Source organism: Haliotis asinina, unplaced genomic scaffold (assembly GCF_037392515.1).
Source record: "Haliotis asinina isolate JCU_RB_2024 unplaced genomic scaffold, JCU_Hal_asi_v2 scaffold_17, whole genome shotgun sequence".
Classification (NCBI taxonomy): Eukaryota; Metazoa; Mollusca; class Gastropoda; order Lepetellida; family Haliotidae; genus Haliotis; species Haliotis asinina.
This window is the reverse complement of record NW_027133889.1, coordinates 2,909,466-3,053,644: the sequence shown is the minus strand read 5'-3', so window position 1 is coordinate 3,053,644 and position 144,179 is coordinate 2,909,466. Positions and strand designations below refer to the sequence as shown.

The window sequence follows — 144,179 nt, the reverse complement described above, 5'->3', positions numbered from 1 at the left end:
CTTGATCTACATAATCGCTGCATGACCGCTCCTTGTGTTACATTCTGCATAACTGTTTCTCACTCTCACATCGATACTTTGGTGAGTTGACATCATAACTGTAAACCATTGTATATGAAACCTCTCTTGTGAATCCACTGCATGTTGCTTTCTCAAAATACAAAACATTAAAAAATATCAGACTTCTCAGTGTTGTATTTTCTCTGGGGGACTTCTTACAGCTTTTGTCAGGACAAATTTTTAACCATAACACACTGTTAAACATTGCTTCACATTACAGTTACAAGGGAATTCACATTATCACATAAAACATTAACCTGAATCTGTCTACCTATGTGAGCTGCCATCCAATAATTCATTACCAGAATTGATTTTGATCGGAAAGTATGGACAAAGACTTGTATTTCTTGACCATTTGCTTGTTCTAGAAACCTGGGAGTGTGTGTGTGTGTGTGTGTGTGTGTGTGTGTGTGTGGGGGGGGGGGGGGGGGGGGTTGGTTGCGTGCGCGCGTGTGCATGTGTGTTTAAAAATGCATTTGTTGAAACCCGGTCTTTCATGTTTATAATACTGTGATGGTGCTATGTATGTACTTGAACACATGATTTTGTCGGTAGTTGAAATTCTGGTCTCATCGCTGAATGCATGGAATAATACTTTTGCGACTTAAAACCTTAAACACACCTCAGTATGGCACGGCTCACATCACAATGGCATCTAATATTGTTCAGAATCTGTGAGTAGTGAGATAATAATTATGGTCTACCTCATAATGCTGTGTGGTATTTCATTCTAATAAGATAGGTTACATGACTATATTAATATACCGCAAACAGTCTTTATGCGATATCCTAGTTAATTTTATGGGGGGTTTTCAACTACAAATGTCCCCAAACAGTCTTTGACATTATATACATAACATTAGTAAATAGATATCTTTGATGCTGTGATGGATTCTTTCACCAATAACGACATCTGTTTCCCTGAAGATATTCAAGCAGTGACTTCGGCGGGCTGCCTTGTGAAAAACAGGAAAGTTCTGAAACACAATAATACGACTTGTATGTTTGTTGTTGTTTAAGCGATATTGCAACTTTTTTGCCGATGTCTGTAAGTAACTGATGCAGACAATCCAGTGATAGGCATCATGGTTGCGTGTAGTTTTACGGAACAGCTATATGGCGACGGTTTGTAAATAATCAACTCTGTACCAGACAAGCCAGTGATCAGCGGCATCGGTTTAGCAGCATTTACTGCCAACAACAAAACGACGGAGGTCACTGACACGCATTTTACAAACATAGATACGTCATAGAACAACACACATGACGTCACTATTGAGAGTGACGACATTCGACCTTGACCTCTGCTCATACTACCAGCCGCCATTGTTTTCAGTGATCAACAACGTTAGACTTCAAGTCGATATTTTCATTGCTGTATGTTGTCATTTATGGTACAATTGTTGTGGCTGGCACAGGTAGGAAAGTGCATAATGGCACAAGCACATGTGACAAATGTGAGCCAGATATATGGTCAATAATGAACCCAAGTTCAAACGAGCCGTAGGTGACTGAACTTCAACAGTTGAGCTACTTATGACGTCTTGATAATGGCCCGTCGTTAAGCATTTTGCGGGCATTATCAAGTTACAGTGGACCGCTCATTTCTAATAACGTCATTTTAATGATAATTCTATCCATTTTAGCTATAATGAAGAACAATTCTAACTCTGGTTTTCAAGGGATGATAGTCATCGTGAGCGTCAGACTATGCAACAGGGTTACAAAGTTAACCGTGACCGTGACCGTGACCGTGACCGTGACCGTGACCACCCGATCTCGACAGTCTCCTCTTACAACCTACATCATAATATCTTCAAACATGTCCATAATATAATCGTAACCGATCAGTTATTATGGAGTACGTCATAGCAATATTTCGAACCCAATGGCCCTAGTCTGGTGATCTACCTTCTGTTGTTGGCGATCTATAGCACATTTTCATATTGTATTGTCCTCTATAGTTGTATCGTCCAAATACACTGTAGTGATATTAGTGTAAACTTTCCACTCTAGGTTTAATTCAAACTGTGATATTCTGCTTCTTTTTTCTGTCCTTCGCCGGCAGGTTTTTATAATATACACATAGTAATTTTAAGTGTGAACTGTTCTCGATTTGGCTGCAATAATGCCGAGGTGACGTTAAGCATTAACTAACTGAATCACTTTAATATTTTCCTTCTCGATATGGCTAAGATATTAAGTTAGTGAGTGAGTTTAGTTTTACGCCACACTCAGCAATATTCCAGCGGTTTGTAAATAATCAAGACTGGACCAGACAACCCAGTGATCAACAACATGAGCATCGATCTGCGCAATTGGGAACCGATGACATGTGTCAACCAAGTCAGCGATCCTGACCACCCGATCCCGTTAGTCGCCTCTTACGACAAGCATGGTCGCCTTTTATGGCAAGCATGGATTGCTGAAGGCCTATTCTACGCCGGGACCTTCACGGTTCCTAAGATGTTAAGCCAAAAAAAATAAATATTAACTCACTCACTTACTCACCCCAACCCCACTTGTGGTGAAAGCTGCATCATTCTGTTCTGACTTTGAATCTATGTGACGCCGTACTTTGTTGAACATGGAGTGTGGTGCAATGCACACTGATTGTATACTTTTACTCATTTGTAGTGAATATTTGGATGAACTGCTCCTGCATGCGGCGTAAAACAATAAACAACCCAACGTAGACTCGAGTGCACAGGTCCCATATGGGATTCTATACTCTTCGACTCTTCGTCTCATTTCACAGACTTTTTATGAAATAAATTTAAGTAATTGCTATTTTTATCCCGCCATTAACAAAAACAAGGCACCAGTATGGTTTTGTAAATCTCTACGCCCACACCTTGAATGTTTGATATATTCTGCATATGGTGAACTGAAATAGATATCAATGAGAAAAATACTCAGAACAAATTTACTTTATACTAACCCTAAGCCTCTGAATACCTACAATCTTGCTAGTAAATAACAAACTCATTTAAATTGAACAGGAAGCCCAGAACCTCCGAAGACCTGTAGACGTTTTACATCTGGGGTTTCAGTACCACAGACAGGGTTTCTGGAACTGCTTTAGTAATTTGCCAGAATTAATTTAAAGGTATATTTATCGACAGGAATATAATATAACGTTGCCTAGAATGATTGCCACATAGCATTGTGGAAAGATTTTTTCATGGAAATATCAGGCTGAACACTGGTCAGCTTGATGTCTGCTTCAGATTCTGACGTTAATGTTACACCGTTACGGTATCACATCGTCAATGCTAGTTAAACGTCTTTCCAAGGTTTGAACGTTAGTCGCCAAAATTTAAACGTACTACTTTACGGGTTTTTTTGTTTTTGTTTTGTTTTGTTTCTGTTTTGGCTTTTTGTTTCCTCCTCGTGGTGGGTGCTGGGTAACGCTAAGAGCTCGCCAACACCCCCTTGTGGACCCGGGGGCATATTTGGTCCACCAATCCATTTGCCGTGGGGTGCGGCCCTGTGTCGATGGAGGACGGAATTCTGGGGGTTGAGGCCACTGGGGGTCTGTGACCGCGTTCCCCTTCCTCAACACACCCCTTCGGCCCTTACTTCACCTAGACGGGTGGTTGAATGGGACCGGTTCAACCAATCGGCTTGTCATGCCAAGCCTTGTGCATGGACTGTATACATGTCAATGCACACATCTTATTTGGAATTGTTTGTATCAAAGTATCAAAAAGTATACATGGCATTGCGGGTGAGGTCGGAAATGTCAGACGATTACATTCAGGCTCTAAAGAGTGTAGTCGAAAAGAACAATCCACCAACCTGATGTCTACTGAGTTGTTCGTTGGAGTTGGTCTCAATTTCCCCTCACAGGACTCTGAACACAAGCATCGTAAGAGGCTGACTTGGTTGACACATGTCATCGGTTCCCAATTGCGCAGATCTGCAATTCCACATATTCGAAAAGCTTGGTTCAATGATGAATGTAAACAAGCTAGGAATGCAAAATGCAAAAGCACGGCGCACCTTTAAACAGAATAAACGCAAATCGTGGCAAAATTATGTATCCAAAATAAATTCTCGAACGGTATGTCCAAAGTATGGAGCATGGTCCAGAATATTAAAGGTAAGGATACTAAATCTAGTATCCATTATCTTAAACATGGAGATCAGTTACTAACTGATAAATAGATATTGCAAATAAACTGGGTGACACCCTCTCTAAACACTCTTCCTCTTCTAATTATCTGCCTAAATTCCAACAATATCAACAACTACAAGAAAACAAACCTATTAATTTCAACTCAGATAATGGGGAGGACTACAATGAACTATTTTCTATTCATGAGCTCCATACTGCTCTTGAACAAGGGCTACGGGGACTGATAACAATTAATTATCAGCTCTTAAAGGACTTACCGGAATCATGTTTAGAGACACTCTTAAACATTTGTGATGGATGTCTGGAAACTTTCCTTCTTCATGGCGCGATGCTATTATTATTATCCTTCGAATTATCGACCCATCTCCCTAACTAGCTGTGTTTACCAAACCATGGAACGCATGACAAATGATCGACTTGTTTGGTACTTGGAAACCTTATAACGGACAAACAATGTGGTTACCGGAAGAACAGAAGTACTGTCGATCACTTAATGCGTTTGGAATCATTTGTTAAAAACGCACTTATTAATAAACAACATGCTGTGTCTATCTTTTTGGACCTTGAAAAAGCATATGACACAACCTGGAAATATGGCATTTTGAAAGATTTGCAAGGCTTCGGATTGCGAGGCCGTTTGCCTCAATTTATAGCAAACTTTTTGAATGACGGACAGTTTCAAGTCCGCGTGGGTTCTACCCTGTCTGATCATTACAATCAGGATCAGGGTGTTCCACAAGGCAGTGTTTTCTCTGTCACGCTCTTTAGTATCAAGATAAATAGTTTGTCAGAAATTTTAAGCGATTCAATTCATGGATCGTTATTTGTGGATGATTTAAATATTTCCTGTCGTGGGAAACTGAACTACCACTGAACGGCAACTGCAGCTGTGTTTAAAGACGATCAGTAAATGGCTTCTTGAAAACGGCTTTCAATTTTCTAAATCGAAAACTAACTGCACACATTTTCATCGTAAATACAAACCACATAAAGACCCTGACCTATCTCTAGATGACACGCCAATTAAAATTCTTGGGCCTAATCTTTTATTCACACTTAACGTTTTTTTACCACATATTAAATCTCATAAAACTAAATGCCTGAAGGCACTTGACTTGTTGAAAGTGGTTTCAAATTCTAAATGGCGAGGTGATCAAGCTACCCTTCTCCATCTACAGCGATCACTCGTCCGTTCTAAACTTGATTATGGCTCCTTCGTCTATGGTGCCTGCAACAGCAACCTAAAAGTATTAGATTCTGTCCACCATCATGGTCAAAGACTATGTCCTTTCGAACCTCACCTGTTGTCAGCCTGTACGTCGAGGCAGATGAACCATCTCTTAAGCAACGCCGTATAAAATTGTCTTTACAATATATCTCTATTCTCTAACGAATCTAACCCTGCATATAACTGTGTCTTCAATCCTCTCTATGAGGATTTGTATAACAAATCTTTTTCCGCCTCTTGGGCTCAGAATTAAGCCATTTAATGTTACTGTCGGCATTGGGCTGGGAAATATAATATAGCTCCTTCCTAACTTCTTCCTTCTCCTCCTTGGCAAATGGTGAGGCCACAACCTAACATTAACTACATTTAAAAATCAGAAACTAATGAATTACAAGAATATCAACAATAAAAAAAATAAATATAGCAATTATAAATCTATATTTACAGATGGGTCCAGGGACGGTGGCCCAGTGGCTTGTGCCACTGTCATTGGATCCAGAACAATATCTTCTAGATTACCGGATAACAGCTCTATTTTCACTGCTGAAGCTAACGCCATATTAACAGCTCTTAAATATAATCAAAGACACCCTAAACGTAAACAATATATAATCTATTCTGATTCTCTTTCTTGCCTTCAAGCTATTAAAAATTTATCATGTAAACATCCACTTTTAATTGAGATTATTGAATTGTACAATGATCTTGCTACTAACCAGTATGACATCGTATTTTGTTGGTTACCCAACCACGTAGGCATTTCTGGTAACACGATGGCCGATCTTGCTGCCAAGGCGGCACTCAACAAATCTGTGACACCACTTCTTATTCCATACTCTGATAACAAAGCTATCATTAGAATTTACAGCCGTGATCTGACCCAGAAGAAGTGGGACACTTACGTAGGTATCAATAAATTACATGCAATTAAACCCTATATTGGTTACACTTATCTGGGTTGTCAGTCGAGATTTGAGGAGGTCATTATGCAACGATGTCGTATCGGCCATACGCGGTATACACACAAATACTTGTTAAAAGGTGAGGATCCTCCGTTTTGTATCCCTTGTGATGAAAGAATCACGGCCAAGAATGTTTTGCTTCACTGTGTTGAATATTCCATCACAAGGGATTCCTATTTTAAATCACGTACTATGGAGGATCTTTTTACTAATATCAGTTCTCATTTAGTTATTGCATTTTTAAAAGAATTGGATCTACCTTCAGTCGTTGGAGATCTATAGCCCGTGTTTTATATTGTATTGTCTGCTTTATTTACTAGAATGTTTTACTTTCCTATGCTAGTTTTTTGCTGTCCATTGTGACAGGTTTCATTCTTCTAAATGTTTTCATTTTTTTATATGAATTGTTTTCGTCACGATATGGCTGAGATATTACCGATGTGACGTTAAATTTTAACTCACTCACACACTTAGTCACTAGTTTTAAATGTATATCTATAATAGTGTAGTTGTTTTACTGTTCTCCATTGACAGGATTTTAATATTTCATTTACTATCCATAATTGTATTTGGTCACACTATGGTTTAAATATTGTTGATGTGGCTTAAATAATCACTCCCTTCCAGACTGTTGTTTCCTGGCTTTATCAATCCGAGCAGATTTTCCTATTTACATTCACAAAAATATAGCAGAGTGGTACACCAGTACATCGGACGTTGGTGTAGCTGTTGCGCTCTCTTGTTCCAACACTCGTTGGTCTTGAGGGCAATGTTAACATTTTCACGTAACATAGCTGTGATTAATCCAAGCATGTCATGGATATGAGAGATACATTGGCAGTGTTAATTATCTTGTATCTTGTGAAAAAGAGTCATGTCATATTTCTTTCAGGCTGCATGCACCTGATCATAAAGAAAGAAACATCCTGTAATTAGGGATTTGGTTTTCCAGGTTATTTGTCTCATAAGAAGAAATTTTACAGGTTTCAGAACGGCCAAGTATGGCATACTTTCAAAAAGAGCGATCAATCAATTGGATTGCAAGAAGAAAAGAACTCACGGGCAAAATATACATTTACCATTCTTTTTAAAAATCCAAGACTGTCACAGATAGGTTTACACTGGCTAAAGAAAAGTCTGCATGTTCCTTAATGATGCTTTTGCTTACGGTCATTATCATACGGTGAACGTTGGGCAGATCATGAGGCGGCCTTTACCACGGCATAACTATCAACATCTGGAAGAGACACGGAGAGACGGCCTCTCCGAACAGCTGGCAACATCGGAAAGCCTGCTCTCCAATAAAATGTTGTACGTAAGTCCCAAAATTTTCAAAGTGAAATGTAAACTTACCAATATTTTAAACGTATTATTTTTGTCATTTTGAGGGGATGAGCCGCTGAGGGGATGGTATAAATCCATGCATTCCATGCAGGTAGCAAAAGTAATGCAAGTCCCCTTGGTCCATAGTACGGTGATCTGTCTTCAGTTGTTGGTGATCTATAGCCTACTTTTATATTATGTATTGTCCAAATTGTGCTGTTAGTTTTAACTTATTATGCTAGTTTTAAATTCGAATTGTGATACTCTAGTTGTTTTACCGTACTTTGACGACGGGTATTAGAATATATACATATTCCTTATAATCATGTTTGTTCTCGTCACGATATGGCTGAAATAATGCCGATGTGACGTTAAATTGCCTCAAACACACTCAAATAAAGTGTGTTTCTGTCTCTGTTTGTAACTTGCGAAAAGGCATTGTGAATTGAATAACCGTTGTTTTCAATGTTTGTAGTTGCTTTTGTTTTTTGTTTTTGTTTTGTTTTGTTTTCGTTTTTATTTATTTTTTATTTTAGTTTTTTATATATTTATTTTCTTGTGTTGTTTTTATCTTCTGCTTTTTTTTTATTTTTGTTTGTTTTTCTTAATTACCGTGCAGTGTCAATGGACAAACGGGGATGAGGGAACATGGACAGAGTTGCGCTGCAGCCTGGCGGATGCCAGAGTCGACAGGAACATTCATGGGACACAGTGTTTTAGAGACAGAACGGTCGGTGTGACTCAGTTTTTGCATGATACTTTACTATCTTTATTGGGATGTGGTATTGATACATCTGTCTACCCACTGTGAATGCAATAATTACAACCATTCTTTCGTGGTCGGTTAGTCAATCGGTTTAACCCATGGGATCGTCCAAGAGGCACTAATGCATATACGTTTACTGATCGATACGTAGTAGGTCATGGCATGAAGTATTTAAGTTCATTTAATCTACAGTCCTTTAATTGTTGGCGATCTATAGCCAGCTTTTATGTTGTCTCGTCATCTGTAATTAAGTATTTTAAATTTCATTACTAGTGTTAAAATATATACATCTGTGATAGTATAGTTAGCTTTACGGTCCTTTGTCGACAGATATCTTACACTGATTACCTTTTTTCACCGTTATAGGGCTGTAATGATGCCGATGCGATGTAGAATTTGAACTCGTTCACTATGAAGTATTTACAAAATGAAGTGTTTTAGTCACAATATGGCTAAAATATTGCCAAAGTGACTCCCTCCCTCACTAATCTGCATTGTAGCTGACGATATCACTCTGGGCATTGAATATGATGGATACATAGTATTTGACGTATGACTGGTGCCCTAGTGTGACACCTATCTATCTTGTAACCATGGTGATGCCAGGTTATGGCTTTGGAAGGATGTTCATACGATTTTGCATTGTAGGACAGAATTGTTACTTTTATAAAACGTGTATGTCACCTTTACTACCACATTCTTACATTCTGCAGAAATACACCAGACTTGACACGTCACCGTTTACCATTTTACGCCATAGTCTGCAGAAATACACCAGACTTGACACGCCACCGTTTACCATTTTACGCCATAGTCTGCAGAAATACACCAGACTTGACACGCCACCGTTTACCATTTTACGCCATAGTCTGCAGAAATACACCAGACTTGACACGCCACCGTTTACCATTTTACGCCATAGTCTGCAGAAATACACCAGACTTGACACGCCACCGTTTACCATTTTACGCCATAGTCTTTTAATGTTGTATTCCAATAAGAAGAATAATGTAATGCAGCAATCATTATGAAAACTTTCTGATCTTCCATACGCATTTGGTTTGAAATCACCGAGTGCAAGTCTGACTAACAAAAAGTCGTTACTTAACTGTGTTGAACTGCCTTAATATCAAGAGCTACGTTAGTTTTGTGGAATTTTGTCCATATTAAACAAGAAGTTATCTCGTCTTTTCAACAGTTCCGTCTTCGGCATCACATTGACAAATGTGAAAATTATATGAAACCATATGGACCCTATACTCGAAAGGATCCTAGCCCTAGGATATCGTTACTTTGATACTAGGATCAAGGACAGGTATCCTACCGTATTCTCGAAAAGTATCCCAGCGCTAGGATATCCTAACTTGAGACAAATACTAGGATAGGTTCTGACTTGTCCTAAGTCGATCTTAATGGAAATCAACATGAAGTGGTGCTTTTTTGTTCATTGACTTTGACGTTGTCAAACAAAATAGCGCGGCATACTAGATTTTAATTTAAAACATCACACGGTTGTTATGAGTTAAGAAGAATATTTTTGTATATATATGTATTCATATAGTTTTTCAATTTATCGGTACTGAATGGACATACTTGTTGTAGTATACATACTCTTTAGATCTACGTATACAGAGGAGATTTGTTTAATTCTTACTTATTCTATCACGTCTTATTCACAACATTGCTCCTTTCTGTCATACTGCTGTGAAATGTCGATGTGAAGGGCATTCATATATCGAAAATAACTTATTTCCTAAGTGAAATTCACCTAGGGAGATGACGCATAATGGGAGTTTCAAGTCATGATTGTCGTAAAAAACAAATACAATGAAGATACTTTTTGCACCTGTCTTATTGCTTTTCTGACAGACTTTGAAACTCTGAAGAAAAGATCATGTTGAATAAATACGTTTAATGTGATGAAAATATCGAACATATTAACATATAACAATACTTCGACCTCATTAAATATGTTGAATCTATTCGAGATCGAGTTCTTGCTCTCTTTCTGGATACAAGATATGAAGTTTGATTATAACTGTCATAATGTCACATAGATCAACAAAGTTCATAAAAAACTGAATATCACTACTTTCAAGTTCATGCTATGATTTCTAGTGTTTCCATTTATGTTGTTAAGGGGATTGTACTTGACCTTATGTGTGTGTGTCGTATACAGAGAATCATGGGTAATATTCGGGTGAATTTCAAACTTAATGAAGGTTTCTCTCTCTCACCTAATGAAGAGTTCGCTATCCTGGCTACGGTCGGTAGCTCAAGTTAGATCAGGGATAGCATAGGTAATAAGCAATACCAGTGTGTTATGTTAGTCTTACATATGTGTTCGTATAATAAGTTCAAAGTTTTACGCATGGAAAATGGGAGACATCAAGAAGAGTTAGGGAAGTTTCATTTAATTTGTCTTAACAATGTTAATCCCACATTGGCTCACAATGATGTTAGATCGACATTAGTAATGTTGACTGGACGACAAACAATACGAAGGTGCTCGTGGTGTTTACTGTTTCGAACACGCTGAGGAACGAATGAATAAACAGAAATTCAGGGTTAAGGATTCCCCGTGAATGAAATTTTTCAGCCTCTCGTGAAAGAATATGGATTAATACCTTTTGTTAATTGTGATATGACCGGAAGCTCCCAGGAATCGCACATGCAATGTCACAATTACGTCAAACAATATTATACACTAAGAAACATTATCTCTCCCACTCATAGTTCATGGTAACGTTTGGATCATCAAAAAAGAAACTATAATTCACAAATCACAATTTCTTTAATGGTTCTAAAACGTGTCATTGTTGACGCTTTCAATTTACACTCAAAAACATCATTGTTCAAAAGCTCTGCGAAACAAAAATCAAATGTAATCTTACAACACTCCACGAACCGTAAACATGAAACGCGTGTGTACAATAATGTAAATCCTTTTTCCGCTGATTCCTCCCGTACAGGTCTTGTACAGCTGCAGCAATTGCATTGATCACCGTAATGAAGCAGTCCCTAGTACGGCGATCTACCTTCAGTTGTTGGTGTATAGCCCGTATGTTATGTTGTATTGTCCAAATACTCATACTGGTTCTAATTTTCCACGCTAGCTTTAATTGTAACTGTGATATTCTAGTTGTTATATTGCCCTTTGTCGACAGGTTTTATAATGTATACATATTTTATTTCAATATCAAACATGGTCTCGTCACGATATGGCTGAAAAATTGCCGATGTGATGTTAAATATTAACTCACTCACTCACTCACTCACTCACTAACTCACTCACATAATGAAGCAGGAAACAAAAGAACGTATCCCAACGAATACAAGTAGGTCATTTCTCCGGTAATAATCCGGTTTCTAACATAACCTCAAGGTGTATGCAATTTTTCTGTCAGATAAAACACATTTCCAAACGTACGGAATGCGAGCTGATATGCGAACTCAGAACTCCGATGACCGAAAGCTGTATACAGACATTTTGTAGTCACATCAGCGTTATGAGGTGAGGAATATATTCAGCATCACTTTTGCATATCACAGCTTTGTGGTTTAAAGGCCATACATGTTCAGATCGATTTTACTCAATGTGATACACAATATCTGTCCACCGAAATATCTTCTCCCAAAGTTCCTGAATATCAACGATTCAGTAATGGACACAGTAGCCTCGTGACTGACCGGGACAGTTGCATGGGAATTCAGAAGAGTAACTTCGGCATCGTGTCCTGTAATATCGTTTTCTAAAACGAGACAAGACCAGACGCGAGAAAAAAGTGTACAGTGCGAGAAAACAAGGGAAATGACAAGAAACGACGTGTCTAAGTGAAGCTTGAAAGTGTAATGATATTACATCCAGTACTTCCTCGCTGCCACGTCCATGTCATCAACGCTGTCTGGTTCTCTATTAGTGACAAGTTGGTATTTGATTGTGGCCGGAACTCTGAAGTGGGAGGATAGTATCTATTTTATCTGACAATTGTGGTACCTTAACCTGGAAATATACATACAGATTGTTCCTCGTGTAACTCTACTTTATTTCATGGACATCGCAATGGTTCTAGGCGCCGCACTAATACGAGAAGATTTTATCACCCAGACCTTTTCGATTGGTTTCAAACAAGATAATACTTACTAGCAAGTTTGCCCAACTTTGGGTGCTTATAGAAAAGTATTTTTGTCACTGCTCCAAGTGAAATAAAAGGTGTACCTAACTAGCTTTGCTTCCGTCAAATTCAGCAAATATTCCGTCTCCTTATTTGCCCTTTGTCAGAATTTGATATATAGTAGCTTGTACTATAGATTGGACTGACATATTCCAGCACGATATGTCAAAGTATACTTACCTAGAGTCTTGATGCCAAGAAGGCGATGGCTCATACGTCAATCTAGTGGACTGATTGATCTTGGATTGAGACTTCGACTGGAGTGTATCATTCCAGTATCCTTGGTGCTGCTATTTGGAAATACTATGGCATGTAGCATTGCCTTCATGAAACTCCGGGTGGGGAGCTGAGATCAACTTATATTAACTTATCATGACACTCCTAAAACAACTTAAACGTGCCTTAGATGACAGTACATCTTCTCCTGATGATATTGATTACTGATTATGATTTTTGGCTGAATCCCTTTGCTCTTTCAAAGGCAATCTATGGTATTACTGTTGATGTTGTCACACTGAAACAAATGCGATCTGGTTGTGTCTTGGTTGAATGTAAGGCTGCATTTCAATCAGATATCAGGGTGTCCTGCAAGGAAATATTCTTTGCCTGGCGGATGCCAGAGTCGACAGGAACATTCATGGGACACAGTGTTTTAGAGACAGAACGGTCGGTGTGACTCAGTTTTTGCATGATACTTTACTATCTTTATTGGGATGTGGTATTGATACATCTTCTACCCACTGTGAATGCAATAATTACAACCATTCTTTCGTGGTCGGTTAGTCAATCGGTTTAACCCAGGGATCGTCCAAGAGGCACTAGTGCATATACGTTTACTGATCGATACGTAGTAGGTCATGGTATGAAGTATTTAAGTTCATTTAATCTACAGTCCTTTAATTGTTGGCGATCTATAGCCAGCTTTTATGTTGTCTCGTCATCTGTAATTAAGTATTTTAAATTTCATTACTAGTTTTAAAATATATACATCTGTGATAGAATAGTTAGCTTTACGGTCCTTTGTCGACAGATATCTTACACTGATTACCTTGTTTTCACCGTTATAGGGCTGTAATGATGCCGATGTGATGTAGAATTTGAACTCGTTCACTATGAAGTATTTACAAAATGAAGTGTTTTAGTCACGATATGGCTAACATATTGCCAAAGTGACTCCCTCCCTCACTAATCAACATTGTAGCTGACGATATCACTCTGGGCATTGAATATGATGGATACATAATATTTGACGTATGACTGGTGCCCTAGTGTGACACCTACCTATCTTGTCACCATGGCGATGCCAGGTTATGGCTTTGGAAGGATGTTCATACGATTTTGCATTGTAGGACAGAATTGTTACTTTTATAAAACGTGTATGTCACCTTTACTACCACATTCTTACATTCTGCAGAAATACACCAGACTTGACACGCCACCGTTTACCATTTTACGCCATAGTCTTTTAGTGTTGTATTCCAATAAGAAGAATAATGTAATGCAGTAATCATTATGAAAACGTTCTGATCTTCCATACGCATCTGGTTTGAAATCACCGAGTGCAAGTCTGACTAACAAAAAGTCGTTACATAACTGTGTTGAACTGCCTTAATATCAAGAGCTACGTTAGTTTTGTGGAATTTTGTCCATATTAAACAAGAAGTTATCTCGTCTTTTCAACAGTTCCGTCTTCGGCATCACGTGGACAAATGTGAAAATTATATGAAACCATATGGACCCTATACTCGAAAGGATCCTAGCCCTAGGATATCGTTACTTTGGTACTAGGATCAAGGACAGGTATCCTACCGTATTCTCGAAAAGTATCCCAGCGCTAGGATATCCTAACTTGAGACAAATACTAGGATAGGTTCTGACTTGTCCTAAGTCGATCTTAATGGAAATCAACATAAAGTGGTGCTTTTTTGTTCATTGACTTTGACGTTGTCAAACAAAATAGCTCGGCATACTAGATTTGAATTTAAAACATCACACGGTTGTTATGAGTTAAGAAGAATATTTTTGTATATATATGTATTCATATAGTATTTCAATTTATCGGTACTGAATGGACATACTTGTTGTAGTATACATACTCTTTAGATCTACGTATACAGAGGAGATTTGTTTAATTCTTACTTATTCTATCACGTCGTATTCACAACATTGCTCCTTTCTGTCATACTGCTGTGAAATGTCGATGTGAAGGGCATTCATATATCGAAATTAACTTATTTCCTAAGTGAAATTCACCTAGTGAGATGACGCATAATGGGAGTTTCAAGTCATGATTGTCGTAAAAAACAAATACAATGAAGATACTTTTTGCACCTGTCTTATTGCTTTTCTGACAGACTTTGAAACTCTGAAGAAAACATCATATTGAATAAATACGTTTAATGTGATGAAAATATCGAACATATTAACATATAACAATACTTCGACCTCATTAAATATGTTGAATCTATTCGAGATCGAGTTCTTGCTCTCTTTCTGGATACAAGATATGAAGTTTGATTATAACTGTCATAATGTCACATAGATCAACAAAGTTCATAAAAAACTGAATATCACTACTTTCAAGTTCATGCTATGATTTCTAGTGTTTCCATTTATGTTGTTAAGGGGATTGTACTTGACCTTATGTGTGTGTGTCTTATACAGAGAATCATGGGTAATATTCGGGTGAATTTCAAACTTAATGAAGGTTTCTCTCTCTCACCTAATGAAGAGTTCGCTATCCTGGCTACGGTCGGTAGCTCAAGTTAGATCAGGGATAGCATAGGTAATAAGCAATACCAGTGTGTTATGTTAGTCTTACATATGTGTTCGTATAATAAGTTCAAAGTTTTACGCATGGAAAATGGGAGACATCAAGAAGAGTTAGGGAAGTTTCATTTAATTTGTCTCAACAATGTTAATCCCACATTGGCTCACAATGATGTTAGATCGACATTAGTAATGTTGACTGGACGACAAACAATACGAAGGTGCTCGTGGTGTTTACTATTTCGAACACGCTGAGGAACGAATGAATAAACAGAAATTCAGGGTTAAGGATTCCCCGTGAATGAAATGTTTCAGTCTCTCGTGAAAGAATATGGATTAATACCTTTTGTGAATTGTGATATGACCGGACGCTCCCAGGAATCGCACATGCACTGTCACAATTACGTCAAACAATATTATACACTAAGAAACCAGGATATCAGAACTGTTGAACAATTCTCAGTTATTACACCCATGACATTATCTCTCCCACTCATAGTTCATGGTAACGTTTGGATCATCAAAAAAGAAACTATAATTCACAAATCACAATTTCTTTAATGGTTCTAAAACGTGTCATTGTTGACGCTTTCAATTTACACTCAAAAACATCATTGTTCAAAAGCTCTGCGAAACAAAAATCAAATGTAATCTTACAACACTCCACGAACCGTAAACATGAAACGCGTGTGTACAATAATGTAAATCCTTTTTCCGCTGATTCCTCCCGTACAGGTCTTGTACAGCTGCAGCAATTGCATTGATCACCGTAATGAAGCAGTCCCTAGTACGCCGATCTACCTTCAGTTGTTGGTGTATAGCCCGTATGTTATGTTGTATTGTCCAGAAACTCATACTGGTTCTAATTTTCCACGCTAGCTTTAATTGTAACTGTGATATTCTAGTTGTTATATTGCCCTTTGTCGACAGGTTTTATAATGTATACATATTTTATTTCAATATCAAACATGGTCTCGTCACGATATGGCTGAAAAATTGCCGATGTGATGTTAAATATTAACTCACTCACTCACTCACTCACTCACTCACTCACATAATGAAGCAGGAAACAAAAGAACGTATCCCAACGAATACAAGTAGGTCATTTCACCGGTAATAATCCGGTTTCTACCATAACCTCATGCAATGTTTCTGTCAGATAAAACACATTTCCAAACGTACGGAATGCGAGCTGATATGCGAACTCAGAACTCCGATGACTGTAAACAGAAGGGTGAGTGTCTCTTGAAACAGTGTGATTCATATTCCACGACCGAAAACTGTATACAGACATTTTGTAGTCACATCAGCGTTTTGAGGTGAGGAATATATTCAGCATCACTTTTGCATATCACAGCTTTGTGGTTTAAAGGCCATACATGTTCAGATCGATTTCACTCAGTGTGATACACAATATCTGTCCACCGAAATATCATCTCCCAAAGTTCCTGAATATCAACGGTTCAGTAATGGGCACAGTAGCCTTGTGACTGACCGGGACAGTTGCATGGGAATTCAGAAGAGTAACTTCGGCATCGTGTCCTGTAATATCGTTTTCTAAAACGAGACAAGACCAGACGCGAGAAAAAAGTGTACAATGCGAGAAAACAAGGGAAATGACAAGAAACGACGTATCTAAGTGAAGCTTGAAAGTGTAATGATATTACATCCAGTACTTCCTCGCTGCCACGTCCATGTCATCAACGCTGTCTGGTTCTCTATTAGTGACAAGTTGGTATTTGATTGTGGCCGGAACTCTGAAGTGGGAGGATAGTATCTATTTTATCTGACAATTGTGGTACCTTAACCTGGAAATATACATACAGATTGTTCCTCGTGTAACTCTACTTTATTTCATGGACATCGCAATGGTTCTAGGCGCCGCACTAATACGAGAAGATTTTATCACCCAGACCTTTTCGATTGGTTTCAAACAAGATAATACTTACTAGCAAGTTTGCCCAACTTTGGGTGCTTATAGAAAAGTATTTTTGTCACTGCTCCAAGTGAAATAAAAGGTGTACCTAACTAGCTTTGCTTCCGTCAAATTCAGCAAATATTCCGTCTCCTTATTTGCCCTTTGTCAGAATTTGATATATAGTAGCTTGTACTATAGATTGGACTGACATATTCCAGCACGATATGTCAAAGTATACTTACCTAGAGTCTTGATGCCAAGAAGGCGATGGCTCATACGTCAATCTAGTGGACTGATTGATCTTGGATTGAGACTTCGACTGGAGTGTATCATTCCAGTATCCTTGGTGCTGCTATTTGGAAATACTATGGCATGTAGCATTGCCTTCATGAAACTCCGGGTGGGGAGCTGAGATCAACTTATATTAACTTATCATGACACTCCTAAAACAACTTAAACGTGCCTTAGATGACAGTACATCTTCTCCTGATGATATTGATTACTGATTATGATTTTTGGCTGAATCCCTTTGCTCTTTCAAAGGCAATCTATGGTATTACTGTTGATGTTGTCACACTGAAACAAATGCGATCTGGTTGTGTCTTGGTTGAATGTAAGGCTGCATTTCAATCAGATATCAGGGTGTCCTGCAAGGAAATATTCTGTCCGTGACATTAATTAGTATTATAATAAACAGCCTCTGAATGGTTATAAGTGATTCAGTAGATTGATCACTTTTTGTGGACGATATTTTTAATGTTTCTTGTCGTGGTAAAATATGCATACAATAGAGAGGCAACTGCAATTATGTCTCAGTAAAATTCTATAAAGGAAAATTTTCTAAATCCAACTAGGGTTCATGCAGGTAGCAAATGTACTGTTAGTCCCAATGGACCCTAGTATTGTGATCTACCTTTAGTTCTTGGCGATCTGTAACCCATGTTGTATATCGTCCTGTCTTTTTTCATTACAATGTGATATTCTAGTAATTTTACTGTCCATCGTCGAGAGTTTTTACTCTTTAAAATGTTTTCGTTTTAAATATCTGAATTGTTTTCGTCACGATATGGCTGAGATATTGCCGATGTGACACTAACTCACGCACTGTTTTTTTGTTGTTGCTGTTGTTTGTTTTGTTTTGTTTTTGTTTTTCAATACTCAATTAGAAAATGTTGTAAACGATGGCCCAATCTCGCAGTGAAATCTCTTCGTTGGGAAGTTACCTCCCAGGAAGACGTGGCTCTGTGAATTATATCAAGCATGTTCTTGCCTGTGCCCCCAGTACAGTATTGTAATAGGTTGTATGTTTCTTCTAAAGAACAAAACACATTATCTAACAGACGCAGGATTTGGATTTGTTTGCACAGGTTCACGTGACCTGTGGTGACAGTATGTATATATGAACGTCATTAACCGAGTATATTTTCCGGTTGATGACGAATGAGTCAAGTAAACTCCGTTCCCTGTGTGTTCTAATTGCTTATATACTTAAGTCCGGGGTAGAATCTTCAGCAACCTATGCTTGCCATAAAAGGCGACACTGCATGTCGTAAGCAGAGACTAACGGGATCAGGTTGTCAGGCTCGCTGACATGGTTGATAAATGTCATCGGTTCCCAATTGCACAGGTCGATACTCATGGTGTTGATTACTGGATTGTCTGGTCCAGACTCGATTATTTACAGACCGCCGCCATATAGCTGGAATTCTGCGGCGTAAAATTAATTTCACTCACCCACTTTAATTGCCTATATGCAATTGGTACGTAAATTATCTTTTTGTTGAATGTAGTGTCAGCGAACAAGTCTGGGTTAGCATGGAATAATTACCTCCATTTTCGAGGTCTATTAGTCAATCGGCTTAAATTCCGCCTCATAGCACCAACGAAGAGGCACTTGGGCATATAAGTGTATTAATCCACACGTCGCGTAGGTAAGGGGATGAAATATTTATGTTGTACTCTAGGCGATTAATCTACAACCGAGTTTGATGAGGGTATTACGATGGGCCTTGAACATGGTGAATACATGCGGCTAGATGCATGACTATCCCGTCTGACACCTCTTTATCTTGTCACCATGGTGATTCCGCTTACCTATTCTGTACCGTAGTGAGAAAATGTACAAGTATTCGAGGTCATATAGGGCGGATATCCATAACGAATTATTCACAATGTAAGTTCTGTGATACATGTTATACAATTTCAAAGTATAGCACAGATTAGGTGCCGGACGCTGGGGGTGCAGGTTCGGATCCTGGATGTACTAGAAAGTATTAGATTTCGTACTTTTCAGAAAAAAATTGCAATCACACATATGGCATATGCTACGTTTGACCACTTTCATAATGACATTATGTATTCATAATGGGAGTCGGGATACTTTACACCTAAGAGGAGTACGCACAGAGTCAGTGGTCTAGACAACCAGTTGTCTCTCTGACTTTGTTTTGTGGGTCAGGTTCAGCGGGTCAGGCGGCTGACTTTGTGTGCTGGCGAGTAGGTGCCTGACTCTGAGGGTACAGGTTCGAATCCCGGATGAGACTCTTTATCTTGAGATCAAGTTAGTAAAACTTCAGATCTTAACTCGTTGATCTAATGGTTAAGGCTGTGGATTTGTAATCCTAAACTTACAGGTTCCACTTGCACCGGACAAAACTTTCGTAACTAATTTCACTAACATTCATAATGTATTTAAATTAGCCTCGTTTCCAGCACTTGTTTATCACATGACATCGCCGAGGAAGCACATGGTCTAAAAGAGCATGGACTACAGTCTCTGCCTGAAAGTTGCCTTACCTCACTGTCTGCTAATTACTGCACGTTAAGGAACAAATGTATGTTACTTTTAACTCTTATCATTTCTACCTTTGTTGCTTCATTATTATGTGTGGTTAGTAATGAATTATATTATTACTGGTAATTAATTTATTTTGTTTTTTGTTCTTTTTTGTTGTGTTTTTTGTGTGTTTTTTTTTTGTTTGTTTTTGTTTTGTGTTGTTGGTGGTGGTGGTGTGGGTTTTTTTGTTTGGTTGGTTTTTTGGGGTTTTTGTTTGGGAGTGGGTTGTTTGTTTGTTGTTTTTTTTTGTGTGTGTGTTTTGTTTTGCTCATGTCAGAGCTGGACAGATTTCGTCAAAGGTCCTCAGTCGTTAAACTGTTTTTATCTAACCTGATGTATTGTTGAAGTGTTCTGTCAACGTTTCAAGGATGCCTAATGTTTCCAGGATGAATTGTAACAAGACACGGATATAATAAAACCTATGAGAGTATCGAATGTTTTGTTCTTGCATCTACAGTGTGCCTGTCTGTCTGTGTTGCGTGCGTGTTTTTTCCTAACTCGGTCATTCTACAAAACCTCTGAAATGAAGATCCCAGTGTAAACCTACAACCCTCAACGAATCGTGTGCATGCCCCTTTGATTGTTGCTAATGTCTTTGATCTCGGTGATCGCTACGGATGAAATGCGTGCGTGTACATTACAGGTAACAAAGCCATTTTCTGCTGATTTCCCACGTGTTCGCCTTGTCAACTGCAGCAAATGCACAATCGCCGTAAAGAGTCAAGCGCCCCAACGACGAGCTCCACTGAATACAAGTACATAAGTCCGTGTTAGGAAGCAAAGTGAAAAGTGTTTATAAGATGATACTAATCTCCAGGCGTAGGTCACTTCTCGTGGATAAAACACATTTCCGAACGCGCGGAATGCGAACTGCATTTGCCCCTGTCACGGACATTTGCTGGACGGTAAAATGAATATATCCTGGCATTCTGTTTCACGAGCAGGGTCATGCCAGTTTTTAAATGAGTACAGGTTGCGCTCTGTGTCCACGGAGCATGTGAACCGATGGCGTGAGGCAATAAATAGCTGGATATTTACGGTGCTGCAATGACCGTTTCAATGACGTGGATCCGAGCAAATATTGAACAAACTATCTTTGACATGTATACCTTGCCCGGCAATTGCACCAATACAGAACCGGAAAGGGAAACACACCTCAATGAGCGATGAAATAGTTCTAACATTCTACTTCTTAGAATGTGGTGACCATGTCGAACAATTCCTTCAAAGCGAAGTTGTTCAATAAATAGTTATGAGAATAGTATGTGCGTATTGGAGGCTTTCTCGTTAGATCTGAGTCATCTGGGCACATCATTTCATATCCAACAGGCAGCACACTTCAATCAGCAGTTGGTGTGGCAGAGGAGTTTCGTGCATTGATACATAACATCCAAAATCCTTGTTATCAGCTTACGCAGTTCACACATTTCATTTCATATCAATTCTATCTCTCTTGCAGGTGTTCCTCGTAAAATTGACTGTAGAGTGTACCTTATTCCTCAAAGTACTTTAAACAATATAATGGTTAAAGTCTCTAAAAACATACTCTTATATTTGAAATAAAAGTAGCGCCTCTAAAAACATACTCTTATATTTGAAATAAAAGTAGCACCTCTAAAAACATACTCTTATATTTGCAATAAAAGTAGCGCCTACAGACATTCTATTGTCAGTCAGGTACGCGAGGATGAAATTAATTTCAAACTATTCGCTATATTGTTGCAAGCATAGCTTTATAGCGTCAAGGTAATGATTTTAATCGATTTCAAGATGCGCTCGGACTATACTACGTTGTAGATGAACTTTAGCCACGAGTCCCAAAACATCGATTGATTGTCTCTGAAAGGTTGCACATCAAATGTCACGGACACAGATCAACTAAAAATGTGTTGTAGGCAACAGGGAAGTATAAGTGGAGGCGCGTCTGGTGATATTAAATGGCATTTTAATGTCGCTCATTTCTTAGCTCGACATTTACAACAAGTCAGACTCGGGAAGAACTAAGGTCGAATTGGTTTTCAGTATCCCTTGCTTGTCGCAAAACGTGACTAACCCGATCGAGTGGTCAGAATTGCTGACTAGATTGACACGTCATCGTATCCCAATTGCACAGATCAATGCTCATTCTAATGATCACTTGATTGTGTTGTCCAGACTCGATTATTTACAGACCATCGCCGTATAGCTGGAAACATTGCTGACTGCGGCGCTACAGAATAAACCAACCAGCAATAACGTAAGTCTTGGAAGCATTGATTGAACTACAAAATGTCTGAGTAATGTCTGTGTGTTTTGGGTTTTTTTTTAATATCAGTAATGAAATGTCTGATGTATCAGTATATGGCGTCAGTCGTTTGTCTGTCGGGGGTATGATCGGATGACGTTCTAACATACGTTCACCTGACAAGTACACCAAGAATTTACACCTTGGTATCCATACATTGAACTGATACCCTCAGTCTCCAGGGTCAGTTAAAGGTACAATAAGGATAAAAAGTTGTAGAATCTGCATCTAAATCTTGGGACAATATCAATGTGGGAATACCAAACTGACATTTTCTTACCTATGCGGTAGTCCCTAGCAGGGCGACCTACCTTCAATTGTTGTCTGCCCTTTTTATATAGTTTTGTTCATAATGTTATAATTTTACAGCTGCATGCTAGTTTTAAATCTATGTCTGTGATAATCTAGTTATTTACTGTCCTTCATCGACAGGTATTTATAGTTAAATTGGGCTTATTATGAATGTATAGATGTGTTCAAGATGTGGCTGAGATATTGCCAGTGTGACTTTAAATATTAACTACTGACTCGCTCACTAACTATGAGAAAATATGTGGCATGTAGAAAAGTGAAATCGCAACACAAGACAAGTTATCTCAAGTATCACACAAATAAAATGTTCCAGCAGATGTGCAGCCCGAAAGAAACCGGTTCTCGTAAGAAAAGCCGTCATTGTAACTACTTATAGTCTGTCAATGACTTCCAGACCCACCAAAGAAAGCAGAAAAGTCAACATTAATCGTGGAAATAACAACACTAATACCTCGCTACTGAAACAGTAAAAACGGCAACTTTAAATCGCTAAAACTGGAGCAAAAAACGAAAAGCCTGCAACTTCGATTTTGTTCATGCGCACATGCAAGAGGAAGTGTCGACCGCATGCTGCCATTTCTCATATTGAACAAAATTTAGATTCACTTTTTGAACTATTTCTGGTGTCTTACTGAATTGTCAGTTATGACCATGCTTGTGTGTAAACCTGTTACGTTTACATTCTATTTATTTGATGGTTAATGTTTGACGGTAATTATTCTAATGTAATTATTACGTTATCATGTTTTGCAGATTCGGATAGAATTGCAGCAGAGAGGGTTTGGGTGACCCTGGCACAGTCAGGTTGGTGAGGCTCATCATCAGCTAATGCCTCTCTGCCTTCCACATGCAGCCCTGACGGCGAATGGGACTTCTCCCAGGATACACTGCCTGGTCGAACCCACGAGAGACTTTCCTAAGAATAAGAAGGCTCCACATCACTGCAGCCTTCATCATTTTCCAGATTGTCAGAGAGGCTGTGCTCCCTGTGCTCTCCTAATCTGCGCCAAGCGTTCAGGTGTTACCCAACCAAGGGCACCGAGACAAATGAGGAGCCTGACGACAGTATACTTGGAATGCAAGCGATTCCTGAATCTAGCCAATCACGTCGCTCATTGATATGAATTAGCGTAATGAGCATGCGCAATACGTCCACGTTCCCTGATGTATAACTGTTGTAGTTCCACAGCATTTCGTTGCCGTTCTTACTGTTTCAATAGCTTGTTAATATATTTATGATGCTATGTCCACGACCAGTGTTGGTTTTTCTGGATTTTTTTTCTGCATAGTGGGAAAACTTTCTTTGGTAGGCCTGACATTTGTGAATAAGATCATAGCTTGACATTTTTCACTTGCAGCCTGATGACGGTACAGAAAGAGCAACAAAGACTCCGCACATTTCTATTTAGAATTGCGTCACACGACGACCAGATAAGAAGGCTCGAAATCGACTATACTTCGACCTTGACGATTTCGTCATTGAGACCCTTCTCACGCAAGCATACATCGATTGGGACCAGGCCTGAAGAGTGTTCCAACAGGGTGGACACACATTTATAGTAATCAGGCGTGGATAAAGTAACGACCACAATGAGTGTGTGAGTTGGTGAGACGATTAGGTGACTCTTTGGAAAATGTTTATAATTTGATCATTGTGTGGGGAAAAGTACAGTCGAACAGCGTTGTGTCGAACTCTGATAAGTCGATATCTAAGTTGTCTCGATTTCATTACGCCTTCGTTATTTATCATTATTTGTACCCTAATACCTCGATACGGATGTCTCGATATTTCGGATAACTCGATATGATTTCATGGTCCCGACAAACAAAATTCCATTTAACTCGATATTGCACGTAAAGACGATAAACCTCTACCTTTCTCGGACAAGTATCCTTCTGAACTGTGACTGTCTCCACGTGTTTACACACACGCTGCGGCATGAATCGAAGGTAGTGGTATTGTGAGTTAATTAAGCCTAACTGAGCTGTAAGTGTCTTGTGTCTGTATAACTATTTAGGATGTACTCCCAATTTCAATAACGGATTAACTACTGAATCAGACATAGTGAGAATGTAATCACGGACTTATGTCATCACATGACAAGCAATTGATTGTTGAGATGCATCTAATCTGCCGTGTGAAAATGCGAATTGGGAGTCAACTGAACGCTATTGTGTTGTGGGGCTATAAAATGTTAACAAATGATAGATTTGTCAGTACGCCGGTCAGTTAAAACTTTTTGATTTCTTCACTTCGTATGAGGAGTAAATCCAATTTTTATAGATTTCATAGTGCTAGTACTAGTGCAAGAGTACTGTGTGTATTTGCGATCTATGTGAGGACGAATTAATAGTAGACATGCAGTCTACTGTTTTCTTTTGTTTTCATTCATGCCGGTATGTGGTGATATGCCCAACTCGGATGGGACGATAGTCGGATCAGTCGATATTTTTTTCCTGATCCCGTAGATACCGAGACAACGTTGTTCGACTGTAGAACATGACAAGGATCAACGTCCACCCCGAAGATGGCATGTTCCTGGTAAAGAATCAGGAATCGAATCTAAGAGACGAAATTCTGAACTGTGAGTTACAAACCTTGAGGACCCTTGGCCACCCCTGTCAAAAAGGTTTAGTACTGCGTCCATGAAGGCACCCAAGGCACCGTTCCCCTGGTCCTCGTATGGTGATCTGCCTTAAGTTGTTGGTGATCGCCTGTCTCGCTTTACATTGTATCGTCTTTTATAGCTCAACTGGTTTAGATTGAATTACTTGTTTTAAATTTATATCTGCGATAATCTAGTTATTATACTTTCTTTCGTTGATAGATGCTCATAATTTACTTTCTATTATTATAAAATATATATTTAAACTGATTCAACCACGATGTGACTGAAACATTGCCGTTGTGACTATATGTTTAACTCACTCACTAACGTTCAGTAGGAAGCCTTCGGATCAATCGTGGTTGATGCAACCAGAATTTCAGGCAATGTAGAAGTGTCAATTCCGACTGTTCCTGACAACCAAGAGTCACAATCGGTTAGTGAAACATCAGACGGATGCAACTATGTATAAGGTACAAACGAACGCTAACATGGTATTTAACAGAAAATCGTGATGTGAAAATAATTCGAAGCTTATGCCAGGTAATGTAATATTTACTGTCCGAACCATAAAGATAAATCTAAACACGTTTAAAGGATCCTTAACAGAGAATTTAATTCATCAACACAAAGAAAATGTTTGAACTACTTTGAACTTAACAGGTATCAATTCTCAGTGTTCCTCGAACTATAACCACACATCATTTTCATTTTATTAGCCTGTGAAATCAGATGTCTACTGTTTAGATGTTCCATTTGGAACCTTTTACAGCTTACACACACAGACACAGACACAAATGTCAATGTTGAATGGAACAGACCACGCACAGCGATGTTTCTGAAAAGATCGATATTTGGGCGTTTATCAATAAAGGTATAATTGGACATTAGATTAATCGAGTCAAATTCACCTCATAGGCGCATGGGTTCATTAACCAAGGTCTCGGAAAATTACGTTTACTGTTACCATGCTGCACAGAAATAATGCAGCGATGTAGTGTCTTTTTAGATAGGTGGTTCACTAAGTGCGTGTCAAGTTTCAGCTGTGACAGCAGAGCCTGTATTTGCATTGCTGGCTGTTGTAGTACAATAGTCGACGTTGCCAAAAGCTGAATTTTCTGTGCCGAAGGAAAGGCTATCCTGACAGCTTTGGAATACATTCAACACGAAACAAGTATTATACACTTCATCATATTTTCGTATCAATGTCACGCCTTCAGGCACTGCAGAATACACCTGTGAATTACGTATGTGTTCTTGAAATTGTATATTTTAATCTTTCTACTGGTCAACATCGTTTTTTGTTGGATACCACGTCATAGTTGACTATACCGAAGTTGATGCTGCAGCTCTTCAAAAGCTATTCCCTCCTCTTTTGAACCCGTTCTCTGATGATTTTAAACCCCATATCCACTTGTTAATGCAAACAACGTGGAACGCACATTAGGATAAAGGAAACTTTCTGAAATTAATCAAACTAAAGAATATGCCCACTTGGGATGTCAATCCAAACATGATGTAGTAGTAATGTGACGATTTCTGGCCAAAACTTTTTGTTGAAAAGCATTGCCATTTAATTCTAGTTTTTTCAAAGACATAGGTAGTCCCACAGCTTTTGAATGAAAGCTTTTTGAAATAATGCAGTTGGCATAAATGATACCTTATAGCAATACTGTGTAATAGGGTTGAAGCAAAATTTTCCTGGGAGATAGCATGTTGGCCATAATAGTATTAATCCATTGCAAACAACTGTATTCTTATTAGTGTAAAACTAGACATTGTTTTAATGTATGGCTAACATTGTTCATAACTACCTGTGGATGAGATGGTTGTTTACATCCTGCTGTATTCTTGCATAGTACTGAATTACTGTAAGTCCCCATGATACACAGTAAGGCGGCATGGGTACAGTTGCTGATTGTGCATAGCTCGTGTCTTCATGTGATTAAACATTGGATCGATTTCTGTTCACTATTTTGGAATAATATCAGAAATGATTGATTTTAGGCTCAAAATCTGTTACATGTTACGTATGTGTTACTGTCCTCTGTAACAGACATTTAAGGTATTTACTAAAGTTGTTCTCGTCACTATATGGCTATATAAATGCCAATGTGACACTCACGGGGGATTGAGGAAGGTCAAATAAAAAAAAAGTTGAAGAGTGGGTATGGTTTTAGGCCTCCTTTATAAATATTCCAGCAATACCACGACGGGCAACACATTCCAAGCAAATACGAATGGCTCATCTTTTTCATCTGAGAATATTGGATTCGTAAAAACACACGCATTCATAAATGACGAGTCCAAAACAAAAGTACTTTTGCACATGCCAATCATATCTTATAAACTGAAAAAAACAGAAACAACGTCTTGTTTCCTTTCGACAAGCACGATTATTCCTTCTGTCGAATTCTCAGGATGCAGAAATGCGATACCAATGTGAGATCTGTGACAATGAGTTCAGTTGCGACAGATACAGACACAAAGTCTGCCGTCGGACACTTTGTTCACTATTTGAACCAAAAGTATCGTTAAAGGGAACATAATATCACACGGAACTGTAAGATAATGTGTCCACGCCATTGGCGTACTGCTACAGTTAGTTACAATTGTGGTCGTCAGATATAAGCTTCCTGCACCAATAATTCATTTTGGCTTGAGCTCAGGGAGCTAAGTAGAGGTGACACGCGCTGGAATAGTGCTTGGAAGAAAAAAATATGGACTTAATAAGTGCTCACACACAAGAACGGATGTGGCTGAGACGTAATTTGTTCAGTTTAAACGTGTTAACGTCAGATGTCTAACAAGGCAGAAGTCATGATGTTATAGAAAACAAAATGTTTCTCTCATTATTTCAAGGGTTGTTTTTATGGACACGATGACGCAAACAACGCTTTGTGCTATGAATGACCAGCTCTATGAGCTGTGTATGTGTTCCCACTGTAAAAATCTTTGATTTCGTTGATACATGAGGTATGGTAGCGTCGAAAGATTGACTGAGTGAGATGAGATACTGACTTCTTAAGGCAATGTCCATGGCTGGACATATTATGTGAAACGTTCATAACACCTCAGGTATTCTTGTTATTTTAATTTTGGCTAACATTTCTTATAATCGCAAGCGACTGAACGGATGGTGTAAGTCCAGCTGGAGTCCAAGCAGGTAACAAAGGTACTGTAAGTCCCCATGGTCACTAGTATTGTGATCCACCTTCAGTTGTTGGCGATCTATTGCCTATTTTTGTATTGTGTTGTTCCTTATAGCTAAAATGTTTTAGATTTCATTACTAATTTCACATGTATATCAGTGATATTCTAGTTACTTTACTCTCCTTCGCTGACACGATTGTATAATCTATCTTTTATTATTGTTAATCCATTTACTGTTTTAGTCACGATATGGCAGAAATATTGCCAAAGTTACTTTAATTTTTAACTCACTCACTCATAACACCTCAGACTATCGTCGATTCAGATCTCGGAAAAAAACGACCAACCCTGGGTTTCTGGCACACCTATGGGGTGAAACCCAACACATGGGGACATATGCATCAAGAGAGTGGCAGGCTGCTCATGATTTCAACATTAATCACGTCAATAACATCTGCATATTTCCACATCAGGAATATCAGACTGATTAGCAGGTTCACGGACACACCATCAGTAAAATGCCCAACCCATGTATTTGTGACATCAGGTCTAGACAACGGCAACAGTGTACTCTATGGAATACATCGGCACAGACAAGGTACAGCGTGTTTAGCTGCCATTATCAAAACATGCACACATATGTATGTGCTCATAACATCAGCACTGAAGGACTTACACCGGTTGCCTGTAAAAGACAGAGTTGTATTCAGACTTGTTTACAAGTATTAATGGGCTAGTTCCTTTCCATCTGAAGGAACTAGTCATCCTTCACAATCCTTGAAGGTCACTCAGATCAGCGATATAATGGCGATGAAGAAGATGAAGAAGATGATGAAGATGATGAAGATGAAGAAGATGAAGTAGAAGAAAGAGACATGCAACGACTGGCGAATAACACTATAGATAATTTGGATCCTATGGCACTTTAATTCAAAGCTCGTGCCCCAGTATCTGATTGTTTTCCGTCAATCTCACTGATCATTTCATGAGAACCAGACGTAATGTTTGGCTTGTCAGTGATTTATTTTGGCCCTAACTCTGGATATGACTAGTGTTCGGGGTTTTTGTGTGTGGTTTTTTTTTTTTTTGGTGTTTTGGGGTTTTTTTTGCTTTTCTTTTTGTAAGGTTTTATTAGAATAATATGTTTTAAGCTGGAAAGCAGTCTCAGTCTTGCGTGAAACTTTCTTCGTCTCAAACTGACTGTCTAAGAAGAGGTCACGCTTGTCGAAGAACGTGTTGAAGACCTAGTATGTTGTTCTCTGTTACGAAACAGAAGATAATGTCATAATTAATATGACTTTGTACATGCATATATCTGCAAAGGTTGAAAGTAAGTTTCATTTTTAGTTCACTGAAATAATGCCTTGTGTAGAAGATGCATTATTGCAACACGTATGCATTCGAAACCGCGGTAAATCAACAAATATATTTCTTCAAGACTGTAGAATTTCCATTGACAAATGAGTCAAAGAAATCCCGTCTTGTTCTTCCTAAATTGTTGACAGGTTACTGGGAAAATGAATTTACATTCATTCAAATGAAGCGCCAGCGTGCGAGGATGGATGAAAAAACGGAGGGAAGACCAAACGAAGACGAATAACATTCTAGATAGCTGAAATGAGACCGCATTTTTGCTGCGGTATGTCATTTACGCTAGATTTGGTGGGTCTTCGGTAAACCGAAGGTTAGTGGGGTAGCCTGATGTGGTTGTACCTGTATATTTCGATCTTTAGCAAATCTTTCGTCAATGCTTAAATGTTAATAATGTTTAAAGTACAGTAAACAGAAAAGACAAAATTAATATCAGGCATGATTACACAATGACATTTCGAAAGTGATCAAATGTAGCATACGTTATACTTGGGATTACACTTTCTTAGTAAAGTACAAATTCTAGTACTTTTTTGAGTTGAGACCCATTCGGGATTCGAGCCCATACCCTCAGAGTCAGGCACCTAATCGCCAGCACACCAAGTCAGCCGCCTAACCCGCTCAGCCCTCGCGACTTCCACAAAACTGGAAGTCGGACAACTGGTAGTATAGACTGCGTGCTATGTGTACCCCTCTGATAAGTGCAAATTGGCACGGCTCCCATGGCCGATAGCTATGATTACACAAAGCCATTTAGAAAGTGGTCAAATGTATCATGTGTTAGTACTAGAATTTGTACTTTACTAAGAAAGTGTAGTCCCAAATATAAGTTATGTTACAAATATCAGGCAGACAAAAACCAACGAGCCACTTTTGAGCCACTTCATATCCGTTCAAAAAAATCGCAGAGCACGAACAGTTTTCTTCACGAAACAACAATGGCGTGACTTCAGTATCGGTATCACTTTTGGTGTAAGTGGTTGATCAGAAACAGAAAGATGTCATGTGACCCAATCGAATACGTGAGGATCCCTTCCTTTTTTCACAAAACTTTACGACAATCACTCGCAATGTAGCTGATTTTGTTTTGAATAATTTTTATTTATATACATGTATTTTGTATATATAGCCCATTTTTATATTGTCTTGTCCTCTATAGTTTAACTGTGTTAGATATAATCACTAATTTTACATTCTTCTCTGTGATATTTTAGTTAGCTTTACTGTCCTTCGTTGACAGGTTTTTACAATGTGCCATTAGTTAATATGTGTTTGTGTAATTAATCGTTCGCGATATGGCTGAAATATTGCCGATGTGACGATAAATTTTAACTCACTCACTGACTTATATTTTGTATGTTAACTGTGTGAAGTCATCAATCAAATCGTTTTCGATAATATAAAGTCGAAAAGTATTGTAAAAGTGTCAGAATAATTTACCATTCATAGGAAAAGCAGAATTGAGTGTTCAAGTACGACTATATTGTGAGCATTTGTTTGTTTGAACATATCCGAGACACTCTGTGTACATTACCGCTGTGTGTTATCTACAAATAGTTGTCTGGATTAGTGTGTTCTGACTTCAAAGAGAGTGTGGCCTTATGGGCCATGGCCTACGCTGATTGATTGAATTAGTGAGTTTAGTTTTACGCCGCACTCATTCCAGCTATATGGCGACGGTCTGTAAAAATAATTAAGTCTAGACCAGACAGTGACCAACACCATGAACATCTATCTGCCCAGTTGGGAACCGATGACATGTGTCATCCACGTCAGCGAGTCTGACAACCCGATCAGGCTAGTCGCCTCTTACTACAAGCAGAATCACATTTTGTGGCAAGCATCGGTTGCTGAAGGCCTACTTTACCTTCACGGGTCAATGTTACATTGAAACAGCCAACAGAAAAGTGTACAACTTATGCCCCTACTTTAGAGGTGTGTCTGTACGTTCGTAGATTCTGGGCTACAGAAGCCACAAAGAAGCATTTCTGCATATAGGTGTATCGATCCCTATACCGGGTAAGTAATAGGATGGGGTTTTTATATTCTACTTTAGGCGATTAATATACAATCAAGTTTGATGAAGATATCATGATGGGCACCGAACACGCTGGATGCATGCTATTTTACACGTCTAATGGCCCTCAGACTGACACTTAAATCTCTCGTAGCCATGGTGAAGTCAGGAAAACGTCCTGTTCGCGAGAGTGTTCGTGCAAATTGATACATCCAAAAGCTTTCGGCAGTGCGTTAGTTTCAGAGGCATGTCGACATTCGTATTTAGTGTAGTACACAAGTATGAACTAGACCTGACTGAATTGCATGTCCTCTGTGCTAGTATAGTAAAGTGTAGAATTATACATAATATTGTCCTCTGTGCTAGTATAGTAAAGTGTAGAATTATACATAATATTTTCTTGACATGAACTGTTCATCGCTCAGAATTCCACCTTGCACTTCGTTAAATGGTATCGCTTTCATTGGTGAGAACACTGCTCTACCGCAGGGTCATTCGGTCTACAATGCACTTGGCTTTCATTAAATACAGTACCAACGTCCCTTGCGTCTTTGTCTCTCAATCTTCGTGCTGTAAATGCAATGAGAAGTGTATTGGTGCATTGGGTAGTAATATAAGCCCCAGATGACCCTTTGAATAGAATAGATATGAGCAAGTATTGATCAACCAACAATCTTCGAGAAGATACCTTGCCCGAGGGTTTTTTCATACAGGATTGTAAATTGATACACACTTCAGTGAGTAATCGAATTGCACGCGAGTTTCGTGCATTACTACATAACATCAAACACTCAATGTTATCAGTTCATGCATTTCATGTCTTCTATTACACATTCATCCTATGCTTCCGATAAATCTGCAGGGAGTAGCTCTTAAATTTAGTTGTAATTTGAGCTTCAATCTTTCAAACCTGACACCTCAGAAGAATCGAAACAAATAAAAGTGTGAGTGTATCTTATGACGCTGGGGTGTATAAATTCAATATTTGAAACAGAAGTGCTCTATACAGACATTATATTGTCATTCGGGTACTCGGGCGCGAAATTCATTTCATATTGTGCGCTATATTATTGCAAACATTGCTTTATAGTTTCAAGGAAAAGCTTGTTCCGATCTATTTCACCCGATCATGCACTGAGGCTATTTCGTTAAGCTGAGCCTCGGAAACTGAATTCTATCGATTTTCTTTTTGTTTTATTAGGTTGTGTTAAATATCATTGGAGACTGATTCACCGCGAATGGTTCTCCTATAACCGTAGACGTTTTCGACCACCATCGATGTAGTATGAGAAACAAAACGCCGGTCATGGTTAAATGGTTGTCTATCGGATGGTGATCCTAGTAACGTTCACTTAAGCCTTGCAACGACAACGTATGCCTTGGTAGGCTTGGCTGAACTGCAAGCCTAGTAGTGTTGTGGTGGTGGTGGGTTAACGTGACTGAGCGAGTTCAGATACTCACATCAGATTCTTTAGCAGTGCTATGTCTTTTTTTCATTTACGAATCTGACAAACCCCACTTGCATCATTATGCTGAATACCCGAGAACGCACTCTGACTATTACCGCTTCCAGAACTAGGCAGAGTAGATGCTCTATTATCTTTCCAATAAAAGAGACAGATATAACATGGTATTAAGTGATGAAAGGTGTAAGCTAAATTGGTAAAGCAATCAACATGGGCATTATATAGTTATACACAGAGAGAGAGAGAAAGGCGAAGCAGGCATTCATTTTTCTGGTTCGTCAGAGGAACGACAAATGTGGCGGCTTTTGGGTTTGGACTACTCTAGACCATCATGATGATGATGATGACGACAATTTACCAGACCTCTTGTCTTGATCTCACGTCGATCGAGCGGATAAACTCATGAGAACATTGCGAAGGGTTTGGGCTGATCAGTACTGCCGCCTGTGTTGTCTTGACTCTGAAAATATGTAGTGTTTCTGTTCTTTTATTAGTCGGTATGAATCAGTTGTTTTAAAAAAGAAGAAATAGACCAATCTCGCATGAAACCTCTTTCGTCATGAAGGTATTACCGTCCAGGTATTACTGCCATAAAGGTATTACCGTCCAGGTATTACTGTGATGAAGGTATTACCGTCCAGGCATTACTGTGATGAAGGTATTACCGTCCAGGTATTACCTTCATGAATGTATTACCGTCCAGGTATTACTGTGATGAAGGTATTACCGTCCAGGTATTACCTTCATGAATGTATTACCGTCCAGGTGTTACTGTGATGAAGGTATTACCGTCCAGGTATTACCTTCATGAATGTATTACCGTCCAAGTATTACCGTCATGAAAGTATTACCGTCCAGGCATTACTGTGATGAAGGTATTACCGTCCAGGTATTACCTTCATGAATGTATTACCGTCCAGGTATTACTGTGATGAAGGTATTACCGTCCAGGCATTACTGCCATGAAGGTATTACCGTCCAGGTATTACTGTGATGAAGGTATTACCGTCCAGGCATTACTGTGATGAAGGTATTGCCGTCCAGGTATTACCTTCATGAATGTATTACCGTCCAAGTATTACTGTCATGAAAGTATTACCGTCCAGGTATTACCTTCATGAATGTATTACCGTCCAAGTATTACCGTCATGAAAGTATTACCGTCCAGGCATTACTGTGATGAAGGTATTACCGTCCAGGTATTACCTTCATGAATGTATTACCGTCCAGGTATTACTGTGATGAAGGTATTACCGTCCAGGTATTACTGCCATGAAGGTATTACCGTCCAGGTATTACTGTGATGAAGGTATTACCGTCCAGGCATTACTGTGATGAAGGTATTGCCGTCCAGGTATTACCTTCATGAATGTATTACCGTCCAAGTATTACCGTCATGAAAGTATTACCGTCCAGGTATTACTGTGATGAAGGTATTACCGTCCAGGTATTACTGTGATGAAGGTATTACCGTCCAGGAAGAGGTCACGTTCGACGAATAGCTTCTCAAAGTATATTAAGCACCAGTACATGACAATCTATCTCTACGTTCTTGTCTGGGCCCATAGTCAGACCAGACAGACAGGAAACTTAATATTTAGCTTAGTGAAATAGATGCGTTGCCTACCTTTCGAACAGAGCTCCACAAACTTAACTTTCAAAACACCTCATAATACTATTTTACTTAATTGTAGGTGATCATGTTCAAAAGTGAGTTCTCGAAACATTGCTCTATGACGCCGGCATAGCAACAAGATCGTCAAGCTCAGGGAGTGCGTGTAAGCTCCGCTCACTGATGAAACCATCTCAACCAGCTATGTCACTGCACAAGCCCAACGATGTTGCGAGTTTCAAGTAGTTGTTCACCGCCGGATACGCAGTTTTTCGCAAGCACAAGTTCTTTTTTAAAATTAATATTCTCATATTTCTTTGTATCAAAAGGGGCTGAGATCAATGTACTCTGTTCATTAGAATTATTTCAAGGGATTAAGTTTAAGGTTTAGGCTTAGGTTCGGGTTAGGATTGAGGGCTAGGTTTAGGGTTTAGGGTAAGGGACCTAATCCAATATAGTAGGTAGATGTCCAGTGTAAGGCATGAGTACCATTTGTTTTCCTTTTGCTTTTTCCATACTTTTTCCACCCAGTAATTGTTAAAAGTTAAATACACGATGAAATGTTTTAATGTAGAAATTTTGGGCTAATGGAAATCGGTCTGGAACTTGCACTCAAGCCAATTTCACTACTGCATCTGTTCAGTAATGATTTAAAGTGTGACTCAGCCTCGTGCCGTCACTTGATATGCCCATGTCTCACCGATCCACATTATCTTTACGGTGTTCCCTACAACACTCTTGTCACGAAGCCAACCAATGATTTTTATACAATCACACCATTCATACATGCACTGTCAAATCGACGTGTGACGCCTGACGTTTTCAGTTCGAGCCATATCGGCCCATTCCACACCACATGGTATAGGACGAGTGTGATCATTACAAGAAATGAACATTTTCGCTTTTGATGTTCATCGAAAAATAACAGCCTTTTCAACCTGTTATCATCTCGTATAAACGAATTAGGTTCACCTTGAATAATAATAGCTATCCCCAACATTACAATTCATACAAAGGGAACTTAATGAATCACTTGAAACACGGATTAATGTAAAAGTGTTAATGTAATGAGCTTTTCCACTTTCAGGATACTGTTGACCCGTGAAGGTCCGGGAAGAATAGGCTTCAGCAACCAAGGCTTGCCATAAAAGGCTACTATGATTGTCGTAAGACTATAGGGATCGGGTGGTCAGGCTCGCAGACTTGGTTGACACATGTCACGTCGGATCGGATAAATGATCCTGCTGTTCATCACTGGATTGCCTGGTCCAGTCTAAGTAAACTTGGGCTCAGTACTTTTCGTTACATTCCACCACTGAGTCTAACAGAACTTTATGGGAGGTCGAGTCAGGTAACCTTTGAGATTGACCAATCAGAACACAGCTTACCAAATCGCGAAAGTGGACATTCGCACATACCTTTTGAACTTTTTATCTCGAAAAGGTTCCCGAAAGATTCCGAATGCTATTTAGCTTACGTTCGCTTCCAGATGATGCACACGACTTACTTACAACCATGACAACTGCGAGTAAACGGTCACTGAAAATGGTGTATTTGGAAATATTCAAGGAAGTCATCTTGTGGAAATATTAGCTAATGGTTACCATGTCAACAGAAACCCAAAGCGTATATGCTGCAGGTTAAATAATTGTGTTATATATGCGGATTTTTGTTTGTGGAGAGATCTGTGTCAGTGACCTGAATATTTTGAAAGTACCTCCAATCCCAAAATATTAGCCGTTGTCTGATTGGTTAAATCTACTTAACCGTCTCGCATTTGATTGGACAGTCATTGGTTGCTCAAAGGTTACTTGACGCGACCTTCTACTAGGTTTTGTGAGACTCAGTGGTGGAATGTAACGAAATACACTGAGACTAAGTTTACTTAGACTATTGTCTGGTCCAGACTTGATTATTTACAGACCGCCGCCATATAGCTGGAATATTTCTTATTCGGTGTAAAACTAAACTCACTCACTCACTCAGGATACTGTTATGCAAAATATCAGTTTTGATTGTCAATTGGTGATGTAAAAGAGAGCGATTTTATAATAGGGCGAGTACAACAGTCTTACGAAAACTTTACGACATTCCCTCTGAAGTTGGTCTATTTTGTTAAAGGGCTGGTAATAATTTATTTTTTATTTTCGTGTCGAGCCCGTTCAACATGAGTGTTTTTTTGGAACGAAGTAAGCAGGTTCATTGAAAGAACAATCCATTTCACTTGGCAATTACACTGTGCTGCGGTCGCTTTGGAGTTTAACTGCATTAAATCCAATCCTACCTCCTGCATGTTTTTGGTGCCCGGTATTCGTACATTTTTTCACTTCTCAAAATATATGTTGTTGTGCGGACTTTGCTTTATACATCCTCAAATAAATTTCAACAGTTTCATATAACATATATTCACACTGAAATATATGTACACATTTACTGTTTACACAATATCCAACATATTTGTCCTTTTCGATTTTTTTCCCGAAATGTTACACAGCTTTTCCAAAGTTAACAATTAGTGTCTCCATTGAAATAACAACTCGTCGAGATAATTCAATGCAAAACCCAAGACTGTCAAGGAGGTAGAATGGTCTCCATGTGTCAGAGCTAGTTAGTTTGAGAGGGGTGCAATCACCTGTCCATGATCTGTTTACGAAGTTAGAATCAGAAGTAAAAAACCTGATTTGACTTGAAAAAGTCGCATCATGTGTGAGTGTATTTGTTTTTATGACACGTGGGGAATCTCGGTCAGTATTTTCTTGCCCCGAAAGACATACAAGCCATGTATGTAGACAAGTTCACTTTTTGATGGAAGCAAAACATCATGTCATCAGGCAAACATTGCTGTAAGACTGATGTGTACAGACGAACATCCGGGTATTGTTCAGGATGTCCGATCGTATCGATCATGTACCGTGCAGTTCATTGTTTGTGATCAGGCAGAATCACAGAGAGTACTGTTCGAAATCCACGCTTTTCCAATAACCATGCCTTTCACTTACCTGCAGTGTGAATGTCTCAGTTACAACTGTTGAAGGTTTGAGGTACACTAGATGACTATCCCGAGCATACTGTAAAATCCGACTAACAATGACTAGCAGTCCACCGAGCGAGAAAATGTTGGAAATTTCCTTTTTGAGAGTATGTATGTATGTATGTATGTATGTATGTATGTATGTATGTATGTATGTATGTATGTATGTATGTATGTATGTATGTATGTATGTATGTATGTATGTATGTATGTATGTATAAAGAAACGTTGACCAAAAACGTAACGTTGCGCTCACGTGTGCAGTGGAGCGCTAAAACGCCCCTTACATGAAACGCCCCGTGCATCTTGGAATTGAAACACGTGACTGTAGGCTTTAAAAGCCATATCAATGGTACTCTATGCTTAATTATAGACGACAAAACAATGCCACGACTGACACAAGCTTAGCGACACATCGCCATCGCGTTTACAAGGAGAGACATGAGGTGGTAAGACGCTCTGGCATGTACAGACAGACCCTCTCAAACCTCTACCACGAAGTAGATAAAGAATAATTATCGACCTCCTAGCCAACCGACCTACGTACCCAATTACTTACCTGCCTGTCTGGCGGTCTATCTGAAAAGTACCGTACATACTAGAAAGTCAGCTTTCTATTCTTCTGTAAATGAGTTAGGTAAGAACAGATGTTATCAAACAATTCGCAGTGATCCGTACGCATGTCTCAACAATTGTTAGTTATATGTATTTATCTCAATGATTGATGCTAGTGAAATGAGTTCGTGCAATATTTCAGAAAGTGCCATGTTTCTCCGTGTCCTCCCATACCCTTCCCGACTGCACTGGGTACCTTAATGACAGGAAGCCTATCAACTTGCTCCACTAAATACTGGTACTTAATTCCATGCTCGCGATTACAGTGGAGCGTGGTTATCAGTTTATACCCAAATCTAGAGGAGAAGGTCATTTCCCATAGATAAAACGCATTTCCAAATGCACTGAAATCCAAATCCATTCGTAACGTTGGCGGAAATATGCGGGAAGGTGAACTGATTTGGAAGAAATCTTGGTGTACCGTTTCACATGCAAACGGATGCCAATTTGTAAATGTATACGACTAGCAGCACTCGTGTCCAGTGAGCTTGTCGACCGATTTGCTTAAAGTAAAGTGCGGCAATAAACTGTTAAGGGAATTGTCTGGGAATTGGGTAGTAATTTAGGCTTACTAGAGAAGATGCCCAAATGACTGTTTAATTAGACTTTATAGGGCAAATATTGATCAAATCATCTCTGTGTGGATACTTTGCCTTGTAGCATTTGAAACACAATAGCAAGGGATACGCGCCTGACTGCATTGCGTGCACTGATACATAAAGAGCAGTTTTTATTACTTATATATCCATATCAGTTCTATTCTTCTGATAAAACCACAGGTAGTGGCTCATTAAATTCGTTGTATTTTGAACCGAAATGATTGTAATCTCACACCTCAGACAATATATATTAATCTAGACACGTAAAAGAGTGAGAGTCTCTTAAAACAGAGGGATACACATTCCAATATTGGAAATACAAACGCCGCCTATCGATATTCTATCCTCATGTTGGTGCTGAATGTATCTTCCGTATATTTCCGCATTACAAACATATCCATATCGAACAGAACTGTGCATGTCTAAACGATTTCACACAACCTGAAACTTACATCCCTTCTCGCGTTAATTACTGAAAATACTAGTAATGTGTTGGCGAACAGAATAGTTACGTGGGAATTCAGAGTGAACACAAACTCTGGTATTGTGTCCAGGAATCTCGTGCATTTGAAACGTGACAAGACTAGACACAGGAAAAGCGTACAAGGCAAGAAACCTATGGAAATGACAAGAAACGACTTATCTGGAAAAAGACTGCAGATGGAAACTTGTATTGTTGTCACATTACACCCAGCACTTCCCCGCGGACGTGTTTGGCATCAGCATTATTTGGTTCTCTATTAGTGACAAGTGACTGTGGTCGGAGCTCTGAATTGGGATTATTTAAGCTATGATTGCCCACTACTGGAGAAACGTTAGAACACATAGAGAGAAAACCTGCTTTTTTCCATGGACACTTACACAAAAACATGTTATGTCACAGACGTCTGTAACTGGTTGTAAACAGGTTAGACATACGTCTGTGAGTGAGAAATAGTTGTTTTGACAGCAGGTAAACCATCCAGGCTGTTGTCAGATATATCAACACTGTGTGTGTGTTTTTGCACGTGCGCGTGTGTGTATTCCAGCTATATGGCAGGCGTCTGCAAATGGTCGAATCTGGACTGGATACATCTGTGATCAACACCATAAACATTGATCTATGGGATATGATGGTATGTGTCAATTCAGTCAGCGAGTCTGTCAATTCAATCGCCTCACTCTATTACAACAACCATGGGTTGATGAAGACTAATTCTACACGCGTCAAGTTGTATTCATATGTAAAAGCCTAAGGCACACCTGTATTTTCTCAGTAATAGTGCAGTTTGACTAGATTCAGTATTTCCTTTCTTCAACTCCGATCACTAGACCATTCAACGTTGAAGGACCAAGACTGGGTCTGCCTTTGAAGATTACACATTAAATTTTCTTAATCAATAGAGAAGTATCTCAGCTCTCCATGTCAGTGGTCCCAAACATCTCCAACGTCTAAATGCTGAAACAGCATGTCGATAACGTAATTCTTGGTACATGCAGCCTTGAAGCAACTGCCAATCTCTGCCCATCAATGTTCAAAGAAAGGTACAATAACAGATTTTGAACTGACTTTTGAGTATGACTAAATAGATTTGTCATCTGCGTTGTAACATTCGACCGGTAAAAGAATAAAATACCTGCTGCAAATGGGAGATGCTAGCCAAACCCTGTATGAAAAACAATGATCTGTTTAGCCTTGTGCTGTCAAATGGATTGGGGTACATGAATGTGAAAAGCGATCCGAAAATCAGCTGGCACAGCAATAGCCGTCGAAGACTAAACACAAAACTGTGCAAGAACATTAACATTGCTTCAGTTGACCACTGGGCCCCTCGTGACTCCATGACAAGTGAGTCAGTGAGTTTAGTTTTACGCCGCTTTTAGCAATGTTTCCAGCAATATCACGGCGGAGGACACCAGAAAAAGGGTTCACACATTGTACCCATGTGGGGAATCGAACCTGGGTTTTCGGCGTGACGAACGAACGCTTTAACCACTAAGCTACCCCAATGACAAGATGAGAAACAAATACATGAATGTATCAACACAACGATAAATCATTGAACTATTGAAACATATGAATAATTCAAGAAAATTCAACTTTCCCAACAGTTTTTAGTCGGGCTTTGACACACACCGTCTCCATTTTATGAGACTCTGAAACAAACCGTCTACTGTTTATATGTTCACATTTCAGAGATTTTACAGCCTCACGCAGTACAATGTTGCTGCATATCACTTATTCACAATTGTCAAAGATGAACTGAACAATGCACATGCAATCATGTGTCTAAAGCACTTGACACTGAGGGTTTGAACGAAGCAAAGTAAAGATATTGTACCACGCACTATAATTTCAGATGGTGCCAACATAATTTCCGGATGCTGTGGGTACAAAACCATGATGGTCCGATATTCGAAACACATCAAAGTACTTGAGATATAAATGAATCAAAGAGCAATTTTAAACTCTTTGTGTAGTTAAACCTGCAAAAGCATTTAATCCCCTTCGTGCATGGGCTCGATAACCGAGGTCTCTGTAAGTATTTTTTGCAAAATAATCGATGTTAGCAATGTAACTTTCTGTGCACTGAGTGCGTATGAAGTATCAAATGTGACTGCAGATTCTGTAGCCGTGGCATTGATGGTTGTTAAAACGTGGTGATGGGGCACTGGCCATGTATTACAGGGTATGGTGAAAACACAACACAGCTTTATACAAGGAAGGGGGTCATCAGAAAGATTGCAAGCTGACACTGCTCAAGTAAAAACGGACAGATCAATCTTTGATGGGAACAAGGTGCCATAAATGGTGTTACATACACATCCCTGCCATGAATGGCCGCTTCCCAACAAAAGTACAGTTGCAACAAGAAATACTCCAAAATCATGGAAGGAAATTTGTTTTCATTTCCCAAAAACACGACTACACATACTCAGGACTCCTGGCTATGAAACAAACGCGAAAACGCTAAAATGACCGTTCAAAACGTGGTACATAAATGCTATGGAGATGTGGCACACTCTAAAGACGTGTCACAGACGTACCGGTCACAGTAATCTTCAAATATAAGCTCCTTGTGGAGATATTTCACTTTTTGAAACAGAACATGACAGAAGATATGAATTAACAAAAGCGGACAAAAACAGCTAAAGCGTCACTGGTGTAACTGTCACTGTTTAAGCTCAGCACTTCAAAGTTTCTTGTAGACAACTTGTAGCACACACACACACAAAACAGAATGTATACGAAAAAGGAGTTATTTGTTGAAGGTGCAAACGCCTCCAACCTTACACCTAGACTTAATTTTCTATATACATTTGGAACATTCAAACTTTCACCCTATAATACTTAGCCTCTTTGTATTTTGGCAATTTAAAGTGACCAATGAACACACTTGTTACAAATTAGGAGCCACGTGACCATGTGAGTAATCCGTAAACATTTTCCTGCTTTACAGTGGATACCGAGGTTTCTATAAATCTCCAAGTTAAACACATGTTGCTCTGCTGCTCATAAAAAAAGAAACGTTAATAAACTGATGCACTTTCAATTCCAAAAGAACAATACAAGTAACAGAGCACACTCGTACTGGTTCAGTGCATAATTCCGAATTGCAGAATCGGAAACTCCATTCCATTTTCCTACGCGCTTTACTCTTTTACTGAGGGGCATTTTAGTAGCATTGATTATGTATACCAACACGCATTACTCTTTAGGCATGGAATCCCCGACACGTTGACCAAATGTCACGTGATTCAAAATAACTTGCTGACCTGTGAGTGACCAACTGAGATGTTAGATGACTTATAAATATTAGCCTTTATATATTCTGATAAAGAAAACAATGCGCACTTGTTGATATTAGTACAAATAAGTCATTCTTGTAAAATATTCGTGTGCAATAATCGTAACGGGAGCGCGAATGTACCACTAAAGATTTCCTCTATTGCCAACAGGGATGCTTCTTAGCGATCAGAGATCGTGTATATGAGCGCTATGTATTCCAGTGGCCACCAAATCCCTTTTTCTTTTTTTTTTCGTTTTTTATCCAGCAAGTTTTCTAAACTCTCCAATAGACAGGTATGGTCTTGAAATCCGCTTCACCCCTAACTCGTATCACGTACGCCTCACCTTACTCGGGTGCCTGTAACGCTGCCTTTTCCAAAGACTTTTTGTTGTTGTAATTCGGGTTGACGTTATGACATCGAGAAGCTAGCTACATGTATGCCAACTAATAGTGATGAGACTGTGTGCACTGATGTAGATGGTAGAAAACATTCGTCATTGATTGAGCAAAACTCACGTTTTTTCACAGTGTGTGATCCTGACGTTGGATCAAAAACTGAAATTACATGTATTAGGTACTTGCTAATTCACTAACTGTTGCTCTGCGCAAAATTATATATGCAATAGGTTCCGGCAGTGAAGCGTTCTTGCAATTATAATGTGTCTTTTATACTGTTTTACTTGCATCAATCATATCATGGAGACACGAGTGTAAACACCCTTGTTACTGAGTGTAACTATGTTAAACCTGTTAAAGTTTCGCTACACCATGTGCTAATAAATATAAATCATTGATGAAACTTTACAAACTTTACTCCAAACAGATACCCAAGTGCTTACTACTTTTATAAGCCAGTGCTTCCAACGATGACGAATTCTTAAGTATGAGGGGCGGTGGAGCAGCTTACTGATTAAGGCGTTCGCTCGTCACCTAGAAACATGCTTGAGGTACAGCCATGAACATGCACCTGAGGAACCTCCTCCCTATGGTTCCAATGCCAATGATGATGATGATGATGATGATGATGATGATGATGATGATGATGGTCATAATTACTACGTTTTTCCTGACCTTCTCTACCGAAACCGTTTCCTATTCTCATACGCGCACAGTTGTACAGGTATGACATCCCCTATTGTGAATCCATTCCTACTAATCGCAACTGTGACGATGATCATTAGCAAACTATTTATAAATATCGGTAAAATCCCCCATTAGTACGAATTTATTGGGTTGATATCGGGCTGAACTCCATTTAAGATGAATGGAACATCCAAGGCCTGTTGATTACCGGTACGTGTAACGGAGTCCTTTTGAACTTCAGTACGAAGCTCGTCTCTCATTCTCGTGAATTACAGTATCGACTGTTTTCCCTTAATGTTTTCTAAGATCTAACGTAGTAAATCACTGAAACCAGGAGAGAGGTTTGAGCTGGATATAGCTGATGCCCCTGTTGTTTCATCAGGCAATTAAATAATTTGTTTTAAAGAAAAGAGATGGTCCAATCTCGCAAGGAAACTCTTTAACGTCCAGGAGGTCACGTTAGATGATTAGCTTCTTGGAGGATATTGAGCACCTTTGTAAGACTTATTATCTCTTGTTTGGGGCCATAGTCTTAGCAACTTGATAATAAGTTGCATATTTAGTTCAAAGCATAAACACAATATGTCCAAGTTCGAAATGAGAATTTCTTGTTTTGTTTGTTTTCGTTAAAGGTCACATTCAACGTGAAACACAACTGTGCAGATTCTGATACCTTTCGATATGCACTTTCCGCAACAAATCATTAACAATACCAATTCAACATGCAAAGTTGACAAAAAGACGCGATGAAAAAAGCCTGCGAAATCGGAGGTCAAACGATGCTGTCCTCCAACGCTGGGACAAAGGGTGGTTTCAACAGCTTTGTTGCGCTGCGCCCATATGCATGCGCAGTGCTTGAAACTGTATGCAGTATGACTAAGAGGTCGTGAACAGTAGTCTAATCTAGTCTACAAACAAGTAAATAATCTACTCGTTATCTAAAACAAAGCCACGCCAATTGTGATAAGCAGCCTCTGTCAAAGAGAAAAATGTCGGGTTTATTGACATCCATATGCCTGCCTGCTTGCCTGTTAATGACAATATGCAATGCACAACTTCAATCATGCAGTTTGAAATTAACACCTATCGGGCTTATATGTCACAGAGAGTCGGCTTAGTGTATCTGCAAAGGAGCCGGCCAATGAAGTGCACACCCAACGGCTCTGACTGGGTCCTTCGTTTTGAGCGCAGAAGACCCAAGAACAACATATCGCACTTTTCATTTGCGATTGTACGCTTATAATTTTGTTTATTTATTTTCATAATCAGCAATGCATGTTATAGGTCATAAATAAGTGATAAATGCATTTTAATTATGTTTGATTTTTTGGTTGCATGTGACCTTTAAGAAACGCCAGTGTAATGCCTCGATGTTCACACTTCAGTATACAGTAGTACACCGGACCTTAAAACACATAGCGTTCCAACAAAATTTACACTGCTAATACATCTTATTGGAAAAAGATCTTAAAAATCATAAACAAAAACGTGAATATTAGGGTATCATTGGTTTATCAGAGGCCGCTAAAGCCATTAGTGTTTGCTGGCTTACTATCAACTTTGTAAAATTCTAGCATGATTTAGTCAGCTATGCATAAATGGTGGAAAAGAATTGTTCTTGCTTTCCTTTAGTCATTTGTTCATTATTGACAGTACCTATCATGGAGAAGTACATTTGTTTTCATGACAAGGCGTCGAAAACGCAATGAATTGGGCACTCGGGACACAGTTACTCAGACAGGTAATATCTATACTGACTCAAAAAATAAACTTCACATTCTTTCTTCAAAGCACTATGAAAGAACAAGATATGGTAAGATGGTTATATTGTTATTATTTCATCGCCGATACCTGTGTGATGTACTCGACACACTGACAGTCCCACAATCAGTTCCATTAGGCTACAAAGCTGTTCCAAAACATGGGTATACAGAATGTCAAGTCACAAAAATAAAAAATTCAAGATATGCTTGACTGAGATTCCTTCATCACAAGGGATGCAAAACGGAGGATCCTCACCTTTAAGTAAATATTCGTGAGTGTATCTAGTATGACCAACATTGCCGCATAATGACCTCCTCAAATCTGGACTGACAACCCAAGTAGGTGTAGCCAATATAGGGTTTTATGGCATGTAATTTATTCATGCCTACTTGAGTGTCCTACTTCTTCTGCTTCAGATCCCTGATCTGAGATCTTATTGTAGCTTTATAATCTGAGTGTGGGATAAGAAGTGGTGTCACAAAGTGCTGCCTTAGCAGCGAAATCAGCCATTGTGTTACCAGAGATTCCGACATTGCTTGGTAACCAACAAAAGACTGGCCAGTAGCAAGATCATTATATAACTCGATGATTTCGATGATCTCGATGTTGAGAAGACAAATTTTTAATAGCCTGAAGACAAGAAAGAGAATCCGAAAATATTGTGTAATGGTTATATTTAGGTTTCCTATTAATATAGTTAAGAGCCGTGAGTATAGCATTAGCTTCTGTCGTGAAAATAGAGGTAGTGTCGGGTAATCTTGAAGATACTAGTCTAGATCCAATAACAGTGGCACAAGCCACTGCATCACCACCCTTCGATCCATCTGTATATAAGAATTTGTATGCGTCATATTTACTTTTTAACTGATTATATTCTTGTTTATATTGAAGGTCATTAGATTTTTTAAATGTGGTCAGTGTTAGGTCAACTTGTGGTCTCACCAAATGCCAAGGAGGAAAAGAAAGAAGTCGAGAAGGAGATATACCATCCAGATCAATGCCTGCAGCAGCAATCAATGATTTAGATCGTATTCCAAGGGGCGGAACTAGAGAAGACGTGTACAAATCCTCATAAAGAGGATTAAATACACAGTTATATGCAGCTTTAGACTTGGTAGAATATAGTTTTGTGATATATTTTAAGGATAGTTTTGTACGGCGATGTCTTAGAGATGGCTCATCAGCTTTTACGTAAAAACTATCAACAGGAGAAGTTCGGATAGATCCAAGACACAATCTGAGACCTTGGTGATGAACAGAATCTAATAGTTTAAGATTACTTTTGCAGGCTCCACCATAAATGATGGAACCATAATCGAGTTTAGAACGGACGAGTGATCTGTATAAGTGGAGAAGGGTCGTTTGGTCTCCTCCCCGCTCCCCACAACCTTTAATAAATCAAGTGCCTTCAGATATTTATCCCTCAGAGAGTTAATATGAGGTAAGAAAGTAAGATGTTGATCAAATATCAATCCCAGAAATCTAGCTTCCTTTACAATTTTAATTGGAGTGCCTGCAAGATGCAAATCTGGGTCTCTGTGTGGCTTATATTTCCGACAGAAATGGATGCAATTGGTTTTAGCTTTTGAAAATTTAAAACCATTTTGTTCTAACCAATCATTAATTTTATTTAGACACATCTGTACTTGTCTCTCAATCGTGTGCATATTTCTGCCTCGACATGGCACATTAAATCATCTAATAATATTGATCCAGCAATGGATTCATTTGAAACTTTAGATAAGCTGTTAGTTTTTATGCTGAATAACGTTACCGATAATATACTACCTTGTGGTACACCTTGGCCTTGATCGAACATGTCAGACATGATGGAGCCCACACGTACCTGAAATTGCCTATCTGCTAAAAACTCAGATATAAATCGACACAAACGGCCCCTCAAGCCCATTCCATGAAGATCTTTCAAAATTCTATACTTCCAGGTCGTATCATAAGCGTTTTCTAATTCGAAAAATATGGATACGGCGTGTTATAAGATTATTTGTTTCAAGGTACCATATCAGTCGGTTATTGACCATTCTCTCCATGGTCTTACATAAACAGCTGATAAGAGTTATTGGCCTATAACTAGAAGGGTCTGTATGATCCGGGCCAGGATTAGGTACAGGAATGACGACAGCATTCCGCCACGAAGAAGGAAAAGTCCCTATAGTCCATATATGGTCAAAGATACATAATAGCACTTCAAGACAAGTGTCAGGTAAATGTTTCAATAACTGATAATGAATATTATCACCCGGTGTTGTTGTATCATGTGCTTGCCCTAAAGCAGTAAGGAGAAAAGTTCATAATAGTCCTCACCGTTATCAGAAGTGAAATTAAGTCTCCTTTTTTTCTTCCTGGTCTTTAAATTTCTGAAATTTTGGTGTGTAGTTTGATGAGGAAGAGTGTTTAGCCAACGATTCTCCAAGTTTGTTTGCGATATCTGCTATATCTGTTAGTATTGTGTTACCCTCCTTCGAATCCCGGATGGGACTCAACCAAAAAAAAAGTACTAGAATTTGTACTTCACTGAGGAAGTGAAATCCCAAATATGACATATGTTACCCTCCTTCAGATGGTGAACACGGGATCCGGACCCTTTTCCTTTAATTTTTTTTATCATATTCCAAACCTTAGACATTGGAGTTCTAGAACTGAGTTTAGATACATACGTCTGCCAAGACGGGCGTTTCGATTGCTTGAAGATGCGTCTTGCTTTAGCATTTGATATCTTGAATTTGTTTAAATTGTGGACTGTAGGGTGATTAAGGAAATATTTTTCTGCCTTCCTCCTAGCTTTTCTGGCTATTTTACAGTCGTCAGTATACCATGGTTTACGTATATGTGGATTTGTAGAGGATTTAGGAATAGTTTCATTTGCAATTGCCAGTAGTGCTTCAGTAGGATCAGAAGTATTCGAAATTAATTCTGGTGTAATTGTACGTAGGCATAATGTCTCAAATGAAGACCAATTTGCCTTTGTAAAATTATATCTTGTCGAAGGTGGAATATCGGCTGGATGAATGAATGAAAGTATAGTTGGAAAGTGGTCACTTTCACAAAGGTCATGATGAACTGACCATTCGAATTCGGTGAGTAGTCTTGAATCTGTTGTTATAGTGTCTACTTCAGGACAGCCATGTCCAAATATTTCTACAGACCAAAAACTATGTAGCCAGGCTATATTGTATTTAGTTATTATTATTAGTCTGCAATCTTGATCTTTATCACTACCACAGAGTACATTGTTTTGTCAGCTACCTTGTTCCTCTTTGTCACGTCCATTAATTACTGTATATGACATTTATGGCCTTTATTGGTCACCCCCCCCCCCCCCTTGGCTGTGTCTGTCATCACATCAGCTGTAGAAGGAAGTGCTATTAGCTTCTCTATCTGTCCATTGTTGAATCTTTGCCTGTCTATTGTTGTTAAAAACTATACTGGACGTGAGACGTGAGATGTGAGTGTGGAGACCGGCATTCCGATTGTCTTTGTAGGGACGACCGTGAGCAGGATTATGCCGCTCGCAGGAAAGGCCCAGGGGTTGAGCTGGAAGTCCGTTCACCTCATTCATGTATACTTGTTTGTCATGTCTAGTGAAACCAACTAAAGAAGTCTGAACAACTATACTATGTCTTCGTCTCACCAACGTATTCATCATTTGTCTTCGTCAAAGTATTGCATGTATGTAATTCTCCAGTCACCCTATCCACGAGCCGTTCCGAAGTCGACGCACCAACCATATATGAATCGGTTGACACTGTCAGTGACAAATCAAGTCAGGAATATGTGCCTGTAGCAGGGTGTAGATATGTATTTGAATCATCATTAAAAGTACATGTCATTATTGTTAATAAAATCTTCTAGGACCTTGCCCTTTGTGTTTGTGTGTAGAACACCCCAGAGCGGATTGTGGCCATTCAGACCACAGTGTAAACACCACATTTAATGTAATTCGAATGGCAACAGCCTGGAGATTACTGTTCAGTTTGACAGTGCTGTGGATCACTCCCTCTCTCACCAAGATAGAAGACCCTCCAGTGGCCCTTTCGCCAGGGGGAGAAAAACAATGATATGAGTTGTACTGACGTAATTTTAGTGTATCTGTCTGCTTTAAATATGTTTCCTGCAGACAGAAAGCTGATGGTTTGTAGTCCTCGACCAGCAATTGTAAGTCATCAAACTTGGTTTTAAATCCTCTACAATTCCACTGAATTAAAGGTTGTGAACTATTCATCTCATTGGCGGATTGACTGGAAATGTGGCATGCCCATTTCTTTTAGGCGATAGACTAGTTGCAGTGATCCAAACGTGTTGTAAAGTTTAACAGGATCATTTGACCCTTTGGATATCCTCTCGGTCTGTTTGTTGCGAGAGGAAGAGTCAATTTTATGTCTTGCTAAACCATTCCTTTCTTTCCTAGATTGGGAGTCAGGTGATGAATCATTATGTGACCCTGATCTCTGCGGAGGTGTCACAGAAGTAGGTTCTGAAGAATCAGAAATCTGTTCAGCTGGGAATGGATCTGCTGTCTGTGTAAAAGACTGAGATGAAGAGTAGGGCTCAGGATTTACAGAACTGATCCATGTCAAATCTGTTAGACACTGAACTGTTGCTGAGGAAACTGTTGGAGTTTTGAGAACAGAAGCATTTGTTCCAGTCTGGTCTGCAGTGGATACCAGTTTCTTTGCTTCAGTGTAAGAAATATTTTTTGTACATTTTATTGTACTTATTTCCATTTCTTTTTTCCATACTGGGCAGCCTTTGCTCCATGATGAGTGTGCTCCAGAACAATTCTGGCACTTTTTAACATCACTGGTACAATCGTCTGTAGCATGGGAAGTTTGGCTACAGTGTGCGCACGTGATTTTGTTCTAACACGAATTATACCCATGACCATTTTTTGTACATTTAAAGCATCTCAATGGGTTTGGTATGTACATTTCAACATGCAAGTTGCAGAACCCTGCTTTAACTGATTTTGGTGCCATTGGAGATGAAAAAGAAAATAGCTAAGTGTTTGTTTTGAACGGTTCAGTGCCTTGTCGCCTGGTAAATCCTTTCACAAACGTAACCCTTTGATCATGCATTTCTGAAACTATATCTAACTCTGACATGTCATGAAAGAGTCGATCACGATCTCTTATGATGCCTTTGCTGGTGTTCAATGATCTGTGAGGAGATACTGACACTGATATACCGACAAGTTCCTCGATTGACATTAGATTCGTGGCTTGCTGTCGCCTAGCACATTCAATGAGAATATATCCATTCCTCAGACGTTTGATAGTTTTTACATCACCTGCAATTCCATAAACTCCCTTAGCAACCGCAAAAGGGTTTCATCTGTTTGGTGTTTTATCAGGGGTTTCCATCACCAAGAATCGGGGCCAATACTCCACTGATTTTGCTCTAGGAATCATATCATCATTCTCTGAATCAACTTCCAGTGTACTTTTTGATTTTTTGATGGGGGTTGGAAAAGCCATGGTTGTATGATTAAGTTTCATCATCTTCACTAACCACCCGCCACCGAGTTCTAATAAAGGCGATATCCTATTGCCTGTGGATGTCCATCAGACAGATACCAGGGATATAGAGATGATGTACACCAGGAGTAAGGCCTACCAGTTTGGCCCATGAGTCACCGCCTTCTGGCACTGGCATCTAGGCAATTTTTTACAAAATTGAAAAATTATCTTATACACAAAATAGAACATTTCAACATTGCATCCAAATAGAACCAAGCCAACATATGATAGAGCAATGAAATTTAGTGCTCGGGGCTCGGCATGACCAGCCGATTGGTTGAACCGGGCCCATTCAACCTTCCGTCGAGGTGAAGTAAGGGTCGAAGGGGTGTGTTGAGCAAAGGGAACGCGGTCACAGGCCCCCAGTGCCCTCAACCCCCAGACTCCCGTCCTCCACCGACACAGGGTCGCAACCCACGGCAAACGGGTTGGTGGACCAAATATGCCCCCACTACGGGGGTGTCGGCGAGCTCTTAGCGTTACCCAGCACCCACCAAGAGGAGGTGGCTCGCCACGGGTGCCAGTTCAATATTGTGTATGGCCGCCCCGTGCATTCACCACTGCCAATCACCGTGTCCCCATCGACTGTCTGATGCTTGTGAACACGTGATTGGGGATTCTGCGCCATTGCCCTTGCAAGGCAGCGCCAAGTTCCTGCAAATTCTGAGGCTGGTTCCTAAGACCATGGAGCCTTCTCCCAAGTGCATTTAAGGTCAGGCTACCTCGATGGTCACTTGATGACGTTCATTCCAGCGTTTGTGAAGGAAATTTCGTGTCAAGATCGCGGTATGCGGCCGAGCATTATCATGCTGGAACTGTAGACCTGGGCCATGAGCGAGTTCAGGGTGAGCACCTAGTCGCGGTAAGCAGCAGTTGTGAGGTTTCCACGGATGACCAAAAGTCGGGAATGGTTGTTCCCAAAGAAAGCACTCCACACCATGCAAATTCCACCCCCGAATCTGTCGACTTAATGTACACAACATTGGGCATACCGTTCATGACGTCGTCTCCAGACTCTATGCCTGCCATCCGCGAATCTCAGGGTGAGCCTGGATTCATTGCTAAAGACGACTCGATTCCAGTATCTCTGGGTCGATCAGAGGTGACGCTGGGCCCACAGCAGACGTTGACGTTGATGAAACGGCGTCAATATTGGCCCATGGTATGGACGTCGAGAATGGACATCGGCAGCCCGCAACCAATTTCGAATGGTCTTTGAGGACAGTAGACCTCTAAACAGCTGAGCCCCGGTTCGTGTAGCCGGTAGAAATCTGTCACGTAGCTGACGTAGGACGGTTTGACGGTCTCCTGTGGACGACCCGTCCTTGGGCGATCAGAAGTGGTGCCAATTTGTTGTAGACGACCTCGCAAGTCATATACAATACGACGGCTCCATCCCATTGCTCTTGCAACGTCAATAACTGATCTTTCCGCTTGCAACATGCCAACGGCACGTTCATGTTGCACATTTGACAATCGTGGCATTTAAAGTACCGTTAGAACTGTGGTTTAAAAGTGGTTTTGTTTCAATATTTTAGGCCAATGCAAACAAGGGCAAATTAAGAAAACTTCGATGCGAAGATCACGTGATCGACTGCACGTGCAATACCTGATTTGGCACTAATGTAATTTGCACGACGATTTGATGGTTTTGCGTGCGTTTTGCTAACGTTTTTCTAGAGTCGAAAGATAGGGACCCCATTTCGGATGTATAGATGTTTCATCAGAGAAAAATTACTCATTATTTCTAAAAATTACAAGTTTCTTTTTTGACTCAGTATAAATCCATACTTGCGAGATTGGTTGATTCAACTTAGGTTCTGTCTTACAGCATCCAAGAACAGGAGTTTAGCATTGCTGGTGCATTGATCGATGTCGTGTTAGTAATGGGATGAAGTGTTTATGCTCTGCTCCAGGTGATTACTATACAATCCAGTTTGGTGAAGATATCACGATGGGCATGAAACATGCGGTAAATATGTTTGTTTTCGTTTAATGACTGACACCTCGCTTCTGGTTGTCGTGGCCTTGTCTGCCTCATGCATCTTTGAACATGAAATTGTGCATGAACATGGGTTGACATGGAAAGTAGCTTGTTTTTTATGGTGTGTTACTTTCACAGATGTGAAATATATATGGGAATTGTATCAAATATCTTCTTATATAGAATCCGATTTCAGAGAAAGAGCAATTTCGCTCGCACAAGTCCTGCCTCTTGTCTGTCTTTGTTGCGGACATTTTGAAAGAAGTGGGTCAGTACAGAAAAGCGATACTCCTTCGAATGGTAAGAGAAATGCTTATTACTCCATTTCAGTTAATTGGAATAGCGCCATAAACCGCTTCCAGTTCTACTGAACAGACAATACACCTTATAGATGCACATCAAGCTTTGAACTATGTATGTTATGACTTGTTAATGGAGGGAAAACAAGCAATGTTGCTGAGGTGACATAATCAATAGCCGCAAATTATCAAGTCACACCCAGGAAGGAAGGGAAGTGAAGGAGGGAATTTAAGATGTAGTTAAATATCAACAAAACATGACCAGACCACGTCTCTTGATATCTTACTCTGTAGTTGTTCCATCGCACACATATTTTCAAGACTCACTTTGACCATGACATGAATGTCATAGTCTGGGAAACTGCTTATTGAAAAACATTCAGGGGAAGTCTTGAAAGTCTATGACGAAAATATTATAATAGATATCGTTAGATATCTTGCTGACAATACAAAAACATTCAGTTTAACGTACCGAAAATTTCAAAGTGTCGCCATGACCTTGAAAAGTAGGTGAAGGTCATTAAAATCTAATGGGCCGTGCACCTTCCCTGCGTAAAGCTTGGTGGTAAATATGGAGAAAACCCAGTGAACGGTAGGGTAACTCGTTGACAATCTTAACATGCAGGTTAACATGCTTAAATCTTCAAAGTCTCGCCTTGAAAATTAAGAGTAAGTCACCAAAAGCGACTAGGCCCTGTGCCTTCCCTTGTTAAAGCTTGGTGGTGAATATGAAGAAACTCCAGTGAACAGATCTTGAGATATATATCACACTAGTGTAACACATTAAACTCCCCTTGTGACTTTGAAATGAAGGTCAAGGACGGACGGAGTCTAATACTATATCCCCCGGTTCGGCGGGCGGGGAATAACAAATTATTGTCATTTTCTTGTACCAGGATGAGCGGCAAATGCGAAAACCTTCAAACAGGACCCCACATTCTTGGTTATTTAGCTCTAAGCAATTCGTCAACTATCTAAAACGCATCTAGGCAACGTTACCATTTATACCCATATAAAATCTCGTTACTCAATTAACCCAGGAGATAACATGTCTTCCTGAGTTAAGAAATCTTCCATCACTCGTTCCCGTTCCTGAAAAAAACCCCACTATATCAGCGTCAAAAGAAGTTGATTCTTTTTACATGACAAACTATTTCCGGTTCCATGTGATCTCGTGTGAGAGATATGGGAAAAGTGAACCGTTTTTACGTCATTGTTTTCAGAAATCCACGTTGTGCTCAAAACTAGAATCTTGATATCTCCTGGAACAGTGTTTACTTACTCCCAACTTTGTAATGGTGGTGTCTTCTGACTTCATTTCATTTCAAGGTAAGAAAGATCGCGGGTAATACTTTGGGATATTTGCGTTGGCCAGCTGAGGTCATCCTTGACAAAACTGACCATGTCATGGGGTTCATTACTTTAGCCGTTGTAACATGGCACTATTACATCCTCTGGAACACGGTCTGCCTTTGATGGCGTTTCCCGTTGATTGTGTTCTCGCGCTTGCACGGGTTTAAGAGTTTTATAAATTATTATCATTTTTATCGTTTTAGGTCCACCTTACACAAAATCCCCAATTATTGTCATCTCACAATAGCATCGTAAGTTTGATCCATAACGTCATGTCTAACTTCACAATGACGAATGACGTTAGCACGCCAGGTAACATACAACTGGTACGTGTGCTGTGGGTTTGATTAACATGTTATTGCGTACACTGTATTAAATGGAAAATTCTGAATTAAGGATTACCTGTCGCTCTTGAATGAACTTTGTCAGACCTATGTCAGTGGCTTAGAGTTACCATCATTCATTCACGAGGGACGGATAACCGATACAAGCTTGCAGCTTCTAAGATCATTTCTAAATCTATACATTAACTTTGTACATTGACTAATGCGCACAGGATTTTACAGAGTAGGAGTGCTCAGCTAAAAGCATTTTATGCTTAACATTTTGTGGTTATTTGTTAGATTACTTATGTTCCCTAGTGCCAAAGAAACAAACGTTTATGAGTTTTTCATACGTGAGTGGGATGCAGCCGAGTGGTTAAAGCATTCGTTCGTCACGCTAAACGGTATATGTGTGAATCCCATTTCTGGTGTAAACTTCCTGGCACTGCTGAAATCTCGCCAAAGTCAGTGGGAAGCAAACTCACTCAGCCCATCGATGGCAGCAGAATAGCTTTTCACTTTTACCCTTATTACAGTAGATGATTGGGGTTTTTTTGGTGGAGAGGGGGGGAGTGTTAACACAATGCGACTTGGATATTTTCAGTGTGGTTCAGAGTCGGTGGTCCTGATGAAGACTGAACTGCTACAATGAGAATGCAGTGGTACAAGTGGGTTTATGGTGGATACAACCAGAGTCTGGATCGCTTGATGACTACGGGGGTCCAGACTGAGTAGTTACTGGGGGTTACAGTACAGGTCCAGATTGAGTAGTGGCACTGAGGGTTACAGTACAGGTCCAGACTGAGTAGTCGCACTGAGGGTTACAGTACAGGTCCAGATTGAGTAGTGGCACTGGGGGTTACAGTACAGGTCCAGACTGAGTAGTGGCACTGGGGGTTACAGTACGGGTCCAGATTGAGTAGTCGCACTGAGGGTTACAGTACAGGTCCAGACTGAGTAGTCGCACTGAGGGTTACAGTACAGGTCCAGACTGAGTAGTCGCACTGAGGGTTACAGTACAGGTCCAGATTGAGTAGTGGCACTGGGGGTTACAGTACAGGTCCAGATTGAGAAGTCGTACTGAGGGTTACAGTACGGGTCCAGATTGAGAAGTCGTACTGAGGGTTACAGTACGGGTCCAGACTGAGTAGTCCCACTGAGGGTTACAGTACAGGTCCAGTCTGAGTAGTCGCACTGAGGGTTACAGTACGGGTACGGGTCTGGTTACAAGCAGAATCTGGATTGGGTGGTCACAATGAGTACCCGGGGTTTACGATATAGTTGTTTGTGTTACAATTCGAATCTGCTTCATTGTGGATCCTCATTAAAAAAAACTATAAATACAGTTTGTACACAGACGAATCAGGATGATTTGTTTCAGGTCCACACAGTGTATAACATTTAGTATACTACTGAAGACAGTTCCATTGTCTCAGATTCGGTTGCGGATCGGGTGTGATCTGGTTCAACGTGGACCCTCATCAATACATTAAATCAGAAATCAATGTTATCAGTTCCTACATTCAATTTCCCCCAATTTCATAAATTCCATCATTCCGATAAAATTGCAGAAAAATGACCATTAAATTCTGTTGTTGTTTGAAACACAATCATTCAAATCTACGAGTTCGGATAAATCTAAGCAAATGACACGGTTAGCGTATCCTAAAACAGAGGGATCCATTCCAATATTTAACACTTTCCCTCGATATTCTATTGTCATCCAGATGCTTCAGCTTCAGAATTCACTTCAAATATAACTCACAATATCTATCCCTTAGGATGAAAAAAATCAACCCAGTCAAGCAGAACATCGTTGACTGTGATTCTTTCATCAAACGGCCCGAGAGCTTTGAGTGATTCCTCACCATACCACCTCCTCGAAACACACGCACTCCCTCACTCCCTCGCGCGCTCGCACGCACGCACGCACACACACACACATACCATTGAGCATGCTGCATGTCACGTATTCAATGAATTGAACATCGATATTAACAAAGCGCACTCACCCATGCTGCTAACACAGTCACTATATACAGAATCTTATAAGGTAAAGGGGACAATTTCTTTGTAGTTTTAACGCTTGGAAGTCAAATGCAAACAACCATGCGCTTCTCAAGCACAAAAAAATGTACAAGAAAACTTCATTACCATTGGTGCCAACGTAATTGCCGAAAGTTTTGAATGCTAAAAAAAGTGATGGTTCGATGTTAGAAACGCAACGTTCATCACAGTACAGGGGGTATAAATGACTGAAGAAATAATCTCAGGTCCTTGTGTAGTTGAACTAGTAAAAGATTACATCGCCCACGTATTTTCCTCGCGGCTACAAGGGTTCGTTAACCATGGCCTCCTTCCTTGTCTTTGGACCAGCCAAATCGATACAACGATGCAATTTTAGGTTTTGCACTGAGTGCCTATTTAGTATCACCTGTGACAGGAAGCTCTGTAACCCTTTCTGTGATCGTTCACATACTGATTACACATCATTCCTAAATTTTAGTGGGTGGCGGAATTAGGGAGAAGGGTGTAAACGGTTAGGATTATGAAATAACACAGTCCAATGAAAGATGTAATACCTATGAACATTACAGAGGGACTTATCGTCGTTTTACTTCCTGCTTAGTTTCACCTGTGTCAGCAAAGGCTGTAACCTTGGATGGCTCGTCACCATGGAGATAAGGCATTGTCCTTTATTTTAGTGTGTGTAGGAATGAGAACGTTGCGCGTCCATATACATTTTTATGGGGTCATACAATTTGAAATAATGGTTGCATTTTCAACCGTAAGCTCCTTACAGCGGCATTTATTTCTTACTTGCTCTCCTGGTTCTGAACGAACGCGGCACCCGCTGGAATTTAGCTTGGTAGAATATATAGATTAAAAACGACCGGACTCATAAGAATTTGGCACAGACGTACCTTCTTTAGTTTAAACCTGTTAGCGACAGATATCTTACAAAACAAAAAATCACTTCCTGTGTGATAGATAAACAAGGTTTCCCATTTCCCCGACAGCTGTTTTTGTCTGCATGTTACGCGAGAAAAACCCAGTGTGTACGAAAAAAAGATTTATTGTAGCTGTGGTTGACATCTTCAACACTTGGAGTCGGTTTTTAAGCCCATAATAAATGTTGTCGTGATGTCGATGGGAAGATAACGTTTGGGTGATTGAGTAAGTGATTGTTTTTTACAGAATCTCACAAACACAGGTATGGTGACATAGCTAGGAACATTGTCTACTGTCCTACACCAATCAACCACTCAGGTATATCTGAACTTGTAGGTAGATCATGAGCTATATTTATCACATCTTGCTCATGAATTATTGTCAGTATTTTTTTTACCTTTAGTCTCACAACCATTATCGCTTGTTCTATCGCTTGCTGTGAAACAGAAGCTTTGACATCAAATTACAAAGCGTCGGAAAATTCGAAGGGCAAATCTTTAATTTTGGTCTCGCCTGTTTTTATGGGTCTGCAAACAAACAAATGTTTCAATACAGTGAACATAATGAATATTTTTGCACTAAAATCAGTCCATTAATTAATCGATCAAAAACCGATCATTTAGTCAATCAACATGGTTTGAAAAGTTGGCAATAACAAATGCAGCTACTGGGATATTTGTGAAATTCATGGTCTGTACAGACATGCCAACCACGTCTGAAGGCTCCCTGATTACAGCGTCGGCTGATTATCTCCGCATGAAATAGTGATCTTGAACACGGAAGCGTCTGACCTCAATCAACCTGTCACGTTCAAGCCACCATATACGTCCGGTTACCAACAAACGTCAGTTAAATAAATCCGCCAAAGGTGAAATAAAATGTGAGGATTATGTACTGTTAATTACTGTACAAGTTTACTGTATTACACTCAATAAGCTCCGATGCTCTAATCATCGATTGCTAACTGAAGAAGATCGGCCTAGCGCCGAGCGAACGATTATGCCCCTTTGTATTGTATCCACTATCGACTCTGAACTTTCATAATAAACTACATCAGGCCTTTCTTCCAAAGTATTATTATTCTCTCCATCTCTCTATATATTTGTACAATCGTTGTCATCTAAAATGTTTCTCTTATTAATAATGTAGCTAAATGCGTATTTCTAACAGTTAAGAAATGCTCAACGTGTCTTAATTGAATTGATGCAATGTGGTATCCTACGGCGCTTCATCGCCTCAAAGCATCACGTTGTATGTACCTGTATAGTGGGCCGGTGGCCCCTTTGCAGAAATAAACACTGTTACAGTTACTGCTAATGATGAGCCAAGTTCCTAGCACTAACTACATCTGTTAGTGACGGTTTGTTAGTTCACACTTCATACATATGTAAATGCCAGGTATGTCTGAAGGCACGTCTATGCATTCAACTTGCAGTCCAATTTCAAGACAATGCGACCGGTGGATGCCCGGGGTAGAATAGGCCTTCAGCAATTAAGCTTGTCGCAAGAGGCGACTAACGGGTGGTCAGGCTCTCTGACTTAGTTGACACATGTCATCGGTTCCCAGTTGCGCAGATCGATGCTCATACTGTTGATTCCTGGACTGTCTGATCCAGAATCGATTATTTACAGACCGCCGCTCTATAGCTGGAATATTGCTGGGTGTGGCGATAAAACTAAACTCACTCGCTTAAAGGCAATTCAACTGATTTTATCAGAAACCATTTTGTAAATATTGCCATTATATGTCGTGTGACTGATTTCAAACTATGGAACCTCTTTTGCACAGGAAATGATATTTTGTAAATTTCGCTATGGGCTGAGATTGCTCTTACGTGTCGACCAGAAATAGTCTACGTAAACATAGTCTCAGTATTATTGGTTACACTCCACAACTGAGTGTAACGAAAAGTACTGAGGCTAAGTTTACATTGTCTGATGTTTGACATTGGATGTTTATTTGAAAATAATATTTCCTCATGCAAAAGAGCAAAACCTCCACAATTCTTGCACAACCAACAGTGTGGCTACACTGAGGTTCTTAACTGGGTGGTGACGCTGAGGATCGATTGGCTGTAAAGGTTCAGAAAGAATGGTTTCAAACAGTCTCAAGATCGGGTGGTCACACTGAAGAACGAGAGCTTACATTAAGGTGATGGCTTGAATGTTATCGATTGCTATGTGCTTTGTAAACCAATACCCATCACCCACCCAATAAGAAAACGAATACATTCGGAAAACATTCGGTTTTATCACCGAAGATCTTTCAATATATTTTCACGTCAACGTTTGGCGTTCGAAAAATGAATGAAAACAAAACGTTACAAAACACAGTTTGTTTTATGATTCCATCATGATTCGATGGTGTTACTTTTGTCAGCATTCTGGTCATTCAAACTATTCACTCTACTGTCAGTCATAAATATGAACCTATGCTGGGCTTGGCTTTGTTCTCAGAGATCGTTGCGATCGTTACGTGTGAAATGCGTGCGTGTGAATTACATGTTTTAAAGCCATTTTCCGTAGTGTCCTATACCTTATCGATTCCAGCAATTGCCCAGAATGAGACATGAACCCAATATGCAAGTACAACCGAATACAAGTACTAAAGACCTTGCTCGGGATCAAAGTGAAACGACTTCATCAGTTTATACCCCAGTCTCCAAGCGTAGGTCGTTTTCCATAAATAAAACCCATTTCCAAATGTACTGAACTCTAAACTCATTGGTCCCAATGACGGAAATATGTGGAAAGGTGAAATTATTTGGAATAAATCCCGGTGTACTGTGTAACATGCAAACAGATGCCAATTTGTAAATGTATACGACAAACTGCACTATGTGTTCAATGAGCTTGACGATGTCGCTCAAGGTGGCGTTTGGCACTAAACTGATACGGGAATTGTATCTAGTGTACTTTAGACTTACTCCTGAGAATGACCGTTTAATTAGGCTTGATATGGGCAAATATTGATGACATTATCTTTGTGTGGATACTTTGCCTTGTGAAATTTCAAACAAAATAGAAAAGAGATACTCACTTTAACCAACGAACATTATCAGATCTCTAATTTTATTTCTTTTGTTTCTACGTCTTTTCTGTTCTTCTGATGAAGTGAGTGAGTGAGTTTGGTTTTACGCCGCAGTCATTAATGTTACAGCTATATAGCGGCTGTCTGTAAATAATCGAGTCTGCACAAGACAAACCAGTGATCAACAACATGAGCATCCATCTGGGCAAATGGGAACCGATGACATGTGTCAACCAAGTCAGCGAGCCTGACCACCCGATCTCTTTAGTCGTCTCTTACGACAAGCATAGTCGCCTTTTATGGCAAGCATGATTTGCTGAAGGTCTATTCTACCCCGGGACCTTCACGGGTCCTTCTGATGAGATCGGAGGGAGTTCCTCATAAACTATGCTGTAGTTGGGACCAAACTCTTTCTAATCGAACACCCCGGACGAATCTAAACTTGTGAAAGAGTGATAGTCTCGGTAAATACAATTATATATGAAACACTGTTACTTGCAATCAATATTCTTTTTTTCTTTATTTCGCCTTTTGTTCGGGAAGACATGCATGTTCACATATATTATGGTACAAGTTCCAAGCATACTTGTAAGGTCTATAATACATTTTTATAATTTTAAAGAGACAATAAACATTGTTAAAGGTACAGCGAAAGCAATAACCTATTCCACAGCTCTAAACAGCATGTGTAAGCTGGACTATATTTTTACGAAGCCGGCTTCCTGGTCACGGTCAATGTATATGTATTTTGTGGTATTATGATTTTGTATAATTTGACACTTGATGTATGAAGTATTTGGAGTGAAGCTTTTCCTACTACAGCTGTATTTAATATCGTTGACTACAATAATGACAGCATTTAGTGCATAGTTATGTTTTACCTAGGAATTTGTGAAACGCAATTCTACATCTACAGTTCAGTCATATTTTCATTTCACGCTATTTGCATTCCACCTTGTCACACTCCCAGAAAATATGATAGATTGTTTTGTCATAATCGTTGCAAAGGGTATATTTTGTTGAGGAAATGTCTGGTTGGCAATACTCTGTGAATGATTCTGTACTGCAACCATCTTAATTCATTTCTTGGAGTGCATTTATCTACGATCAACTTGAAACGTTTCCCGTCAAGGTCGTAGCCAGTGACATATTCCCACTTACCATAGCAAGGGACATTACCAAAGCGTGAATCAGTTAACATATCATATACTTTCTCATGTCCCAGGCGATTGTTTGTGCATTTAGTAGCCTCTTACGACAAGCATAGTCTCACCTTTTATGGCAAGCATGGATTGCTGAAGGTCTGTTCTACTCTGGGACCTTCACAGGTCCTTCTGATGAAATCGGAGGGAGTTGCTCATAAATTATGCTGTAGTTGGCGATTGTTTGTACATTTCACTACATAGTTCCATCCGTATAAACTGCTCGTGTAACACAGTCATATCTAAGAATGCCTGTGTCTAGGGAGCATATGGAACACAATTCTTCCTTAAACTGAAATCTGCCATTTTCATTCAATAAATCGTTTCCGAATTGTACACCTTGTTTTTCCCAGCTTCTGTAACAAATAGTCTTTTATGAAACTTTTATGAAATCATTATTCAAAATATTTTGGTAGAAAAGACCACACTCAGTTTTTATATGTCCATTGTATCTTCTAGCAATATTAGACCAACCTTTAAAGACTTCTGTCCAAAAAAGATTTGAAATAGCATGAATTAATCTATTTTTAGTATATGTCTATCAGATATCTGCAATAAATTCTGACTGTGCAATCCATGCATTAATGATGACTTCCAATTTGATGTGTTCTTCGTAATCTCTCTGACCATTTCACGGTATATTTATAACATGATTTAGTCACGACATGGCTGCAATATTGCCAATGTGACTTACAGTCTTAACTCACTCACTCACGTTTTCAAGAAAGTCACATATCGTGCTGATGGTATTCCTGGGTAAACGACTGGTGAGATCCACCAGCAGGGACATGGTGCAGGCAAACCACTGTCAAGGTGAACCCACGAACATACGCTTGAGGAAGGTTAATCAGTATAATAGTGAGAGGTTTTGGCCACCCATGCATATTACGATGTTGTTGTTGTTGTTGCTGCTGCTGCTGTCTTCTTCTTCTGACCTTGTCTTCTGTACCAATAAACACACGCAGTCAGTTCCAAATTGATTACACGATGCCATTTGGAAAGTGGTCAAATGCAACATATGTCATATTTGGGTTTTCACTTTCTCAGTAAAGTTCAAATTCTAGAACTTTTTTGTTTGAGTCCCATCCGGGATTCGAACCCGCACCAGTTGTCCGACTTCTGTTTTTTGTGGAAGTCGCTGTGGCTGAGCGGGTTAGGCGGCTGAATTTGTGTGATGGCGATTAGGTGCCTGACTCTGAGGACGCGGGTTCGAATCCCGGATGGGACTCAACCCAAAAAGGACCAGAATTTGTACTTAACTGAGAAAGTGGAAACCCAAATATGACATATGTTGCACTTCCAAATTACATCCATCTTTAGAATGCCTGGACCCCCGCGTCCTGCAAACCCACACTCAGAATCAATAATCGATATATCGCTATTATGAAGACGATCCTTAGCCATTTATCTATAAACCCTATATTTTTTTTAGAATTTGTCGAATTCAACCTGGCTTTGGTGCGCTGAGGACAAAGGATCGACTGATGATTAACAATACATGTAATGGAATAGTGTGGTATTTGAACTCGAAACGCATGTCTCAGTCCCGTGAATTATAGAATCGAATGATTTCCATTAAAGATTCCTTAGATCTGACGGACCGTTTAACTGGAACAAGGAGAGAGTTTTTGTTGATGTGTGCAATCATATATCTGGTTCTAACTCTGAATATAGCTGCTTCAAGTTCTATTTCATTAGGCGATTAAAATAGTTTGGTTGAAAGGCGAAAGATGTTCCAACGAAAGCATTTTCGTCCTGACGGTATTTACCGTTCAAGAGAAGGTCACGTCCATCAACTTCAGGATTTCTTGATGCACATTAAACTAATTTACAGGATATGAAATACATCTGCCCTTGCCTGTGTCAATAGTTTTAGCGGTTTGATAGTAGGCTGCATATTAATTCAGTGAAATATATCCGTTATCTTACAGACGCAGAATTTTTATCCGTTTGCCTTGGATACGTCGGTAAATCATAAAATAACAGTATTCAAGCGAGTACAGTGTAACCTCGGGCTGTTGACAAATGGGTCAGCCGTGTTTTTTCGGCTGGTGATTGGACGTTGGGATATGTCCATTACGTTATATTATATATGTGGCTCATAGTGGTGGATAACACATATGGGAAGAGAACTTGAAACAGCTCATTAACTGGAAGTCCCCTTGAAGCGGGTTCGTTTAGTCTTTGGCATATTTTGGAACGGTGAACCTACACGTTTTACCAAAGTCCGCTTCGAAATATTTCTCTTTTTTCTTCTTTTTCAACAAGTTGGTAACTTAACGTTTAATATCACTGTCAAAAAGGAAATGAACATGAAGTTCCTTCAATGCTTACCTAATGTCAAAACGTCAGTGACAGGGAAGGCAAATGATGTTTCACGTGCAAATTAGGATTAATTTCATGCCAAAAAAACCGTGCCGCACGTGGATTTGAATACGAAGCCTGAACAACATAAATCTCATTTGTAGGTCACTATTGTGTTCAGTAGTTGCTAATATGCACATCGGTTCCATGTCAGCCAGTAAGACGCATGTTACCAAAGCCTTAAGCCTAAATTTAGTCAGTAAGGTTTTAGAGTTGGAATTATTCTTATCATTTGCTTCTATTTTGACCAGAAAAAAAGTTGAAAATATAACGACTTCGTAACATTGTTTGTCATCTCCAGATGATGCTAACTTGTACCGACTTGTACTTGTATTGCTACCTTTATTGAAATGACGTTGTTTTGATTGATTTGTTTGGAAAGGTATTACCATGTCAACCGTGCACGTAACCAGGAAAGGGGTCATAATTGGAAATAAACACAAAATTTGATTTGAAAACGTCGTTTCGTAACTGTGTTTAATTGTTTTCAATATTAACCACGAAGGACAATTTGGGGATCGTATGTCCATGACATGTCTTACAGATTAACATACTTATAATAGTATGTATTTACCTATTTATAAGACCACTATACTTCATGGGCATTGAGACAGGTATTGCCCCTGAATTGGGTTTATTATTACGTTCTGTGTGACCATTAACAGGGAAATCAAGGTTGGAAGAGATAGTAAAATCCGTCAGAAATGGCAGAATTTGGAACATGCGCTACATAACCAACGACCGGTCTCTACACGAAAGTAATAATTTGAGTGAAATAACATTGAATTTGGAAACAAGGACAAATTATGATAAGACATAGTGGTGACGACTCTACACTAGTTCTGTTTTCAATTCTAGCACGACATTGTGGGGATCAGATGCTCGATTCTGATTGGTTGATTGATGTACGTGACCGACCTTAAACCTGAATCAAAGACCGCTAAATACACGTAGGCCGCCTCACCGGCGTATGAATACATAGCACTCGCTGACCCTATTGTTTGTAAACAATCACGTCGTTTGAATCAGACATCGGCGAATGGCTTAAATGACATTTACCGGTCTTAAATTAACAGCTAAAGGACCAAACAAGTGAAAACAGAATGCATTTATCCCCTAGTTTCAGTACGCCACAGTTGAATAAATGGATCTGAAAATACTCTTTTGATCGTAGAAACCAGCTATTATCTATCATACATTTGGTCATTGTTTATGACATGCGTTAATCCACAATTAACTAAACTTGTTGGAATATATTTTAGCCAGGTGCTTTAAGACATGATCATGAGTTGGTCACAATTTAATGTCATTTAGTTACAACTCATTCTAGGCAGCTCAGTTGAGGCAAGTCTTATAGCATTTGTTTTAATATCGTTATCTTAAGTGGGAATCGTACAAGTTCTCCATAAATCATGAACCTTGGCGCGAATGTTAGTGCACATGTTGCAATTCCGAGAACTTCCAAAAGTATGGGGTTTTTTGTTCATTAAATCAATATATTCAATATGCAAATTTCACATCGTAAGCGATGATGATGATGATGATGATGATGATGATGATGATGATGATGAGGTGTTTCATTTAGCATTCGGTTATATCACTCCAGACGTCCTCATCTTGTAAGATATATTCACCCCATCATTTGGCTCTCCGGAATAAAATTACAAAGCACGATTTGTTTAATAATTCCTTCATGACACATGTTGACATTCTCATAGCCGTGGTCGTTTGCGAGTTGAATTCGTACTTGCGAATCACAGATAATAAATCTGTTTCCCGCTGTGTCCTCATATACCAGCTTTGTCGATTGGAGTAATTACAGACCAATCACCGTACAGAGACATAAAGACGACGACGTGTACGACAGAATACAATCACTAAACTTGCTCAGGATTAACGTGAAACGTATTTATCAGTTCATACTGTAATCTCCATGCGTAGGTCATTTCCAAACGTATTAGGTGAAGTGATTTTGATCAAACCTCGGTTTACTGTTTCAAGCCAATTTGTTAATGAGAACGACAAACTGCACTCCAATTACTTTCAAGTGGCGTGTGGCAATGAATGGTTATGAGTGTCTGCAGTGGTCAGTTATTTAGACCAATGTTTTAGGATATCCAAATGACCGTTTATTTTGGAATTGATCTGAGCAAATATTGATGAAATTACCTTTGTGTGTACACCTTCTCCGCTGACGTTAAAAGCATAATATAACAGGGATGCACACTTCAACAAGCGATGGAAATGGAGAGAAGTATCGTGCATCGTTACATTAAATCAGAAATCCATGTTATCAATTCACGTATTTTATTCCTTCTGTTCTGATGGCTGTTCTACCTTTCCGATAAAATCGGAGAGAGAGCGGCTACTAAATTATGTTGCAGCTGAGAAAGGTGAGAGTCTCTCCCATTAAATACTGCATATCACTGTTCTACTGTCATTCAGATACCCAAGGTGAACAATTCATTGTCAACATGGTTATATTGAAAACATAACTTTGTAGGATACCGACGATGCGTACTCCAATCGATTTTACTTTATCTTGATTTTAGAAATAAAACCTGCTTTACCTTGCGTCAGCCTACTAGACCAGACATGAAATGTTGATGGTCCAATCTTGCTTTCTGAAGCTTGGATTTGGACACCGAGTTCCTCGTGATGGATTTTTCGTCTTTAAAAAGAGGTTATCTAACTTCAAGGAGACAGATCCCACGGAGCTGTCTGTATGAAAGGTGTGGACGTTTCATAACACCAACGGTAAAGGGTACGTAGGAAAGTAAATGACGTCTCAGTTTGGCATCAGACGTTTACGAGTAGGTGGCATCCTTGTCTCTGGGTCCATCTCTGTTGAAGATGCAATAAAAGATTTTCAACCTTTCGTGTAATTGAGTTTTGTGTTGGAATGTATATTCCCTTCTGACAGCTGCGAGGACATAGGGCATGGAGAAAACGAGAGTTTATGGGCGGTGGCAAATTTGCCGCCAAGAATCCAGTCACATTTGATATTTAGAGCAACATCACACAGAGCAGTCATACGATGGCTCACAGTCAATCAACTCCCTCTGCAACATTTCCTTAGTAGCCATGAGTCTCATCCAAGCATGAGTCGAATGGGATCCCCTCCTATCCATCATCCACCAAGGTGCGTGTATAACAGTAGTACTTGGGCAAGCAGCAGGTGTACATGTTGACCACAGTGAATGTTATATGAGTGAGGGTTGATTGCTGCTTTGGACAAAAATTATGGTATGTCACTGTATGATGGTGGAGGAAAGGACCATCTCATCTACACGAAGACATGTGGGGCTGTGGTCAGTAGGCAGCAAACAAAACCGTGATTGATACTTTAAGCATCACGCATAGTTGGGATTTAACTGCAAGCAATCAGCCAGTTCTGACTTAAGTAGCTCACTGAACCCTTCTTGTGTACGTATATGTCAAATGGCACTCACTCTAATCCACCATCTAACAGCTAGGTTGCATCTATATTAGTAGTATTCAGGTGAGCGATAGGTGATGATCACAATAAATGTATGAGTTGGGGAGAACGGGTTCAGTACACCTTTGGAAAATATTTAAGGTATCACTGTTTGATGCTTGAGGAAAGGACCAAGACCCACGAATCAATGGACACCACCAGGATGATATGTTCTTAATGAATTACTTGAGATAAAGATTCATGTAAACGAGATAATGTAATGAGCTCTTTTTCACTTGCAGGATCCTGTTGACAAGCGAAGGTCCGGGGTAGAATAGGTCTTCAGCAAACCATGCCTGCCATGAAAGGCGATCATGCGGTAAGAGACGACTAACGGGATAGGGTGGTCAAGCTCGCTGATTTGGTTCACGCATGTCATCGGATTGTCTGGCCCAGACTCGATTATTTACAGACCGCCGCCATATATCTGGAAAAACTAAACTCACACTCACTCACCCACTCATTCACTCACTAAGAGCTAGAATATGGGCTATGAATACACGACACGTTTTATGGATAACAACTTCTTTCTATGCTCTACACAACGTTTCAGAGCTAATTCTTGTTCATTCATCAGGTAAATACATTCTAGTGTTTATGTGTTCCAGTTTGGATGACTTTACCGCCCTCACACAAACTGAGCGTAGTGCATATCACTTACTTGCAGTGGTTCATGTTGAGTTGAACAAAGCACGCACAGCCAGGCTCATAAAACAGTCACTACACAGGGCCACAGAAATTAAGATACAATTACTCTGTAGATTTAACGCTTGCAATCAAATTCAAACGATTCTGCACTGCTCGAGCAACAAGACACTATCATTACCCATGATGTCACCGTAATTGTGGAAAGCTACGGGTGCTAAAAAATGATGGCTCGATGTTAGAAACACGACGTTCATCCCAGTATAAACGACTGAAGAAACGGTCCTTGTGTAGTTAAACGTGTAAATGAATTACAGCGCCCACGTATTTGCCTCGTGGCTACATGGGTTAGCTAAACATAGTCGGCTTCCTCGTTTTTGTTTCAGAACAATCGATGCAACGATGTCGTTTTAGGTGATGCACTGAGTGCCTATAACGTATCATCTCTGACCAGCAAAGTCTGATCATCCTTAGCTATCCTCATCCGCGGGGTGATTGCGGATCATTCATAAATTTTAAAGTCGCCTACCTATCCGTCGAATTTCTGATTGCACTGTGATCGAAACCATCAATCACTTTTCAAAACATTGGATCATACCACAGTAGACGCAAACCGGAGTTGGATGGTTTGATCTTCTTGTTTGAACTTATCTTTGCCTATTCGTAATACAGTGATACAATGAGAGCCTGAAATTGCAATAAAAATATGTTTGGACTTTCCTAATTGTTGTGCTTTTGTATAATACTGAAATTGATGCATTAAATAAAATGCATGCATAGGGAAAAATATATTGAAAGTTATTATATCCATATCTGCATTCATTAAAATGTTTTTTCATTAAGACATTTTCAGTTTGTAGGAATGTTACACACGATCACCATACTTGAATTGTCTATGGTAAGCGTACCTGGAACGTTTGAATTTGAAAGAAAAAGGACCCGAGCAGCCACGCTTGTCATATTGTCAGCTGTGAAATACTCCACATTTGGCATATATTTATATATGTACTAATATGGGTTAGGTGATAGTCGGAGCAAAGATGGTTTGCCTTGGAATGTTACACAGGGAACAATACAGTACTTGTCATGGTTTTGTGCCTATATTGTATCACCTGTGACTTCAAAGTGTGTAATTCTGGCTAGCTCTTATCCGTGGTGATAAATGACAGGTTCTTCGCAAGGGTGGAGGAGTGAGATAGGGTCGTACAAAATTACAATACGTTCATACACAAAATGTATCATTTTTTGTGGGAAAAGGGGAGGGTGATATAGAAAGGCCATAGGATACGATGTCCAAGGCAACCAAATCCAGAAAATGACAATGTGTAAGCTCCTGACACCGGTACATGGCTCTTATAGGCACTCCCTGGTTCTAAGCGAAGGTGGCATGCGCTGGAATGGAGCGTCGTAGGACAAATGGAATAAAAAAGATTGGTCTGACAAGAATGCAAATGGCACAGAACTAACCTTGTTAACGGCAAATGTCTTCCAATATTTAAAAAAAATACTTACTGCGAGATAGGTAAACAAGGTTTCCCATTTCCTAGACAGTTTTGACAGCGTGTTCCACGAGAAAAACTTAGTGAATAAAAGAAAGGATTTATTGTAACTCGGGTTGGCATCCTGGACACGTGAAGCTGGTATTTAAACTCATGATATATGTGCTTGTGCTCGTTGATACAGATCAGAGGATAACGACTGAGTTAGGCTAACTGCCTCCTGCAGTTGTATTGCATTTACATTAGAGGGTGTCACCTTGATAGGGGATGGAAGTTCAAGGTATTGCTACTTTCCATTGGTGCGTTGCCAGACTTTGTCGTCATACATCACTCAACCGTTCAGCGTGTGTTCGTGAGTGCGTTTGTGCGCGTGTCTGTGTGTTTACACTTAAAGCTAATAATTACTAATCGCAATTATGACGACGATCTTTTATGAGTTTATCGACTGCACACCTCGCATAACTGCGTTTAAGATGAAGTGAGTGAGTGAGTTGAGTTTCACACCACAGACTGCAATATTCCAGCTATGAGACAACTGTATGTAAATAATCGAGTCTGGGAAAAACAAGGCAGTGATCAACAGCATGAGCATTATTATTCTACGTTTAGTCACAACCACAACGAAACAAACGCATTAATGGTTGGAAAACCTGAAAAACCTGATTTCTCAGCTTTTTGTGAATTCATAGTGTCCATGCAAGTAGCAAAGGTACTGTAAGTTCCCATGGTCCCTAGTATGGTGATCTACCTTCAGTTGTGGCGATCTATAGCCTGTTTTTATGCAGTAACTGTATTGTCCATATAATATTAGTTTTAACTTTCCAAGCTAGTTTTAATGCTAATTGTGATATACTAGTTGTTTTACTGTCCTTTGTCGACAGGTTAATACACATACATTCCTTTTCAGTGTTAAGTGTTCAATTTCAGTGTTCTCGCCACTATATGGCTGAAATATTGCCCATGTGACGTTAAATACTCAATCATTCACTCACTCATTCACTCACTCACTCGGTGCAGACACAGCAGCCACTTCTGAAGACGGCTTGATTACGACCTTCACTTGTTATACCAGCCACAAAAAGTGACTTTGAACAAGGAAGAGCCTGATACCATCCGAACATGCCTTCCCTGTGTCAACCGCTTTGATTCACTGACAAGTTGTTAACTCTAGGTACATCTGTTAGAGAGTTTCGTTTGTTAGTTCATCCTTCATACAAATGTAGATTCAAGAGGTCTAATCTGAAGGAACACATACACCATTTTGTCTACTTACTGTCTATAACAAAAGACGTTCTTTCATCAGAAACCGTTTAATCATATTTCATTTATTAGATATTCCAGGCATGTGTATGGTATTTCTGAATTATACACGTTACTGGGGTAACACTAGTCACCATCTTTTTTTCAAGAATCAATTTGATACAGACATTTATTAAATATGTAAGGAATGTATTGTGTGAATAATTTCAAAATATGAAATCTGCTTCACCCAGGAAAGAATACGTCAATACATATTGTAAATGTTAAACTGACTAAATCAGGGAGATCAGATCCATATCTTATTTAAATGCTGAATAAAGTATCCCACTCTGGTTCAGTCTTGACCAGTAAGTAATGATGAAGATATTTGTTGTAAATTACTTTTTAAGTGATTTCAGAGTGAGTGAGTGAGTTTACGCCGCTCTCAGCAATATTCCAGCTTTATGGCGGCGGTCTGTAAATAACCGAGTCTGGAGCAGACAATCCAGTGATCAACAGCATGAGCATCGAGCTGCGCAAATGGGAACCGATGACATGTGTCCACCAAGTCAGCGAGCCTGACCACCCGATCCTGTTAGTCGTAACGTTGCTGTTTTACCTGTACGTGGTTGTCTTTCCCAACATGCCCGTAATAGTCGACCAGACATGTGTACAAATGTTCTGTATGGATTGTCAAAACTTGGAGACGTCACCAATAGGTGTCCCATTGTAAACAACGACATGCATGTTTTTGTTAATGCAGATCCGAGATGCTTGCCGAATAACGGTATCGGGTTCACTAACTTCAGATGCTCATGATGTTGATCAAAGGTTTGTATGGCGTAAACCCGTTTCCTTACTTATCGCCGTTGTGATGTCGAAATATTTGCTGAGCGTGGCGTTATACAACAATCGAGAAAACAACAGGTATTCTGTTAAGAATGGAATGTTTTGCAATTGTTTTTTCATCGCCCGTTCGTATCTCGAAATACTTTAAAGATGTAAATATGACAGATAAATACAGACAAACTAGGATAGGTTGAGCACCAACCTGACCACTGAACCGCATTAGCATGCACGAGTGCCGCCAGGTCGTGTTTGCCATTGTGGTATTTCTCTTCGCTTCACCGAAGGGACAAACCATCGGATCTCGGCATAGACTTCACGCGATAGCTTGGTCTCTGGCATTTGTTCTGTTTCCATAGGCACCTACAAAATCTCTAACCAGTGGAATTTGTAGTGACACTCTTTGTCGTCCAGAGCTAGTTTTGCACAAAATCTCTGCTTTTTTGTTGGGGCTGTGGGAGCCGAGGTGGCAGTTCGGGGGCTCCTAGGCCAGGTTATCCAAGACCGCTGTGTACTACTGGCCAGACTGTATCCATGTGTACATGGAATGACTCTTGACTGCCTATAAGATTTTCGATAAAAAATGTAACGTTGCCAAGTCTGTGGCACAACATATGGTGTTGAGTTACCTCCAGCAGACAGAGTGAGTGGACGCGTACGGATCTAGGAAGAGTGGGTAACGGGAGATAACCGCAGTTGTTTTCCATGTTGATTTTAAGAGACTGCTCAGATTGAGAGACTTGAGGATATGTAACTTATTTCATGTCGCTACATCCAGCAACTAATGAATGACTTAACCCAAAACAGCATCAGCTGCTGCAGCAGGTATTTGACATTTACTCGTGCCCTGCAAGGAAAAACCCTTGACTTGTCATCGACAGTGTCAGATTGCTTGAAACAAATTAGCCATTCAGTTGATAATTTCGTTTCTCAAGAGGGCCGAAACGTATTTACCGTGTCATTTTGTCACCATGTTACTTAGACCTTTTTTTCTTGAACAGACATTCATACACACGTGAAAGTACATGCTAGAATTTGTCATGTCAAAAACACCTGTCAAATCAGTTTCAAGAAACCTGAGGAGAGTACGAACGACTTTGTGGCAAGCGAGTGATTGGCAGTCCCGGGGGAGGCTATTCTACTGAAACCAGTATGATGTTTGGAAATGACTGACGCTCGTATGTCAGAAATGTCGTAAAGTTCAGTTCTGAAAAGGGTAAATGCGGCGTCTAATTATTGCAATTTAAAGGATAACACGCATACAGCTCACTTCAAAGTCCCACATATCATTGACTGCGACTCGGCCGTTCAGTATTTTCCTCAGGCGCGTTCAAAATTATTCGTCGTGGCTCCGCGACATGACTTAAACACATCTGAAGTGACGTTTCTCTCTGGTGAACAAAGATCTGATCATGTGCTACTAGAAGCCGGAGTTGGACAAACGCTGTGTTACAACACGTCTGCAGTTGGTTGTACATGATGTATAATCGTTATGATTAGGGCGTTTAGAGGTTGCCACCGGGGACGTAGCTATCATTATAAGAAAAAGATCCAGATTTACTAATGATTTGTTTTATATGTAAAACTTTGTGAAAACCCTCAATACTACCTAAATATAGAGTTTTGCTACTCATCGGTTTACACGAAAATAAAATTGACTTGGTACAAGCTGTTACCGAACACTCACGAACACATGTTGAGATGTTGCAACAGCAACATAGATGAGCATTATTTAAGCGCCATTTGTATTCGAGCATGACGGGTTTGGTTTTATTTTGGTCCATAACAGGCGACAATACCCTACAACACCGAATTGTACTGGCAGCACGTGCTTCATGCAAAATTTCAAAAGATTTGATCGCATGTTCACGTGCTTCGAAGGCTCTAAGCACATGCGGTTATTATGCTGTTGTTTTGCTTTTTGTCTGTTTTGTTGTTTCCTGTTTTCTTTAGCGATAAGTATTGAGGTTTATCAGAATAGTAAAGGTATAAGAAGTACGTCGGCTCCATCTGATTCGAAAGAACATGTCTGTGAAAAAAACGAGAATCTGACTTTTTACAAGTTTGTTTGTAAGTCTCACCAATATCCCAGCCGAGAGACGATGATTCCACAACGGTAAAAAGGTGTATGGGTACCTGATCCGTGTAGTCGACTCGAACGACAAATAGCTGTGCTTTAGATCAGTTCTATGTGATCCTGAGTGGTGTTACCCGTACATGGTGTAGTTGCCTTTGAGTAGTAAGGGAAGGGAGGCAACTCCTGTCTATCATTATATCATTTTATGATCGCTTTCGTTACTTCCTTGGCAGGTCGTTTAATGATGTTTAATGCCGCACTCAGCAATATTCTCGCTGTATATGTGGCGACGGTCTGAAAATAATCGTGTCTGGTCGTATAAGCCAGTGATCAACAGCATGAGCATCGATATACGCGACTGGGATGACATGTGTAAACCATGTCGAGTCTGACCACCTGATGCCGTTAGTCACCTCATACGACAAGCACGGGTTACTGAATACCAAGTCTAACTTTGACTGCCACGGGTATACTTTTGTAGAAAAACTGGAGGAGTCTACATATGGGCATCCTTTTTCTGTGAAACGAATCGTTTCCTAAGTGTTTGGTGGATGCCAATCAACGCCCTGTTCTCGGCCAGACAGCGAATACACGGCGAATGATAAATGTCAGTAATGTAAATGTCAGATAGAGCACGAGATATATCGACATTTATTACCTCCGAGGGCAAATATATCGGGGTTCATATTTTTCATACAATGCCCTAGGGCAAAATATCACTTTGTCATGGTGTCGTGACGTCATGAACAATGCCGTGACGTCATGGTTCTTCTGTTACGTTGCGTTCTACATGCGAAGACGGCGGGTAGCCAGTCCGTGCTTGAAAGTAGATTTGGGTTTATTTTCCTCACTTTTACGACTTATCTAATGATAAGAACTCATATAATATCCTTTATGTATGTATACTAAGTAATGACATAAATCAAGCTGTTTAAAGGCGTGATCAACGGGCAATTTGTCCGTAAGTGTTTTCAGTGTAAATTATGTTCAACATATTTGTTTGGACTACCCAAGCGAACCCTAGAAATTTGTGGAAGTTTTTAACCGCAAGGCCACATCATCACCAATTCTAAACCAGCGATGTTACCACTGACATATTTCTCTATAAACGGTGTATGTGCTCGAACATGTTGCCATGGTGATAGTCGCTCGTGCGTGTGCGTGTGCGTGATCGATGCGTCTTTAAACACTTATCTACAGACATTTTATTTAACTGATTCAATATCTTTGAGTGGTTTTACATTACCGAAGTTCACATTCTCTAGATATTGATTCAATACTGACGTTGTTCCTATTAATTGAAATAATCGATGATTTGGCGCCGTGACCACTTTTTCTCATAATCGAACACAAACGATTTTGGAACTACTGTTCTACTCTTTGAAAATTGTTTCATTGAACATATCTCTGAAATTATCAAGGTCTGAATACTCAATTCATTAACTGAAATGTCATGACTGAAAATTTCTTGAAGTTTCCAGAAACTTGATGATCGTGCTGTATTGGTAATCACTTTAAAGTAGTAAGTTGCATCATGTTATATATATCAGCAATAACAACCTGGGTAGGAAGATCTGAAAAAATAATGCTATCAATTGTGAGATTTCAACCAACTGCCAACACTATTCAATGCATCTACAAATACACTCCACAGTTTCTATCTTTTCTGCAAACTGTTTGAAGATACTTCACGGAAACATATTTAATGACTAGTTCCACCTCATTTCCTGTTTTTCTCTTGGCTTTCCTTTAAACTGGAGTGAAATTTACTTTTTATAAATGACATTATTTTCATCTCAACCGAGTATCCTAATTTTCCTTTGAGTAACCAAATAAATTATACCAGCCTCTCAAGTCAGTTGGGAATTTTGCCATTTTCCATTAATTTTAAGAGTGTAACGTTCAAATGCTAGTGCTTGTTATTTATATTTGATCTCTAATGTGAGAAACGATACGAAAGAGTGCAATCTGACAAGTTCATGCCCTGAAATAGAACCTGTCAATATACTTTAGTGATTTTATCTATCCATTGGTACTAGGCTAAGCATTGACATTTCTGGCTGTATACATGAAAGATCAAATTTATTGAGCATTTATGAAACTTCAAACATTCTTGTACGTGACTGACCCAATAGGAATTGAGTTTTCAATTTAATATTTGCGTAACTTACGGATATACGTGGGCTATCTGCAACTCAGTGTAATTGTCACCTCATGCTTCCTTACCAGCGTCTTGATGGGCGATTCAAGGGAAATAACTCTGACAACCTTGGTGCTTTATGATCAGTTTATTGATGAAGACACAAATTCACAAGTGTGATGATATAGATGTTATACAACAGCACGTTGTTATGGAGACATTAATAGCACGTCGTCGTGGAGACATTACCATGACACAAACATTGACATCAAACACAGCATCAGTTTATATACATGGACTATGGGGAATACTTCGATACTGCAACAGTCAATACTGAACTGAATTGTTTCATTGACAGTGATAGTACTTGGTTAGGAGTGAGTAAGTGATGGTGTTAGACAGAGAAGTGAGTGATGTCCTATAGTTTTGAATGAGAGAGTGAGAGAGTGCTCCAGTGAGGATTTAGTGAATTAGACTGGAGTGAGGAATGAGTGATGCTACCCCAGGGGAGAGCTAATAACAGTACTTCAGACAGGAGTGAGTGAGTGATAGTAATTGGGTGAGGTATGAGTGAAAGAGTCAGTAGTTTTATGCTGTACTCAGCAGTATTACAGCTACTTGTGGGAGAGGTTTGTGAATAAAGGAGTCTGAACCAGACAATCCTGTGATCAATAGCAATAATTTAGAAGGGTTGGTCTGGTGATGAGAAACACAAAAAAATTAAAAAATCTGCCATTTTTGTTGCTATGGGATATCAGTGGTGGATTTGGGATGCTAATCTGTTTAATCCCTTCAAACTCGGTGCAGGCAATCAGTAAACAATGAGGGCCAAATTGGAAATCAAACCCATGAGAACTAGATTCTGCAACCTAAGGGAAACAACTGTTGTTTGACAGAACATGCACCATTTACACAGCTCTATATCAACAAAACTATGACTAACAGTGTGACTGACTGATCTCCCAGGAAACAAGTCACAGCATCTACTCTCCATTGTGATCACCCAATCCATATTGTACACTTAACAACACAGACAAGAGGATGATCCAATCATGAATGTTTTAAATGGATTACCACAAAGCTACAGTCTGATATGAAAATCACAACAATGCTATGATGTTCACAACAATGGTATGATGTTCACAACAATGGTATAGCATTGTCAACAATGCTATAATGTTCACAATAATGGTATGATATTCACAACCTTCCCTATCAGTTTTCACAACAATACAATTACAATTACAATGCACAACAGTGCATTATGAAATTTTGCAAAAATGCTATGATGTTTACAACAATGCTATGATGTTCACAACAATGCTATGATGTTCACAACAAAGGCATGGTATGTCTGCAACAATGCTATGATATTCACAACAGTGTTTGCAACAATGATATGATGTTCACAACAATGGTATGGTATTCACAACGATGCTATGGTATTAACATCAATGTTCACAAAAATGGTATGGTATTCATAACAATGCTATGATATTTCTAGCAATACAATTATCCTCACAACAATGATTACAGTCTGTGAAAGAGACCCCATCACTGTGTAATCTGAAGAAAACCAGTTCTTCACATGAATCACACCAAACTCTGACTAGACTCACACTGTGTTTATATACAAAAGTCCACTTCTGAGACATGAAATTCATGTGTGAACATGCATTCATGTGTTAGGTTGAAGTGCAAAACAAGCCATAGTGTGTAGAAATGATCTTGCTTTGAGGAAACTGGTTTGGTAGTCAAAATGTAAACAAACTGATCTTAAAAAATAAGCTTGGAACGCTTCATTACTTTTGAATTACCTCGCTTAGACCACTATCCTATTCATCATTGGATGCAAAAAGCATTCCTATCTTTATTTCATTAATTTCAACAAAGATCACAATGGTTCATAAATTCATGTTTTTAAGAAACATAAATTATTTTCATACATTCAAATGCTATTTTACATCAGGATATTATGACTAATATGAAACTGAAATACTTCAGCATTAACTAGAAATACTTCATCATCAACTAGAAATACTTCATCATTAACTTGAAATACTTCATCAGCAACTAGAAATACTTCAGCATTAATTAGAAATATGTGTTATTTTCAATTCACAATACACAGAACCAGCCATCTGAAAATACTGTGAGCAATGTTGATTAGAATGTATTCATATGCTGAATTATTTATATGGAACATTATCACTATTTAAACACAATCCGATTCAACTAACATAATTCATGACCAATCCATTAATGTCAAACATTTGTTGAGAATTGAGGTATTTTCTCTGTAAGTACTGGTATGCACAACAAAATCAATTAAATATTCATCATGTTTCCTGAAATCAATCAATGTCAGTATCTTCCCTCATATCCACAGGCAAACTGAAAGTTTTGAGTGTTGTCTCCCTTTGACTATTTTATATATTTCATCACTGAGCTGGAAGATGTCACACAGATGCAGTGATGGATGAGGCATAAGTGATTGACAACATCAATCTAATATTGTAATAAGTGTCATTTCTTGTGCAGTCATCACGCCAAATTTGTCCAGCTATTGTCGAACATGCATGGTGACATGTAGGCTGTGCATGGTATCAATTGTTTAAGTGAATAAATGAAAAAAGATGGTATATTTCACACCTCATGTAGATTGGTCTTCAGATCTTGTGCTACTAGAGAATGTCAGTTCCAAACACAAAAACATTCAGATATTGAGATTCCGCAATTGGTTCATCATCACTAGATGTCAATGTCATGTCTGTTGCATGAAATGTACAATGCTCAAGGCTGACAGGTGGCACATCAACATCTCAGTTGACAGGTGCCAGGCGTTTGATTCTTGGTAACAGCTGATTGTCACGCTGAATTGGTGAAATGTATTACAGTCAGTGACAGATGTCAGTTACACCTTCTGTCATCACGTTATGCCTTCTGTTGTCAGTTACACGTGGTATGTGACCATGTGAGTGTCTTTCTTGCAAAAGTCATCAGGTGTCATCAGGTTACGCCTTCTGTTGTCAGTTACACGTGGTATGTGACCGCGTGAGTGTCTTTCTTGCGATGAGCATGACACGCCATCATGCAACAAATGATAGTCAACCCGGCTCCACATCCCGTCAGGTAGAATGCCCACGATAATGTACAACTCCCTGGAATGCAAGAACACATAAGAATACTCCTGCATCAATTTCATCAAAGTTGAAGCATAATAACTTTGACTTCATAGACTGGCATTCTAAAAGTTGGGTGGATGAAGAATAAGAACTAATTTTTATGAATATACAACTTCTTTGTTCTGTATAGGCAACATTTTGACATAGATGCCACTTACTTGACAACAGCATTGGAATCTATATCAAAATGTCAACTATACAGAATATTGAAGTTGTATATCCGTAAAGATATTCCTCATTCTTCATAATGTATTTGTTTCAGTTTTCCTAAAGCCAAATGGATCCATACCATCAACATCTAATCTCTGGAATCAACAAAATTTACAGATTAAAATAGTTCCTAGAATATCTTCATAAAATATCACAGATAAGAGACTGAAACTGCTGAATCCTAAACCTGCCACATTCTAGACCTTCATTAGCTGTATTGAGAGATGGCATCACTGCATAAAGTCACTCAATTCATGTTTTTGGTAGTCCCACTCTCATTTATACACTTCATAAACTAATTCATATTTTTGTTCTCAACTTCGCATCAACTTCGTCAACATTCAGAACAGACTGTCACACAGACCCTGAAGCCAACGTATCCAAGAAAACACAAGCAAGTCTAGAAAACACGGCAAGACTAGTTTTTTCACAGCTTCAGCGAAGAAAGTGTCAGGGCCCCATTACATTTTACTTTTTTGTTTACTATGTACTTTTTTCTGCAAAATATGTTTATTTCAGAGACAAGTTGTTAGTCTACTTCTATTCCTGATGTTTTCACTGCATTCAGCCCTCACATGGATACAGCGTGTGAAACCCTTTTTCTGGTGTCCCCCGCCATGATAGTGCAGGAATATTGCTAAAAGCAGTGTAAAACTCACTCACTCACTCACTCACTCACTCACTCACTCACTCACTCACTCACTCACTCACTCACTCACTCACTCACTCACTCACTCACTCACTCACTCACAGTACCGCCAAGCTGATGGCAGAAACGCAAGAAATGGACGTCCCATATTATACTCATGTCAGGAATCAAACCCTGGAGGCCCTAGTATCTTTGGCGTGACGAGTCAACACTTTAACAACTAGGCATCACTAAGCATTCACTCGTCATGCCGACCCGGGTCTGATTCACATTTCTGGTGAACTGTGATATTGCGAGACGATTGAACACTTTAACCACTAGGCAACCCTACCACTTGGCGCATGTGGTGGCTTTGTGGTTTTAAAATCACCTCACTTCATCAAGCCCATTTCTGACGCTCTCTGATACGATAATGCTGAAACAGATAAAGCTGGCAAAAAACCTCACTCACCCAAAAATTCTTGGCTGGTAGTGTAGCCTAGTGGTTAAAGAATTCGCTCGTGACATGCCGTCCCGGATTTGATTCACATTTCTGGTGTTCAACACTGTGATATTGCAGGAATATTGCTAAAAGTGGCGTAAAGAAAAACTCACTCGCTGTAAGAGAAAGCAGAAGAAGACTCACCTAGATTATAGTGACCAGACATTCCATTACATGCCTGGTGGACTTCCACATTGTCCCAACCATATGGGTAGATAGCTAGCCCTCCGCCAATCAACAAGCCTGTAACAAGAAGCGGGATGTAACAATGAAGTAACTTAGACTTGGCATTTTCTTTCATAGTCAACATGAAACGTGATATGCTGAGACTCACATAATCCATACCAGGATGTTTTGTACTTAACCCCTGGGCTTAATAATGGAAAATGACCCTCCTCGATCACAAATAAAAAACCCATAATCAAGCCCTGGGCTTAAAGTCAAGAAATGCTTGTAACTAAAGAAAGTGATTCTGAGACATGATAAAATGGAATGAACATTCATATAAACAGAATAATACAAAACAGCTGGACTTCAGACAATCATTCAAGAACTGTCTTAGACCTTAACTTGAATGACTGTCCCCCTTGTTCACATTTACATACCTTACTGTTCCGTTTATGTCCTATGTTGTCCTATTTTATTGTGACAAGGTGTTAGTCCTATGGATTTAGATTGCCTGTATGGGTATTGAGTATCTTACCTCTAGTAGAACTCCATGTAAACATGAAATTTCTACACAGTAACTGCACTACCAACATGCACAACAAACATAACACATACTGAAGTTTGCCATGTGCTTTTGCAAAGGGATGTCACTCTAAACGATAAGGTTTTAAATCTTATTTTAGGCTCATGGATTTACATAACAGGAAAATATCCCATTACTAACCCAAGGAAATAATTATGAGTTGGTTTAGGTATATGAAATACTGCTAGCTGGTCCTGCTTTGCAGGAAGAAAACACTGACATCAATTCTGGAAAAACTACAGTCTAAGTAAACTTATCCTCAGTACTTTTCGTTACACTCCACCACTGAGTCTAACAAAACATTATGGGAGGTGGCGTCAGGTAACCTTTGAGATTGACCAATCAGAAGACAGCTTACCAAATCACGAAAGTGCACATTTGCACATCCCTTGTGAACTTTTTATCTCGAAAACGTTCATTACCGAACGATTCCGAATGCTATTTAGCGTACGAATGCTTCTGGGTGATGCACACGGGGTATGTACTGCAATGACAACGGTGAGTAAACAGTCACTGAAAATAGTGTTTTTGACAATATTCAAGGATGTTTTCTTGCAGAAATATTAGCTAATGGTAACCATGTCAACAGAAATCCCAAAGCGTATATACTGCAGGTCAAATAACTGTGTTATATGCTGATTTTTGTTTGTGGAGAGATTTGTGTCGGTGACCTGAATATTTTGAAAGTACCTCCGATCCCTAAATAGTAGCCGTTGTCTGATTGGTTAAATCTATTTAACCGTCTGGCATTTGATTGGACCATCATTGGTTGCTCAAAGGTTACTTGACGCGACCTTCTACTAGGTTTTGTTAGACTTAGTGGTGGAGTGTAACGAAATACACTGGGGCGAAGTTTACTTAGACTGGGAAAAACTATTGTTCTTAAAATAGTCAAACATGGAAAAAGATGACGGAAAAAGACCCAAAGTAAAGACTAAAATGTATATTGCTGAACATGCACTGGGAAGCTCTTTCTTATCAAAATAATGTGTCTTCATCAATACAGACATTTATCCCATATATTTACCACAGGACTCAATGATGATGATGATGATCATGATGATGATGTTGATGATTGCAGGGAATGACTGAGTGTGGTTTTACACCACTTGCAGCAATATTTCAGCAATACCACAGCGGGGGACACAAGAAATGGGCTTCACATTTTGTACCCATGTGGGGAATCGAACCTGGGTCTGTGGCATGACAAGTAGATACTTTCAACATTGGACTACCCAACACGCCTGATGATAACAATTATTAACTACCAAAAATTTTAATACCTGTAAGTTTAGCAGCATTAATTATTCAGTGCACCTGTGAACAGGAATTCTTGTTTTTAAATACCAGCATCAGTTATCTAGCTGTTTCTAAACAGACAGCCAGGCTTTTAGATAATACATCCATAAAACCAAAACAGCTGATAGTGTTATCAGAGCAGATAACCACAAAATGTAGGAATATCTGGATAATGTATTTCACCTAACACTGATTTATGAGATTTAAACATAAGTATAGAACAGACATACACTTTTACTGAGCACACCAGTTGCTTTCCATGGCAATCTCAACTCATAAGCAATTTTATAACCAGTTCTCTTTCTTTTGACAAAAGGGCTGTGGGGTGGCCTGGTAGTTAAAGCGTTTGCTTGTCATGCTGAAGACCTGAGTTTGATTCCCACATGGGTTGCAATGTGTGAAGCCCATGTCTGGCATTCCCAGCCATGATGTTGCTGGAATATTGCTAAAAGTGGTGTAAGACTAAACTATTTCTATTCCATGTACAGTTAATATATTTAAGGAAAAAGTCCATTTTCACTGACATGATTGATTCCTTGATTTCAAGTCACAAGTATTATAGAATCAGCATTATTTTAAGTGTTTATAAAGCTTTTCATGGAAAAGCATTACTGCAAATTTGTAACATGTAGTCAGTAACCCCGCTAATATCTCACAGGCAACTGTTTCTTTTCATAAATGTTAAAGGCAAAAATGAATTTGAATTATCATTGCTTTAAGATATTTAACCCGCAAATCAAGTCCAAAAAATGTGTAATGGCATCTTGACCTTTTTGTAGGTTCCTGTTGTTAAAGGGTGGCATAGGGCAGCATTTGTGTCATGGCCACTTAATGGGTGACATGGCATTGGTTTTCTTATACAGGTTTCCATCACTAAGTCTAGACAGATATAAATATCCCTGAGCGTGCCTTCCCTGTAGACACCGGTATCAGTGTCATCCTTGAATCCATTGGATTCATCGTCATCACCAGATACACAGACAAACATAAGCTAGGAAGACAAAGTGTTCTACTGAGAGCTGTATCTAGGCGATCCCTGAATCCACTCAATTTAACCTGAGGCATCACCAAATACAAACTCAAGTGAGTTTGTGAGTGTTTATATAGACCTGTGCCTGAATGATTTCTCAATCCACTGTATTTAGTCTAGTCGGTATCTTAATTCTGATCAGCTATCAAACACAGCTTAACCGACTAAATCAAGCATATCTCAAGGGAGATAACTCTGGATGTAACCCCCATCCTGTGCTGGCTGCTAAGTAGTTCACAGAAATGGTGTTACCGATTTTTTTAGAAACAGGCAAAAAGTCAGTCTTGCATTAACATAGCATGCTTTGTCAACTAGTACCTTATCTGAGGGTACACTGGTCACACAAGAGTTCCTTGCACTAAATCCTTCATCACTGGATTGTTTGGTCCAGACTAAATTATTTACAGACTGCTGAAGGCTTTGTCAACTAGTACCTTATCTGAGGGTACACTGGTCACACAAGAGTTCCTGGCACTAAATCCTTCATCACTGGATTGTTTGGTCCAGACTAAATTATTTACAGACTGCTGAAGGCTTTGTCAACTAGTACCTTATCTGAGGGTACACTGGTCACACAAGAGTTCCTGGCACTAAATCCTTCATCACTGGATTGTTTGGTCCAGACTAAATTATTTACAGACTGCTGAAGGCTTTGTCAACTAGTACCTTATCTGAGGGTACACTGGTCACACAAGAGTTCCTGGCACTAAATCCTTCATCACTGGATTGTTTGGTCCAGACTAAATTATTTACAGACTGCTGAAGGCTTTGTCAACTAGTACCTTATCTGAGGGTACACTGGTCACACAAGAGTTCCTTGCACTAAATCCTTCATCACTGGATTGTTTGGTCCAGACTAAATTATTTACAGACTGCTGAAGGCTTTGTCAACTAGTACCTTATCTGAGGGTACACTGGTCACACAAGAGTTCCTTGCACTAAATCCTTCATCACTGGATTGTTTGGTCCAGACTAAATTATTTACAGACTGCTGAAGGCTTTGTCAACTAGTACCTTATCTGAGGGTACACTGGTCACACAAGAGTTCCTTGCACTAAATCCTTCATCACTGGATTGTTTGGTCCAGACTAAATTATTTACAGACTGCTGAAGGCTTTGTCAACTAGTACCTTATCTGAGGGTACACTGGTCACACAAGAGTTCCTGGCACTAAATCCTTCATCACTGGATTGTTTGGTCCAGACTAAATTATTTACAGACTGCTGATGGCTTTGTCAACTAGTACCTTATCTGAGGGTACACTGGTCACACAAGAGTTCCTTGCACTAAATCCTTCATCACTGGATTGTTTGGTCCAGACTAAATTATTTACAGACTGCTGAAGGCTTTGTCAACTAGTACCTTATCTGAGGGTACACTGGTCACACAAGAGTTCCTTGCACTAAATCCTTCATCACTGGATTGTTTGGTCCAGACTAAATTATTTACAGACTGCTGAAGGCTTTGTCAACTAGTACCTTATCTGAGGGTACACTGGTCACACAAGAGTTCCTGGCACTAAATCCTTCATCACTGGATTGTTTGGTCCAGACTAAATTATTTACAGACTGCTGATGGCTTTGTCAACTGCATAAAGTTATTTTACACGTTATGAAGTTGTGTTTTACTTCATAAAGTTTTTGTTCATGAACCAAGACTAAACTTATTGACTATGAATTGATCACTGGTCTCGAGGGGACCATGGGTTGAGGCTCAGGGAACATAAACAAAGTTAATTTTGAAGTGTTTGAAGTTTGGGTATCGGCTCATACACTTCAGCCAATGTGTGAATCAAACAAATCGAATCTTGCATCTTGGTGATTTTTCCCACAGGTACTGTCTTAGTAAAGTAACCGCGATGTAATTCCACTTCTTAATATTTACAGGGATTACACTTAAACGTTTGATATAGCGGACTACACAAGAAAAACAGATTTAGAGATATCTCCCTTCCATTCGTAAAACAACGGTAATTTCCATGCATCATGCAATGTTATTTAAGATAACTACCTTGAAGTACCAAATGAATTGCTATTGGCAGCAGGATGTATTACAATACACCTCCCTTGTACATGGGTAGACTAACAGCTAGTTTCTGAAATTAACATATTTTACGGAAAAAACGTTCATAGTGAAAAAAATATTATAATGAAATGGAGCCCTGAGACTTTCTTCCTCTAGACTTGCCACATTTTCTAGACTTGCGTGGGCTTTCTTGGATATATATACTTCAGGGTCTGTACGACACACTAGTACATGGGGTGCACTGAAAATACTGAAAGTGGGCTCAGCCAATAAAGACATTGATGTTTATGTGAGAGGTCAAATAAATGATGACGCTCAAGAATCTGCAGATGACCATCTGGTGACAGTAACTGTAACCAACACCTCTCCTTTCCCTCATACACCAGTCATACATGACCTGTCATCCACTGTATGACCATGTCAAGTATGACATAGTTGACACAGGCTATTGACATGGGAGAATACCACAGTAAATAGAAGTAAGCAGACCACATGTGTTGGTGAGCTATCAACATTCCTTCTCCTATAACCCTCTACACTGATATTGACCATGTCAATCACATGCACATAGCTGTCACTCAACCCAGACATCAAAGGCTGCCTGTGATTAACATGACAGCCACATGGGACAGGTCACATTCATCATACACAAAGTACCTGTGACTGGCTTCAGTAATTGAATTAGTAGAGTCTGTCAGTCTTTTCACAGACTAAAGACACTGTTTCTTCTGAAGATGAGTCTTGACTCACTGGTAGAGAACTTTTAGTTTGAATATTAACAGAACATTCCATATTACAACTTGTCATAAGAAGTGTCCTGAATAACGTCTGCTGACTGTTAGGCTAATGCTCAGGATTGTAGGAAAAAAATTTTGGAAGAAAGTCCAAGTAAAAAGTACCAGAAAAAAGGTACAAAAGTCCTATTGTAATAAAAATCTATTTTCAGGGCGATTGAAAAGACATATTAAGCATTTAGATGCATCTATGATATCACCTCTGAATATATATAATTTTGGCAGAACGAAACAGTTTCTTTTAATTTGAAAAGGAGCCTAAGTGACCAGGTTCATTCAGAACAAAAATCCGAGGAAAGCCTTCATTTAGGGCTTTAGTATTGCACAAAGGGCTAGGAACAAGAAGAACTAATAGGAGTGAGTGACTGTGAGTCAGAAATTGGAATTTTAGACTTAGAAAAAAGCTCAGTGACCTTGATATGGGGTATGTTTTAAATCCATCCTATAGCCCAAGTAAAAACCTGATTTGTACAGAAGTAAAAACTAAATGTATGGAAGAGTATATTTTAAATTGGAAATATCGGTTAAATCTCGAAGAAGGCCGAAGGGGTTTAAACAAGCTAAGAACATACAGGCTTTTTAAACATGACTTTTACCCTGAACCCTTTGTTACCTGTAATATGCCTAGGTGTTACCGATCAGCTATGGCCAAATTTAGGTGTGGTGTAGCCCCAATAAGAATGGAAACTGGGCGATATGAAAACCTACCTGTTACAGATAGGAAATGTTTCAATTGTGCCGATCGTGTCGAAGACGAGTTTCATGTACTGTTTCACTGTGATGTATATAAGGATATTAGAGAAAAACTTTTCTCGTTTTGCTATTCCCGTGATGAGGACTTTTATGATTTAACAAATACTGCAAAAATGCTGATATGTAAAAGTGCCGATATTTTTTATTATTTTGCCAAAACCTGCTTTTTAATATTACAGAGAAGGAAACGTCTTTTATACTCATAATGTTTTACCAGTTGTATGTTTTTACTACATCTTATATATGCTTATAGGTTTTACGATTTGAAACGACTACTGTCTCTCATAACTCACATTGAGTGGTTCTGTACTTTTACATATGTTTTATATCTGTTGTATATCATGCTGTACAGAAGTGAGACACAAATAAACCATTGTCTGTCTGTCTGTCTGTCTGTGAGCCAGACTACCTGACTGTGGTTGATTTTTTTGTTATTGCTACTTAATTGCACTTTTTGCGTCCTCCAGATCAGCATCAGTCGTCCAGATCAGCATCAACTCTTGTGGAATGTGTGAATTTATGTACATTGCCTGGAGAGACAGCTGACTGATATGAACATGTTGTTTATGTCAGCCAGACTTGATTGATGCCTACAAGACACTGATACATTTCAGTACTGGTTTTGTGTAGCTTTGCTTTGTCTCTGGGGCAAATGCTATCTGCAAGCTTGTATTTCTTTTCTTTGCAACAAAGACAAACATTTGCAGGAATTCTTTTAATCTTTGGTTTATCTGTCAGTACTTCTGCCATTAGAACCTGAATGTGACCTCAGCAAGATTTACACACTAAATCCCATTTTCTGTTGTCTTTTTATATTTTTCATTTCACCAATTTTCAGCCTATTCTTAAAAATAAGTGGAGTAAGTGGGTGACTTTGATGTAAAATTTTAATGTGTTTTCTGACCTTTTTATATCATACAATGCTTCAAAGCAAGAATATTATTTGAACACTGCCCAGTGTCTAACATAGATCAGAAAACCAACAGTCTAACTGACAATGTAAAATGCCAACATATGCATCATTATCACGTTACTCTCAATTACATCTACAGGAATGATGTTATCATGTATGTTAAATATGTCTCCACAACTGAATGCGTCCAGATGGCAAAATATGGACAGGAAAATGAAACCAAACCAAAGAATTAGTGATTAACATTGGTCAGAAAGAATTTGCAGGATTCAATGTATTATTTGGTCAGTCTTTTTCATGCATTTACCATTGAGGAAAACTCCACTGCTTCAGAAATGTATCCATACAGAGTGGTGGTTCCAGAAGAAAACTGGAATCTAATCAACGCTTGCTAGCATTTAATATCAGTCATATGAACTCTGAGAGTTACACATTATGCAGGTATAGGCAGTGAAAGCGTTTTTGGAGATAGATGGTGGAATTGATGTGCAGGTATCAACTATGAAACTCATGAGTAGGTAGCGGCAATGAAACCCATGGCAGATATCAACAATGAAACCCATAAGCAGGTATCAGCAATGAAACTCATGAGCAGCTATCAGCAATGAAATCCATAGGCAGGTAACAGCAATGAAACCCATGAGCAGCTGTCAGCAATGAAACCCATAGGCAGGTAACAGCAATGAAACCAAATAATTGAGCAGCTGTCAGCAATGAAACCCATAGGCAGGTAACAGCAATGAAACCCATGGGCAGCTGCCAGCAATGAAATCCATAGGCAGGTAACAGCAATGAAACCCAATAATGGAGCAGCTGTCAGCAATGAAACCCATAGGCAGGTAACAGCAATGAAACCCATGAGCAGCTGTCAGCAATGAAACCCATAGGCAGGTAACAGCAATGAAACCCAATAATTGAGCAGCTGTCAAAAATGAAACCCATAGGCAGGTAACAGCAATGAAACCCATGGGCAGCTGTCAGCAATGAAACCCATGGGCAGCTATCAGCAATGAAACCCATGGGCAGGTAACAGCAATGAAACCCATGGGCAGCTGTCAGCAATGAAACCCATGGGCAGCTATCAGCAATGAAACCCATGGGCAGGTATTGGCAATGAAACCCATGAGCAGGTATCAGCAATGAAACCCATAAGGAGCTATCAGCAATTTTTTGCAGTATATATAGGGGCATTGATGAGCAGGTATCAACAGTGAAACCCATGGGCAGGTATCAACAATGAAACTCATCATTTAGGTATTGGCAATGAAACCCATGAGCAGGTATCAGCATTGAAACCCATAGGCAGGTAACAGCAGTGAAACCCATGAGTAGGTATCAGCAATGAAACTCATCAGTATTTATCGGCAATGAAATCCATGAGCAGGTATCAGCAATGAAACCCATGAGTGGGTATCAGCAATGAAACCCATGGGCAGGTATCAGCAATGAAACCCATGGGCAGGTATCAGCAATGAAACCCATAAGGAGGTATGGGCAATGAAATCCATGTCAGTGATGATGGTGACGAACTTTAACCAATGATCACAACCAGAAAAAAATGTGAAACTGAATCCTCCAAAAGGTGGTATGTTCAGTAATGAGACTTAAACACTTCCAAGGAATCATATCATAAACATAAAAAATCACTGCAAAATTAGCATTTTAAACTTAATGACTTGACAACAATAGTAATATGAACAAACATGTTAAAAGGTCTTGAAATCTATATGACAGCAGTTAACTGTCAGCTGCCACTCATTCTTCTTTCACCATGACAATATCCATCACATATAACTTACATCTGTCAATCAAATGTTTATGATTTGGGCCAATTTCAATATTATAGTATGTTAACATTTTTTCCTGCAATTTAACCCACTGTATCTATCATGATGACCTTTCATACAAAGTCCATCTGACACTCAATTAGTATGCCAGACAAAATCAAAGGGAAGCAGCAAAGGTCAAAGAGCAAGTGCCAATCAAAGATCACAACAACGCCAACCAGGAAAAAGGTCCTACATTTATCTTACATCTAATCACTAATATCAAGTATCATGTTGCATTTACATTAACGAAATATAATTTCAAAATTGGTTCAGTGATCTTTATGTCATTTTCAAAAATGTCACTTAAAATTGCTTCTAATTTTTCAGTTTCATTTCGGATAACTCCTTTGGTATCAGTATCATGTTCATTTCATTCCATGTGATGTACAGATTCATGATGTGATGTACATTTCATACTCTCTACTTAGAACAATGATTAATAGTGTCATGTTCAACATCAATTTCCTCATAATGTACATAACACAAATCCCCGTAATTTGTTCCAATAGATATTTTTTATGTACATAACACAAATCCCTGTAATCTGTCCAAATACATATTTTTTCACAAACAAAATATGCAAATAAATTTTGAAGTGCATGCGTGGAATGACCATTTTCACACAGCAAAGTCACACTATACACACTAGCAATGTTGGCAATCTAGCATTAAACTGTGTGTACATTTCCCACATACTGTTGCAAATTGCCAGCGTGGTGTTGTTTATTTCATGTGATGTATATTACAGCCTGTACCTGACCCTGAGGTGAAATGAACAATGGCTACACAACCGGAAGCACATGGTCCACATCAGAGCCTGCCTTGGGGACTGGGTAGAGGATGTGTTCAGGGCATGAAATGTACATGTTTATCAGTGAAATCAAGCACCATCATCACAGGGCCAGGAAAACACATGTGAAATAAACATTGGTCATTTACAAGATCACTATGTAAACTCAACTTTCCAGCAAAGGTCAGTAAGATCGCTACACTGATTTGGGGGTGGAGGTGTTTGTTTATGAAGTACTTATCAGCCTGACTTATCACATAAAATGTGTTGTTAGGAAACCATACTTTTGTTGATGTGGAAATGTATGATACTTAGGAACTTACAACAAAATACTGTGACGAGAAGTAGGTTATTTCTTCATCAATAATGCCAATATGGTGTTCACGTACTGTTCACAGAGAATATTGTGGGGTTTTGACATATGATATCATTCAAACATAGTTTAGTCATTTCTGGTTATTGAAGTTTCATGTTTTAATTCACACCAGTACTTCAGTCAGACGTATAGAAATCTGAGCCAGGTCACCTTTCATTTACATAATGTGAAAGATCTGTGTATATTGGATAAGTGCAAGCCAGGTTACTTGTTGTTTAAAGGTTTAAAGGTAAATCAGGAGTTTTATTGAAAGAAATATATTTTCACAATTTCTTGTGAAATTACTTGATGTTGTATCTTAATGCTTATCACTTGTTTATATTTGTCTAATAATGTTTAATGTCATTGATACCAGGAAGTTACCACTTACAATTTTGTACTAAAAACAGTAAAACAATACAATACAGGAGAACTTTTTACTGCATCTATATGCTGCAGGCCTGTGTTTCATATGAGAAAACACTTCTCAAAGCTACATTTCATCATAGTTAATGCCAGACGACAGAGTTGTCTTCGACTGTTTTTCTGGGACAATTCTTTTCTATATATTCTGATTAGGAAACAGTTCATCTATCATGCAAACATCTCCATGATTGGCTCATGGAGAAAAACAAGGAAAGAAAGAAAAAACAAGGAGATCAGATGGTGAGGTCAGGCATTGAGTGAACCCACTAACCTATTCAAGTGTAAGCTGTCATCTTTATTGAGTCAAAAACATCCTAATGAGGGCTGGTGAAAACATTCTAAGCCTACAGAACTTCTAGACTGGTGACACCAACTGATCTTGGGTGTGCTGTTGGACAGTGTTCTTCATCAGCATTTCCAGTCATTTTACTCAAACAGATCAACTAGTTTGAAAGCAACATGTCCTTGAAGCCTGGGATATACATAACTGCTTCAACGTGAGAGATGGAACAATGTGCTGTTATAAAGTTTTTGACACTGGAAGGCATTCAGCCATCAGAAGTGCATGCATGTATGTTGAAGGTGTATGGAGATGATGGTCATTCATACACCACAATTAAGAGATGGGCTGCTTTGTTTTGGTAGAACAAGTCTGGATGGTGAGCCACGGTGTGGACGTCCCTCTACAGCCATTAATGAAGAAACAGTAGAAGCTGTGGAAAAATGTATTCTTGCAGACAGACATGTGACTATCGCTGAAGTTGAATGAGAAACGGGTCTAAGCCATGGATCCATGCAAACTATTATCCATGATAATTTGGGCATGAACAAAGTATCTGCGTCATGAGTCCCAAAGTTTCTCAATGCTGATTTGAAGAAAACAGGAAGTGCAAAGGAAAATCGTGAAGTGGTGGAGCATGATTTTCAAAATTTTAAAAGTAACAGGGGATGAAACACGGATTCATCGTTATGATCCGGAGTCAAAACGTCAATCCATTGAGTGACACCACCCCACTTCTCCTCCACCCAAGAAGTTCAAGTCTTCAAGGTCAGCGTTCTGGGAAGCGAAGGGAATCATCCATGTTGACTACCTGGAGAGTCACAAGACTATCGCTGGTGCCTACTATGCTGATCTACTCCATAGATTGAGAGCATCTATCAAAGAAAAGCACTGTGGTTTGTTGAGGGCTTGAGTTCTGGTTTTACATGACAATGCTTCGTCTCGCACCTCTCGACTGCCAAAGTCTTCAGTACATCAACGTGGCTTTGAAGAACTTCCTCACCCTCCATATTCACCTGACCTGGCCCCAAGTGACTTTCACCTATGTCCAAAATTGAAGGAACATCTTCGTGGAAAACACTCTGCCATTAATGACGAACTCTATTCTGCTGTAAACGAGTGTTTGACAGGACTTCCAGAAGAGTTCTATGCACATGGAATTGAGCAACTGAAACACCAATATAGGAGGTGCATTGCAATCAAGGGTGATTATGTCGAAAAATAAAATACTAAAATCTGACCAAACCATTTGTTGCTTGTGTCAGGCTTTGAACTTTTTGACCAGCCCTCGTATTATGGCGCTGTGAATGTTTGGACAATACTGACTACAATAAAAAATATAAAATATGTTTCCCTTACTATACAAGTCTGCATTGAAATAAAACTTTGATTTTAAATCTGAACAGAGTTAACTCTTTGATTTCACATTTCAGGCCACACTTTGAGCACTAACTTTTGAAATTTTCTTTTTTCAAACCATAGTCTTCAATATAGCATATATTATTATTATTTCATCACTGAACAAGTGTATAAGGACAACTCTTGAAAAACTGGTATGGGTGATATTTACAGATCAAGCATGTGTACTCAGAAGGACACTTTCAGCTATCTATTCTGTATACAGCTTCTCTCCTTGAGATCTATAAACATTCTTCCACTTAAACCAAATCTCCATGACCCAATGCGACCACCACCAACCTGGCTGTGTATTTATAAACACTTCAAAAGGCCACACAAGATGGGGGTAGGTTTCCAGATTAACTTATCAATTCCCCTAAAGAGGGTAATTAAGGACATATTTGGGGTTTGGGTTGGTATTTTCTGCAGTACATGTAAAATACTTTTGGGGAACTTACAACAAAAGGCTCTCTGTGATCAATAATGTCAATATTTATGTTCATGTTCAATTGATTACTTATTTCTTGTTATTGACGATTCATGTTTTACATCACCATATGTTGGGAAGATCAGTTTTTAATCAAGTCTGTTCCAGGTTGACTGCTTTTATTCATGTCATGACAAAGATCTGAGCATAATGGCAAACTGCAAGCCATGACATCACTAATGTTGTCACTAACCAGTTTTTACTTGACAGATATCAACATTGATAGTTTGTTCGGGAATAGTTATATGTAAAAGTTTATATGTAAAAACATGTATTAACAAAATCTTAACAAAAAAACAGACAGTCAAAGAGTTGCATTTTGCATTTTAATCACAAAATCTAACATTTTTAACAATATTTGGCCAGTATTAAATATGTTCGGGCTTATGCTTTAACTTCCTACTGTTGAAATAAAGACCTTATTATCTGCTTAAAATTGATAATTGAAATGATGAGGCGAACAGCTTTCAATATAATGAAAGGAAACAATTGCTCTGTACATTGAAAACTCAGTTCTACACGATGCTGTCGGAGTTTGACAAACTGGTTTCAATCACTCCAAGGGATATAACTAACTATCATGGTGTTTGCTTAAAATAATGTTCGCCTAGTAGAGGGCACAAGAGTCGATTTAATGCAAGGTTGCATTGATTCATCCAAACTTTATAATTCAATATTGTAAACTAAATACATAATTTATTTGGGAATAAATCTTCCCTGAGGGATGATAGGATTATTTTGAGAAATGCACAATTTATTTTCAGAAAAGTGTGGTATGAGACACAGAAATGAAAACTATCTGCAAGCGTACAACTGCACTTCAAACATTGCTTTCAAATACATTTTTTTCTACAAAAACAAAACCATAACTGATCATGTTTTAAATGTGAATTTTCAAAAAAAGAAAGTCCTCAAACAAGTCTCATTAATTTGTTCTGTTAGATCTACTTTATTATTTGGGAAGTATGTGAGTTTTTAACTCCGCAACGGACTGTTAGATTTTCAAGTCAACTCTAATCAGGTAGAGGGGACTTGCAAATCCACTTATCGTATTTCAAGTGAGTCAGATTCAATGATGTTCTGCTTCATTGACAGGGGTTCTGGCAACAGAGCCACTTCCCTGGGCTAACTAAATTAAACTGATAATGTTAACTGGTTTATTCACTTAACCTCCAGTGCAAAGTTGCAACATGCAAAAATGCAGACATTTAATCAGCTTGCTTACTTTTCTCATCAATCTCAGATACAATGTGATCTATTAGATTTTTTTAGGAATTTTAATCAAATAGACTTTTTCTGAAGAATACTAACTGAATTATCTATCATTTTTTCTCTCTTGAAATGGAGTTGGTTGAATTCAGTTAAAACAATGCCCCAGAATCCATTTCCTCAGAGTGTGTTGCTCCATTATCAGAACTCCAGAGTCTGTTGCCTACACTCTGTTGTCATACACCACAGTCAATTACTGTACAGTTTTTTGCCCAACAGTCCATTACCCCACACTTCAGTTACCTCAGTCTATTGCCCAACAGTCCATAGCCACACAGTCCATTGCCCCATAGTCCGATGCCGAATAGTTCATAACCACACAGTCCATAGCCACACAGTCCATTGCCCCATAGTCCGATGCCGAATAGTTCATAACCACACAGTCCATAGCCACACAGTCCATTGCCCCATAGTCCAATGCCGAATAGTTCATAACCACACAGTCCATAGCCACATAGTCCATTGCCCCACAGTCCGTTGCCGAACAGTTCATAGCCATACAGTCCATAGCCACACAGTCCATTGCCCCACAGTCCACTGCCCAATAGTCTGTCACCACACAGTCCATAAAACCACTGTCCATTGCCCCACTGTCCACTGTGCAATAATCAATTGCCCCCCACTCCATAGCCACACAGTCCATTTCCCCACAATGTCCACTGCCCAAATGTCAATTGCCACATAGTCCATTGCCCCACTGTCCAATACCCTACAGTCCATTGCCCAAAAGTCTATAGCCACACAGTCCCTTGCCCAATAGTCCCTTGCACCACAGTTCACTGCCCCACAGCCCACTACCCAGTAGTCCATTGCCCCACTGTCATGATTAACCTACAGTCCCTTGACAAATAGTCCATTGCCCCACAATCCATAGCTACACAGTCCACTGCCCCACAGCCCATTGCAGCACAGTCCAATTTGCCAACAGTCCATTGCCCACAGTCCACTGAACCACAATTCATAGCCACACAGTCCATTGCCCCACTGTCCATTGTCCAACAATCCACTGCCCGATTATTCCATTGTCAAATGCCCTACAACCCCACATTTGTCACATTTGGTGTGTCTAAGAATATCTACTGCTACATTGATATACAATGTGTACCATAAACAGTGCCACTAAACATAATATCCGTAATTACTACTTTACTACTCTATAGCCACACAGTCCATTGCCCAATAGTCCCTTGTCCCACAGTTCACTGCCCCACAGCCCACAACCCAGTAGCCCATTGCCCCACTGTCCAATACCCTACAGTCCATTGCCCAAAAAGTCTATAGCCACACAGTCCATTGCCCAATAGTCCCTTGCCCCACAGTTCACTGCCCCACAGCCCACAACCCAGTAGCCCATTGCCCCACTGTCCAATACCCTACAGTCCATTGCCCAAAAAGTCTATAGCCACACAGTCCATTGTCATGATTAACCTACAGTCCCTTGACAAATAATCCCTTGCCCCACAATCCATAGCTACACAGTCCATTGCCCTACAGCCCATTGCAGCACTGTCCAATTTGCCAACAGTCCATTGCCCAATAGTCCCTTGCCCCACGGTTCACTGCCCCACAGCCCACTACCCAGTAGTCCATTGCCCCACAATCCATAGCTACACAGTCCATTGCCCCACAGTCCACTGCAGCACAGTCCATTGCCAACAGTCCATTGCCCAATAATCCATTGCCCCACAGTCCACTGAACCACAATTCATAGCCACACAGTCCATTGCCAACAGTCCATTGCCCACAGTCCATTGCCCACAGTCCACTGAACCACAATTCATAGCCACACAGTCCATTGCCCCACTGTCCATTGTCCAACAATCCACTGCCCGATTATTCCATTGTCAAATGCCCTACAACCCCACATTTGTCACATTTGGTGTGTCTAAGAATATTTACTGCTACATTGATATACAATGTGCACCATAAACAGTGCCACTAAACATAATATCCGTAATTACTACTTTACATATCGTTATTACTGTTCCTGTTGTCATTGTGAGCATTATTATCTTTATAATACAAACCAAGTCATCTTCAACAACTCGAGTCAATGAGTCACCACCGTCAGTCCACCAAACAATGTCTCCAGGTCAACATTCAGCTATCTTAGCTACACTGTTGCTGCAATAGTTTGACAACACAGTATTCTGTGTAAGGTGATATCAATGCTGTGTACAATAGTCTTGATCAAGATCAATAGACATGGCTTGTCACATGATACTTACAGGCTTTAATTCACCAAACACCTGTGCTACACTTGAACATTAGAACTAACAGTAGATACTGTTCCCATTACAAACATTCAATATTTACAAATGTATATCCCAAGCCAGTGGCTGTATTTCTTAAGTATTTTGTGTTGAATGCCTCAGGTGTTTCTTGTTTCAAAACAAAGCATTTCATTTTAGTAATTCATATTTTGGTTTGATTTTGATCTTGTGACTAATGCCCAGTTACTGAATATATATGATCCCCTTTTTGTTTCAGTAATGTATGATTGTGTACAAAATATCACAAATAGTTGTGATTCGTCTTATCTTTTACTGTTAAAGGCCACATGCAACCAAAAAAATCAACATCCTTAAAACACACTTATCATGTATTGATGACATATAAAATCCACTGTTGACAAAACAAATAAACAAAATTATATCACAAATCAAAAGTGCAATATTTTGTACTTGGATTTACCACCCTTGAAACGAAGCAGTCGCGATACTGTACCGACCCGGTGGGTGTGCACTCAAGTGTAAGGAAGCCTTTTCATTGGCCACTGGTTCATTTGCGGATACGCTTGGCCGGTTCTTTGTTTAATGCCTGCTGATCTGGTTGACACATGTCATTGTGTCCCATTTGTGTAGATTGATGTTCATGCTGTTGATCACTGGATTGTCTGGTCCAGACTCTATTATCTACAGACAGATGCCATATATTGCTGAGAGCAGAGTTAAACAACAAACCAACAAAGGATCAAAGGATCAAACCAGCCAACCCTCTCCTCCAAATACATGTAGTGTGGAATCTCACAGAAACCCAAAACTGACTGCACAGAGGATAGACTGACACAGGTTATCTGACTAGTGTTAGTTTCTAATCCAGTCATTACAATCCGAGCAATACATGTATACACAGGTCAAGTGGTCAGTGACAACTGCAATGGGTCTGTCAATCATTAACCCTCATCAAGTGTGGCCTCAGGTGGACAAGGGCCTGGCACTGGACAATTCCCAGTTGTTAGTTTAGGGTGGTCACCTGCCTCAGCCTCTCAACAATGGTCATGTGAGGTCAGCCAGTTGGGTGGTCAGCTTGTGGTTGACCATTCACTGATCAAAGTCGGATCACTGTCTTGGTGGGTCAGTGACTGTTGGTACAGACAGATACAAATGAGTGAGTGAGTGAGTGAGTGAGTGAGTGAGTGAGTGAGTGAGTGAGTGAGTGAGTGAGTGAGTGAGTGAGAGTGAGTGAGTGAGTGAGTGAGTGAGTGAGTGAGTGAGTGAGTGAGTGAGTGAGTGAGTGAGTTTCTACACCTCTTCCAGCACTGGCCCTGATATATGATGGCAAGGAGCAGCAGAAATGGGCTTTCTCAAGTTGTACCAAGGTGGGGAATAGCACTTAAGACTTTTAAGTTTGTGACAAGCCAGCACTTTAGCCGTCACTTTAGGCTATTCAGTCAGTCAGTCAGTGAAAGTTTGAGTCAGTGAGCAGGGCCAAACGGTTTCATGCTGCTTGTATCAACATTCCAACAATATCCCAGAAACGTACTTGCCACACAGTGGGATTCAAACCAAAGTCATAAGGTTGACAAAAGAACGCTTTACCACTAACCTATGCCACCACCACAACATGCATCAGTAGACTAACTTATCGTGCAATCTTTTATTATGCCACATGTTTCCTCAATTACTATAGTCCTACTGCAAATAGTTGACTAGAGCTGGCTCAACTCACTTTTTCATAATTTAGTCTGGTTGAGTCATAAAGGACACACCTGTTCCAAAAATCAGTTAAGCAAGATCTCACCACTTTCCTACCACTAACCCCCAGCCCCCACGCCGCCTCCTACCACCTTCCATGGTTTTAACCAGTGTGGAACCAAGCTGCATGACTCATATTGTAGACACAAAACTTTTTCTGTTTGCTAACTTTTTGTGATCAATTCTAGATCAATCAGACATGAAATCAATACTTCAGTAAAAAGTGCACAGAGACTATGACCAATCTCACAAATAGGTCATGACCTGCCAGTCAGCTTCAACCTTGGAAAAACTTCAATATTTTTTAATGCATAGGTTCAAAATGAAGGTGATACTCAGAATAATTCCGACACATTACACCAACTCAAACTGACAGGTTCTCGATTCAGTGGCTTAATGCCTCACAAGTGTGGGTAAGAAGTCTTTGACTATTTTTTTGTCTGACACTAGAGATCAAACCTAGTCATTCTATACAACTCCGACCATACAGTCACTCCACTCAGCATGCTACACTAATTTTGACAATAACTTCTAGCTGATCAATTCTCGTTTCAGTGCCTTAATACCTTAAAGGACAATCTTCAAAAATTGTTTTGTATGAGACTAGGGATCGTACCTACTGTATTTCTTTGTACATTACACCATTATGTAATAACACCCTATTCAGTAAACACTAATTTCAACATATGACACTGGCTTCCAAATGAGCTTCCAAATGCTACGCAAGTGAGGTAAAACACAATCTTCAAACACAGTTTGTCCAACCCAACTGGTGATTCAAATGCCAGTCCTACCCTACTGTCTACACCACTGAGTGTAGGGCAGTCCCACCAGGTTTTCACCTGTGTAAAATATATCATCAGTATATTGTGACCTTACACACAGACGAAACATAACAGCCATGTCAATCTACAGATGTCACGCCATGTCAGTTTCACCTTGACCCAGTGACTGATGATTCAACAGTGACACTTAGTCACTGGTCATGGTTGTCATGAGAAGTGGACAGGCATTTGTCAACAAACCTTGGGACCAATATCAACATCAGTGCCCTGGAATGTAAGCTCACACTCATTGCTTCTCTGGTCCCTGAAGAACCATCATTGTCCAGCTGCATCTCTTGCTGAATCATTAGACAAGGTTTTCTGCTCTGTGGTAATTGCAACATATGTCATATTTAGGATTTCACTTTCTTAGTAAAGTAAAAATTCTAATACTTTTTTGGGTTGAGTCCTCTCCGGGATTCTAACCCACAACCTCAGAGTCAGACACCTAACTGCCAGCACACAAAGTCAGCCGCCTAGCCCGCTCAACCACCACGACATCGTTGCAACAGAGCAACCCCTAACAGAAAGCAGAAATCCCTACAACATTGCACCTTTTACAACAAGACAACCATCTTCCAACCTTGCAACTCCTACAAGGCAACCATCCCTGCAAAACTGCAACTCCTACAAGGTAACCATCCCTGCAAAACTGCAACTCCTACAAGGCAACCATCCCTGCAACATTGCAACCCTATCACAAAGCACCCATCCCTGCCACACTGCAAACCCTAATATGAAACAATCATCTCTATGCCAGCTCCATTAGACATGGGTACCTACAGTTCAGTGTTACAGTACTACCACAGAATATTACCCCTTCTTGAGAATGATATCACTCTATCCAAACATAACCACCCTTAATGAAAAAGGCTCAGTTACATGAATGAGAGCACTCTTCAGAAAAAGCATTTCAGAATGTCACCTACCCTACCAGACCATTACTAAATCTTTCAAACCAAGTCAACAATGTGATCACACAGTGGGTTATCACTCATGAAGATTCATGACCCTCAGATCTACAGCAACAGAAATGTATAGGCCTTGAGCAAACACAAGACACTAATGGCATTATCTTGTAATGTCTAAATCTGGTGCAGGAAAGCCACTGTACTTGGTGATTGTACATTAACTATTAACACACATGCAGAATGTTGTTTCCTTAACCTACTCTCTGATCCATACCATGTGATTAATGATGCAATATTATTTCAATTGCAGTACAATCCCATCTTCCTTCCTTTTAACTATGATAAATTCATAACAAAATCCTGGATGAACGAACAGCGTTCGTCTTGTGGTAAGTATTGGCTGACTTCCAGAATAACTATTCTGATGTTATCTTTGTGTTGATTTGAGAACTTACTTGTACTTTCGAAATGTTCATGACGAGCTGTGTGGATGAATTAAAGGTGCACACTTTACAGGTTCTTTAATTCTAAATGAATATCATTCAACATGGACAAATATCAATAACACTATGCAAGCACTTTGCTTGTTTGTTCATTTCTTTTTTCAGTTTATTGTTTCTTTGGTGGGACAGAGTAATATGGCATGCACACATACAATGGTACCATGATATGGGAAATCAAACCCAGGTCTTTGGTGGAACAAGCTAATGCTTTCACTACAGGCCCATCCCCATCCTGAGTAAAGTTGTTACAGAACATCTGTAAGCTCGTCATCATAAAATGTTTCACAGTGTGCAAACACCCAAGCGTCAGATACAGTCAGCAATATTATCAAAATGTAACATTCATTGTAAACAAGCAAATGCCTTTGCAAAACCAGTGATTAACACCATGAGCATATGCTTGCATCATCACACAATAACAAAATGGCACAACAACTAAATAGCATTGACAAAGGCAAAGGATTTTGGTGACTTTTTATCCTGGAGTTCTATGAGGAAACAAAAACTGAGAAAGCACACAGGGTCAATTACCAACCATTCTACCATGGAAAAGAGTCAACAACACAAATTTCTATGGGTCATCCTACTCGGAAATTTGAAGAGAAGGAGAGGCATGTGTTTTTTTGGCCCATTGTACAATGACATTCACACTGAGCAAGAAAATCACTGGATTCATCATTCACAGAAATTTATGCAGAGAAGAAAAGCATTGGGTTCTGAGCGCCATTCATTTCTGAAATTCATCCCAGCTAAAAACGTTACATGAGGTATTTAGTATTGTTCAAGAGGCAATTCATTTTGAAAGATTAGCACTATAATCTTATGATCAATTTACATGGCAGTTCATAGGGAAAACAAATCATCTCAGATCATTGAATACTAGAATTAATATGTAGAAAGAACAGTTCCTAGAACTGGTCTAAACTGGAACAGAGATATAAGCATAGACCTCAGCAGTCAGTTCTGATCAGGGTCCCTAGGGCCCAGAACCAGCAGCTGACAAAACCCCTGTGCATCAAGAACGTTGTATACCTAATACATCTTTCACTAATGTATAATAAAACACACATAAAACCATATTAAAAGTAAAGATTAAAATCAGAGGGAAGATACCCTTTATTTATAGCCACAGGATCAAATTTAATGATTTCACAGTCTGCAGTCAGGGTACTACTGTTTCACTGATGATGCCCCAACGAACTGCGCCATCAGTTTACGAAACTGTTAGGCATCTAGAGAAGTCCTGATCAATTGAAACTCAAGGCAGTTCCACTATTGATTCACACAAGGCTCTGATAGGTAATCAGGACAATGCGTAACATATATTTTCCGAAATCTTTAGCTCTAGCCATGTTGGGATGTGCTTTCTTATCAGCTGCGATCATGGAACTTTAATGAGTTCTACACATGATAACAATTTTAATACGTTAATGAGTAATGTACTTGACTACCATCTGAACACTGATAAGTTAGCGAGTGCTTACTCAAATGCCGCTTTGATGGTACATAAATATTTAATGCAAACCTGGAATTGGTGTTCAGCAAAGTATGCTTGTGGGATGTGACTAGATGGGATCAGATGATCAGGTTCGCTGACTTGGTTGACCATGTCACTGTATCCGATTGCACAGATCAATGCTATTGATCACTAGGATGGTTCATCAATAATGTTTTTTGTACTGAAGGGTTAAAAGGTTCAAGTCCACATTACATAGCTAAAATCATTGAAAATGAAGACCATTTTTTATATAGTGGTTGGACATAAACATAAATGTTAACAATTGTTATTGTTATTATTATTATTAATAACGACTACACGTGCCCTCACAGAATGGCCATTTACCCAGCCCTACAATCTGAGATTTCTTAGTATACACCTGCCAGTCAGGCCAGGATGAAGATTCTTCAGCCTTAATTGCCTCTCTCTGCATGTACAGTGACCTGCTGACCAGTATTGGAGCAAGTACATACTGAGCAGGCTTTCAGATGAGGCTTACCCTGTACATAACCCTGTCTCTAGGATGAACTAATTTAGTAACAGGCTATATGAAACTTCTCTGATGAAGGGGTCAATATTACTGTATCGTGTTATCATGTAAAGGAAATACTGGAATCCAACAGGAATATGGAACCGATCTATAGTTCTACAGAACATTTCTGCTGTGGAGGAATCATAGTAGTCTGATGCTTTGACTTTGTTCGTTGGAGGCACAACCTTTCAGCCAGGCTGAATTTGTCTCTCAATGTAGCAAATCATGATGTTTCATAGCTGTAGCAAATTAGGAACTACACGACAATGTGGTTATTCCAAATTAATTGCCCTGCTTTTCTTCACAGTTAATGTGGATATCCAGTTTTCCATAAATCTCAGACGAATTTAAAACACATTTGTTTTTTAAACAGAGTGTTTTACTGATCAAAAGTGTTGATACACCGATACTCTTTCAAGTCCAAACAATTTTACACATAACAGAGCACACTTGTACAAGTTCAGTGCACAATTTCAAATTGCAGAATCAGAAAATCCATTCCATTTCAGTAGCATCCATTAGCTTTTCCTGGCTGTTAGTGAAGAACCTGACTGGTTTCCTGGAATCGGTTCGAGAGGGGTCCTCAGTAACATTACCATTAGTGCTGAGCATCTTAGTAATCACTGTACAAACCCATGCATGCAGGCGCTGGCCCTATGTAGGACCATGTTTCCACTGACCGTCACTAGTACTTCATTTCCAGACACCATTAGACATGACAAAGATCTTTCATATGAAATGTCATATTCTGGAGATGACACTACCATATTTGTGATGTGAGTACTGCTCTCCCATAGAAGCAAGTCGGACGTATGATCTTTGTGATGTCTTGAAATCAGCCTCACTCCCCCATATCATCTCACATTCTTGTCACTAAATTTCTTAATTTACTCAGCCGCCATCTTAAAGGCTTTTCTTGATTTTGTATTTTTCAATAAACATGAGTGCTGATTTTTACATGGTCTTGACCATATGTGTGACGTCGCAGTAGTAGCTTCCAAGCCATCAGTTCTTATTCATAAAGAATAGATGTCAGTTCAACATCAACTTTTTTAGATTGCAGCAAGTACTTGCTATCTGGTATAAAAATAGGTAACAAAATCCCTTTCCTGGTAGCAGCATTCTTTCGTATTGCTGTTAACCCCTCCCTCCCAGTCCCATTACTGTCTTTAGCCACCTGGAAGTGTATTAGGTCTCCTGATCCTCTCTCTACTCCCCAACCACATGTTTACTAGTGGTCTGTTGGATCAAATTCTCTAAGAGTCTGTGGGTCTGCAAGTTTGATTTTCATCAAATCTTCAAGCATATCTGTCTGCAGTATACATCTCAGTCAAGTGGAGATCTATCCATTGAAAATGACGGCTAATCGATGAACGTAAGTCAGGATTCATTAAAAAAAAATACCAGGTAGCAAGTTGTTGCTACTGTGGTTTCCTTTAAGGTAGCTAAGAAGGATTTTAAATTGTCTATGTGCTTCCTCAAAGCATTAATTTGGAACCTTGGATGTGAAAGGAAATTAAGCTAGTTTGTTCAGTCTGTGTGAAATGAAACATAAATACTTTCTAATATCATTATCACCCATGAGGATCTGGATTAGAATCGTCCAAGAGCATCCCATGCTTGTCATAAGAAGCAGCCAGCAGGCTTGCTGTGTATTATCATATCCCAAATTATTAGATCAGTACTCATGCTATTGAACACTGGATTGCCTGGTCCAGACAGATGACATATGGCTGGAATGTTGCTGAGTTTGGTGTTAAACAACAATAAAATATATCAGAGTCTTATCATGACACCATCAGAGTCAACAAACCATGACGTTATATTAAAGCAGCATGATGAAGCTCACTAAAACTTTCCTGCTCTCCAATTCAGCATTGGTTGTCATGGCCACAGCATGGTTGACTCAACTCTCCAGCAGTCAGAGACATTCAACATCAGATCAGTACCAGATCTTTTCTGCCAAGCCATCAGATGTAAGGAACTGTAATCTGGAATGTGTCCAGCTTGAACACTGAGGAACAAACTGACTGGCAACAGCTTCATCAGTGTCAGATTGATGGCTGAGTCCAAGGATAAGCAGGAAGATCAATCTTGTGTAGTCCAGATCCATCAGTTGACATACTTCATGTGTCTTCTTATACATGTACCCACCATCAATTTAACAACTTCCAAATTACACAGACAAGTCACCCCCTGCTATGAAAATGATACATTTCAAAATTTTGGTATGACACAAAAGTAAAATGGTAAATAAATTTCTATTCTCATAATACTGTGGAGCATTTTCTGAACTTATACAGGGGATACTGAGAAATTCCATGTACTAACAAACCTGCAGCTATAAGTCTGTCTCAAAGCCCCTGAACCAGATACCTTTATGTATAGCCTAGCCCAGCAGCAACGCCAAGGCCCTAAATGAATAAAGCCTAGATGTCTCCAGGATCAAGGACAACTAACCTATACATTTTTCGATATTGATGATGCTGAAATGGGTAAGTTCCAAGGCAATATTAACTGCTATCTGTCTGAAAACTTCTCCCAACAATCTGATGATTCAGTCCCTATCTGGACTCTCCTCACAAAACTAATGTTTTGCTTGCCCTGCTCCATGAATGTGGAATTAATATTTTTGTAAATATTTCAACAAATTTTCTAAGCATGTTCACATCAATCTAAAGAACGTTTAGAGAGGTGGGGGGGAGGGAGGGATGGGATGTAGTGGTGCACAATCTCTGACTGTCCTCGCCACAATACAATAAACTACCTATGCAGAAATTTAACGAGCAGAGGGTACACACCGCTAAATCTACCCCTGTAATTTACAAAAACTTATGATCTCTCTGTGTGCCAGGACATAATGCAGCTCAGGACACACCAAATGTTTATTCAGTCTCTAGATCCACCTGGCAAGCGCTTCCACTCCAGCTGACCACTTGAGGAGCACATGTCCAACAATGCCTTTGAAGAAGGGGTAAATGAGCCCCATGACTCCATTGACCAATGGTCAATTATCCTCTACAGATTCCGGCTAACAATGACCTTTGCTAATATTTACTCTCCGCATGGGGTCAATTGACAATGGGAAGAATAACTATTTTTACGCTGACTGCACTCCAGTCAAGGCTGAAGATGAAACGAATCAATACACAAGAGTAATTCCATTCCAAACACTGAAATATCACAATGTTAGGTGCCTTGATAATGGATTTATTGGATGACTTTTGTCTTTGTTAGACAGACAGAATTCTTCGGATAAAATAATATACATGTAAAGGAACTGACCTCTAATACTATTTATTAAAACAAAACACCTTCTATATTGATTTCATGATTATTCACACTTATTAAAAAAATACAGTCGCTGAACAAATGTGGTCATTTTTTAAATTTTTTATTTTATTTCACTTTAATTCATTTCATTTTCAAAAAATTAAGCTAATATACATCTACATTTGATCAATTAGAGATACATATAACAACTATACACACTACGTAAAGGTCAAAATGTGGTCAACCTGGCTAACATTTGATAAAGACAATTATTTTCACCAAATTATTAACTAATTTTAAATAGAGGTCAAAAAACATACATTTTTAATAATGAGACCACAATCTAATGCTCAGTTTAAAAGCTCTATTTATGCACGTAATGAATTGTGGTAAAATTGTCTGCCCTTGCTAAGAATGTCAACACAGGAAATGTGGAGTTCAATCTCATAAAGAAATGAGTTAATATATTTTTAGACAGTAAAACTTTTCAAAATAAACCCTCTTTATGACACATAGCCTGCATATATTCCTATGTGACCTTTAACAGAATAAGAAATAACACAAATACCCACAATTCTAACCAAAAACTGCCATGAAACAAATGGAAAAAGTTGAAAATTATTAATCTCCTAATGGTGTCTTAGACATTGTACACACACAGAAGCTTTCGCTAAGTCAATAATCAAACTTGAGTGGAAGGAGATCGATAGTGGCGCCGTCTATTTGGCTATTTACAGCGAGAACAGAGTTAACTTACTGTTATTACATAAGGTTCTGAGGCCACAGATCTGTCAATGTGGAGTAGGAGTATTATGGAAGAGTATTGTCTGTATCTGATAACTGGGTCCTCATTGGTGGAGTTCCTACCATACAACCCGTAATATCTGATCCTGCAGTAGAACATGATTTGATGCTTGCATTAAAATAGTGAAGGTCTGGGAAGGTGCTCAGGATATCAATCATTTGTCTGGTTCACACTGGATTACTTCTATGCTGCTGAGAATTAGCTGTTATTTCATAAGCTTGAATTTCATAACCTTTTGTTGAACAAACAAACAAACAAACAAACAAACAAATAAAACAGAAACAAACACATTCACAGAGAATCGGTTTCATGTAGATTCTCAGGAACAGTTTTGTAAAAAAAAATACTCATTCAAGTTTTTAGGGGAGGTGGGGGTTGGAGGTGTTAGGAGGGGTAAAATATGACATTCATATTGGTTTTCAGGCTATGACAGTACGCATTATCATCAGCTTTAAGCCTCTTACGCACAGGGTTTTAAGAAAATCAATAGAGTTCAGTTATCATCCTTAGTTGAGATAAAATGCTAGTCACAAGAAACGGCAATACCTTTTTGCATTTCATATGAGTCTGTCCATGTTTTATATCCCACAGCTTGTAACCCAGTGAACACCATTTGCATTAGTTCTGAATTTGTATGCATACAACATGCAATATGTTCATTTCCAGTCACTGAATTCATGGATATTCATTTCCTATATGAGATAATAAACTTTAAATATTGGTAAACAATGGTGTAAACAATTCATTTCAAGAGAACCCCTGACATCTTATTATAAATTTATGCAGTGTTAATGTTGACTGCATTATAACTTCTTTCAGTGGCATATAGAAGCTGGCATGATGAAGACCAACTCTTTTTAAAAAGAGGAACACAGACAACTTCTTTATTGCAGTAGACATGATATTTAGGTGTAGATCCTAGCTATTTACTTGATAATGATGCTAGGCTCTACACCAATAATAGTGTTAAGCTCTATATAGAGAATGGTGTTAGGCTCTACACAGATAATGGTGTTACAGATAATGGTCCCTATAAAGTATTCCTTGGGTTCTAGAGAGGCATTTTGAAGTTGGTACTGAAGTGAAAACCAAATAGTATGGATTAAAACTGCTTGTTTATTGTATGTCACGTTTTAGAGTTATTCCTTGAGAATCATTACTAAGGGCGAGGACTAGCCCAGAAACACTGTGGCGTACAATAAACTAGAAGATGTCATCAATATTAATCACCTTCTATTAAAGTATTCTTCTTTACATCAGCTGTTTCACGGTTTCAAAATATGACATATATTTTTTTTCTAAAAACTGTGAAATTTATTAGAGAGACTACAGTAGCTTCACCTCAGCCCTGCCTGGAACCAGTTACTCTGTGTTTCTCTGGGGATAAAGCTATTGATTTTTCTATGACTAATAGTGTTTGCTTCAATTTGCTTTGGCCGAACTGCAAGGCAGGCTAACAGGCATGACATAACCAGTATTATGTATCAGGTGCTCCCAAAAAATATGCAAGCATATCACATAAATATGTCTGTCTATCTAGCTTGGATAATTAACTGCCATTGAATACCATTTTGCCAATGCTAACTGGTTTCATTTCCTGATATTCGAGATTAATTTGTCCCCTGTTTCACAATTGCGTGCATGAAATATTGAATAAAGAGAACAGCTGATTAAATATTGATGGTTATTAAATCGGATGAAGGAAGGTTATGAAACATGGCCCTCTGCAACATGTCAAATGTTATGGGAAAAGTGTGCAAATTGATAGGAAAAAATATGAAATGTGAAATATGCTGGTCATTCATTACCTCTTATAATAGAATTATCTCTTAGAAATGTCTCATAATGAATCTTTCAGGGATATAAAATGACCTAGATGTACATCTTCAAACCTTAATGCATTACTGCTTTCTGACACTGTCATCCATGAAATGTACATGCTATGTATCACACACATGTGAAACATGTACTTGATGGAAATTGTCAACATTTTGAAATACTGAATTAACAAGGGGTCTCCTGCTAAAATTCTAATAAAAAAAATAAATTAAAAATAATTAAAAAATAGAACATAATGAAAAGAACTTCAGTTCAGTGAATGTCATTTACCACAAAAATTCATGGAAATGTGCCAACCCCCATTCCTGGAGTGCACAAAAGAGAAAAAGACACCTACTTGATGTCCCAAAGGAGAGAGATGCATATTTCAGTTTGTGACGTGTGAAATTTACACAATTACTGGACTGATGGCCATCTGAGCCTCCAGGAATGTGGTAATGTGCCAAGCACCACTACAGATGTACATGTGGATATGAACAAGTAATGGTTCCAGGACGCAGGCTGGGATCTGATGGGAGAGAAAGTTTCGCTTCTCTATGGTGCTGCTTTGTCTCCATGTATATTCACTCCTTGGTGAAACTGGAGTTTGCGAGCAAGTGAGTGAGTGAGTTTAGTTTTACGCCACACTTAGCAATATTACAGCTATATGGTGGCGGTTCGTACATAATTGAGTCTGGAGCAGACAATCCAGTGATCAATAGTATGAACATTGATCTATGCAACTGGGATACAATGACTCAAACAAGTCAGCACACCTGACCCCATTTGTCCCATTTTTTTTAATTATCATATGGGTATTAATAAGGCATTGTAAACCAAAAGTTACTGTGTTCTGTAATCTGATTGGTTGAAAAACATGATCAAATAGTATTAGATTCCCGGAAACTGCAAGACTATTCACTGCGTATTGACACGCAAACAATTGTTTTGTTGTGTCATCAACAGCGGTGATGTAATTCAAATCATATTGTGACGTAAAGATGCTACCATGGGAACCAGCTGATACGGCCAGCTGATGACACTTCATTGCTGTACCCCTACTCCATGTAAATGAGTGCAGACAGTAAAACCCCTTTGGTTTACTTTTTTGTTTACAATGTCCATAAACATCATGTGTTGGCCAATTTCCGGGTGTTATTGAGTATTTGAAGCACGGGAATATTTCATTTGAAACCTCCGGCCAACACATGATGTTTATCTCCTAACTATAGTCCCTTCCACCTTCATGCATGCTCAAGGCACTTAATGTCAACCTCAGCGGCGCACCATATTTCAGTGGGGAGCTTACAACTCAGCCCTCCTTTTGAGGTCCCCATACATAGTTACAGCACATTGTCTTAGTTGCTACAACTAGGTGTTTGTGCGTATTCAAGTGGCCAACATCTGGTAACTTAAAAACAAATTTGTGGGTACTTTTAAGTGCATAGGGATGTGTACGGTACACTAGGGGTTGTGACAACATGGAAAGAATCTGCACACAAAGTTGACTGTAAGGTTTTTACACCCATTCCCAAGTGGGCTCAATCCTGGCTCATCCAAGCTCGCTGGCTTAGCCTGAAGTCTTACACAGCTCATCCACCAAAAAATTCATGGCAAGAAATTCATTTCATTTTTTTCTCATCATAACATGATCCTATGATCCTCCTCCTCCTTGTCGCCATCATCATCATCATCATCATCATCATCATCATCATCGTGTTTTATCTTCATTCCACTATTCTGAAAGGGGATGAATTAGCCTAGTGGATAAATCTGTGCTCATCAAACCGACCATTATCACACAACTGTTTACTTACATCAGAGTTTATTTTCAGACCTGTGACTATTCCAAACCTAATGTGGTTTTCTTAATACCTTGTCCCTTAGAAAATATATTAAAAAAGGTCCTTCCTATGAAGTACCCAAATTTTATCAATAATGACTCCTTTAATTCCAGCTGTTATCTGTAAATTATGTCACCTATCAAATCCAAAGGAATGCCTATCAAATAATATCTCAAATAGCTCTCTATCTCTCCTGAGGATGCTGGGATTGACCAGACGTAACCTTGGACACTGCACCAAATTCCATACCCAATTCCACTTCACAGATGGAGTAACAAAGACGATTCACTTCAATGCTGGATGACAGATATGAATAAACCAGTGATGCCGATAATTGCCCAAATCTCATCAAATGAATTTCAACTTTTTAAAAAAATCAATCAAACCCTGGAGGCCTTGCAAAGAGACAACCCATAAGCTCAGCCTCTCTTCACCTCAATTGTCCCATTTTTTCTCGAATGATCCTGAAAGAAATCGCACATCAAAAGTGCTAAAAAGCATTTTTCAACTTATAGAATCCTGCAACTTGATTCTGCCAATTTGAAGAACAAACCCATGGTTTTGGGTTGGAGTCGTCTTTGTGGGCTAGTAATGCCATTAATTACTTCACATATAACTGGAGGTGATTTTACCCTTCAAAGACACAATTCACGTCATGTCCATTTCAAACTGATGGCGAGTAGACCTAAAATCAATATCTTCTAAATAGGAAGTATTTTTTTTCATCAGCAGTCTGACATCTGGGAATAAGGGTGGGCTTACCAGCGCCGCTCTCCAGATAATACCAATAAAATCATTGCATTTCTAATTCAAATTCGTTTTTCTTATCCTTCAAAATTACGGATCTAAATAAAAAGGTATTTCTGGCCATTTGTCAAAGATTTTTTTAAATTCTAATCCAAACTGTTGTTTTTATCAAAGCATTTGATTTGATAAAATTCAAGTGTTTTACATGCTGTAATGTTTTCCATCGTATTTTGAATATTTATCATCCAAACTGGAATAAGGTCAAGCAATAAATAACAGTTAATGTATTCAAAGGATTAAATGATTACAGTTTTGTCATCTAAATTGAGGATTTGACACTGTGCAGTGATCTTGCTCTTCATAGAAACCTCAAACCACTAATTCCAGTTCCAATTTGACGAAGCGATGGAAATACTTCCATTTAAGTGCATATGTACTCAGCGGTGATTCCGACTCAAAAGAGGACCAAAGAATCCAATGCTCACAAGACAATTCTGAACTTTTTGATCTTGAGATGCTCTTTATGAGCAATCAGAAGACTGGCTAGTTCTGATGAAGCATCAGATTCAGAGAATTACTTGTACGGTCAATCCTTTGATCGGCAGGCAAGGAATGAATGTTGACAGGTTACTTCGACCATACACTAAAATAGTGCTGATGCTGGCATAAAAATACAATATTCATGCACTCACCTAAGAGTTTCATATACTGACAGTAGCCCATTAAAACTATAATGCAGTCATGTAAAATAAGAGCACTTAACATAAATTAGACCAGCTTCTCAAAAAATGTATTCAATGAAAACATATTGCATACATGAATAACATTCTAATACCTCCAAATCACAGTTTTGAATCGAATTTCTTTCTTTTCATTTAGGAATGGCCCTTTATGTAAGAGTGTGTGAGTGAGGATAGTTTTACTCTGCACTATTTCAGCAATCTGTAAATAATCAAATGTGGACCAGACAATCCAGTGACCAAGAGAATATGCATCAGTCTACACAACTAGATATGATGACATGTGCCAACCAAGTCAGCAAGCTTTACCATCTGATCCTGTAACAAGAACAAGGGTTACTGGAAATCTGCATGCTTTTTTAATGGCATTTCTATCATGGTTACAGTACACATGGAATGATGTTTAAAAGAATACTAAACAAATTTTAAATCCTGCCCATATTGATAATAGCCTATTTTAAATTTAGGTGGGTTATTTTGACAGTCCAGTGTAAACACTGAACAGGCTAGACAGAGCAGTGTAACCTGACATTGGCATGAAGCATCAAAATGTGACAAGATGTGTTAAGCTATGTGTCTTTGTCTATAAAAACACACTCAATATATGTGTGTGTTTTTTTATGACACCCTCAGCCTCGTGACATGCATAACCCCCCTTTCTACCTTCAAATGTCAGGTCAATCTGCACATTGGATCGACCATGTCATATTTTCCGGTGGGACAAGAACTTCCAAATGAGAATGAAGGCCCACAAAGTTTGGATATGAAGAGGGAAAGATAGAGATGGAGAGATTTATTTATTTAAAACAAACGCTGGCTTGCACGTGAATCTCAAGGAAAACAAGAAATATCCTCAGCTAGACTTCCCTGCCAATGAGAGGCAAGAGTGATGCTTTAAGGAGCATTTGGGCTGAAGTGTAAATGCACAGAGGCCAGTTCTTCAGGAAACTTCAACTCAAAATAATTAATGTTAATTCTGCATGATTGTGAATCAAAACATTTTTTTAGGATACAGATATCTGTATTTGGATTTATTTGGCGCAGTGGAAAACTTATCTCTTGAGTATCAGCCCTGTACTTGATTTCCACAGTTAAATAACCTGCAGTTCGGCGCCAGGATTCATCGGGTACACTGACTGCTGCTACTCCCAGCATTTAACAAAAGAGAATCGTCTGTCAGCCGTGACTAAACAGCACTTACATTACATATGCACATTAACTTCATCAAAACAACGACATCAGTTTAACATCTCTCATTCATAGATGGGTGAGTCGCGTTTAGTTTTACACCACGAGGCTTAGCAATATTGGACACCAGAAATAGGTGTCACTAACTGTACCCATGTGAGGAATCAAACCTGTGGCTTCTACTGGATAAGCTAATACCTTAACCATTAGGCTACCCCTACCAGGCCCTTTCACACATGACCATAGCGATAGTTTCCAGAAAATACGTCAACAAAGTATATTAATTTAATTAATGATAAATGGTCTTTTGTACTAGAAATTCACTGGCAACATATGGTCACATCTGGACAGACATTTCACAATCCAACCAGCACTTGGACTTAGATGGTCGGCTGGTGATCACAAAAAAATGCTTGTAATGATATCAATTTGTTGAAAATTGCAGCACTTGACTTACTGCATATCAGCGCCATCCTCGGAAAAAGTGACATTTTGGAAATGGCAAATGACTTCCACTTTCCTTATCAAGCAGTATAAGAGATTACAGGGGCATATGGAGATCTTGATTCTTTTTAAGTATGGTTCTGTGTTCTGCATCTCAGTAGGTGCTGATCCTGGAACGCATCCTGCTCTGAAGCAGGGGCGACATTATCTGACATGTGATGGGAACACCAGAAGAAAGGTGAATCGTGTTACTGAGGTGATCACCAGAAGAATGACCTGAGAGAGATTACCTATACTCATAAACTAAAGAAATGCACCACACCTTTTTGTCTCAAGCAGAAGATGGTGCATTTTGTCTGTGCCTGTTTTTAGAGAGGTAAGGGTAGCGATTACTTGTCACACCAGTTACTCACGTTTGATTACGCACATTGTTACAATGTGCGAAGCTCATTTCTGGTGTCCCTTGCAGAAATATATCCCTTAATATTGCAGGAATATTGCTAAAAGTGCAAAAACTTATTCGCTCACTAACACATGAATTCATGATATTACAGAGTGAGTGAGTGAATGAATGCGTGGGTGGAATATTGCTGAATGTGACATAAAACAAGACTCAGTCACTCACCCTCTCACTTACCACGACAGACAGACGGACAGACAAACAAACAAACGGATAAATAAATAAATGTTTTGTATCACGTTTGGGCTCATACACTAGTTGCACAGCTAAAATACTATCTGTACCTTTCTAAACAGGTCCCACAAACTGGCTTCTCAGGTCAAGGATATTTTGTACCTTGTTTAGTGAATGCAGAATAGGTGTCTACATATATGCAATGCCATAACAGACACAATAACACAGGACATTGTGTTCAGGGACAACTTGCTTCAATAAAAGTACCATTAGGAGACATTACAAGACGACTATGTCTCCAAACAATGTCTCCCACATTGAATGGTATGATTCATTCAGATCTACAAACAGTCCTGAGTCACCACGGTGTGAATCTTTTCTTACAGCTCCTTTTAATGTGGTTGCTAAACCTGTTGATTGTCTTTTTTCTTTACTTACTGAAACATTCATCATTATAAATCTGATGTAGTTAGCAACAACATTGTGAAAGCACTCAAAAGGAAATGACAGCTTCTGATCAGCTGACTGGAGTGCCCATTCATTTCAACTAGGGCCCTGAATGTGGATAGGTAATCTTTTATCGATGTTGACAGCACAGGTGACCTTTCAACCCTTGTCACCAGCACCATGAATGGGCCAATTAAAGCTCTGATACTTGCTTGTGTAGAGCTCACTTACTTACCGGCAAAACAAAACGTATTCATTACAGTTTCAAAATAAAGCTTCCAGTGATATATGTCCAAACTGCCTATATATTTCTCTGTACATGCCAGTGAAACTTGTTAATTTCAGGACAAGTTTCCAGTCTGTCTCTAGGACCTGTTAGAAAAGAGGTGTACATTTCTCAGTACTTTGAAGTGAACCTTGATAATTTCACCATAACCGTTAAGCATCTAACAGATCTCAGTGAGCTGGGATATTTGTTAGAGTGTACATGTACTCTCCACTCATGGCACTGTTCATTTCATGATTCTAATTATGTCACAGATCTCAGTGAAGTGTGACATTTATGTTGCGTTTTGGTGCACATGTACTTGTTTGTAAGTACAAAACTTGTTCATTTCACTGTGACAGCTGAGTCTGCAAAAGATCTCAGTGACTCGCAAAGTTTGTTGAATGTCAAGTAGTAAATGTACATGTTGAGATAAGTCTGTCACAGATCTCAGTAACCTGTGGTGTTCGATAGGTGTTCATATATATATATATATATGTTCTTTTTTATAATGGTATTCTTCCCTTCAGTAGGACAGTGAAATCGCCAGTATATTTCAGTGAACAATGATGTTTGTTTGCTGTTAAGGTAAATATTTTTTTCTTTTTTTTATAATTGTATTGTTCATGTCAGTATTTACAATGACATCTCCAAGACATCTCGGTGAGCTATGATATTGTCAAGACATATATTTGTTGATAACTGTATTGTTCATTGCAATCTGGCTAGAAAGTCTCCAATATATCTCAGTCAGCTATGTTGTCGGGGAGTTGTTAAGGTATATATTCTTTTATTGTATTGTTGGTTTCAATATGACTATGAAGTTTTCAATATATCTCAAAGAGCTAGGATGTGTGTTAGAGTGAACATAAACTTGATTTCATTACCACTCAGGCCTAAAATATGTTGTGGTTCTGGTCACCCGACAGACCCTTGAATTCTGGAGCTGACCCTATTTCTTTTAAGTGGAATGAATAAAATATGCTTTCAGATACCACTATTTCCCCCCACCCATCCGGCACCAACTGATATCGGTCATTCTGATAGAGACAGTTGATATGATGACTGCATCATTGCTTTGATTGAATAAACAGTTACACATAGATAAATGTGTTATCAGTGTGATTTTTGAGTTTAGCAAATATGTACAAAAACAAAAAAATTCCTACCTACCCTAAACTGTAAAGAGGTGTGGGAACCACAACATTTACAAAACAACAAATATCTTCCCTTGACATGTGTGTGCATTTTCCTTGATATTAAGGACATTGTTACAGATTTGTTATGGTGTCGATTGCAAAATGTTGACCTCACATGTTTCATTCTTGATAAAACTAATAAATAGCTTTCTTGGCATAGTTCAAGTGTCTCACACACAACATGCCCTCTGTTCCTGTGTTAAAAAAAAACACACTTTCCCACACACACATCTTGAAATATCTTCCTCCGCAGCTATGCATTTTTGAAACGAACACCCTGACAATCACTCTTGTGTTGATCAGTAAACACAATTGGAACCTCCCTGATAATGCAATCTGTGAAAGGTCTGTAGTCTGAAACCCAGAGGTTAAAGATTATCCTGTGAAATATATGAGCAAGAAGTGTTGCGCATATCACTGCAGGCAGCCTGGAGCTATGTCCAATTAGAGGGGATGAAATTGACATGCAATGTCTTTATCAGTCAGCACTGAAATGGAATACAGTACCTGCCTTTTCATCAGTACAGGGAGGGTTATTTAACTACTCTTGGAGTAAAGGATGCCTAACAAACTTGATAAGAGACCACCCAAAGATGTGTCTGTTTTAGTAGTAGAACTGTAGACTTAGTAGATTGGTACTGCTAAATTTCAATGCATCTGCTAATTTGTTCTGTATATGTGAAGCAGGTTCTGATATCTGATAATGGTCTTGACCTCAATGCTGTTGAGGTTCTTGAGAGACATTTAGAAGTTGGTATTCTAATATATGACAAAATGTTGTGGATGTCAACTGCTTCTTTATTGCTTTCACAATGTTTCTGGGCTATTCCTTGCCCCTTTGTCTCAATACTGTTGAGATCAGGCCCCGATTTCTCGAAACAAACTTAGGTCTGAGTTTTGACTTACGTTCAAGTTTTTGCTCAAATTTGAGAAAATGCAGGAACATGTGAGTGAATGCGTATTATTTCAGATTCATGATTAACATCATCAGCGTGAGACAGCATGTATGCTAACTGTAACACAAGATATACAGCTGATTATACGAACTCAAGATAACAGACACAAGTGACTTACTGTAACATTGTCTCAATCACCCAAGGGAATACAGCAAAACAGGAGTACAGATAATATCTAGAATAATTAATTGACATCACATGAATGCACCACCATTTCTCTTTATCAACACCCCAAACACAATGCATGGGATGCACATGCACAGGAAAATAGCACATGATACATTTGCATTGTTCATTCTTGATTCTGACGGTTTTTAACATGGGTGATAAATCACTGTTGGTCATAAAGTTAGACAATCATCTTGCAGTTATTTGTGTTTGTTTGTAAGCCATTTTGTTTTGTTTGAAAATCAAAATTGTACACAGGCAAATTTCATACCATACACCAATAATCTTTCAAGAGCAACTGCTGTCCAAACAAGCATGATCCAGGTGATATGGATGTGCAAGTGGTGTGAATCACTCTCAAAACATTCATAATTATCATATCAACATGGATTGATGCTGATATATCTCTTAAAACACTTAAAAATGAAATTACACTACTATCTTAAGAACATATTTCATCTCTTCAAGTTCAACTCAGATAAATACATTCTGAAAAAACATATTATTTTATTTCTGGGACAAAAGAACAGTCTGTACCAGACACTTGTCCAACACATACCTTTTTATTCTGACCAGCATGTTAATATCAAATGCATTACCACTGGTCTCGTTGATTTCTTTTCTCTGACTGTAATGAATGTACTAACTACATCTCAAAGCTCCCTGGTGGTTGAGTGCTGACAGTGATGTGTGATGTACTTAGCATGTTCATATCAACCAATGCCAGAGGGATCTCAAAGAGGGCTTGTGGTAGCTGGTTCCATAATTGCTGTACAATGTACTTAGCATGTCAATATCAACTATTCGGAGACTGTGATGACCCACAGAGATGGACTGGGAAATTGACAGGTGGTGCACTTAGCATGTCTATTGCAATAAGAGATGTTTGAGGAGTCTGCAGCCATGACTCAGAGTCGGATGAAAGTAAGGTTGTAATGTTGTGTACTTAGCATGTCACTTTCAATAGCCTGAACACAGACATCACTGGGACAGCCTGAGTAGCTGTAATAGGAACAGGTATTTAGCATGTTCATTTCAATCATTTACAGGTGGTTGTATGAGGGAGCAGTAACTCAGGTAGAACAGTCACATATGCCTTTTAGAGCATGTACATGGTTTTCAAATAATGGTTAGTCATAGACTAAGGCTTAGTCTCTGAATATATATAATTTTAATAATAACAAACAACCCGTTTTAACTGAAAAAGCCACCCAGAGAGACCAGAAATTCAGGAGACCTAAAGAAATCTAGACTTGCTTCATTTAAGGCTTTAGCACTGCAGAGAAGACTTGGCATTAGGCAAAATAATGTGGTTCAGGGACTGTGGGACAGACTTGGTTAGTGTCTGAGGAGTGGTTATTGCTGAGTGCAGTGTGAAACTCAACTCACTCAATCACTTTGTGGTTAAGGTTGTCACTCGAAGGTTCGATTCTTCACACGGGTACAGTGTGTGAGGTCCACCATGATATAGCTGGAATATTGCTTAAAACAGCGTTCTCATCTGACCTGTGCAGAGCCAAGTTATACAACTGATCTTCAGTAACCTATGCTTGCCATAAAAGGCAACTATGCTCTTCGTAAGAGGCTAGTAACGGGATCGGGTTGTCAGACTCACTGACTTGGTTGACACATGTCATCAGTTCCCAATTGTGCAGGTTGATGCTCATGTCGTTGATCACTGGACTTGAGACTTGATTATTTACAGACCACCGTCAAATAGCTGGAATATTGCTGAGTGCTGTGTAAAACTCAACTTGTTCACTCTCTCATTCATTCTCTTCCCACAGAGTTTACATAAGTCATATCTTCCCATCTGACCTTTGGTCTGATATGGCCATAAAAAAAAAAAAAATCAAAACACAAGTTATCTCCCTTCTTTCTCTTCCCTCAGAGCATGTGTTACTTCAACTTAGATCCAACGTGGCAGCTGCCTTGGAGTTAGTTGATCAATATGTGAAGCACAGATATGGTATTTCATGTTTAACTGAAAATCAGAAACTAACAATTAGAAAGTGGGGCCACAAATATCTCTCTTCTCCCAATGACTTATTTTGAAGTGACACACAAGACTTTTATAATTAGTGGCTAGCTTGTCCATTGTCAGTGGGTTCTGTCTGTAAAGAAATGTTTACGCAAGAGGCTGTATTTTTCCCTAGGCATTCGGAAATTACTGAGACGTTGCAAACGATCACTTTTGAAACAAAGTTGCTGATCTCACAACTAATTTAAATCAGATTGCAATCAATCACGAATCATGCACTCGCACCATTAGGCCATATTAGAACCGAGGTTATATGGTACGATACGACTTTCATTACCTCTGTGGGAAGAGAGTGCATAAACCTAAACTAACTTAGTTGCTGAATATATATATATAAGTTTGATAGAAACAAAAAGAATCCTTTTAATTAAAAGGCAGCCCCAGTGTCATGGGAGCTTGAACCTGAGAAAATTTCAACTTGCTTCATTTAAGTTTTAGCACTGCAGACAGGTTCAGCAGAATGGAAAATAATGTGGTTCAGGGAATGACATAGACATTGGTACCAAAAGCCTGCTATCTCTGAGATGACCAAGGGCTATTGACTCAGACTGTGGTTGTGTGGTAATCAGGATGCTTGTTCATAGCTGTCACTCAAACAGAGCCTCCAGCAAAGACCCTATCTCTTACTGATAGAACTGTCACTGCTGAGATGTCTATATCAGACCCATGGGGCTCAGAGATTGTGTCCTGGAAGGGCTTTGAGTACATCTCTGAATGATGCTGAAGGGGTTTATAGACATGTACCCTGGTACGTTTCTGCACAAATAAACGTACTCAAAAACAAAGTCAACATACGAAAATGTACCCAGTACCTTAAACTGGGTAAGGTACTTTTCTCCAACACAAAATTTACACTGGAGAGAGTTATTGTCCTTCAACTTATTGTAAATGGTACTGTGCATCGCAAAATATTTGTTACTCTGTATGCTCAATTCTTCAGTAAAAGGCATTCAGAACAGTGTGACAGTTCTGATCATGAAAATGACATAACTTAATGAGCAATATTTCAGCAATACCAAAGCATGGGGCACCAGAAATGGGCTTCCTTCATTGTACCTATGTGATAGATCGAACCCAGGTCTTCAGTGTGATGAGCGAACACTTTAACCACTAGGCTACTCCAACTCCCCTCAACTAACAGAACACCTACCATCAATGTTATTACACCTTGCATGTTCGCTGACAGACCCCAGAGTAAATATTTAATTAAGCAATCATGCCCTCTTCATTCTTATCCCACCTCAGCTTTAGGTGCCTTGCGACTTGAGATTCCTCATACTGTATATTCGTGTAACCCTTGTGTGCTCTCTCTCTCTCTCTCTCTCTCTCTCTCTCTCTCTCTCTCTCTCTCTCTCTCTCTCTCTCTCTCTCTCTCTCTCTCTCTCTCTCTCTCTCTCTCTCTCTCTCTCTCTCTCTCACTCTCTCTCTCTCTGCATAGTCAGGACTAGGCTATAGGAACCTGAAACCTGACAGAATCCCTGCCCAGTAACACAGCTAATCCTGACTATTAACCATTAACCTCAGGCTCCCTCACAGGTCCTTTTCTTGTTTCCTGCTAACCTTTTGTCCATAGACTGACCAGTGGTCAAGAGGTCGTGTTCCACCATCAGGGATTACTCTGTATACCACATGTTTGTGGAGAGAGAATGCCTCTAGGAAACAATCATGGTTGATCGGAATTATAGCGCCTGACTATAGAATGACTGCTTGTTGTGGATCAGTTTGAATGGCTTAAATCTTCATGTAATCATGGTTAAACTATGGACAGTGTTCACTGATCAGTCCAGTCTCATTACTAATCAGAATCAGTTAATCAGAATTAGATACGGTGAGACAAAAATCTCAGGCAAATACACATAATGAACCGAGTGAGTGAGTGAGTGAGTGAGTGAGTGAGTGAGTGAGTGAGTGAGTGAGTGAGTGAGTGAGTGAGTGAGTGAGTGAGTGAGTGAGTGGGAATGGGATGTGTGTCATGGGGTATGTGTATAAATCCTCTGGCTGCAGCCTCTTAACTGGTTACTATTCTATGTCTTAAACATATAACACATCATTAACTCCTTCATAATGTCCCAAGCTAATTATGTCACATATGGCAATGAGTCACCATGGTTACAAAGCAAAACTTGTCACTTTTGTCGAAAGAACTGTTACATAAAGTCTTAGACACAAAATAATTCTCAAAAATATTTCAGAATGTGTAAATTAAATCAGATTGGCGACTTACACTTTATAAGGGAAAATGTTTGGATGGCACACTTCTCTGGAGCTGTGACATTTAAGGAACAAGATGTTCATCAGTATTTTCCCTTTATCAGCATTATCAGTATGCTAGTAAGAATATACTCCAAAACAATGTGTACCACATATTACCAAAAATGAAGTTCATGATGAAGTCGAAACATTTTCACATATTATGTGTATCACTTCAAAAAGAGGGACGGTGTCGTAGACTAGTGGTTAAAGTGTTCGTTCGTCACACTGAAGACCCAGGTTCGATTCCCTACATGGGTACAATATGTGAAGCTCACTTCTGGTGTCCTCTGCCATTATTTTGCCCGATTATTGCAAAAAGCGGAGTAAAACCAAACTCAGTCACTCACTCACTTTGAAAGGATGTTCAAAGGACATAACATACTTCAGAGCAAGTCCAGTTTAGCGAAATATTCGTACATGGGTGTGACTTACGATGGAGTGAGGGAAAAGAACCACATTGAATATTTTTATTGTGTGCATTTGAATCCCTGAACCCCTGATTCCCCAACTCCTACTCCCTACTTTCAAAATTCTGGAATCTGACCTTGTAGTAAGAAATAATATGCTAATCAATAGAAAATAAATAGAAAATATTTCACACATGCTTTTGCAGTGAAGACTAAACTCATTTTCTCAACAATTATTCCAAAAATACTTAATGATCCACATAGTTGTAGGGTGAACATGTGATTCAGGACCATGTCTAATTGCACCCATATGAAGTCAAAGTGAAAAAGAATGCCATATTCAAAGAACAGGATATGAGTGACAAAGAGAAGAAATGACACTCATTCTTGTTGTCCGCAACTATCAAAACCTCTGTATTATTTAGAGCCTACAGAAACAGCAAATCAGTCTAAACATACTAATCATGAAGGCATGGCTTATCCTCCGCAGAGCCACAGGCAAGTATTAAGAGGATTATGGTTCATATTCAAAGAGAAAATCTGTCAATACATAAATTTCTCTGTTGCAGCAGAGACGCCAATATCAATCTAATCAAACCTTGTTCATATCAGTGCATCAATGTAATCACTAACGATTGCACATCAAAGTAAATATTAATGATATCATGTTATCAAGCTGATATGTCATTAATGATATGGTTGGCCTATAAGCCGTGTCCAGGCTTGAATGCTCCTCATCAGCATGATCAGCAAGTTTGTACACATTGTGGAAGCTATGATAGGAGCATTTGACAGTCCCTGATGTACATTGCATGTCAATTTCAATACGGAAATGGACGACATTAAAGTTTCATGGGCACATCCCATCTCAGACTGCTGGTTACAGTGAGCTTTCAATAAAATGAATAGAATGCATTCAGTTATTGACAAGAGCATTGTTTTCTGCATCATTAATGACAGTTCCCCTGCTGTGTTTGTAAATTTTGTTGCGTCAATATCATGTCAATCAACACACAGCTAGCCTGGAATCCATCCAGAAGCACACAAGGGAACTGAACACATTACAAACTATTTCATTTCTCACATAAAGTTTTATATCAGTTTTAAAATAGGATGACATAGTTTCTGTAATTGAATTGATTGTCATTTAAGAAGTGGCTATCTGTTTGTTCAATTTTATGACAATGGAATCAATAACGGACAGATAAAAGTAGTTGAACGACGCCTGATGAAAATGACCCAAAGCTCATGATTGAATAGTAAGGAGTAAGGATAGGAAGGGCACTTTGGACTGGACCCTTGTTCCAATGTGGTACTTAAAGCTAGTAACTGGTGTGGGTGTATTACTGTATAGTAATTCTATACGTTTATATAAGTGGACAGTACTATAAAGGCTGCTAAGCAGTCTGTTTGAGGGATGCTTATATTTTTTAGAAATTATCATTCAGACTATTAACTATTACCTTAAAGACTTGTGCAAGTCTATTTGGATGGATTCGGTGTAGAGATCACCTTATCAAAGAGTGAGCTTAAGGCTTTATGCTGCTTGGAGCAATATTCAACAGAAACAGTAGGATTTACCAAAATTAGGTTCTACAGAACCTTCTGGTATCTGACCCCATTGATTTTCCAGGTTAGAATGGGTTTTCAGCATCCTTTGCTGTTTGTAAGCAGGGTTTTACAGGATGCAGAAATTGGATGAAGTATCCCAAGCTAAAATCCAGTGCATCTTTGGGTATGCAATGTAATTTTTCTGGGAAGGAACGTTATGATTTCGTAATGATATCCAATATTAAAATATAAATATTCTCGGTTTACAATCATTATTCTAATGACATTGAAAGTAACACATATTGAAGTATAATCATTATCAAATGAAAAGCATCCATGATCACTGACTTCATGCAGATTGATGAACTTTCAATTTTGGAAATCAATGCCACCAAACACTTTCACCTGAGTTCCCAGGACTCCAGGAGCTAGGTTAAACGCTGTGATTTGGGGTGGTGAGTATTGATCACTCAGGTCATTGTGTTTTACCATATCTAAGTATGGATGTTAATATCATCATCAACCACTAGACTGCCTAAGCTGATACTGACAACTGGATATACAAAGAACAAAAACAGTAAATACTTAAAACAAATTGCTGCATTATATGCCACATTACAATCCAATGTTCAAATCTGAAATTATGAAAATAAAACCTACGAAATCAAAATATCACTTTGAAAAAGTATCATTGTCTCAAACTCAAATAAAAACCGATGAAATCAAAATATCAGTTTGAAAAAGTATCATTGTCTCAAACTCAAATAGAACCGATGAAATTAAAATATCAGTTTGAAAAAGTATCATTGTCTCAAACTCAAATAGAACCGATGAAATTAAAATATCAGTTTGAAAAAATATCATTGTCTCAAACTCAAATAGAACCGATGAAATTAAAATATCAGTTTGAAAAAGTATCATTGTCTCAAACTCAAATAAGACCAATGGAATCAAAATATCAAACTCAATGCCAGTGCCAAGGCATTTACAAGTGCATTATTTTGGAATCCAACTCATATACTTCCAGAGTTAAGTAATTGTATTTTCATAACAAAAATTATTCGAAACTGTATAGCCATGGCAACAAGGCATCAACATTTGGTAGCTATTATAAATGTTCCTATTTAACTAGTTGTACCTGCTAACCTCATACCTACGTAGGGCAAACCCATCTACAAACTCAATCTCAGTTCACATACAGATGCTATTCACTAGTACTACATTTATGAATGATGTTCAGTTGTATTGTGAGCCATCAACCAGGTGACTGCTTTGACAGCTGATCAGTCAACTGTGAAATCTACTGAAATTAACAAAAAAACATTATACCTGGCAGAATATATATGTAACCTTTACTTACTCCTGTAGGTATCAACAGTACACATAGCAATATGAAGTTTGTATGCATGTATGATTAAGCGATGAAAACGATCCTGTTTTGCATACCAGTGTCTGATAGGGATAGCTAAGCAAAAATGTTTCTAGCCATACTATACTTCACTGGCCCTATTAAATATCAATATCAAAATGCAACAAAATGTGACACGCTACTAACATGTGTTTATATTATAAACCATCTTCATGTGTGAATAGGTGAGTTTAGTTTCAGGTGGCCTTTAGAAATATTTCAGCAATATCACAGCAGGGGAACACCAGAAATAGACTTAACGCTTTGGGGAATCGAACCCAAGTCTTCAACGTGATGAACGAACACCCTTAACCACAAGGGTACTCCATCACCCCTTGTGTTAGAAGAGATACCAAACTTTGTGGACAGACTTTTAACACCTTGATAACTGACGTCATCATATGGAATTGCACTAAAGAAAGACCAAATTGTTTGGCATTCTAGCAAACCAATTTTATGCTGCTCTCAGCAATATTCCAGCTAAATTGCAGTGGTCAGTAAATAATCGAGTCCAAGCATTCCAGTGATTAAAAGCATGAACATCATGTGTCATGTGTACCCTCCAATCCCACAACAAGCGTAAGTCACCTTTTTGACGAGCTAAAGTTACTGAAGACCTATTCTACCTCAGTCCACAGCAGAATAATGTTGACTTGACAAAGACTTTAAAGAATAATGGTACATGAACAAGGAAACCATAGCATTATGTAGCAGAGGGCGTGCCCGGTTTGGAGAGTTGATGTGAAAGGTAAGATATGAAAGGGGAATAATGACAGAGTATGGGAGAGCCAGATGTAGCAGAAATATGTGATGTCAAAGGAAGATATTATCAGGTCAGTGGACCGTGGTCTGCATGTAGTGATACACTGTATCACCTTCAGTCACATACTGCCGAGTTGGAGGTGGAGGAGTAACCAAAGACCGGGTGCTCGATTCATCACATGGGTACAATGTGTAAAGCCTATGTCTGGTGCCCCCACCCTTGATATTGCTGGAATATTGCTAAAGCATCATAATGCCATTCTAACTCTCTCCATTAAACAGTACAAGTAGCTCAACTCGAACTTAAAAAATTCACTTCAGATTTCAACAATACACCTCACACTGCAAATAATCACTTGAAACTAGCTGAATGATTCAAATTTAAAAAGAAGCAGGTTACATTAAGATGGTCATCAGACAAATGTTATGTGTCAGAAATGACTGTAACATAACTATTGTTGCTTGAATTACATTGGAATATTGTATGTTTCACATTATCTTCTTTGTAACAGTATTACCTTAGAGAAAAAAACAGAAAGGCTAATAGTCTTTCCATTAAGGCACAAAGTATATCATTACTAGAGCTGTGACGATATATCGTAGTATCGATAATCATGATACTTTATCGAACGATAAATATATCAATACTTTTTGTGCATCGTGATATGGATCATTGACCTCACTAGAAATTGACAGTTATGTCAGTATTTACACTGTTACTTGATATCAAAATGTACATTTCTAAAGAAAATAACTGAAGATAACATAATGTGATGTGTATTGAATCGTATCGTATCTTTCCAAGACATCGCGATATGTATCGTATCGTGAATTTTCTGCATTGTCAGACCTCTAATCATTACACATTGCCTTCTCGGCACTCGATCAAATGACTGTTATAATTGGCATTATAGTTTCTCTTTTCATTGGATCGCCAAATACTTGTCATTGAAAAAGTAGAAAAAACATGAAAATGATGTTTGACTGAAAGTCATTTTTTGTCACAGTATCATCATCTTCATGTTATTCATAATTTTGGACAGAACAATGCAAATTGACGTCATTTAAAATAGGTGTGCCTGTATGTGGTATTTTCAAAGGTTTATTTCTACCTCTAAGCTTGAAGTCAAGACAAAGAAAATATAAAACGACATATTAACTTGGTTTGAACTAAAATATTCAGATTCTGAAAAATAGCCGCCTTGTCATCTCTTGAAAAAGACTTTATGATGAAGAAATAGTTCATTTTCCACACAAAAAGACTCAAATAGCTGATGCTTGGGCGTTTAAAATAAGAGTTGAAATAGAGACGCATCATTTAATTATCCCCTAACAATGACCTCAAGGATATTGAGATTGCTTAAAAATTTTAAACACAACACAGCCTATTGCCTTAGTTCAGCTGTATTGCCAGTCAGACTGGATTCAGTACCACCCAGCAGCCTTTTAAAAGTTTTCATTTGATCAATAAGCACTTTTCGCATAAGGCTACAACACAAGTACCATTTCATTCTCTGTGATCTTAATCATAGAATATATATTCTTTTAATGTATAGCCGATTTGCACAAAAATCAAAAAAACACCTGAAGTAGTTATCTAAATTCAACTTGGGTCTATCCAGGTAGCAAAAGTAACAAAGTCCCAATGGACAATAGCATGATGCCCTATCTTCAGCGGCTTGTAATCTACAACCTCTTTTCATATACTGCTGTTCGATATTTTCATTATAACATATATAGTAATACAGACAATAACAAAATGATTTCCGTGACACCCTCGTAGTATAGAATGATTTCTGCGAAACCTTCTTAGAACAGAATGAGTTCTGTGACACCCTCGTAGAACAGAATGATTTCCATGACACCCTCCCAGTATAGAAAGATTTGTGTAACACCCTCACAGTATAGAATGATTTGTGTGACAACCTCCCAATATAGAATGATTTGTGTGACACACTCCCAGTGTAGAATGATTTGTGTAACACCCTCCCAGTATAGAATGATTCGTGTAACACCCTCCTAGTATAGAATGATTTGTGTGACACACTCTAAGTTTATATGTTATAAATTTACTCAACTTTAATGTATGAACTGTTTATCATGAATTATTAATAAATAAACACTAAATACTAACTCACTGCAGTGAAATACGCTGAAGATATCTTCCATATATGAAATACCATTATCATCATTATCATAAATATCAGTCTGTATCATATCTCACATATATGCATGTAATCAGCATTGATACCAATTTTTTTCCTAATATATGGTAGAACAAGCACCAGATTCTACATAGTCATAAACAATGACACACATTCAGCTAGATGCCACCCCACACCTTCCATATACTGATTTAGAACCAGCTATGTATATACTGAATCTTCTATTATTCAGTGCATCAAATCTCCATTCTAATGGAAGGAATTCTCCATATTATTGTCCTCTAGAGCAAGATAAACTCTGTAGAAAGTCAGAGCCTGGAGGGAAAGAGATGCTGCCTCGCTTCCTTAAGAACTCATGGTGGCAATAAGGTCTATGGAGATTTGAAACAGTGGATGATCTGTCAGTGATCCTTATTAAATTCAGTTCTATCTATTTCAACCAAAGAAAACTTTCTCACTGCGCAGAAAAATGCAGACAGGTCAATATTAATCATAAAATAGCAACATAAACATTTTACCTCGTTAAGAAACAGTAAAAACAGTAATGAAAGACTTTCAAACTGCAGCATTTTTATATCAGTAAACTTTGACCTCTACTGTGCATGCACATTAATTGCCTCATGTTGATTTCTGTCAATCATTTCCTGCCACTGGAAAGTAAACTAAACAAGTCTGTGCACAAGTATGATGACAAAAGCCAAACGACACAACAGAAATACTTCAAAAAGGGAATGTAACATGTCAACATGCGTTCGAGACTTCCTCTTCGACTGCCCATGTGTAAAACTGAAGTTGCAAGCTCTTTGTTTCTTATTTAGTTTTAGCAATTTATAGTTACCTTTTTCACTATTTCAGTACTGACATAACATGATGATGATGCTATTTCCACGATTAATTTGGAATATTCAGCTTTTTTCTGCACAGTGGGAATGTTTTCTTTGGTAGGTCCATATTCTGTCTGTCTGAGTGTGAAATCTCTGACCCATATTTCTGACATCCCTCCCTTCTAACATACTCCCATCCCTACTAATACAGAAGCCCCAACACCCTACATTTTCTTTAGCTTCAGAACCTCTCATCTCACAGTGATTCTGTTTTAATAGTCTCTGCCAACCCATATTTGTCGTAAGAGGTGTCTAAAGAACTTGGTTGGTCGGTTGACACATGATACCTGATCACAATTGTGTAGATCAATGCTCATACTGTTGATCACTGGATTGTCTGTAACAGACTCGATTATTTATAGACATTAACCACCTTGCTGGAATATTTGCTGTGTGCAGTTCTAAACAACTAACAAACAAAACAACACTTGAGTTATTATGCTTTATCAGGAATTTAAGCAAGTGTATATATTTTCCACAGGTCACATCTGCATCGCCCACCTCTGTGATACTCTCTTAGAATGATATCTTCCTGGCTAGGCATATTAGTTGTTGGAACTGTATACAGAGAACCTGTCTGGGATCCCACAGGACAAATCAAAAAGACATTACAAGATACTGTCACACTGCCTATCCCCAGTGAAAGTTAAGATTTTGAAACAAACCCTTCAAAAACAAACACAAGCATATCTTTTAATTATAAAACATTTTGGCTGAAACATTTATTTAAACATTTTTCAGACAAGGTTTTCTCACGCCCACATCATGACTGGCAGGAATGGGCTTGGTTTTGTATTTTATACAAAAAAAGGCGGGAAATAAATGGCGTGACATGTCTTCTTGTTGACAGTTGAGAAGTTTAATTCCTTGAAAGTGAATGGAATGTCCATGCTTTAGCAGAAGATCAAAGAAACAGTTTGACTGGCTTAATACAAAATGAAGATAAAACGTGACTTAAAAATGAAGGAAAATGTTCCTGAGTAAAATGTCCCAAATTTGATTTCACAGAAGCACAAAGGTGGTAAAATGTTCTTTAACAGTTCCACGCTAATCAGATGACTGCATGACACTTTTTGCACAATAAAGTGACCTTGGATTGATTTATTGGGATGAAAAGCTTAACGCTTTGGTCTGAATTGCAAACAAATTAGAATCTGTGCAAGTCGATTTCGTGAACATTTTATTTCACACTGTCTCATGAAAGCAAGAAAAATGGCAGAATAATTTTCATGGAAAAGTACATTTTCACTGATGTTTTTCAGGGTTAAAACTAAAAGTAGGATCTAGCATTTCTTATGTTTCATGTGAATACACAGTCTTCAGTTGAGCTTCACATTTCAAGGAGAGTTACAAAGGGTTGTACATATGTTCTGTTAGTACAAGGAATAGAAACATCTTTACATTTCAAGGAGAATTACAAAGGGTTGCACTTATGTTCTATTAGTACAAGGGATAGAGATATCTACATTTCACGGTCATTTTTCAAAAGTTAGGTTATGACACGTTCCACAGAAGGAAGCAACCGTTATCAGATACGACCGACAATACATGTCACACACCCTTCAACTTAAATACCATCGCATCAAAAACATTTGACCTGTCATTTTCCATGAAATGAATAATGCACCAGAGTATGGACTTTGTTTATTATAATACAGATAGACTAATGTTTAGTCTCTGAAAATATATATTGTTGGCAACAAATAAACTCATTTAAATTGAAAAGGAGCCCCCGTCAGATGGGAAATTCCGAACCTGAGGGAATCTATAGACTCGTTTCATATCAAGCTTTTAAGTATTGGAGAGAGGGATAGACAGTTAGGAAACTGATGTAGTTCAGAGACCATGAGACATACTAACATGGCTACAAAAAATAGAGGAAAAATAAAGTGGCTCAGGGACTGTGAGTCAAATTAGAAGGAGTTGGCAGTAGGGAAAATAATGTGGTTCAGAGACAGTGAGACAGATTAGGAGGACTAAGTAGTAAGGAAAATATAATGTGGTTCAGAGTCGGTGAAGCAGACTAGGAGGGCTAAACAGTAGAGAAAATAATGCTGTTCAAAGGCTGTGAGAGAGATTAGAAGGGTTAGTAAGTTGGCAAAATAATGTGGTTCAGAGACTGTGAGACAGACTAGCAGGGCTACAAAAAAATAGAGGAAAAATAAAGTGGCTCAGGGACTGTGAGTCAAATTAGAAGGAGTTGGCAGTAGGGAAAATAATGTGGTTCAGAGACTGTGAAACAGACTAGAAGGGCTAGACAGTAGAGAAAATAATGTGGTTCAGAGACTGCGAGACAGATTAGGAGGACTAAGTAGTAAGGAAAATAATCTGGTTCAGAGCCGGTGAAGCAGACTAGGAGGGCTAAACAGTAGAGAAAATAATGTTGTTCAAAGGCTGTGAGAGAGATTAGAAGGTGTTAGTAAGTTGGGAAAATAATGTGGTTCAGAGACTGTGAGACAGACTAGCAGGGCTAGACAGTAGAGAAAATAATGTGGTTTAAAGACTGTGAGACAGATTAGGAGGGCTATTCATTTAGGGAAAATAATGTGGTTCAGAGACTGTGAAGCAGACTATCTAATGGATTAAGGGACCACTTACCCTTGCTTTTACACTACCAATAACTGGGACTAAATCATCATGTTGCAAGGACCTGGGCCTAGATTATAGACGCTCTCTTAGTGCTAAGTGCTATACATTAACTTTAACTTATACCTATCTTAGCACTAAGAGAGTTTGAAACATCAAGGTCAGGATTTGAATTAAACAGCATTTGACTCAACAGTGTTCAACTGGAATTACAAAAGCATGTTTGACATATGACCTGAGGGCTTTACTTTAGCAACTTTGACACGTTCTAAATTGTATAACTGCAGACAAAGTTTCGGTACAGTATGCACTAAATAGTAAAAGTGAGTATATTTTGATAACCATCATATCAATTTCATTTACTGTAACAAAAGATCTAGCCTGTAGCATGTACATTGTGTACATTTTGGTGTATGTTTCCGTGCCTGACAGGTGAAGGGTGACACACAGAGTGTACATATTTCACATTGCAAACATCACATCAGCTAGAAAATTGACATCCCCGCAGATTGACATGGTGATGCTTAGCTCCGGATCAGCTGGTGTGATCTATTTCCACTTGAGTCAGTCTATATAAAGAAGGACAGCCCCGCTTACTGGCCCTGGACTGGCCTTTAACCCTCACAAGTTTATCATCTATTTTGACATGTCACGGATTGCCAGTATTCTGTCTCACATGGATTTCAAATGCATGTTTCAAATTCTTGGAAACACGAAAGGAAACTTGGCGGATATATGTCATATTTTATCTGCTAAGATCTCAACCTAATCCCCAATGGAAGGGAGACTGATAATAAGAAGCTTATCATAAGTCCTTATTGCACATTGTCTGGTGTGTATTTGGTAAATATCATGTCTATTTCATGTCAATATCACTGGTGACACTTTGACATCTATCAGCCAGTCCCATATATCTTCAAGGCTTTCTTACCACTGCAATGCTAATATCAACACAGCAATCAATAGATCAGGGATATTAACCACATGATGATATATGCAGGCAGAATCTTGTGAAACACTGAGGTCCTGTGTCGTACATTTCAAATCAATTTTGGCTATATTTCAGTGTCACTGAGTGAACTGGTTCATTGACGACACCCATCCACCCAGACCTGACAAGATAAACCGTGATATGACCAGGACATTGTCAATTGCTGGTGATACAAGATCCAGCCTACAAGTCCTTGAGTATAGATCATGTTGATAGCACAGCCTAGTCGTCTCAGTGACATTTGACAGGATATATAGACGTGATATATGCATTATTTCCTTAGTCTGCCAGACACTATTGGAGACAACATATTTTGCAAGAGAGAGCTTTAATTCTTCACCTAAAATTAGGAACTGTTTGTTACAAAGATCTCATACCTGATATGTATAGAGGGCCATTGTCAATTTCAGATGTTACCCTATTTTGTACTTTTGTCTATAATTAGAATCCATATATATATTAGAGAAAAGCTCTATTTCTTCACCTGAATTAAGGGATTGTTTGTTAAAACAGTTGCATACCTGATGTATGTAATAATAAACAATGTTACACTTTCTTATAAAACTAAGTTACTACTTAAAAGGTACATCTGACACACACCTGCAATATTGAATTGACGCTATAAATATTTTGTAAACCTTAGATTTTCATGTGTCACAATTTTGTATCATTAAATTTTGATATGTAAAGTAATATGTTTTGAGATTATCTGTGCTTTTACGCATAATGCATCTTTTCCACACAGACCCACCAGGCATTAAATGTTTTATCTAAACATATGGTAATTTGGAGGGAGAGATAGTGTCACTTAATTAAATTTGAATGAACTTCAAATTTGGAAATATGCCAGAGGTTGTAGTGCATGAAATATTGAATGGTTTGGTTATTATCTTTGTTAGACTCCAAGCTTTGGTTCTGCAATATTTTCTTATGTTTTGTGCTGAGCATATCCTATATATCTATGTAAATTTCACCTAGCACCATGTACATTTCATGATTAGGTCACCACCGAGTGGCAGCACTGTAACAAGCAGTCATTGACATCTATTATGTAACAAGCACTTGTTGGTAAGTGACTGCATTCAGGAATACATTATGTCATGTACATAATCAGCTGATTGAAAGATCAGCGTGACAGCTGTCAAAATGAAGGACAGCTTACTGGTTAATAGTTAGTCTAACAGCTGACCACAGACCCAATGACTATGCATGTTTACTCCATATAGCACATATGTGGGGGGGGGGGGGCTAAGAGAGAGAGAGAGAATTTATAAGATATTACATTTAAAACTTATTCCACAGAATAACAGATTATTTCAAAATCTGTAGCATTTCATGATTCAGGCAACTGATAGTTATGAAAAAGCTCCAGAAAAAAGGATATGAAGACAGTGAACAACAATATTCAACTGGAATACTTGCATTGTCTTATTAGTTATGATTGGTATTTTCGTAATTATTTCAAATCTTAACTTTTTTAAACATGTTATTTTTGTTGTTGGTTGTTTCATTTTAAAAAAGAAATGGACAGGTGTATCAGAAAGGAAAATAAGTAGTAGTTGCATGTTAAATCATTATCTTGTCTACAACACATGCAAAACATGTCAGCTTTGAATTTCAAAAAGGGCTGAACCAGTTTTCAGTATATAATTCATTATTCATGATCCAAAGTTCTCAAAAAGCTTATTCACTTCCTACTGACTTCAATTATATTTTTTTCTATTTTAGTGCACATACTCTTCCTGGAAATGGTGCCAGAAGAAATTGGAATTCTAGACCAATGCAAAAAAAACAAAGCCTTGCACTCCATGGATAATTTATTTGGTTGCTAGGTTACGAAATCAATAAGAAATTTGTTTAGTGTTCACTTCTAATAACATCAATTTCAATCAAAATGAAATGAGTCAGAGTGATTCAACTTCTTGATTTAACAAATTGCATCTTACATTTGAAAACTCAAGACAAGTAGTCTTGACTTGAATTAATTTACAAACATTGTCAGAAAATTTGGAAGTGTAAATATTTATCATATATTTACTACAGAGTAAATATGCACCCTATTAAATTACCAACTTCTATACATTCCATAAAATTTATTGCTAATGTAAAGAAATCTTTTAAATATACATAAATAAAAAAACCCACAAACATTGTAAATTAATTACAGTTTTTGAATACTAAACATGCATATCCACATCAAAATGTGGTCATAGCAAATCAATTTCAGTGTTGTTAATTTCACAACTGAGTAAAACCTGAAATTGACAATGTCACAACAACACACTATAATGTTCTTGATCTCCCATTTCAAGGCAAGGCCATATGTCAGCTGCTGTCTTTGTGAGTCATGGCTTCATGCAAATTGACAATGTCTTAGTCTTGTTTACAATCATCACTCTGTGGATACACGCCAGCATAATGAAGAGACAACAGTCTCTGCAACCATAACTGTTTTGTACAGCATCTTGGCTGTGTTATGTAAGGTTCTGTCCAGGAGGGGAGTGGGGTGATGTAGCTAGGGGACAGACTCTAAATTACACCTCAGCTTAATTAAACTGTTTGTTATGTCTAGTGTATCAGTGACACCAGATTACAAAGACTGTATTAAGCTGAAGGGTAAGGCTGTGATGTGAAATAAGCTTAATTATCAGTTGTGAGAATGGCTTGAGGCTACAGGGATTTTCAATGCAAGGACTTACTACTTAACAGTTTATCTATATTGCAGTTATCTGTGATATTCTGTGAGGCTGCCAGCTGATTGTGTTGAGATTTGCTTATATCCCATGGGGAAGGGTGGATAAATAAACACAATGTTGCAGTGAATTATTGCACCATGGGAATATCTCTATTCATTCATAGCAACATGGAAGGGCAGATGTTGACATTGTGCTTAACACCCAAGCAGGAACTTAGCTGTATGATGCAGTGATAGAGTATAATAAAACTGAACTTTGTAATGTTTTTGTTATGATACTTATGAACTAGTACAGAAAATAATAAGTACAAACCTGAACCTGTAAAGAACCATATTTGTCATGATCATAACTATGATTATTGAAACTGGTAATGGGCAGATCCATACGCATCATCATCATCAACATCATCATCATCAACATCATCATCATCATCATCATCATCATCATCAACGTTTTCCTTCGGATGTGTTTACACTGCCAGCAACAACACCCTAATCACGGAAACGTTTAGAATACAACATACCATTATCATTCAATGAATAAGATATGAGTAATCGTGTTAACAGGCTACAAGTCTCACCTGCACAGAGCTGCATCGCCGAAGCCACCTTGCCGACCACGGGGGTGATGACGTCCCTGACGCACACCGACATCACCCCGGTCATGGAGACCAGGAGCCCCAGACCGCACCCCACGCCCACCGAAACGGTGGCGATTTGCCAAAACACACTCGGTATATCCCAGAAAGTTGTGTATCTGCCACACTCTCGCACAATCACCAGATGACCGCCATCGTCCAGTTTAGGATAGTTGCATCTGCGAAATACTCCAAAATATATAGGCGTGGAATCACTGAAAGCTCCATGAAGCCAGTACGGCATGTAGAATCCCACACTTGCAGCCACGGTGGCCAGGAGTGACAGAACCGCCCAGAATATACCCACACACGACAAACCCGATAATTTGGACATGCTTCTTCTACGGGTTTAAATAAAATTATAAACTTCGTTTTCTTAGATGTTTTCCTCTGCTGTCTGACTGCCAAGCCTCCAGTTTCTGTAAGCAGATTGGAATTCTAAGCACTCAAGGATGTGACTTTTCCCACATTACGAACAGAGTGCGAATATTTGAAATTCGGTCAGAAAAAAAGGAACATTTCACACTTAGTTGTATTGCCTGTCACAACGTCTTGAAAGAAATTCCTTGGCAATTTTCCGGAACGGCAAAAATGTTGATCGATGCGATTTTCCAGCTTCCAATTTAAAGAAATTCAACCACAAATAGATTTCTTAGTAACACAAACGGCGTGTTTTCTCGGTGACGACGGAATAACCAAAGACTATTATTTTACCGTTATACTAGAGTTGTCCGATGTCTCCCAGGCTGCAGTCATCTGAACGTGCGTAGGCTCCTTTGCGCATGCACATAGTGATTCCCATGCAAAATGTAAATAACGTGATGATAAATATGTCCAGAGTCCACGTTCTTCCAGGGTAACTGTCAACACTCACAGCAGATACAGAAGCGTGACTGCTGTAGGTCGTTGTGTCGCTCCACACGCAAACACAACCACCGCTTCTCATTCACCTCGCTTGCCCCAATCGAGCATACAACTACCGCATCCAGGAAGGAGGTTAAGCTATTGACCAATCGCAACGCTGGATCTATTAATAAGTCAGTTTGTAAACAGACACACGTGGAGCAAGCGCTTGCTTGGCTTGTCTGAAGCGGGTCTTCTCTTTGCAGGATATAATGACGGGCCTAAGACACTCGTCTTGAAAATCTGGCTTTTATAGAAAAGGACAATCACATGTCAACGGTGTAAATGATAGTTGCAAACATTAATTTTCTTTCAAATCTTTTTTGATAACCTGATACTGAATCATACATTAAGAAGATATTGAACATAATAAAAGTGCTCCGTATATTACAAGATTGCAAGGGTAATAGATAGATATATGATTGTACAAATTGGCAGATGAGAGTATGTGTGTTTGCGAGGCTGAAAGTTTATTTTTAAAGAAATATTTCTGTTTAATGTTCGAAATAGATGATTGAGATAAAGCATTTACGAACAAATCCGATGTCTCTACGCTGCACAAAACAAATTCTAACAGCTGTCTGTAAATAATCGAGTCTGGACCAGACAATCCAGTGAATGACACCCCGAAATTCGTGAGATTCGAACTACTTAGATGGAACACGATGAAATGTGTCAGTCCAAACAGCGAGACTCCCAAAGCAGTTACACACTAAATAAATAAATAAATAAATAAATAAATAAATAAACAAACAAACAAACAAACAAACAAACAAACAAACAAACAAATAAATAAAGTAAGTAAGTAAGTAAGTTCTCGTCCGACCCGATAATATGACATGGTAGGTCCAATGTGCACATTGACCTGACATTTGAAGGAAGCGACACGGGGGGGGGGGGGGGGGGGGGGGGGGTGGGTATGGATGTCACGAGGTTGAGGATGTCATAAAAAGGTCGCATTTGCATTAGTAATTGCCCATAACCATGCCTTTAGTTAAGTCGGTCAGCTTCATTAATTATACATTCTGTCTGCACAGCGGACATTGAAAGCTTCTTGCATGACATTATGACTTTAATTGAATATCGTATTTCTTTTCCAGCATTGAGCATTTTTTTCTGTCCAGAATTTGAAGCTGGAGCTTTGTACATGTATATCGATTATTTCAGAGATATCATTGTGCATATATAGTCTGGTTCATAATTATTGAGAATTTTTCTTCTTACTTTGAGCTATCCTAACACCTCAACTGATTCACTGATACTTAAAACTAAGTAATGGTATAAGGGAGGTAACTCATCTTGGCCTACTGAGTATAGTACAATTAGAGTTACCTCCCCTGAATTTGTAGCAGACGTCATTTTCCTCAGCACTGTCAACAATGTCTGCTGAAGATAAAAGAAGGTTGATTTTTGAGTTGTGTAATCAAGGAACTGATGATGTAAATACACTGGCAGAGAGAACAGGAACTCCTCTTTCTACTGTGTATAGGATTAGGAGGAATTTTAAAGAGGGAAAGGATTTTGGGCATCAGAAAGGAGCAGGGAGACCCAGAAAATTGGACTTCTCAGATCGCGTCCGGCTGGGAATTTTAGCGTCTAAAAAGCAAAGGGCAAGCATCTCCAACATCAGGTATGAAATGATAGAAAGGGGATCAACAGTTGTATCAAAATCTACAGTTAGAAGAAATTTGATTGATCTTGGATGGGAGAAAAAGACTGGAATTCTTTCTCCTCTCATGAAACAAGAACATAAAGACAGGCGTGTTGAGTGGTGTTTGGCACATGAAAACTTTGACTGGGAAAATGTCATTTTTACTGATGAAAGCTCAATATGGGTATATCCCAATAATGTGAAAATATTGACAAAGTCTGCGTCAGCACCGTTGTATCGACGACCTAAATACAGCCCAAAGTTTCATGTATGGGGAGGGATATCCTTATTAGGAACCACCCCGCTGTGTGTGTTTGAGGGAAATCTGACAAGTCAACGCTACACTAACATATTAGATAATTTTCTGCTTCCAAGTGCACATGTGTTTTATGGAAATGACTGGACTTTGCAGCAAGATAATGATCCTAAACACACCGCAAAACATGCCAAGCAGTGGTTTCAGGAGAAAAATGTGACTGCATTACCATTTCCTGCATATAGTCCTGACTTAAATCCCATTGAGAACATTTGGGGGATGATGAAGGAATGTGTGAATCAAAAGGGGTTGACAAAAATTGAAGACATGAAGAGAGAAGTGGTCCGATACTGGGTCAGCATAACTCACGAGACACTAACCTCTCTGATAGGAAGTATGCCTACCCGTCTTAGACTGTGCCGTGAAGCTCAAGGAGACTTGATAAAATATTAAATTGTTACCTACACAACATGAAAAGGTCAGTTCACTTTCACAATACATTCAATTTTATCTGATTTGTTCTCGTTTAATAATATGAAATGCTTTAGCTATTCTCAATAATTTTGAACCATACTGTATCATAGTGACTATTTCTGTAAATGGACATTTGTTTAGTGTATATCATGCTGATTAATTAACTTCCGCTCGTGCAAGTATCCGTTTTTCATTTTATTACTCTTTGTTTATACCGACGAAGCCGATCACAGCTGATAACGCCAGCTCAAAGAGAGAGTGACTCTCTGAACCCCTCGTCGCTGTGGAGTTCAGTAATGACTGCATTAGCTCCCCTGAACCGCAGCTTCAGATTGGCCATCAGGCTCTCGTGGAGAGGAGTGTTTCTCTCTCTACTGAAATTCAATGGTCATATTTGTATATACTGCAATAAAAGACAGGATAAGCTACTCCTAGACTTGCATAAGCCTCTAAGACAATAAATAATTGTTGTAAAGGTAATGTCTTATAAATTTTAATAAAATTAACTCACTGTCTCTCTAAGAGACTAGTGTTTTAATATTGTGCTGTTCTCTTATCTACACTAATGTCTTGTCTCTCTACCGAATAGAATGTGTATACATCCATGGGCTTAGCCTTCAGTACAGCCATGGCCAGACTATTGATTGATTGATTGATTGAATGAATGAATGAATGAATCTACAGGGCACTCCTTGGTGTTTAGTCTTTGGGTTGGTCATTACGAAATAGCGCTAAAATCTGACATTTACAAGAAATGTCAAGGATTTTTTAAAGCTTAGAATTGATGAACGAATCAATGATTGAATGAATGGATGAATGAACCAACCGAACGACCGACCAACAAACCAACCAACCAACCAACCAAATAAAAGCAACGAAACCAATCTGTCAACATTTTAATTAATTAAATTGCGATGATTTGTGGGCAAACAAGCTAACCTGACCTGAAATACACCCCTAGCCACAAGGTCAAGTGACTGGAGCTACTTGCAACGTACCAGGTCATTTTGACACGACTTGACATAGCGGGTCGGAAATAGATGTTTTCTCTTGACCTGGAGGTGTAATTATGTGTGCTCTAGTCACAGACTGCACGCATTCCGTCCCATTAAGTCAGTGAGTGAGGGAAAGAGTTTAGTATTAAGTCGCTTTAGCAATAATTCCGCAATATCGCAGCAGAAATAAGTTTCGCATATTTTGACCATGTACATACAGTATGGTTCAAAATTATTGAGAATAGCTAAAGCATTTCATATTATTAAACGAGAACAAATCAGATAAAATTGAATGTATTGTGAAAGTGAACTGACCTTTTCATGTTGTGTAGGTAACAATTTAATATTTTATCAAGTCTCCTTGAGCTTCACGGCACAGTCTAAGACGGGTAGGCATACTTCCTATCAGAGAGGTTAGTGTCTCGTGAGTTATGCTGTCCCAGTATCGGACCACTTCTCTCTTCATGTCTTCAATTTTTGTCAACCCCTTTTGATTCACACATTCCTTCATCATCCCCCAAATGTTCTCAATGGGATTTAAGTCAGGACTATATGCAGGAAATGGTAATGCAGTCACATTTTTCTCCTGAAACCACTGCTTGGCATGTTTTGCGGTGTGTTTAGGATCATTATCTTGCTGCAAAATCCAGTCATTTCCATAAAACACATGTGCACTTGGAAGGAGAAAATTATCTAATATGTTAGTGTAGCGTTGACTTGTCAGATTTCCCTCGAACACACACAGCGGGGTCGTTCCTAATAAGGATATCCCTCCCCATACATGAAACTTTGGGCTGTATTTAGGTCGTTGATACAACGGTGCTGACGCAGACTTTGTCCATATTTTCACATTATTGGGATATACCCATATTGAGCTTTCATCAGTAAAAATCACATTTTCCCAGTCAAAGATTTCATGTGCCAAACACCACTCAACACGCCTGTCTTTATGTTCTTGTTTCATGAGAGGAGAAGGAATTCTAGTCTCTTTCTCCCATCCAATCAAATTTCTTCTAACTGTAGATTTTGATACAACTGTTGATCCCCTTTCTATCATTTCATACCTGATGTTGGAGATGCTTGCCCTTTGCTTTTTAGACGCTAAAATTCCCAGCCGGACGCGATCTGAGAAGTCCAATTTTCTGGGTCTCCCTGCTCCTTTCTGGTGCCCCAAATCCTTTTCCTCTTTAAAATTCTTCCTAATCCTATACACAGTAGAAAGAGGAGTTCCTGTTCTCTCTGCCAATGTATTTACATCATCAATTCCTTGATTACACAACTCAAAAATCAACCTTCTTTTATCTTCAGCAGACATTGTTGACAGTGCTGAGGAAAATGACGTCTGCTACAAATTCAGGGGAGGTAACTCTAATTGTACTATACTCAGTAGGCCAAGATGAGTTACCTCCCTTATACCATTACTTAGTTTTAAGTATCAGTGAATCAGTTGAGGTATTAGGATAGCTCAAAGTAAGAAGAAAAATTCTCAATAATTATGAACCAGACTATATATTTGTTGATAAATATATGTCTTGATTTCAGATATCATTGTTCATTACAGGAATTAATAAAACTATAGTTAATACCTAATATTTTCCTTTTTTTCTCTGGGTACATAGCATTATTACTATCAATTAAAACGTGTGCAGTCAACCATAAAATGTTTTGTTTTAAGCGGTCTGTCATAAGGGAAGATGCCATGTGTGAGCTCCGGCCACAAACTGCACGTATTCAATCCCACTGGTTACACACGCGCACGCGCACGCGCGCACACACACACACACACACACACACGCGCGCGCGCGCGCGCTCGCTCGCACGCACGCACATTGCCCAGCATACATGAAGAAATGTAATTATGAAACACAAAAGTTTATATCGTTGCTGAACAATTCCAGTACCAGTACTGTACATTTAGAAGGTTTGTCCACGTGTATTCACAAAGTTTGTATTCTCAGAAAAGAATGTTATATTACCCATACACGAATAATTATTGTTCTACAGGCCTGTGGAGTTTCATTCTGAAATAAAGATTGACACAATGCTAGTTGTTTTATGAGGGTTAGTGTGTGTTGTGTAGTGGTGGGTAGTGTGTGTGTAGTGACGTGTAGTGTTGCGTACTGAGATGAGGGTATAGGCTATACGACTCGTATGTGCAGTTTAATCCACGAACTGGTTGGTTATACTACGAGCCGCGAAGCGTAGTATAACCAACCAGTTCGTGGATTAAACTGCACATACGAGTCGTATAACTTACACTACGACAATGAAGAAATAACACATCGTGAAGGTGAAAAATAGCAATGAAAGTTAATGTTAATACGTACTCATTTTTGTCACAATGCTTGCGCAGGTGTTAAATGAACCGTAGTTTCTATATTAAACACATGATAATATGTCTCGGAGGTGTTCTCTGAATTTCTTTGTTTTGACTTAAAATAAAATCTAAGTATAGGAGTTTCGTCCTCATCATATTACAACAGTATGTAATGTTGTGTGTCCTTCTTGTTATTCAGCGCCAGTGTGGGATTTAGTTTCTGCTATGTTTCGTGTTTTGCATGGTGGCACACCAGAGGTAATACGGCACAGACACGTAGTCACGTGCCGAACCTATCGTCCGTGCACAATTATCACGTGCGTGAGCATCAGCATTAGTCGTGTGGCTCGTGTGCAGTCGACCACGTTGGCATGATCATCAGATGGCGACGATGTTGTCGATTCTGCCGACTGTGAAGATGACAATATGATTATGAAGATTGCACTCAAGCCCGATAGATGTCTAGGTAAATAATATATGTGAAATGTGTTAATTAATAATAATGGACAACAATTATCCGGAACATTTCCCCGTACTTCAATAGCCGTAGGGACCGTTCATACATTTATGGCTCGTAGGGTGGTGGTGGGTTTTATACAGAAGCATGTACATTTTGTAAGCGACCATCCTGCAGGATATGTTCAAAAGCGATGACACCACCACTATATTAGCGGAAGA

At 38.9% G+C, this 144,179-nt stretch overlaps 1 protein-coding gene across 1 annotated transcript; it reads right to left on the bottom strand.

The window, feature by feature from the left end:
• Positions 1-76,956: 76,956 nt before the first annotated feature.
• On the bottom strand, positions 76,957-137,871 carry LOC137269853 (LHFPL tetraspan subfamily member 6 protein-like). The gene is made up of 3 exons (XM_067803696.1): positions 136,849-137,871; positions 81,497-81,595; positions 76,957-79,988 (listed from the first exon to the last, which is right to left on the bottom strand). The coding sequence occupies exons 1-3, from the start codon at positions 137,237-137,239 to the stop codon at positions 79,861-79,863; spliced, it is 618 nt and encodes a 205-aa protein (XP_067659797.1). The 5' UTR covers positions 137,240-137,871; the 3' UTR covers positions 76,957-79,860.
• Positions 137,872-144,179: the final 6,308 nt, after the last annotated feature.

Excerpts from the sequence above, each read along its gene's own strand:
- LOC137269853 (XM_067803696.1), bottom strand. The coding sequence starts at position 137,239 with ATGTCCAAATTATCGGGTTTGTCGTGTGTGGGTATATTCTGGGCGGTT. Across the intron at positions 81,596-136,848 it reads GGCGATGCAGCTCTGTGCAG|GCTTGTTGATTGGCGGAGGG; the intron begins GTGAGACTTGTA and ends TTCTTGTTACAG. Across the intron at positions 79,989-81,496 it reads GTCTGGTCACTATAATCTAG|GGAGTTGTACATTATCGTGG; the intron begins GTGAGTCTTCTT and ends CTTGCATTCCAG.